Raw genomic sequence first — 139,021 nt, forward strand, 5'->3', positions numbered from 1 at the left:
AGGCTTCTACTCCTTTACTCCCTAAAGAAGATTTCCAAGTTTCAGACAGGGGAGCCCTCCTAGATCTTTTGAGGAGCCTATCCTTGAGCAGATCCGACCTTACACTTAGCCTATCCAATAGAGCTCTAATTTCAATGTCCCAAGTTCCATGGGAATGCCAGCTATGGATGTGCAGGACCCTATTTTCCAAGCACCTTAGTGGTCTGGCCATGTTGAGATCCACCTTTGCAAGGATGAACCTGTTGTTTGGAGGGTAGATGGAACTCATCCTCCCCACATATATACCAAGCAGTTTGCTGCTGATGATGATGACATTAAGGAGTCTTAGATGCTACAAGAGGATTCCATAGTGGAGCCTGAGGTGTTGGAGGAACAAAAGGAGGACAACTCGCAACATTTGGACACCAAGAAAGAAGAATGCAACAAGGAGGAATCTTTGATCAGTCTTGATCATCTTCCCTCCTTTATTGAGGATGAGGGTGCTCTTCCTTCATATGAGCCAATGGTGTATTCTTTGCATGAGTGGCCTACACTTGAAGAGGTTAGTCCTAGTGACTGTGGGATATCGGGAGAAATCAGTTCTGCTCCCACTCCTATTTTTTCAGTCCCTCAAGAGAGCTTCAATAATGCCCAAGTCAATCCCCTATGGTTTAGCAAGAGCAGGCCAGCAAAGAGAGCTCAACCTTTGTCAGATCAAGGGGTTACCCAATCAGATATCTCTCCATGATTGGGGCCAAGCAAGAAGATGGAGAGCCACATACCCAAGTCACAAGTGTATCTCAGACTAGTAGTGTGTCTGATCAACAAATTGGGGTATGTATTTTTATTTCTAGGTTGTAGGGTTTCTTGTAACTATTCATGATTCTGCCTTCACTTTTCTAGCTCTGTATTTTGTTCCAGAGCCATGTAAATCACCCCTCCTTGTTTAGGGAGGGAAGCTACTTTAACCAATCTGTGAATGGTTTTGTTTAGCAGCTTCAAGTTGATTGGCTAGAGTAGGGTAGTGTAGGATTTATTTTCCTCCAAGTGCTTCAACACATTATATTTTAATTTATGTTCTTCTACTTTCCAAGAAGTGCTCGAGCACAGTCTGCTCTTTCAGTATAGCAATTTTTTTTTAATGTAATCCAAGTTGCAGGGGTAGAGATTATCTTTTTGTTGAAGCCTTGACTTCTGCCCAATAGATACCCAAATACATATGGTCTTGTCCTAAGCAGGCGTAGGGCCCCCTCTGAGTCACCAGAAATGTTGGCAATTTATGTGCCAACCTTAGCAGAGCGCGAGATAAGGATTTCAGTCGGCTAAGGGTTGCTCCCTTATCTCGACGCACATTGGAAGTAGTCATGTGGTCACGTGGGATAAGAGAAACAAGCAGCAAAGGGGTCTCTTTTTGCCCTTGCATCCTTTTCAGGCTCTAATTCTATTTCTAAGCTGATCGAGTTGACCGATCAACTCACTGAAGTTTTATCGGTTGAAGGGTTCCCTGTCGTTCGTGGGTTGGTTCTCATTTATTCCCTCTTACCATTCAATGGTTGTTTTCTCTCAAATTAAGGGCCCCCACTACCCCACGGTATTTTTTAAGGCCAACAAATGTTGTTGTGGGATAGCGGGATGGTGATCCAGCTTATGATCCCCGCCACCCCACATAGAAAAAAGAGAGCGACGAAGTTGCAAGCAGGATAGCAAGGGAACATAGACACTCAGTCTCTCCTCACTACCTCGCGAAGGAAAATAACAACAAAAAAGGGCTCCATGGGATATCGGGGGAACATGGATACAAAGGTGTTCGACACTACCCCGCAAACATTTCAATGTACCTAAGGGCGGCTTGCAGGGTAAAGAAACTAAAGAAGGCAGTGATCTCCCTGCTATCCCGCGAAGATATTTGGGAAGCATTTTGGCCTCGTGGGATAAGATCGAAGTAAGAACATGAAGAGGGTCAACCCTGCTATCCCGCAAGATAAAACAAAGGCATCAAAGGCCTCACAGGATAAGGAAATAAGGGTAAATCAAAGAGACCCCGCTATCTCGCAGAATAGATCAAAGACAAGGGAGATGTCGCAAGATAAGGAAGACAAAGGCGGATGTGTGTCCCCGCTATCCCGCAAGGTGAAAAGGTCAACAAGAAATGGCCGTGCGATAAAGAGGATGGAGGAAAACAAGCAAAAGCTTATCCCACAAGGTAAAAATAGACCCATAGAGACCATGCGAGATAAGAACCTAGAGTTGTTCAGTCGTAAAACACAACCAAGGAAACATGGACTCGAGGTGCCACATTAGCCAATTGCAGTCATCGGATCTTCATAATGGCCCAATTCGATGGTCATATTTTAATCTTGCATTGGGCTTGTTGGATGCTTACATGGAGAGATCTCACACATCCATCTTCGTGCAGATCTCTTAGATCGACAGTGGATGTTTGAATTTATAGTGGTTGTTGAGTTTTGAATGCTCTGTAGGAGGACGGTTGTCAACTCGATGGTTGAGGATGTTCTTTTCTCAGTTGATGCCCGATTTTGGACCCAATCTCACTCCAACCACCTAATTTGCTCGCCTTTAATCCAGATTGGACCCTATAGGCCAATTTTAGATGCCACCTATGCCCTCTTCAATGTAGTTCATAGACTTTTTGGCTCTGCAGGTACCGCAGATGCATTCAGATGTAGGGTTTTCCCTAATTTATGAGGTTTTCACTCTTCTAGAGGAAAAGGATGCCTTCAGAGGCCAAATTCAACACGCTATCAGATTATCTTCGATCTGATCTTCTTCTACCCTCTCATATTTTTGTAACCTAACCCGGGTGGGGTTAGGGTTTTCTCAAATGAAGCTATCTGAGTTATGCCTGATCTATAAAGGCAATTTTGTAACATGTTCTTACGATCTTCCCCTCTTTTTCTCTTACAATAGTCTATGAATTCTGCAACTCTAAAAATTACCTTTCCTCTATATTAATAAGATTTTGCTTTCCTTACCTAGTTTTAGTTTATGCAAATGTATGTATTTTCTTACCCGTTTTTATGAATGCATATTTTTATTTATTTTTTAGCATGTGAGATAGTGTTGATTCCTCTTAGAGTGGCATCTAAGAATATTGTTCATTCCTCTACCATTGTTAAGATTTCCAACCTTGACTCAATCTTGGAAAGCTAGACTTAGATAGGAACTAGTGTATCTTTTTTGCAGTTTTATTGATGTTCTATGCAATTACAGGTGGGGGTAGATCAACTTTTAGTCTAGGTGCAAACCCTTTTTTCCCTTCTTTCATGCAATCCTTCTCCCCTTTTTCTCTCAAAAATCAGTAGATTAGATTTTCATGTGTTGGGTTGGTCCAACACTTTGCATCAAATTGAAAGGAATCCCGCCTTCTCTGAAGATTCAACCTCACAGCAGCACAAGATCCCACATTTGAGAGGTTGATTCGATGTTTCACAAGGTTGATGATCAAGGTTTCTTGGGTCATCAAGGGTGTAAACTTTTGTGACAATGGTGACATTTGGACCACTTGTTCAGAGATTCTTAATTAGCATGGGTTAGATCATTGGTCGATCAAATTCTCTACTTTCCTTTTCAAATATCTCAAAAATCCTCCATTCAAGTTTCAATTAATGTGGCTTCGGGACTCTTCTCTTCAAGGATTGATGGCGGGATGGTGGTATAAAGGAAATCTTGCATTTGGGACTACTATGTTCTCTTTTACTAGGCAACTTCAATTTGTTAAGTATCGATTGAAAAGGTGGAACAGATAGTGTTTTGGCAATATTTTCATAGTTAAGAGGGCTTCCCAATCACACTTGGATGACTTAACTCATTATATTTGGGATCAGGGTCTCAATGAGTAGTATTTTAGTCTCGAAGCTGAAGCTGTTAAAAATTTGGAGGAATGGGAATTAAGGGAGGAAATTTTTTGGAAGTGGAAATCTCAGGTTGACTGGCTACAAGAAGGGGACAAAAAAATTGCTTTCTTTCATCATTCAATTTCAGATAGGAGGCAAGGGAATTCTATTGCTTCCCTCATGTCTTCTCATGGGAGCCAACTATCCTCTCTCATAGCGATTTCAAGAGAGATTATTTGATACTATTCTTCCCTATTTATTGAAGATACCCTTGTTGTTGAGGTTGAGGAAGCTCTTATTATTGACTACATTCCACCTTTGGTTTCTAGTGAATTGAATGACTTGTTAATCAAGCCTATTACTCAGGATGAGGTATAGAGGATTGTGTTTCAAATGAAGAAGGGAAAGGTCACAGGTCTTGATGCCTTTCCTATAGAGCTTTTTTCAAGAATTCTAGGACATTGTTAAGATGGATGTCTTGGAGGTGGCAGTGGAGTCCCAAAGGAATATTAAGCAAATGTTGAAAGACATGAATGTTACCTTCCTATATCTAATTCAAAAACATGAAAGAGATGACTCTTTATATCTCTTTAGGCCTATTGCTTTATGCAATGTGGTCTATAAAATTATTACTAAACTGATTGCTAAGAGACTTGAGACCTATCTCAGTCTCCTTATATTGGAGGAACAGGGTGGTTCTTTATCTAGGAGGCAAATCTTGGTTGGGGTGTTTGTGGCAACAGAGGCTATACATTTCATGGCTAGTTCCAAGGAGAAAGCTATGTTGATTAAGCTTGATATGGCTAAAGCTTATGATCAAGTCAACTAGTCCTTTTTGGCTAAGATTTTGGGTGCTTTTGGTTTTGGCAGCGAGTGGATTAGGTGAGTCATGAGTTATGTTACCTCCTCCTCTTTTTATGTTCTTATCAATGGTGAGGTGTCAAATCTTTTTGGTTCCTCTCGGTGTCTTCGCCAAGGTGAACCTTTATCTCCTTATTTGTTCATTTTAATGGAAGAAAATTTTGGGAGATTTATAACTTCTTATGTTAGATAGGGGCTTATTTAGGGTTGGAACTGGGGTGACAAGGTTCCTCCCCATTCACATATTCAATTTGTTGATGATATTGCCTTGATGGGACTTTCCAGAGTCAACAAGGTAGTTAATTTTCATAAAGCCTTTGATACTTATTTGGCTACTTTTGGTCAATAGATCAATAAGCACAAGTCGTCAATTTTTTTCTTTTCAACACTCCTAAGTCTATTTAGGTTAGGATTGCTATAATTTTCATATTTCAAATTGGTCTCCTTCCTTTGGTTCATCTTGGTATCCCTCTTGTTATAGGTTCTTTACCTAATAGGTTTTGGCAAGAGGTTTTGGATAATATTCGCAAGAGAGTCTCTCACGGGGCGAATAGGTGGTTGTCTTCTACTAGGAGGGTGATTATCCTTAAGTTTATGATTAAAGCTCTCCCTCTTTTTAGATGTTTTGTTTAGGCTGCTTCATCTAGTCTCATCTGAGAGTTTGATACTTTATCTCATCAATTCTTATGGTTTGGTAATTTGGTGACTAAGAAATGGAGCCTAGTTAAATGGGATATTGTTTATAAATCAAAGTAAGATGGGGGTCTTGGACTTCGACAAACTTGTCTTAATGGTCAAGCCTTGGTGGTTAAGCTTTACTGGAGGTGGTGTTGCCATCAGGATCAAGATTGGGCTAGAATTTTCAATGCTAAGTAACTTTATGGTGTTGAGTCTAAGGATGATCCTAGATGCAACTTGGAGGGTAAAGGCTCTATGATCTGGAATACCCTCAAAAGAGGGGATAACTTAATTAAGAAGGGATGATTTTGGATATGCAACAAAGGTTTTGAAGCTTTGTTCTGGTTTGACTCTTGGGATGGGTTCCCTCCTATCATGTCTTCATATCCTCATTTACACTCCTTGTGTAATATTTTTTAACATGTTGGATGGAGTAAAGTGTAAGATTTTAAAACTTCCCAATTACTTGGACAAGTTGTAGTGTTTAATTGGAAATAACCCCATGAGTGGCCCCTTGGTGGTTCTATTGCGGATAGTCAGGATCTCAATAGTACTTTGTCTAGCAGACCTTGAAGTTCTTTAATGGAGGGAGATACTCTTGCTTGGGGAATTGATCCAAAAGGTAAATATTCGGTGGCCTTGGGGTATCAAGTGTAAGATAGACAATCCCATTGGTTGGGTGGAGTCTCTTGGTGAAAATGGGTGTGGAATAAGTTATCTTGGCCTAAATGCAACTTTTTTGTGTTTTTGGTTGTCCAAAACCGGTATCTCACTTCAGATAATTTGAGGAAGCATGGATTTCGTGGCCTTTCTTTGTGTGTTTGTGCAAACACAATGAGAAGAGTTCTTCTCATATATTTTTTTTGACTTCCCTTTCACCAAGGAAATTTGGAACTATTGGTGGGGGGTTTGGGATAAGGCTTGTATCCATGTTTCCTATTTAGTTGAGTTATGGGTTTGCATGGGGAGCCCTCCCACCAAGACTCTTTTTATTCATATTGCTTGGGACATTAGCCTTCCATTCTTTGGTAGATTTAGTTGGAAAGGAATAAAAAGATCTTCCATGACAAGAAACTGTTTAGTCACCAGCTTTGGATGTGCATCATTAGTGGCTTGAGGAAGACTTTAATAGCAAAATGTGATTTGTCATCCCTAGTGGATCCTAGTGATCAAGTTGTTATCTAGAGATTGGGTTTGGAGGCATGTTTGGGGTAGCCTCCTTCATCTAAGGGGAGTATCAATTTTAGGACTAAGGCTCATTGTGATTGATGTTGGTCTCCCTCTCCTTCTAGCATTTTGAAGATAAATACTTATGGTTCTTCTAGAGGGAATTTGTGGCATGTTGGAATTGGAAGAGTTGGTAGAGACAATTTTGGAGTGGTTCAATTCTTCTTTTCTGTATATAAGAGACACCATAATAGTAACTTAATGGAGGCTCTAGTGATTCTTTTTACGCTAGAGAGATGTTGTGATTTGGGGTGGAGATGTATCATCTATGAATCAGATTCATAGATTATTGTTGATATGTTGAATAGTCAACATTTGGAAGGAGTGAGATGGCATTTAGCCCTTGTGGCCAGGCACATTTTAAGACTTTATAGTTCCTTGGACTCAATTTATTTTTGTTATGTTCCTTAAGAATGGAACAAGGTGGCATATGTTTGGCTAGATGGGCTTCAAAGTAGATGAGACAGTGGAGAATCAGGGATTGGTGGTGGTTATCCTTAGAGTTTTCTAGAGTTCTTGAGGATATGGTCAAGGAGGATATGCATAATTATGTCAGTGGATTGGGTGTTCCCTGATTTGGTGCTTTTCTTGTTATCAGGTCTTCTAGTTTGTTGTTGACTTTGTATTATTTTCTCGATCAATAAATTTTTATCCCTTTTGAAAAAAAAAATCCACCTAGAAAATAATAGTGCAATATGATGTATTTACAATTTCCAAATTTCCTAGTCTTTAGTTACCGCAAAATCTCCAATTAAGCTCAACTTGTGACCTAAAAATAGAATTGCACAAGAAAAGAGGTAAGGGTTTTTGTCCTAACCTCAAGGTATGTGAACAAGAGGTTTCATTCTTGATGTATCAACATTCTAAAAATAGAAATGAACTAAAGGAATATGAATATCTAATGATCATAAATGTCCTATGTTCCCTCATTTATAATCACTAACTCTTTGATAAAATAAAAGCATAATAGGTCCCAAATTTGAAAATAAATAAGTGAACTGACCTCCAATTTTTTTTTAATAAAATAATTATATTCTTATTTTTTTGAATAAGGAGTAAAAATTTATTAATAAAAAAATATCATCTGTACAATAGAGAAAATACAACAAACCAACAAAAGATCCCACAAAAAAACCCCAAACCAACCCCAAGAAAGCACCACAAGCAACTCCTAACAATCATTGATTATCCTCAAGAATTAACCTCTCAAGCCTTTGAGAACCTTATAAAGGTAGGTGCTCTCATTTAGCAACACTCTAGTCACCCATGTGATCTAAGGCCCATTTGGCCAAACAATCTGTAACATTGTTCTATTCTCATGAAATATGAACAAAATAATCAAAATCCAAAATCTTCTCAACCATAGGATCTATCTAGCCATAGAAGCTATCTACCAATTCACGTCATCAAAGTTTAACATATTTAGCATATTAACCAAAATCTAAGAATTCATCTCACCAATAACATTTCTCCAACCCAACTCACAACACCTCTCCAAGACAATAAGCATCACCAAATCCTCCATAAGATTGTTAGTCTAATGGATTTTATAAATTGAGAAGAAGAAAAAAACTGAACTTGGACTATCTCTCCCAATACTTCCTACTCCAACATGCCCACGATTACTCCTAGATCTGCCATCAGTATTAATCTTAACTAAGTTGGGAGAGAGTGGTTTCCACTTTCCCTCTGAAATTTATTTCCACAAACCTACCTACTCTACCTACAAGAGTTCTAGTGAGATCATCACGGTCCTCCGAAGAATCTCCAGGCATCAATTTGTTAGGATCCTTCCATCTGTAAACCTCCACTTGACCCATTCTTTAAGCTGACTTAAAATCCTCCACCCTCTCCCAACCAAGCTTTATGAAATGAATAGAAAGATACTGCAAATGAGGATACATAAACTAAATAGGGGGATATCCATCCCAAAAATCCAACCAAAAAAGAACCTTCAATCCCTTGTTACATATTAAAAAAGACTTTGTTTCCCTAGCTCAAATCCACTATTTAGAGTGTCCCAAATCATTTAACCTCTTCCTATCAAGTGAAACCTTGACACATCCTTAGATTCCACTTCCCCCAAGTAATTTAGGGAGAGAATTTTGGCCCAACTCTTATCTTTCTTAGTGCACCGATGCCAATGAATCTTAGCAGTTAAGACTTGACCTAAAAGTAATGCTAACACAATCCCAACCCCCTTTCTTAGATCGGTGTGTAGACAATATCCCAATTCACCAAACTCTACTTTAAGGAGGAGATATTACCAAACCATAAAAATTGTCAAGAGAGAGCCTCTAACTCCTTAACAAAACTAGAAGGGGCCACCCTAGACCATGTTTCTATACGTTTTTTTTTGGTAAATATTTTATTGTATGAATATATCAAAAATATGCATTGCCTATATCATGCCAATTTATAAAAAAGCATAGTCTATGAATATTCTACCCTTAAAGCCCTATTCATCCTAATTCTGACCACCTAGAATTGTATATCAGTCTTTACAAAATAGGCATGAGTCCCCTTTACAAAAAACACAATATCAAAATGTAATACTACTTGTTAGTCTCAACATGTTTGGTTGTTGTTTGGCAATCTCTTTTCCTCGACTCTCCTTCACCTTTTCTCTGTCCTTCCAATCGAGTTCATTGCATTGAATGATCATGCTTGGCAACGATGTTCCACCCTTCAATAATTTCCTCCTCTTTGCATTGTGTGAGCCCATAGGATGACCTCTTTTCTTTTTAGTGGGAGATGCTTCCTCCACCTAAACTCGGTCCTCTATCCTCGACATCTATTTTTCCACCTCCTCTCACACCATACGAGCTTTCTTAGACTTGAGAAAATCCTTGGTTTCTTGGTGACCAATCTATGCAGAAGCCCAATGAACCTCCTTGTTTCTATTTTCACTCCAAAGGAGGAAAGGCCTCAACAATGGCGTGAATTCATCAATGTGTAACCAATCACCACTAGAGCAAACAAACCCTTCAGCCTATCTCACCATGCCTATGAGACTTGTTAAGCCCCAACACTAATCGTGCTTCATGCAATTATGCGTTAACCAAAATACAGTCTCACTTGCCTCAAACTCTAGACACCAAGCCATAAAGAGGGAAGTGATGTCAATGTTAGTGTGATACCTTTATTGGGTATTCAGGTATTCATCTCCCAATACAATCTTCACTCTATTCAGGAAAGATTGGTTTGTGATTTTAAAAATATGTCTTAGGCACTCGTCTAAAATCTTTCCTAAAAGGGCCACCATTGGTTTCATTATTTGCAAGGAGAAATTTGCATGCACGTTGCCTTCTTCCTTCACTTTCAAGCACAAGTACTTCTTACCTCTTTCAGTTAGTTAGTTATCAAACTTGGTGCCTAATTTCAAAATGAAAGGCAAGAATTTATCCCCATCAGTTAAAAACCCTACTATCAACACCTATCAACTACATACCAATTAATGTGGTTTGGATAGCCATTTACTACTCCTATGTATATACACGGACTAGCCATTGCAAATGGAAACTTTCTCCTTGGCATGTATCAAAGAAACCAACTTGAGAAGTGATTGCAGATATATCACATCTACCCTTAAAAATCATTCAAAATCCTTGGTTGTGTTTGAAACTTACCACCACCTCATCCAATCTATTCCAAATGCAATCCACATCCTTACTTCGACCCTCCTCCTTGTCCTGTCGCATGAGGCAAAGGTCTCATCCAATTCATTAGCACCAACTTGGCCACCTGAGTTTAATGAAATATCATTGTTTCCTTACTCCCATATCCTCTCCACCACCTTCATTAATTGCCAACTCCATCAATCCTACCTAACCCCAGATGCTCTTAACATTTAGAATTTTCTAGCTCAGCCTTGAATATGTTGTCAACTTAGCTCCCATCATTAAAAACTTTGGGTGACATGTCACATTTGACTTCTCCAATTTGAAGGTTGAATGCCAAGTTGGCTTGTTTGTCAGCATCCATATTTCCCTCCCTTAGCATGAGTTAGTTCGAATTTGCTAAATGTAGAGAGAAGTTGGTTGGTAACATAGATGATCTTGTTAATTTTTTAGTAATTTGCTTGCCCTTTCGCAAGTGCATTCACTATAATTTGTGAGTCCCCTTCTAGGTGAAGATTTTCCATTGCCGATATTTTTGTCATGGAAATTGCAAGTAAAGTTGTGTTTTCTTCTGCTTTGTTGTTGGTTCCCCAACCTAACCTTTGGGTACATCTATCAATGACTTTTCCATTATGATATCTTGCTACACAACTTTCTCCCTATGGTCTTAGGTTCCCCTTTGTAGCTTCATCAAAATTTACCTTCATCCAATCTCGGGTTGGAGGTTTCCACTTTGTTATCCTTACTTCCCTTTCCAAATGATAAACCCATTTCAACCCATTATAAAGACCAAATTTTATAAGTGGCTAGTATACTTGTATCTTACTATCCCTCTATTGGAAATTGACACTCATCCTGTGATTTCAGGTGGCATCCGGTAGTTGCATATTTGTCTAGGGTTGTCATTGATGGCAACTCTTCTTGGTGATTCAATCTGGCGGTCGTGATTCATCTTATCTAGAAGCTAGAGTTAACCGGTAGATAGCCAACCAATAAAATAGGGCATTTCGATAATATTTTGGTCCAGAATGATTTCTGATGGTTGTGATGTTTTTGGTGATTATTTTTGTGATCTCGATGTTTGGGAAGACCCTTAGGAAGTGTGTGATTATAATCTTTTGGTTTGGTGCTATGTTTTGTTCAAGATTGAAGCCAACTTGGAGCTACATGTTACACTTCTTGAAACCGTCTTGAAGGAGATTGCTTTTGTGTTAAGACCGAATATATAAGATCAATTTGGCGATTGATTTTTGGTGTTTTAATAGTGTGGTGATCTGTTTTGGTGAGATTGAGCATAATTTCACGTGTGCATTTTGCTTTCAAACCAACCAGTAGCCAACTGAGATAGAAACAAAGTATTCAGCAAAGTAAGGATAGTCAGATATTCTACGCTTAACCGAAACTCATTCTTGCATAGTCAGATGCTAATCGAGAGTTCATTTCATTGTATTTTCTCATTGTAATCAAGTTATCAGTCAGTGAGACTTCCCTAAAGGTTGTAGCCTTCCAGGAAAATATCATTTGAGTAGTGAGCTCTAGGCAGGATGCCTGAATGCAAGTGCATTCCCCATCTATGTAATATTTATGTAATCCTGGCCATAGTATATGAATATTGTGGGTTCCAGCCCCACCATGGTTTTTCCCTTTCCAGGTTTCCACATTAAAATTCTGGTATTGTGGATTTTTGCATTCTTTGTTGCATGTTTATGTTCTTTTCTGTTATGCATTGCTAACCGGTGGATAAAGAATAAGCTTGAGGATTTGACTTCTAATAGATCACTAATTCAAACCCCCCCTCTCAATGATCTCTGATTCTAACACCCTCCAATTATATGGATGTTTTTCTACATTCACTATTAAAGCTACCAAACTCATCAGTTCTGAAATTGATCTCTCAATTCTGCTTCACAACCATTCCAAGCATTCTTCTTTGTCTTGAAATATTTGTCTATCACATTCCTTCCACTCTTCCCAAATCAAGGTGGATGGGGCTATGCACCAAATGCTTGAATATACAAATTTGCCTTCCCCAATACCCCAACCTTGAAACCAATCCTTTAAGTTTGCCACTAGTGGGGTGTGCCATTCTAATTTTCACAATAATCTCATCTAGCATTCTTGGGCAATCAAACAATGGAGAAGAAGATGATTAACCGACTCAATATCATTTATGCACATCATGCACCTAAATGGTCCCATGAATCCCAACTTTCTCAGTGTGTCACCTAAGAGAATCCTCCCTAATTGCAAGCAACACAAAGGATCTTGCTTTAGGTAGGCAATTAGAATTTCAACACAAATAATGAGGCCATTGATAAATAGATAGATATTGTTCAATTATCTTGTACCCAATCTTGACTAGGTAGTTACCACTTTTCGATCCATACCAAATCAAAGTGTCCTCTTCTTCTATTAACAATATGCTTCTCTGGCTTGGGATTTCTTTGAAATGATTCTCCATCTCTCTAGATAGGTTCAATTCCCTTATATCTTTCCAAACCCATTCTACCATTCCCTCTACTTTTGATCTTTGCATGAAATCAACCACCTTTTTTCCCCACCTTGCCTTTGTGGTTGTTTGGAGTACAACCAAGGAATTGTCCATATTTAGGTTCAACATTCCTTCCCATGAATCACCCCAAAATTTTGCATGCTTCCCATTACTTAATTTCCATGATATATGGTTTATAATGGCCTTTCTACAATCAAGCAAATAGTTCCAAATAGTTGAGCCCCTAACTAGATTCCTAATTGTCAGAATCCTATCTTTGTCTTGATTATCTAGTTTTTTTTTTACAGAATTTTCACCCACTCTTGGTTTGGGTTAGCATACATTCATAGACCAATTTAGCACCCATTGCCTCATTCACTATATTCCATCTCCTTAATCCAACACCTCATTGTTTCTATTTGCATATTTTGTCCTAGGCTAGCAACAAAATTTTGTCCTTCTCCTAATTCCCATTCCAGAATAATTTCCTCATCACTTTCTCAATTATCCTTGTAATTTTTTTAGGAATCTTCATACATGACATTTAATACAAATGAATGGTTGATATAATCAATTTTAACATAATAATTCTTCCTTTTGAGGTCAACCACTTGCTTTTCCAACCTTCCATACACTCCGAATAGTTATCAACTAATTTATTCAACAGGTTTGTCCTACTTGCATCTGCAAACAATGAGAACCCAAGGAATTTGCTAGGAAGCCTCCCTAGTCTGATTCCCAATATTCTTGAGATTTCCCTTTGTATATCCATTAACATGTTAAAGTAGTAGAATTCATATTTCTATTAATTTACCACTTGACCTGAAGCTCTATAATATTTATCTAGAATGTGGACTAGATGACTCTAGCTTCCCTAAATGATGCCTCTCTTAGTACAAAGGTGTCATATGTGAATTGCAAATGGCTAGCAACATCAACCCCTTGTTCTATCTTAATTCCTTTCCACCTTCCAAACTCTCTGCGCCTACTAATAAGTCTACCCAATGCTTCTGCCATAATCATGAAAAGAGAGGGAGAGAGAGAGTCTCGCTGCCCAATACCGCTTCACATTGAAAAGAATCCTTGAGGGTGTCTACTCCAACAATAAGAATAATAACTTTAAGTGAAGTCTCAATCCGAAGTTTGGACATTCATTTAGGAAAGTCACTATTTTCATGGCTAGTGCTCATTTGATTGTCAACCCAGGAATGTAACTCATGAAATGGGTCGCACTATATATGCACTAAGTTCCTGGAAAAACTATTCTACATTACTGCAGCAACTAACATAATGTGGAAAAAGGAAAACAAGAATGGAAATTATGGAAAGGCTACAAGAAAAACTTCTACATAAATTCATAAAAGCATTACTCTGTTCTAGCTTGGCTGCAGGAACAGTCAATGGATCTATTTCCAGTGGCTACAGGAATAGACTAAGCAAGAACTTCCACTACAGCTACAAAAATAAAACTAATTTTAACGAACACACAGGATCACTCACCAAGTGGGCCCCATTGAATGAGTGATGCCAAGCTTCTCAAAAACTACACTTAACAGATCAGAACAACATAACTTTTATTCATTGCTTCCTGAAAGTGATTACATATTTTGAAAAGAAAACTCAAGAATAATTTGGAAAATCCTATGCTCTATTCTTTCCTCCTCTATCTAACCTCTGAGGAAAAGAAGAGCTTATTATTAAAGGGAAAACAAATTACAACAGACAACACCAATCACTCCCAGGAGAAGAGGTAGATGATTAACCGATAAAGAAGATAACTAGAGCTATGCTGTAGAAAACATGGATCTAAACTGAACCACAGTCTTTGCATGACGTGGCGGTGTTTACAAATTCAATGCCCACTGAAGTTAGACATTGTAAGTGTCGCTTGACTGATCCGCTTATGTCGTACCTTGCGCTCACTCAGCTCCTCTTCAATTTGACCTTTAGTTATCTCTTACATAATCTTCCCTTCATCAGGTGCGATAAGAGAATATCCATCGCGACATCCATTATTACCTACACTACAATAAAAACAACATACAAGGACATGCACATGCATTTTATTCAATTAACACATCTATTAATTCACATATGATATCACCCTAAATAATCTGCATGGCAACAAGAATAAATCACATGGCTGCAGGAATAAATGACGTGGCTGCAGGAATAGACCGACAAAGTTTAAACACGATTTAATAAGTTCAGGCTTAACAAATGGAATACATATAGTCAATTTCCAATGCATCACTACCACTATGCAAACCAAAAGATATCAAAACTTAAGAGTTGTGATGATAAAAACATGACAAAATATCAACTCATCATGCCCCCCAACTTTAAGAGCTTGTTGATCCTATAGCAAAAGGAAAATTTCTGACTCTTGCACTAACTCTTAAATCACCAATGGTGCCCTGACCTGTCCCTCCTGAAGCCAAGTTCCAATAAAATCCCTTCATTTTTTCCAGCCTGGCCCATTTGGTTGATTCTTCTATGACTGCATCATAGCTCTATTCCATAGGCTGACATCCCAACATCGGCCATATGAGGATCAGGGGCTAAAAGATCAGTGGTAGCCATTTGTTGGCTTTTTCCCTGCCTAACTATATATATCTAGGGGCTCTTTGCATAGCTGCCTGAAAGTTCTGCAGTAAATAAGGTTCTCCCTGCTTTAACTGCTCTGGCAAATTGTTCCAGTGCTGAGTTAACCTTTCTATTGGAGCTGTCCTGTTAGTCTGAACCAAATGCTCATATTCCTGATAAATATCTTCTCTCATTGGGAGCACTAGCTTCCTAACATCATCCCTTACCAGTAATTTTTGCCATTCATAATAAAGAACTCTTTGTTCTCTTGATTCTCTCCTTAATGGCAATGGACAGTCAAATTCTAATTTTTCATATGCCCTGGCTTGTGCCCCCATGTTGATCTCATTTTGGATCCATGACATTAAAGCTTTGATATGGATATCCCCAATATACAATAAAGGGTTCCACTCATTGTCTGAGTGTAGAGCAAAATTATGTAAATAGAACTCACATAGAAAATTCTTCACAGTTGGAGGAGAGGTTTGGTAAGCATAAAAGAATTCTTCAAGTGTTTCTAAGGAGGGGCTAAGGTCCCTAACAATGCAGTTCAATTTGAAATTCAAATACCACTCCTTCTGGTGCACAACATAAACCCTTGGAGGTGACCTACATTGCATCAACTCGAGAACCATACCAACAACTATTTCTACCTTAGCCTCTAATTCCTCAATTCTGTTATCCCTCTTTTCAATTTCTTTCTGCTGTTTATCAATAATCCCTTGCAACCTAGCCCTTTCTATTTCCCATTGTCTATAGAATGTTAAAGAAATAGATAAAATGCTTAGGGATGAAGGAGGTCTAATGGGTGTTACCTTAGGCCGTGGGATTTCCTCAATATACTCCTCATTCTATGCTGGCATCTCTCCAATATTTTCCTCAAACTGTTGTAAAGTGTCTTCAACAGTATCTTCAAACTGCTCAGGAATCTCCCCAACAATTTCTTTAGGCTGTTGTGAAACATTTCCAACAATTTCCTCAAATTTCTATGCCACGAAGGCAAGATTTGATAGTCTATCCTCATCAACTTCTACTTGAATTTCATCATCCGCAGGGCTTACTTTTCCTTGCATTTCAACATCTGTAGGACTTCCTTCCTCTGAAGTTTCTACCACAATAACTTCTGTCGGATCACCTATAGGTTGAGCCTTCTGTGTCCTATTCCGTGTACTTCTCACATAAACCTTTGGAGTGGTTGCAGGAGAGGTTTTTGCTGTTGCATGAGTTTTTCTTTTTGACCTCCTCCTCTTGGTTGTAGGAGAAATTTGAGCTGCTTGCGGTTGGACCAAGGGTTCTCCATCTATTCCATCCTTTTCCAACTCCTTCCCTTTTCTCCTAGGAATTGGTGACTCTCTTTAAAGAGAAGTAGAGGGTTGTTCTATATTTGCTTCAGCCATCTCTTCCTCCATAATAAACGCGGCTCCATCAGCAACAAGCAAATCATCGACTAAAGCAACTACAAGGGAAGAGGATTCTGCAACATTTTCTTCTTCAACTGGCGGATTCTCTACAACATTTTCTTCAATAGGGGCATCCTCAACACTAAACTGCAGTATGTCCTCAAATACTCCCCATTTCATTTGTGAAGCATCTCTAAGGGATCATTGTACAGGCAGTTTAACCAATCCATGATGTCTAACAGAGCGATTTCCATTTTTCCTTGTCTCCTTAGCGCTTGTAGAAATGAGGTGGTATAGGAAATTAGGGACATTCACCCTCCGACCATGTCGTAAATGACTAAGTAATTTAAAATGCGGTGAATGCAAATTTGAATATCTCCCTTCACAAGTAATGTATTTCATAACATAGAAAGCTACCTGAGGCCACTTTGTTGGCAGGGAAACCCTTCTAGTTCCTTGTTTGTCCACCATTAGGGATCCATCTGTGTGAATTGTGAACTCCGCCTTGGCGCTTCTTGCATCTTTTGATTCTGGAAATAGTTCCCCTTCTTGTGGCAACCACATTACTTCTGCTATTCGCTGCTCTGTAGAAATAACCCTCAAGCCTTTAACCGCAACTTCTCCTTTATTGAAGGAATGCATGAATTCTGCCGCAATTTCTTCGTTATAATCTCTGATTTTCAAGAAGTAATCCAGCCAGCCGTGATGCCTAAAATAATGCTCACAAGGGGCATCCTACAACAACACTTCATGAACTGTTGGCTCATGGCGAATTGGATCACCACCCATCTCTTACTCTACTAGTATTGAACACTCTATAGCTGAGAAAGAGGAAACCAAAATATCCAACAGACTTGTGAAATTGAAATTTCCACACATATCTCAGTTCTAGTGGCATAATTTATTATTCCCTTGCGTGAAATAATAGCTTGTTAGATAATGATGACAAGAAATCAATTCAAAGTACCAAAAAGGATGGCTAATCAATAATTTTGGTAACCGAACCATAAAGCACCCCCCCCCAACTTAACCTAGCACGTGTCCACATAAGCAGAGGAGATTTCAAGGAGCATTGCGGTTTTTTTTTGGTTTTTTTTTTAAAAGGGTGTAATCATAATGAATAAATAAACATGTAATTAAAACAAAACATGATATGTACATACCTGCAGTCGTACGAAAAAAATGATGGCGAAATGAAGTGAAATGATAGATAAGCAAGTGGGATGAAATGACGTGGATGGAATTTAATTTACAGAGAAGAATATTCCCATGAGATATAAAAATATTTATTGTGAAATGATCCTCAAAGAATTATTGAGCGACAAACATGTTCACTGCAGTGGCTGCAGGAAGGTAACTTTTATTACTTTACGCAACAGAAAGTTGATTAGTGGCTACAGGATTTTTGTCAGTTGCTGCAGGAACCTTTTTAGTGGCTACAGGAACCTTTGTCTCATCCTATTGGGAAAATTGATGCAGGAACTCCTCTTTAGTGGCTGGCTTATGATATAGACGGAGTCGGTGACCATTCACCAAGAGTTTAAATCAAACAGGATCAATTGTGGTCAAACGAACAACTCCATTGTTGAAAACTTCTTCTATCTCATATGGACCTAACCACCTACTTTGAAGTTTTCCCATAGAATCTTTGTATCTAGAATCATATAGTAGTGCCCAGTCACCATCTTTGAACTTCTTTTCCTTGATGTATTTATCATGCCACTTTGCTCTTTGATTCTAGATCAATTCTGTCTGTTGAATAGCTATCTTCCTCCATTCATCCAAAGTATTCAATTGTTGAATATGTTCTTTCTGTGCTTCAGACAATGTCATATTTAATTGCAAAGTTGTCCTTAGAGTTTTATGCTCAAATTCAATAGGCATCATTGTTGTTTTGCCATAAACCATCTCAAAAGGTGTAAAACCAATTGGTGTTTTCCATGTTGTTCTGTATGCCCAAATTGCTTCTGAAATCCTATGAGACCAATCTTTTTAATGAACAGATACTATTTTTGTAAGAATAGCCTCAAGCTCTCTGTTCGTAACCTCTACTTGTCCATTAGCTTGTGGATGATATGGAGTAGATTTCCTATGCCTTATATTGTATTCATTGACCAAAGCTATTATCAATGTTGAAGTAAATTGAGGTCCCTGGTCTGAGACAATTTCTCTGGGTACTCCATATCTTGTAAATATTTCTTCATAAAGAAACTCAGCCACCTTATTATCTCTTGCATGTGTCATGGCACAAGCTTCCACCCATTTTGTTACACAGTCTATACATACCAAAATATAGGATTTGCCATTAGAAGGTGGATCAATTGGGCCAACAAAATCTAAACCCCATTTATCAAATGGTGCTATTGATATTTGTGGATATAGTGGCATTTCATCAGATTTTGTAGGTCTTCCCATACATTGGCATCTATCACATTTCCTTGTATATTGTGTTGCATCCTTATGTAATGTGGGCCAACAATACCCTGTATTGAGTATTTTCAGTGTTGTTCTTTTGGTAGCAAAATGGCCTCCACATGGCTCATCATGACATGCATGCAAGATATCATACGTTTCATCTTCTCTGACACATCTTCTCATGACTTGGTCAGGTCCAGTGTAAAATAGACAATCAACAATCCATGAGAAGTTAAAACTTTTTTCAACTAGCAACCTTCTTTCTTTAGGAGAGAAACAAATTGGCATTTTAGCAGCAGCTAAATAGTTTGCTATATCAGCATACTAGGGAGTGTGAGCTTGGATAAGAAATAAATGTTCATCTAGAAAAGCATCATCTATCACTGTTGAATCTTCTTGTAACTGAAGTCTTGAAAGATAGTCAACAACTACATTAGACTTCCCTGGTTTATCAACAACTGTAATATCAAATTCCTGCACCAACAATAACCAGCGAGCCAATCTACCAGTGATTGATGGCTTATTCATAAGATATCTGATTGCAGTATGATTAGTATGCACAAATATGGGATATCATGTGATATAGTGCCTAAATTTGTTAAGTGCATATATAACAACTAACATCTCTTTTTCAATGAGTGTGTAATTCAACTTAGGTCCTTGTAAGTTCTTGCTCATATAATATATTGCATTTTCCAATTTGTCAATCTTCTGTCCTAAGACTGCTCGTATTGCATAATCAGATGCATCTGTATGGATTTGGAATGGTAAAGACCAATTTGGGCCCTTAAGAACTGGTACTTGAGTCAAGGCATGCTTAAGCTTCAAGAAAGCTTCATTGCATGCTGGGGTCCATTTAAATTTCATATCTTTGGTAAGCAGTGAATATAAGGAACTTGCAATTTTACTAAAATCTTTGATAAACCTTCTGCAGTATCCAACATGACCAAGAAAACTTCTTACATCCTTTTGTCTCACACGAGCATTGATATGCTGAATGACCTCAATCTTTGTTGGATCTATTTGGATACCTTGTACAAAGATATGATGACCAAGGACTATTTCTTCCTGCATCATGATGAAACATTTCTCACTATTTAATGACAAACTGTAGTCTTCACATCGCTGCAAAACCTTTTTTCAGATTACCCAATGCTTGTTCAAATTCAGAACCATAAGTTGTAAAGTCATCCATGTAGATTTCCATGATGCCTTGAGAAATATCAGAAAAGATATTGATCACTACTCTCTGAAAAGTGGCTGGAGCATTACACAATCCAAAAGGAAGAATAGAATATGCATACATGCCCCAAGGACAAGTAAACGTTGTCTTCTCTTGATCCTCAAGAGCTATTTGAATCTAATTGTAACCACTGAATCCATCAAGAAATGAAAAGTATCTTTTACCAGCCAAGGAATCCAATACCTGATCCACAAATGGTAATGGAAAATGATATTTTCTTGTTGCTAAGTTTAGGGCTCTATAATCAACACATACCCTCCATTTTCCTCCTTTCTTAAGGACTATGACTAGAGGTGATACCCATTGGCTGTCAGAGATAGGATAGATAAACCCGACCTTTAACAACTTCTGCAACTCTTCTTTAACTATCTCTTTTAATGCAGGATTGATTCTTCTTTGAGGCTGTCTGAGTGGGCAACACTCCTCCTTTATATAAATACAGTGGGTGCAAACTGCTGGATCTATCCCATGCATATCCTTGTAATCCCATGCAAAAGCATTTTTATGAAATTTTAGTAAGTCCACTAGGGCTTCTTTTTGAGCATCTGCTAGACCTCTATTGATATTCAAACATTTATTCGACTCCACTTCTACCTTAATAGTAAGATCAATTTGGTTCATATCAAAAAAATGAGAAGAAGATACCTCCTGCGACAACAAAGTATGCAATATATCAGTGGCTGCGGTAAAGTCTAAACTTGCAATATTCAAAACCAATTCCTGCAATTTCTGCTCTTCTATTAACTCATTTATTAGGATTTTATAAAGAATTGATTCTTCATCATGTAATTGTATGAATGGTCCTCGATTAATCATCATAAGGTGATTAATAGAGTTAACTCCCTCCAATTCTTCTCCCAAAATAGGCCAAATGGCTTGTTGTTGATCAAGCTGGGGTTGTGCAGGAGAATACAAGGCTAATGTTTTTGTAGAATTTCCATCTAAAATAGTCATATCTCCTAATCTACATCCAATATATGCATCAGCTGTGGCAAGCCAAGGTCTACCCAAAATCACCGGATATCCTCCCAATGTTGCTTTTGGAGATAAAATCATAAAGTCTGTAGGGTATTCCCAAGAATCCAAAATAACCACTACATCCTCAATGATACCATCAGGTCTCGCTGTAGAGCTATAAACAAGCTATAAAACTGTGGGTGTAGGCCTTAAATTACTGATCCCAAGTTGTATCATTACTTCCCTTGTCATCACATTAATGGCTGCCCCTAAATCAATCAAAACATTTTTTATTTCACTGCCATCAATGACTATACTCACAACAGGACTACCTGGGTCAGAATATTTTAGAATGGAAATCTTGCCTAACATAATATTTGCCAGTTGACCCATAACATGCACTATTTGTGGATCCTTTTTCTTCCTACTAGGTTTCTTTAAACATGCTTCTCTCAGAGCCTTACCATATATGGGAACATCTTTTATTGCTTGCAACAGTGGAATTTTAACACAAATATGCTTCAGTTGGTCTATGATATCAAAGCCTTGTTGTTGTTCTGTGGAAACTTCCTTTTCTTGCAATCTCTGAGGAAATGGTGGCAATATTTGGCTCTGAGGTACTGGATCTGTTGGACTAGAAATTTCTTGCTCCTCTTGTACCTCAGTGATAACTGGATGAGAGGGATTAGGTAGAGTTGTCCCAGATCGAAGGTGAATGTCACTTAGAGACAGAGAATAGGTTGGGTATTGATTAAGATCAGTTGAATAAGCTTGTTGTTGTTGCTGAGACTTAATATTAGGATTTGGCAGTGGTTGAGTAGGCAACTGTGTTGGTTTAGGTGGTACAACAGTGGCTGTAGGAGGAGGCATTAGTGCAGGAGGCTGTGGCTGCTGAGTAGGCTGTTGATAACCAGAAGATTGAGCATTCCATGGCTGAGTCCCCCTCCATTGAGAAGTAGGTTGCCAATTCCCTTGAAATTGGCTTCCTTGGACTTGAGGTGGGTACCAGTTCCCTTGTGGCTGCTGTCACTGTGGCATTTGATTACCAAAATGCTACCCTTGGCCTTGAAGTGGGTACCAATTTTGATAATTACCAAAATTTTGAGCATATGATGGTTGCCATTGGTTATTTGGTGCATGAGAATTTTTACTATAACCAAAAAAAGAAAGTGGATCCCGAGGCATACCTTGTCTTTGGAAATTTGGTCTTCTTTGAGCAACATAGAAGACTTTCTCGTCCTCGCCTTGAATTGGCTTGAATTCAGGTACCTCCACATTTGCAACCATTTTACATCTACAATCCTTCTTTTGTTGTCTACAATGAGGGCAAAATTCTGCAAGAAATGCATCAGCTTCTTCATGCTTCTTCTTAGTTGCAAGTGTATCTAATTGGGTAGCCATATTATTTATAATGTCCTCCTTAAAGTCCTTCAATAAATGGTTCCAATCTAGAAACTCCAGTTCCAGATGCTGATGATGGTGCTCCTAGTTTAAAACGCCTGTTGTTCTTAGAAGTAAATCTAGAATACTTCTGGCAGATTTGTCCTAATTCAGCCCAAGTAGACTGTGTAATGTCACCTCCTCCCATAAGATCCAAAGAATCAATGCATTCATCACTGATTCCCCTCAAAAATATCAACTTGAGGGAATCTTCATTGAGAGTACTATGCTTGGACTTTTTGACACTAAACAGGAACCTTTCCAGATAATCTTCAAGACTTTCATCTTCTTTCTATGTCATTCTAAAGATATCATCCCCATGATGATTAGTGCCTCTACAATAATCTTTGTATTTTGCAAGAAACAATTGTTTCATTTCATCCCAGGTATTGATTGTGCTACTACCCAAGCTCATAAACCATCTCAAGGATGACTCCTTCAAGGTGGCTGGAAAATTTTTGAGTCTATGGGCATCTATAGTATAGTCAAAACTTCTACAGAGAACATCAAACTCAAACAAAAATGTGTCTGGATCCTTTGTCACCAATCCATAGAATTTAGGGAGTGAAGATGCTTAAATATTCTTGAGATTAGCATTATCATGTTGATCAGATATGGGGAACTCAAATGTTGGGTCTGGTGGTGGTGGTGGGTTATTTCCACTAGAAGGTGGGTTCCCTTGCATTGAACCTATGGGGGTTGTTTCTTTAAGAAATTCTTCTTCTCGAAGACCAAAGAGGAACTGAAGACTACCTTCTGGAAACTCAGATTCAAGATGGTTCAAATTCTGCGGGGTTTGGCAAAGTTCAACAAAAGGATTTATATTTGGGAAATGATCTTTTGTATGATTAGAATGAGTGGGCAGAAATCTACCTCTGGCATCTCTTCTTCTTCTATGCATGCAGAGTCATAAAATTTTCAAACAATCAAGTATACCAAAAACAATTAACTAAAGACTGAAAACTGAAAAGATAATAACCATAACAAGTTCTTAGTTTGACACCATCCCCGGCAATGGCACTAAAAATGTCTACTCCAACAATAAGAATAATAACTTTAAGTGAAGTCTCAACCCGAAGTTTGGACATTCATTTAGGAAAGTCACTATATTCATGGCTAGTGCTCATTTGATTGTCAACCCAGGGACGTAATACTTGAAATGGGTCTGCACTATATATGCACTAAGTTCCTACAACAGCTATTCTGCATTACTGCAGCAACTAACATAATGCGGAAAAAGGAAAACAAGAATGGAAATTATGGAAAGGCTACAGGAAAAACTTCTACATAAATTCATAAAATCATTACTCTGTTCTGGCTTGGTTGCAGGAACAATCAATGGATCTATTTCCAGTGGTTGCAGGAACAGACTAAGCAAGAACTTCCACTACAGCTACATAAATAAAACTAATTTTAACGAACACACTGGATCACTCACCAAGTGGGCCCCCTTGAATGAGTGATGCCAGGCTTCTCAAAAACTACACTTAACAGATCAGAACAACATAACTTTTATTCATTGCTTCCTGAAAGTGATTACATATTTTGAAAAGAAAACTCAAGAATAATTTGGAAAATCCTCTTCTCTATTATTTTCTCCTCTGTCTAACCTCTGAGGAAAAGAAGAGCTTATTATTAAAGGGAAAACAAACTACAACAAACAACACCAATCACGCCCAGGAGAAGAGGTGGATGATTAACCGATAAAGAAGCTAACTGGAGCTATGTTGCAAGAAACGTGGATCTAAACCGAACCACAGTATTTGCATGTCGTGGTGGTGTTTACAAATTCAATGCCCACTAAAGTTAAACATTGGAAGTGTCGCTTGGCTGATCCGCCTATGCCATACCTTGCGCTCACTCAGTTCCTCTTTAATTTGACCTTTAGTTATCTCTTACATAATCTTCCCTTCATCAGGCGTGATAAGAGAATATCCATCGTGACATCCATTATTACCTGCACTGCAATAAAAACAACATACAAGGACATACACACGCATTTTATTCAATTAACAAATCTATTAATTCACATATGATATCACCCTAAATAATCTGCATGGCAACAGGAATAAATCACATGGCTGCAGGAATAAATGGCGTGGCTGCAGGAATAGACCAACAAAGTTTAAACATGATTTAATAAGTTCAGGCTTAACAAATGGAATACCTATAGTCAATTTCCAATACATCACTACCACTATGCAAACCAAAAGATATCAAAACTTAAGAGTTGTGATGATAAAAACATGACAAAATATCAACTCATTAGAGGGCTACCATTAACAAGGACTAAAACTTTGGGCATACAAATGCAACTTTTAATCCAATCGATCCAAGAGGGGTGAAAGCCAAATCTATTCAAAATTATCAAAAGGAATATTTTGTTAACATGATCATAAGCCTTCCTGATATCCAACTTTTTTAGCAATCTATTGGTTTTTTCTTGCCTCACAGAGTGAATCGCCTCATTTTCTATACTAATGCCTCCCACTATTGACCTATTTGGGGTAAATCCACTTTGCTCCTCTGAAATAATCTTTGGGAGAACTTTTTTCAACCTATTAGCCATCACTTTTGCAATGATTTTGTATGTTGTGATACACAAAAATATGGGTCACATATCTTCAGAGGTTCGAAATGCTTCCTTCTTTAGGATAAGAGCAAGCAAAGTATTATTAATCTTCTTCAAGACATACTTCTTCTGTCACAATTCCTCCACCACCTCCCATATATTAGATTTAGTTAGCTCCCAAAATGTTTGAAAAAAAGAGGGGGGAAAGTCGTCTAACCTTGGAGATTTAGTTCTCCTTCCATTGACAATACTGCAAGCTTAAACTCTTCCATCGACATAGGCTAAAGTGGCATACCATTTTGTTGGTCCGAAATTATGTGAGGGATATTCCCAAGTGTCTCATCAACATTAGTTTCCGACTCTAGTTCTTCTTTCGACAGTATTTTTTTGAAAAAATTCACTACTTCTCTATTAATATCTTTTATGTCACTGAGGAGATTACCTTACATGCTTCTCATTTTTCTAATACTATTTACCATTCTCCTAGCCTTGATTGAATTGTGGAAGAATTTGGTATTCTGATCTCCATCCCTCAACTAACATTCTTTGAATTTCGGACGCTAAAATATTTCCTCCCTAGCTAGGACCTCCGCTAATTGCTGGTGAAGAGTTTTTTTCTTCTAAATTTTTTTTTGAGTCATCCCTTTTTGAATTTCAGTTTCATTTACCTTCGCCAATTCCTTCTTAATTCTTTTTTTTTGGCAAAATCACTACTAAAATGAACTTTATTCCACTCCTTCAATTTTGACTTTACATACTATAATTTCTTAACCAAATTGAAAGATTTTGTACCTCACTTGAGGAACTTCTTTCCACCATTGCTCCAATAATCCAGATAGCTGCTCATCCCTCAACCACATCTTTTCGAACTTGAAGGGGCACTTGATCGAAATTAATTTTTTTTTGTAAAAGAAGGGATATGGGAAAATGATCATACCTCAAGTAGGGAAGGATCAAGGCTTCCTAAAGGACTAGTAGTGTAGCCCAATTTTTTTTCCAAAAGGAATCTGTCTAGTTTTTTAGCTATATTGCTATTTCCCAGTTGTTTATTGGTCCAAGTAAACACACCATTTCTGAACTTAGGCTCAAAAAGACCATTTTCAGATATCAAGTTTTGAAAATCCAATTGCAATTTATTTGAGACCCCAACACCCCAACTCTTTTATAAAGGACTTTTGACCACATTGAAATCACCCCCCCCAAATGAACAAGACATTATTCAATGGTTTGAAAAACCTGGATAGCTGATCTTACACCTCTTCCTTTGCCTTTCCAAATGTTGGCCCATACACATTAATGAGGACAAACTCCCTATTTTATACAAAAGATCTAATCCTTACAGCCTACCAAAATCTATTTTTGGACACCGTTTCACCCTTCATAGTGTGGGGTCTCCATAATATTCCCAATCCTTTGGAAGCGCCTTTAGCATCCACAAAGGACACTTGCCACTGAGGCCATATTTTTTAAAGATCTCTACTATTATTGCCTTTGGTTTAGTTTCTTGCAACATAAAGACATCTGAGAACACCTAATCAATACCTCGCTTGATCAGGTGCCTCTTGTCAAGGACATTGCATCCCCTAACATTCCATTAAAGGAGCTTCATTCCTCCCTAAGAAGGGAGGGTTCCTTCTCGGATCTCAGTTTCATTTGGCCCTTTGTGCTCCCAACAATGTCTAGTTGAACTTTCCTTGTTTAGTTCCCTTGAGACTTCTTTTCCCCTATATTAATTTTGCTTGATGATCCCAATGTTTGATAAATTGTTCTTTTTTCTCATATATCTTCTTCCTCTACCATGTCAAAGGGGACTTCAAATTTTTCTAGCTCCCCTTTCTCACTAGAACACAACCTTCTTAGGGTCACTTGCATTGGAGTTGTCTTGTCTTTCGAAGCTAGTTTGACTTAGGGGTTTGTTACTCCAATTACTCCTTTCTCCCTTTGAGCCTTATTTGTAGCTAGAGTGTTGCTCTTATTAGACTATAATGGGGTACTTCTTTGATAATTTTTGTTAGGAGATACCATCAGCATGAATCTCTCCCCTTCCTCTGCCAATGTTGTAGCGTAGGTCGATGTTTGTCCAATATCTGTGCCATCTATAATTATTCTTATGTTATTCGTTATTTCCAAAGGATTTTCCATCTCTAAGGACTCCTAATAAGTTCCATCTCCTTGTTCCTAGGGGTCACTCACTACTTGTTCAAAGTTGTTCTTCATGCTTGATTCTCAGACTCTCTCTCCAGACGACATGACTCTATTTTCCTATGTGATGTGATCTAAGTGATTTGATTATTCTTGATTCTCTTCTCTATTACTTTCCCCTATGTTTTCTTTTGCTGCTTGACAACACTGCCTCTCTGTCTAGGTCAAGATGTGCTCCCCTTGTGGTTTCTCTTCAGTTGACTCCCCCACCTTATTTTTTCCTTTGTCATTAGCTAGACATTCAAAAGTGTTATGCATGTCCTTCTTAAATGTCTTGCAACTATCAACAATGTCTTCAACTTCGACCCTTTGAACCTAGATGCCCTTGTTCGAGATTAGTTATATTTCTTTCAACAAAAGGGGAATAGGGCAATAGATAATACATATCTGTGTATAAACACTATTTAAGTCCTTTTTCTCCACTGCCTCATCCGCTTTTAAAAACATTCCCAACTTATTCCCAATCTATTGTAGGGTTTCCATTTCCCATTACTCCCGAGGTAAATTATAAAGCCAAACATAGAATAGCACTTCTTCAATAATAGCTTTTAGAGGATCAAAATTTGGTTCCCAGACTTTAATATAGACTCCCATACCCCCCATCAAGTATGTTCCACCACTCATGATGCATTCTTTGCTTCTTACATATTCACAAATAATTAGAAAGAACCCATTTGGAAGAGTCTTGACAATACATCTCAAACCACATATCTCCTTGCACCATTTCTTAACTTTTGAAAAGGTTGGCCAATCGTTTGCCCATTTGATGAAAAAACCCCATTCTATCAATGTACGAATGACAAACTTATAGTCCTCATCTTCTATGTTGATTGAAATCCTCTTCATTGCATCTGTTTGAATATTTTTTTAGCCCAATCCTTCATATTTTGATTTTCTTTTGGATGCTATAACTTCTTGGGTATTTGGTGGAAACCAACCTCCCTCCCAGTGACAATATCCACAAACCCCCATTTCCTTGGAGGGGGGCATTTTATCTTGAGGTTTTTTTAGTGTCACTCTTCTTTCATGATACATTGAATGATTTTGCTGATCCTCCCAAACTCTTTGAGGTGGTTGCCATGGGATATCACGTCCTTTTTGCAAATCCATACCTCGCCCTAGAAATTTTGAGAATCTGTAACATCTTTGGCTCAAAAACTCTACGAACTTCTCCAGATCCTTGGCTATGCATATCTGATGATGAAAACCCTTGATTATTGATTTCATAAGATTTTGGGATACAACATTACAACTTGTGAATCACTGAATTAGATTCCAAGATGATTCTGAAAAATTGCATAAGCTTCATGTATTTACTTTATTCATAGAAAAGACAAAACAAAATATATGAATTGAACAGGTCTCTGCATTATAGACCTATAGAAAAATATACATTATAACTTCTATGAAGTTCTCTAAGAAAGCTATGAGACTCTAAAAGGTTCTACCATGTTTCTATACATTGACAGGGCTTGAATCACAAATTTCAATAGTACAACTCTATCTACAAAAGACAACCATCTAAAGGTCCAATGACTTACTTTCTCATGAAAATTATCTAACAATTTCAGCCAAGTCCCTCTAAGTAGTGAACCCAGAGTAAGGGGAATACCCAAATACTCCAAATGAGGGATCGAGGTCGAAAGCTAAGAATTTAGTCAATCCCTTCTTGAATAATAGGTGGAGTAGAAGATTAAAATAGAGGACTTACTTCCATTAATTTGCTGACCAAAAGTAGTAAGGTAAATCTGTATCACCCTCTTGAAATTAGAAGTTTCTTGAATTTTCATCAATCACATAAGATTTGTGTCATTCACAAATTATAAATGATATTGGGGAAGGGTACCATTACCCCACCTCCATCCAAAAATAAGCCCTTGGTGAACTTGAGTCTTGAGAAATCGACCCAACCCCTCAACCAATAAAACAATTAGAAAAGGGGAGAGCGAATCACCTTGTCGAAAGCCCCTCCAAGCTTCGATAAAAGAAGTTGGTTCTCTATTGATAAAAACATACAAGGAAATAGAGGTAACACAACTCATAACCTAACTGATCCAATCATGATCAAACTTATAGTAAATAAGATTTTTGTGGAGAAAAACCCACATAAATCGATCATATGCTTTGGACATATCAAGCTTGATGAACATCACCTTTACCTTAGATGTTTACATAGAGTGTAGAGCTTACTCAACAATGACTACCCCATCCACAATTTTCCTACCAGACACAAAGGCACCCCACTCCTCTGAGATAAGCCTATCAAGAATTTTCTTAAGTCTCTCAACAATCAGCTAGGAGATAATGTTATACACCACATTGCAAAGGATAATTGGTCTATACATATTTGGGGAGTTAGATCCTTCTCTCTTTGAGATAGGAGTCAAGAATATTGGAGTCATTACTCTTAACATCTTTTTTCTACTACATGATTCTTGAACTACAACCAATAAATCCTCATTAACAATCTTCCAAAAATTTTGAAAAAAAATAATAAAAAAACCATTTGGTCTAGGAGCTTTACCTTTCTTTATCTAAAAAACAACCCCCTCCACTTCCTCAATAGTAATTGGTCTATTAAGCATTTCATTCATATCCATAGTAACCAAAGAGGGAATACACTCTAAAATATGATATTCTTCCTCAACATCTGGGTGACAAACCTCTATAAATAAGGAGGAAAAACAATGTAGAAACTCTTTGGCAATATCTTGTAATGAAGACAACTGAACTTCGTGAGATGACATAATTCTATAGATTGAATTCTCATGCTTCCTATACTTGACCGAGTTGAAAAAGAAGGTAGTATTTCTATCTCCCTCTCAAAGCCAATCAATTTTAGATTTCTAATTCTAAAACATTTCTTCTTGAAGTTCCCATTCTGCAACCTCCTTCATAGCCTTTGTTTCCTCTTCAAGGAGCTTCATAGTAAGTCCACCTCCTATGATTTCCCTGGTAATGCCATCTAACCGATCTGAGCCACTTACTTAGCCTTGAAAATGTTCCCAAAACTGTCTATTTCATTTCTTGAGTTGAAACTTAACATATTGAAGTTTTTTGACAAAAAAGAACACAGTTGTACCATACATAGGTTTGCCCCTTGACCATTAGTTTGCCATCAAGTCCTTTAGTGACAAATCACACAACTGCATGAGTTGGAATTTAAAAGAAGGATCCTTAGTCAATCCAATATCAATAGTTGAAAGCTTAATGGGCCAATGATCAAAGCCTCCCCAACCCAAAATCTTGAGACTAGAAATTTGTCTAGTCTCTTGGAGATAGAATTTGCACCACACCTTCTGTTGCTCCAAGTGAATTGACCATTACCTGGCTTAATGTTAACCAAATGCATAAGGAGAATATTCTCCTTACATATTTTTGATGACGAATCTAGTTTTCTAATTCCTTCCCTTTTCTACTCCAACCTAGTAATGTCATTATTATCCTCAACCAAAATCTAGGGGTAAAGGGGGATTAAAGATATCAGATATCTAATGTAACTCCACAAATTTAGCTATCTAGCATAGTCCAATGATGCACACACATTTGTAAAAAAAACTAATTCTCCAAAATTAAAGCTAGTAGCAACCATTGAAAGAGAGAACTTGTTAGATATCCACCAACAAGGGATGAGATTATGCAAGTCCCATAAGAAAATGACCCCTCCAACATTGCCTTGGGTTCCAATACATCACCAATCTCCCCTCCACTAGAGCTTGGAGGCAATACTAGCCATACCTTCCATAGATAACTTTGATTCCTAAATAAACATCACATCAGTAGAATGAACTCTAATCAATTCCCAAAGAACCTTTTATCCAGGGGTGTTGTTCAACCCTCTTACATTCAAGGATAGAAGCATCATTTTTGTAGGTTGGAAAAGTGAGAGTCAATGGTCTTAATCGACCCTAATTCCACTAATTTCTCCCCCATCAATTTTATTTTCTCCCGATCATTCTTTCTTCCAGGCTTAGAAGATTTCTCAGGTCCATTATTTTTAAAATTATTTTGTTACAAACCAAGAGTTGTTGGTGTTTTATTACCAACTCGCGAATCAAAAACACCCACCTCAGGATACAGGGCACTAATAGCCAATAACACATTCTTGAGTATCTCTTTAGGCTTGGACAAATTAAAATCATACAGGTCACCCATATGTCAGTCAGTGTCCCATTGAGCCATAATGATCCCCTCCTGCTAATTGGTTTGACTCTCATCCACCCTAGTCTCCATCTATTTTAACTTTAAGAGCACATACCTTGCAGGGAAAACTTCTAGGATCATCACTTGCTGATCAAAATCTTATCCATACTTGTCTCTCTACATATCCATCCCTCCCTCCTTCCCTTTCTCTTTTTCCTTCATTATAACTCTCACTAACTCCCTCCCTTCCTCTTGTTGGCAACAACAAAGAAGGAAAACTCAGAGGGGGGGCTAAATCAGTTTTCACCAGATTAGACAATTTAAGCATGACTTCTTAACACCAAGATTTTGACATGGAAAACCCGGTTAAGAGAAAAACCATGATGGGAACCTACCCACAATAAGATGATACTCTACAATAGTATGTGTAAATATTACAATGGGGAATGCACATGCATTCGGACACAATGCCTAGAGCTCACTGCTTAAAATATGATGACCCAAGAGGCTACAACCCTTAGGGGAAGTTCACTACCTTACAAGAACATTCAGACAACAATTTGGTTTACATGAACTAAAGGAATAGCATCGTCAAATGCCTGATGATAGTTCCGGTTAAGCACATTTGTCTGCCTTGTAACACTCTTCGTTCTACACTTCTCACTGAAAGATGAATTCACTTGCTCACACATATGCCACTCTCTAATAATGTAGACACAATACCTATCTACAAATTACATGAATATAACACCCATTTATACAAATCATCAACCTTGACTATAAGATCGGCTCAACCCTTAAGACCTAATTACATCACACGATATATAAATCAACCACCAGACCAATACAATGTTGTTGTCGTCATGACATGGACCCAAATCAAATCCTCAAACATGCAACGCCACCAAAAATCTCGTTAAGATTATCCGCAACATGCTACAACACCACAAATTTTGCATAACACGAAGAACATCACCGGACCCATAAGATCCTCAATAATGCACAAAATGATAAATGCAGACCAGCAAAACAAATAGGACACAATTAGGAAACACCAACAAGAACATTAGAACTATCTGCAATAGTTGCAGCAACACCACTTAATCAAATCTTCATCGATCAATACACTGATACTCGAGAACACTTCAATAGCAGCAACTAGGACTGGAAAGATAACTTGCGGAGCACCAAATCATGAGCCATCTGAATTGAAGATACACACGAATATCCCAAACACTCTCCCAAATCTACAACTCAAGTTATAATAATTCAAGAGCAAAACGGATCAAATACCAGAACACTGCAACACTGAACATTGAAAAACCAGTCCTCATATCAGAATCCATAACTCGATTAAATCACCACATAGCATCATGAAATCAACATCGAATTGAGTATCTCTAGTTGATTCAACATAACAAACAGATAAACTAACCAGGTCAACTCTCTACAATCACTGAAATACCAAAAAACAGGAATATGTTGACATCAATGACAACAACATATCCTAGCAGCATCATTATCCAACAGTATCCCCCTTTGGCATTGATGGCAACATATGAATGTGAAAAACAATCAATGCAAAGAGAGAAACAATACCAACAATCTCCCCCTAAGATCATGCACACAAAGCTTTCAAGATAGGGTTGTTTTTCACACACTTCTCTCCCCTTTGACATCAATGTTAAAGATGCATAAAGATCATTATTCTCTCCCCATTTATCAGATAGTATCCCCCCCTTATAAAAAACTCACAAATCTGAATATTTGAACCATACACTAACTACTCCCCCAAAGCAGTAGCACCCACTCATCAATCTGGATAAGAAGATAAGACTATGAAGTCGACCGGATTGATGCATCTCAATGCATCTAATTTTCATCAGGAGGTGAAGAAACCCCTAACTTATCTCAGATATACAAATGTATCTACAGGCAAAGGCTTAGTAAAGATATCTATAATTTGATCTTTTATAGATACATACTCTAATTTGACTTCTTTCTCACTAACTTTCTCCCTCAAGAAATGATACTTAATTGATATATGCTTTTTGTCTTCAGACATGTAGTGTCGAAGTTAAAACACTTCGTTGGTGAAGCGGCCACCATGGTTCAAATCCCTGTTGGGCCTTTGTGCTCGCAAGGCCTTGTGCCTTCACTGGGCCGTTGTGCTTCTAGATTTGAACAAGTGAAGTGTGGGGATGAGGTCCCCCGTTTGTGGCCTCACTGGTTCATAGCTCCAGGTCAAAAGGGTTTACCCCTTATTTAAAAAAAAAAAATTGATATATGTTTTTTTTTAGAGTGTAGTATCAGATTCTTGAAAATATTAATAGCACTTGAATTATCACAATATATAGCAGTAGGCTCATCATAAATAACTCTGATGTCCTTCAGCATTTGCTTCATTCAAACTACCTGAGTACATTTGCTAGTAGTAGCAATGTATTCAGCTTCTACAGTAGATAAAGAAATAGCATCTTGCTTCTTACTTACCCAAGAAACCAATTGTTTTCCCAAGAAGAATGCTCCACCCATGGTGCTCTTCCAGCCATCAACATCACCTACCCAATCAGCATCAGTATAAGCACATAACATGAAATCATCATTCTTCGAATACCACAAACCATAGTCAACTGTCCCCTTCAAGTATTTGAAAATCCTCTTCCAATAGTAACATGACTTTTTTTAGGATCAGCTTGAAATCTTGCACAAAGACAAACAACGTGCATAAAATCTAATCTAGTCTAAGTCAAGTATAGCAGTCTGCCAACCATAGATCCATACAAGGTCTGATTAACTTTTGGAGATCCATCATGCTTAGACAACTTGCATATAGTCACCATAGGAGTCCCAACAAGTTTGGAGTCATCTAACCCAAACTTCTTCAACAATTCCTTCACATACTTAGATTAAGAAATGAAAATATCTTTATCAGTTTGTGTAATCTACAATCCTAAGAAGAATTTCATCTCACCTATCATAGACATCTCAAATTCCTTTTCAATATCATTAGCAAACTTCTTACTCAAATCATCATCTCCTCCAAAAATAATGTTATCAGCAAAAACTTCGACAATCAAAATGTTAAATCATTATCAATCTTAAAGTATAAGTTACTATCAGCAGTACCTTTACAAAATCCCAACATCATCAAATACCTATCCAATCTAGAATACCAAGCTATAGGGGCTTGTTTAAGTCCATACAGTTCTTTCTTCAATCTACATACCATGTCTCCTTCATCTAATAATAAAAACCCATCCAATTACTCAATGTAGACTTATTCTTCCAAATCATCATTCAAAAAGGCTGACTTCACATCCATCTGGAATACCTTGAAATTCTTATAAGCAACATATTCAAGAAGTAATCTAACAGCTTCAATTCTAGCTACCAAAGAAAAAGTCTCCTCATAATCAATTCCTTCCATATGTGAATAGCCCTTACATACCAATTTGGCTTTGTTTCTAACTACTTCACCAGCTTCATTCAATTTATTCAGGAACACCCACTTTGTACCAATCACATTCTTGTCTTTAGGTCTCGGAACAATTTCCCATGTATTGGGCTTCTCAATCTGATTCAACTCTTCTTCCATAGCTTTTATCCAATTCTCATCTTTATAAACTTTAGCAACATCTTTAGGTTCAATCGTGGAAATCAAACATCTCTTCAGCATCAATCCTTCTTCTAGTCATCACACCTTTATTTTTATCACCAAATCTGATTTTCTAAATAATTTAATCTTACATACCTCAGAGTCTTCTAATTACTCTGATTCTCAGGTTCTTGAACTTCTTCACTGACAATAACAATATCTGGATTAACTGTCTCTACCGGATCATTCTGCTTTAGGATCTCAATATGCACTTGCTTTGAAATAACACCCTGATCATCAAACGCATATTTGCATGCTCTGATCTACTTCCCATGACATTCATCAACCTTCACATTTGTACTTTCCACTATCTTTCTCAACCTCTTATTATAACACCGATAGGCCTTGCTCTTAGTAGAATATCCCAAGAAGATTCCTTCATCACATCTTTCATCAAACTTTCCTACATCTTTCATCAAACTTTCCTATATCCTCATCTCTTTTGATATAACATTTGCTTCCAAAAAATTTGAAATATCTAACTATAGGAACATGACCAAACCATAACTCATAAGGAGTCTTACCAAAATCATCTTTTATATGCACCCGGTTGAATGTGTATATAACAGTGCTAACAACTTCTCTTCAAAAGGTTTGCAGAACATTTCCTTTAATCAACATAGTCCTAGCAACATCCAAAATAGTTATGTTCTTCATTTCAACAACTCCATTTTTCTAAGGGGTTCTAGGAGAAGATAATTGTCTTCTAATTCCATGCTTTTCACAAAATAAATCAAAATCACCGGATGTGAATTCTCCACCTCTGTTAGATCTCAGACATTTCAACATCAATCATGTCTATGTCTCCACCTTATCTTTGAATATCTTGAATTTCTCGAATGCTTCTGATTTCTCCCTTAGAAAAGTAACCCACATCATTCTAGAATAGTCATCAATCAACAACATAAAATACTTGTCACCATGCATGCTTCTCACTCTTGTAGGACCACACAAATCAGTATGCACAAGATCTAATAATTCATTAAATGTATACAGCTTACTATTGAATAAAATTCTTGTTTGCTTTTCCAACTAACATTCTTTACATACCAGATTAGAAGGTTTCACAATATTAGGCAAATGTCTAACAATTTGAGTAGAACTTATCTTAATTAGGCAGTCAAAATTAACATGACACATCCTTCTATGCCACAACCAACTTTCATCTATCTGAGCAATTAAACAACTTTTTTCACCAGTATTCAAATGAAAGATATTACCTTTAGTCTTACTTCTCGATGCAATCTCTATACCGGAGGCATTCAGAATCTTGCATTTACCATTCTTGAATTGCAAATCAGATCCCTTATCAACTATCTATCCAACACTTAAAATATTATGCTTCAAACCTTCAACATATAAGACATCATCAGTACTATGCTTACCGTCAAGAGAAATAGCACCTCTACCATGAATTACACAAGCTTTATCATCTCCAAATCTTACTATACCACCATCATACTTCTCCATATTCAAAAATTTACTTTTATCACCTGTCATATGATGTGAATAACCATTGTTAATAACCCATTAATCATCCTTTTCAATCTTAGCAGCCAAAGCTTTCTCCTCAACAATGCAGCTAGTAAAATCCACTGGTACCGGTTTATCTTCCTTGATAGCAATAAATACAAATTCATCTTCTGAATTCGCATTCTCAGACTCTTCATCTGGCACACCTTCATCAATAGCATAATAGCATTTCTTTTGATATTTGTACTTCCAGTTAGGCTTATCATACTTATCATGCTTCTCATATCTATCTTGCTTATCAAATTTATCATGCCTATCATACTCTGACATCCTTTCAAGACACCTAGAAGCAAAATGGCCTATCTTATTGCAAGAGAAATATTTCAAAGCTAAATTTCCATCATACTTATCGGCTCCTTTAGGCAATCTTTGAGAAATAAGTGCTTCAAGCTCATCCAACTCTCTTTCCTATTCTTCCTTCTCTCTCATTTTTCTTTCATATCTGGAAACCCTAGATGAACTTTCTCCTAGATCATACTTTTGCTTCCTAGATACAGAGCCTTTAAATGCAATCTCAGATTTACCATGTGATTCTCCAAACTCGCTCAACTCAAAAGCAACAATCTTACCAACCAACATGTCTCTTGTCACTATGGTCACAGTCCGGATCTCATCAACAGCCACAACTTTAGATATGTAAGTAGGAGGCAAGGATCTCAGCACTTTAGCAACAATCTCTTCTTCTTCAAGAGTTCCATCAGTACATTTTATGTTCATGACAAGTTCATTCACTTTATCCATAAAGCCTATTATGTTCTCATCTTCTTCCATCTTCAGCATCTCATACTTTCCTTTCAAACTCTATCATTTAGCAACTTTGACATGTTTATCTCCTTCATACAAGATCTCTAACTTTTCTCAGATCTCATGTGCAGTCTGCAGTCCCATCATATTAGTCATCTCTAAATCGGTCAAGGCACTCATCAATGCTTCTTTAGCTCTTATGTTATGTTCAGCATCCTTGATCTCATTTGCAGTAACCGGACCATTCTGAAGAACATTGTAGGTATTCTTTGTAATCTTCCAATAGTCATCTCCAAGACACTTCAAATGAAACTCCATCGGGTCCTTCCATACAGTGTAGTTTCTTCCATCAAATCTCGGACTCTCTTTCTTAAAAACATAGGTTGTCGTCGTGGATCTCCTCAAGTGGTCAAGCTTCTTTCAAAGGATCTAGCTTTGATACCAATTGTTGGCAACAACAATGAAGAAAAACTGAGAGGGGGGGATTGAATTAGTTTTCACTGGATTGGACAATTTAAGCACAACTTCTTATCTGATCAATTTACAACAAGAACAAAGATAAGCACAATAACAACAACACACATAACACCAATATTTTGATGTGGAAAACCTGATTAAGGGAAAAACCACGGTGGGAACCTACCCACAATAAGATGATACTTTGTAGTAGTATGTGTAAATATTACAATGGGGAATACACATGCATTCAGGCACACTGCCTAAAGCTCACTACTCAAAATATAATGACCTAAAAGGCTATAACCCTCAAGGAAGGTTCACTACTTTACAAGAACATTCGCAAAACAATTCGGTTTACATGGACTGAAGGAATAGCATCTTCAAATTACTGATGATAGTTCGGGTTAAGCACATTTGTCAGCCCTGCAACACTCTCTACTCAAAACTTCTCACAAAAAGATATTCACTTATTTGCACATACACCACTCTGATAATGTAGACACAACACCTATCTACAAATTGCATGAATATAACACCCATTTATATAAATAATCAACCTTGACTACAAGGTCAACTAAACCCTTAAGACCTAATTACAAAATTACATCACACAATACATAGATAAACCACCAGACCAATAAAATGTTGTTCCCATCATGACATGGACCCAAATCAAATCCTTGAACACACAACACCACCAAAAATATTGCCAAGATCATCTGCAACATGCTACAGCATTGAAAGTGTCACATAACATGAAGAACATCACCAGACCCATAAGATCCTCAATAATACGCACAATGATCAATGTGGACTAGCAAAACAAATAGGAGGGGATTAGGAAACACCAACAAGCATGTTAGAACCATCTGTAGTAGTTGCACCAATGCCACTTAATCAAATCTTTATCAATCAACACGTCGATACTCAAGAACACTTCAATGGCAGTAACTGGGACTAGAAAGATAACTTTTGGAGCACCAAATCACAAACCATCTAAATTGAAGATACACATGACCATCCCAAACACTCTCCCAAATTTTCAACTCAAGATATAATCATTCCAGAGCACAACGGATCAAATATTAGAACACTACAACACTGAACATTAAAAAACCAATCCTCATATCGAAGTCCATAACTCGATTAAATCACCACACAACATCATGAAACCAACACTGAATTAAGTATCTCTAGTTGATTCAACATATCAAATAGATAAACCAACCAGTTTAACTCTCTGCAATTACCGAAACACCAAAACACAAGAATATGTTGATATCAATGACAACAACATATCCTAGCAAAAGCAATATACAACACCTCCCTCCCTCCCTACTCTCAATATCAACCCTCTTTTCCCAATCCCTCTATACTTCTCTCTAGATATCTCCTCCCCTTTCACACTCTGTACCTACCTCTCCCTCCCTCCCTAGCTCTTTACCTCTCCATCCCACCCTTCATTCCTTTCTATGTGTCTAGATCTTTAGAGCGATTTGTATTTTAGTCAACCACATCAATCCTATACAACCCAGCCTTCTTCTAGGGTTTCTTATACCTATACTTTCATGATATCTAAATCTCAATTACATATTTAAAACTCTTTACATAGCAATTTCTTCATTGGTTTTATATTGTTACATATTTTCCTATTATCTTAATTGTGAATTACCTTTTACTTATTCTACCCATCTTTTTTAACCCAATTAGAGTTTTACTTAACCATTTTATACATCATTGATATTTCTACTTTTTTAATATGAAAGTACATATCTTTTTTATTTAGATTCCCCTCTCTCTCTCTCTCTCTCTCTCTCTCTCTCTCTCTCTCTCTCTCTCTCTCTCTCTCTCTATATATATATATATATATATATATATATATATATATATATATATATATATATATATATATATATATATATATATATATATATATATATATATATTTGTGTGTGTGTGTGTTTCTTTCTATCTCTCCCCATCATTCTTTCTATATTTCTCTACTTATCATCTATCTATTTCTCTCCCTGTAGTCATACGTCTCTTACCCTCTATATCTATATCTCCATATATACCTCTTACTCAAACACACAAACCTACTCCCTATTTCTTCATCCCCCCTAACAACAAAAGTCTAAGGAGAGAGATATCAGGCATCAAGAAGTAATATCCAAATATAGCTAACACAAAAACATCTAAATTAGAAGATAATCAAACTCCATTACTAATAGGGAGAGAGATATATAGATGGAAATGGAAATAGAGAGGGAGATGGAGACAAAGAGGGAGAGGAAGAGATAAATAGAGGGGAGAAGGATAAAGATAGCTACAAGAGATAAATCTATAGAGGGGGAGAGATAGTTGTATGGAATGATAAAGATAACGAGAGATGTAAGGATAAAGAGAGATGGAGAGAAAAGGATATAGAGAAAAGGAGAGGGAGAGTTAGAAGAAGACATATCTAGAGAGATAGAAATACCTATGTTGGTAAACAGATTTGTCTTTCGTTATCTAATTAAATTATACCAGTGTGAAACACAAGAAAGTAGACAAATTCTTCTACCAATCAGTTGGAAAATCATTTAATCAATTAACCTTTGAATTTAGGTACAGCTCCCTCTAGTAAATATTCATTCGGCTCCAAATTACATACAATCAATAGAATACTTTTCACCAGAAAGCAATTAAAGGCAATTGCATATACCAATCAATACAAAATGAATGCAAGTACGGATTCATATATAACCTTTTATATAAAGCCGACGGACTTCATACGATCACTAAAACAAAATGAAAAAGCCTTCAGAGATGAACTTAGCCAATAGTTTTCTGCACATATAGAAAGTATAATAGCCCCTTCCTCAAAATAGACTTACACAGAAATCAAATTTTGAAATCAAACACACAGATTTGAGACTGAAAATAGCTGTTAAAAAGATTCACATTCACAGATGATCCTCAACTTCCTTCATACACAAAAAATATATTTAGCTAGTTTTAAAGATAGTCTTTTTTAAAAACTTAGCGAACCCATTCAAAGTTATTACATCAGATACTTATAGGTCAGCAGACCCAATAGTCTTTTTAACCAAAGTAAAATTAACTCCTAAGAGTTGATGAAAATCAACCCTAACTACAATAACCAAATTTTAAAGAAAATAACTAGGCTTGCTGGCAAACAACTGCCAGCAGCGCTAGTCATGCAATCTGCTCTGTTTCGATGTGATTACTCGGGTTAGTGTCTTGAACAGACACCATCACCACCTTGGCCGCACTCCACTCTTGGTGTACTTTTGAAAACTTTTGAATTATCATTACGTGCGGCAAACTGATATGAATACCCCTTTGTTTCCATAGCTACTTCTTCCTCTTCACCATTTGCACTTTATCTCTATGAGAATCCAGATGATCGAGGCAAACAGTGAGCATTGATTCCACCTTAGAGATCCCTATAAAATCTTCCACAGACAAGGATTTCTCCATCTTGATCTGCCTGATGTGGCTGCTGAACTGGTTAATCATCTCCGTGGTGTCCTCCAGAGTTTCACTGTCTTCCTTAAGTAGTTGAACATCCACACAGCATAAGTCCTTTTGCATGGTCGCCCTCAAGGCTGTTAATTCACAACACAGGCTGGCTGACTTGTTATAACCCTGCTCAATAATCTGATTGCGCCACTCAATACTCTCCTTGCAAATGAACATGACATCTTCATTCAAACCTGACACTTGGTTTTCAACTAGAAAGTTCAGTAGCCCATAACATTGAATATCCCGCATCTGCTTCAAAATCACATCCCATTTAGATTTCTCCTTCTGCCATGAGACCAAGTCGAAATCTAAGGCTTTAGTAACCTCATTAGCATCCTTAAAAATCTAGACCAAGCCGATTATATAATTGGTTGCCTGGCACATGATTGTGGTGAGCCATTCTGAGAAAACTTCAGCGATCATCATGTTCCGTTGAACCTCATCCAGGAATTTTTGATTGCCAAGGGACTTTGGACTAAAAGGGCCTGAATGTTGGGATAATGGCAATGGGCTATTCTACAAAGCATGGATACATTGAGCCATTTGTGTTAAACTTTGTTTCAACTCAGCCTTGTCTCTCTCATCCTTCCAGGTACGGGAGATGATTCATTTGGTGGAAGTCTCCAAGTGCTTAACATCCACGGCTCTGGTTTCGATTCCCAAATCTATTCGTTCAACAGCATAATCTGCCTCTGAAGCCGTAGCAACATCTTTGTTAGGCTCGGGTCTAGCAATATCCGCAGTCCAATGCTTCATATTTTCATCAAAGTCAATCATTACCTCTATTTTTAACTTTTTGGACTTTGTAGACCTTCCCAGACATTTACTTATGGCGTCCTCCATTGATACTAAAATTGGAACTACATTCCTTTTCCTGGTGATGGAATCATTTAGCCATTTTGGTGCTAGGGTTAGCTCTTTTGAAGGCATAGATGGAAGCCCTACTGAGGAGGGAGGCGTGGTATGGTCTATATGAGACTGGATCTCAAGTGTTCCTGAGCCCTGAAAAATAGTGTCTATGTCAATTGAAAGCTTGTCTGCTTCGGAAACAAGGGATGTCATCTTGCTTGGTGTTTCCTCTGGGTCCAGATCTAGAATGAGGTGAGAAATCGGCAGTTTGAAACCCTTCTTAGATCTCGATCTGGTAACTCGACCAGCAACAGAAAGCTCAACCCCGATATTAAGTTTCTCCTCCTTAATCCTTCCCTGTGCTTTTCCTGCATCAGAAACGGGAATGTTAGTCACAATTTTATTTGCAGTACTCCTCTTCCCATTTTTGCTTCTTGAGCTGGTGGCTCGTGCTGGGTGAAAATGGCGACCCCTAAGCCAATTTTTTGTCCTTCGAATTACACCCAAAGTGCGTGTCTGAACACTGTCGCCCATCTTCTTGTTCCAATCTATTTCCGGAAGAGCTTCATCATGAACCCGCTTCATAAACTCGGAATCAAGTGTGTCCTCATCATCGCCGGTGACATCTGAGGTATCCATGGGTAACTTCATATCATGAATTTTCTTCAAAGTTATTCTTGACCAACTCCTTCTCCGTACTTCAAATTCATCTCGGCAACCCTCCCAATAATCTTCCAACTGAGGAACATGTTGATCAGGTACCGCTTTCTTTACATACTGAGCAATAAAACCCCTACTATCAAAGTTATCCCTCTTTACAAAGGACTTCAAATGGAACCTTTTAAATTCAAGTTCAAGGTTCAATGCATCGGAAACTGATCTACAGCTATAATGTCCTAAATCAATGGGGAAAATCCCGCTTGTGTCAGAGTCCTCACCATAATCTTTGGAAACGTAAGCAAGCTGTCTAGACACTTCGATCAATATGCAAGAGTTTGAGACATACCTAGGAAGTCTAAAGGGTTCACCCTTAAATCCTCCAACTCTTAAATAAGTGAAATGGTTGAACTGTATGAAGAAACTACCATATATGTTGACGAGTTCAACTGCTTCTGCGGACATTCTTCTATGCAAATTTCCCTGTAACTCAAAGTTCAGCCTTCCAGCAAAAACATCATTCCAATGAAGATAATCATCAACATGCCCTTTCAAAGTTAAACTAGGATGATAATCATAAATCCTTATGCCTTGAACCCATTTTACATGTGACAACCCCGACCACTCTCTAACACAAGCAAGCATGTATAGCAGATAGGATGACATATAAAAATTGGACATTTCAAGATAATTACTCAGACCCTCATGTATTCTTTTCGCAATAACAGTTCCCCAATCAATGAACCGATTTCTGTCTAGAGTAACCTGGATGAAGAAATACATCCAGTCTTCCTAGTAAAAAGAGTGAGAATTACCCTTCACCCTGCTCAGCAGTATGACTAAATCTCGGATTGTTGGAATTAAATGTTCACGAGTTAAAGGTCTCGATAGCCTCGAGCCCCCTTTTTGGAATTTTACAAGCCAATTCCGGGCAATCACTATTCTATAATATTGCTTCCTCTCAGAGAAGATCCCGTAAGATTTACCAATGGTCTAGTCTTCATAGGGTTCTCGGTGTGGAATACCCATAGCTACCATTACCATCTGTCTGTCAATAGACAACAAGACTTCACCATCATTTCTCCTTATGCACCTATTACCCTTGTCGTAATGATTCATGCATTCTAACACTAACTCTGGGCAGGGAGCAGCAGTGGGGAAGGTGGCGGCTTCTAATAATCCACTCTAAGCCACATCTTTCATCATGTCTATGATTAAATTTTTTACTCTCCAACAAAACCTCTAAATCTAGTTGAACTAGGGTTGTGTCACCCAACTCCGGTAAAGAGCTTACAAGGGAAGACAAGCTCACCAATTTGGGTAAAATAGGTCTCATATTTTGGTTCGTGATTTTCCCCAAATCAATCCCAGGCGAAGAAGGAAATTGAAAACAAAAACAAGTAGCTAAAGAACACCCAGATCTTTTAAAACAAACTGCAGCAATTTAGAAAATTGTTGAACATACCTTCCATTGCTCTCTGTAACCCTCTATCGCTTCCTAATTTTCCCGCTCCATGAACTCCTTCTCAAAATCTTCTCACGAAAATAATAATTCCGATGAGACAACTTCTCAGTTTTAAAGCAGAGAAATTCTTACCCATCATTACTAAAGTTGCTTTCATTACTCCTTGTTCGTGTGAAGTTACTTTGAAATGATTACGCTGAGGTGTGCCTTAACCGTTAAGTCACTTCTCTTCTAACATAGTCGATCTTCACACATACTTGCCATAAATGGCAGATTTCAAATTATTAGAAAAAGAATATGCCTTCCCTCGGCGATTGTCTATCATGTTCTGAAAGTTCGGGCCATCACCACGTGGCAAGTCACATGCTTTCCAAAGAACCTAAACATAAAACTTAGACCCTTGCGCAACCATCACAACAAGACATTGACATGATGAACTAGACAAGCACGACTTCTTACAGGGACGCATATGGAATGAAGATTATATATGGGCCCAACAACCTAAAAAAGAGATAGAGACAAAAACATAGATATAGATATTAAGATGTAGGAAGAGAGAGAAAGAGAGAGAGAGAGGGGGAGAAAAACATAAAGAGAAGGATGGATGGAAAGAGGGAGACATATCTAGATATTAAAAATAGAGAGGAAGATAGAGATAGAAATGAAGATAGAGAGAGCGAGACACATATATAGAGAGAGATGGAGACATGTAAATGCATCTAGATAAATATATAGATAGGGAGGTAGGGATAGAGAGCGGGGCATAGAGGGAGATATAAATATGAAGAGATAGAGAGGTATAAAGGAAGAGGAGGATGGATAGATTGATGTAAATGGTGTCATAGAGCTTGACAAAAGAGAGAAAATGGAGACAGAGAGGGACAAATTGAGAGGGGGAGAGAAAGAGGTAGAGATAGAGAGATAAAGAGAGAAAGAGGTGGATATAAGGATGAAGGGAGAGAGCCAAGGATATAGAGAGAGGGGGTAAATAGAGAGAGAAAGAGGTGGAGAAAGAGAGAGATGCATAAAGAGGGCAAGAGAATAAGAGGGGGAGATATATAAATCATGTAACTAGGAAGAGATATATTGATATAAGGTAATATAGAAACAGAGATGGATAGGGAGAGAGATAGAGATAGGAAGATGGAGGTAGGGAATGATATGGATAGAAAGATATAGAGAGATAAGAATGGATCGAAAGATAGATAGAGTGAATAATAAAGAGCTGGAGATAATGAGATATATGCATACATGAAGAAAGATCTATAGAGAGATAGATATAGAGGGAGAAAGAGTGAGAGAGAAAGGAGGTGATAGAGACAAATAATAAATAGCTATAGGTAGAGGGAGGGAGATAAATAGAGAGAAGATGGATTATTAGAGAGATTAGGGAGTGATAGGGATATACTAGGAGAGGGAGAGATAGGGAAAGAAAGAGGGAGATACATCTAGAGAGATGTATCTTGTGAGAGACCTAGATGAGTTGAGGAAAGGAGTGAGATAGATATAGAAGAGAGAGAGAGAGAGAGAGAGAGAGAGAGAGAGAGAGAGAGAGTAATGAAAAGGGAGAGAGATGGACTAAAAGGGAGATAAAAGGAAAGGGGAAGAGAGTCTGATGTAGCTAAGTAAATAGAGAGAGGGGGAAAGAGGTATAGAGAGACATTTTCTCCTAAGTTAACTTTGTCTAAGGTGTGGATAGGATCAAAGACAATAAGACCACCTTCTGTGATGATTTATGAAAAAATATAATCTCATTAGTGCATAAAATCTAAATGTTTCATTATTTTAACAAATTTTTTAAATGTTTCAATTCTTTTAGGAGAAAAAAATGAATTTCTGAAGAGTGGCAAATCAAAACAATAGGAATTCACTGGCTACATCCCTGTTCAAATCAAGACTAGTATAGGAAACTTATTTCCTAGTGGCTCTTGAATATGCAAACGTTGTAATTGCATGTGCTAAGAACTATAATTTGAAGAAAAAGAAATTTTATGGACCTTTGGTGGAATTTGCATTAGATATTACCCCTGATTCAATTGAGAATGTGTTTGGGATAACTATGGATGATGAATATGCTAAGATAAGTGTGACTACTGGAGAATAATACTATGAGAAAGGTTTAGAGACAATGTATTATATCAATAACAATTTACCTGGATAAGTCAATGAAATTTTTAATTAAGTTGACAAAAGTGATTCATAGAAGTATACTCTATATGGATGCCAAACATCAAGTCACTCTATTAAGTAGAGTGGTGGAGTTGTATGGTGTCAAATATTGCCATGCATGGATGCGTCTATTCATCAAGACAATTGTTTCTTGGAAGGAAAATATAAATTGGGGCACTATCATATTTGATTGTTTGCATGAGCAACAGGTAAGGGTTCAAACTAACCCAAGGTTCTATATGACTTCATATTTGGTCTAACTTCTCGTAGCACAAGTCACTTTCCTAGGCTTGCAAAGGAAGGTTTCATTGAGAGATTCGAAAGTAAGAGAAGTGTAGGTATTATCCTCAACTAGCCCTAGAAAGGAGCAAGGACTACGTGGTAGTCAATGATGCTTTTGCATTTTCTAACTTATTTGAGAACTAGAAAATGATTTTGCTAAGATGATTTCAGTATAAGCAAAAATAGAAATATGGTGATTTGGTAGTTACTTCAGCCATTTCAAAACCTTTGCATACATAAGGGTGGCAAGCTACAAACAAGTACATATGGGAAAAATAAAAGGAAATAAGGGAAAAGGTAATATCAAGCATAATATTGATGACAATGCACCATATCATTGTGAATAAAATAATTAATTAAATCATCTACGGAAATCATAATATTAGTGTCATCAATAGGTGCATGTGCAAGGTGTGTTACAAGCTATATAAGATGTTTTATGCAACTTGTTTATCTTGACCTAGTGACAAAAAATAAGGGTCAAATATACATTATGTATAGCTATTGTTTATTGCATACATGCTACATTTCAACTACTTTACAACCCTAATAAGGATTTCAATAATAATATCCTCATGGGTCTAACCTAAGCCCAAAGTGCCAAAGAGACAACCCACTCTTGTCAATCAGCCTTTAACCTTCCTTAGTCTATTGATGAACCCTTGGTATATATTCCTAATGACAAATCCTTAACCCTAAAGGTAAGAAGAATTCCTAGGCTTGTGAAGCATTAATTTTTGGAACCAACGTTACAAAAGATCAACAAATGTGGCTTTAAATACCTACACAATCCCTAAAACATTTCAATTACTTGAGGATACATTAACTATGGAGAGCATCCTTTGGACTACACCTTATTTAAAGTTTAAAAATAATTAATACACAAATCCAAAACTAGACATACAACATTTAATGCCCAATAATATCCTACATAAGAGGATACCTACACAAATTTATCTTAGGTCCCAAATAAAAAAAATACTTGTGCAAAATTTGTAAATGATCCATTCTCATGAGAGACATGCACTTTTATAACTATTCAAAACTACCCTAGACTAATTTTGTAGATGCGACAAATAGAAAATCTAAGATTATTCAAACACCTAATCCCTCTACACATTTGTACTCAAAACTAGACATACAACATTAGATACCCATTAATGTCATGCACTAGAGGGTCTATATGTATCAAATACAACTATAAACAATCACAAAATTGATAAGTGGCCCATCTTCATGAGGGAACTAGATGTATACATAAAAATTTAAAATTACCCTAGTTCAATCTTGTAAATAACAAATGTAGCAAATCTAAGTTTTTTTTTTTAATGCAACTCATTTCTCCACTCAAGCATTTAATTCTAAATATCGTGTGTAGTCAACAAGATTAGATGCCATTTTGATGGAATACCTCAATAGTTACGTAACAATAAATGACACAAGTTGGTAAAAATTTGCACTTATTCTATGATCCATCACCCCTCTTTATTTACATGTACTTGCATTTGTTTGATCTTATCCTATCCATTGGGTACATTGGAAGCATAACTACACCAAATTAGATTTGTGGGTTACAAAACATATCCATGTGTTTTATAAAAGTGATTTAGAGTCATAAGATCGATCAATATGGAATGACAACTCTCCAAAATATTTTAGATTGTTACCATAATAAAAATATCAAATTACACAAATAAAAATTAGAACATATTTTTTAACATCAAAACCAACTCTAACAAAGAGAAAAATCAATAGAACTTTGATTATTATCTGTATCTTTCTGTTCCTAAGATTATTGAAATAATGAAACCCAATCGTTCATAATAAAATTATAATAAAACTTTGATAATATCTTGCCTGATTTTGGTTTGTTAAATAAAGCATTTAAAGTTGGTATTAAAAGCTTACCCGAGATGCCACTTGCCCTGTGATTAATAGCTTGATCAAGAGGGTCGGCATTACAAGCTTGCTTCCGCGCCTCGCGTTCACCGTACAATTCAGAGGGAGCCGTGATAAAGTAATACGCCTTCATTCCACGGAAATATTGCTTCACCCGCACGGCCTTCCTCTGTATCCACTGCCACTTCTTCAGTTCCACTGGCATAAATATATCATTTATGTTTCTGAAGATCTCCTCTCTCTGGTAATCCAGACAAAATTCTATATCGTCATATTCATAGCTGTCAGAATAATCAAAGACCTCCTCCGATTGCCAACTCAATTTGATTTCCTCGAATGGATGCCAGCCATCCATCTTTGGAAGTGCTTTCAAATTATCGTTGTACAGTAGATGAAACACCTGTAATGAGTAGCATCCCCCGATATCGGGAGGATCTCGATCCCTCTGGCAATTACATAAACATAATTTCTTCAACTTCCATAGTGATGAGAAATCGGGAAAGCTATCTAAATTTTTCAATGTGGAAAAGCAAACATCCTCCAACATTCCACAACATGCAACATCCGGTGCTTGACATATATCACAATTGTATAGTTTAAGCACAGTCAAATTTGAAAAACGTCTCAAACTCGGAACATCCGTCGATATCACAATATTCCATAAGGGAACGTTATTCAGTCCATCACAACATTCTGAATTCCCTGTCGCCGAAGCATCTTCTGATGAAATGCACAACTTTACTATCCCTAAAGCACTTGATTCATCTTCATCTGAACATTCCGTCACCTGATCACATCTATTTAGAACAATTTTGGATATGCTGGAGCAACCATCGATCAATGGTATGTGAGCCATCTGCCAGCAATTTTCGAAGGCAGTGCTCTGAAGATTTACACATGCTCTACAGTCGAGTGGGCCGTTTACTTCCTCACACGCTTTAAACTTCGCTTTCTCCAAATATGGCAGACCATTTATCCTTGGGAACTCCGAGAGGGATGGACAGAGAACATAAATTTCTCTTAGAGAAACACCACCAGTAAGATCTCCAAGCTCAGTGGGCCCGCTGGTGTTTATCTCAATATACTCTAAGGCACTGAGGCTGCTTAAATTCAAGACCTTCAACTTTGGTACATTCACTATCTGAAACCACGCCAGGTGTGGCAAATTTTCCATTCCTTGAAGGACTTCCAGAAATTCACAATTGTGTATAATGAGGCTCCTTATATTTTTCATGGAGCTCAATCCAAGGTTGTTCATCTCTTTGCACGCAGCTACAACCTGAAGAGCCCATAGATTGTTAACGTACTTATCGCCGATCTTGGACAGATCTTGATTCTGGCAATACTCTAGCTTTATCAATTCAAATCCTCCTCCGTCTTCTGAAATCAACACTCCTCTAGCTTCTGAAGTAGTGGGGTCTCCTTTGCACCACAGCCATCTCACCATCTTTCTTGCTTTGCTTTGAGCAAACTCCGCATACAGATCATGTATGCGAATTTCTGGTTTAATTTCTTCAATGAAACCCTTCTGCACTAGATCCTCAACCTGATCCCACAAACAATTAATCAATCCGTCAAAGGTTTTTCAATAAAAAATATCCTTATCACAAACTAAACAACTATAAAACTAAAATATTCGACTCACCGCTTCCTCAATGAAGTCGATCTCTTCCTTGCAATTTACTGCAAGCCACTCAGCAACTTTGAGGGGAGACATATTAGGCGGTATATATACACTGAGAAGCATAAATATGGTTTGGTATCTTGGATCCATATCCTCAAAAACTTTGTCGAGCACAGTGAACATGTCATCCAAACCAACACCTTTTCCAGCGACCAAGACATCTAACTCAGGAACCCATTTTGACAAATCGGAACCATATTTGCTAAAGAGGTATCGGCCAAAGGTTTTTAAGGCTAACGGATGAAATGTGTCAGCCCCCCTAACACTGTTAAAACTAATCTCTTTGAACAAACATCTATTTGCACACTGCAGAGCGAAACCTCTGTTCTCCGCTTCCAACGATGACTCCGCTAGAGAGGTCCTTTCCAACAAGATGGCTATCGCCTCTTTCTCTTCAAGGCCTGGGACACTCATGCATGACTGTAAATCATTGAAATTCTTTAGAACATCTACGCTTCGTGCGCTTAAAAGGATCCAACTTTTTTCACCCAAGTCTGCTTGAAGAAAATATTTCAGAATGTCTATGCTTTCTTCGGTTTGGATATTGTCCAGAACCAACAATACTCTTTGCCCCTGTAAACTCTATTAGAAAATGCAAGAATATTACTGAAGATGTAAAGAGGAGTCTATATGCGAAGCAAGAATATCTTGCAAACAATATGGAATTGCTCACCTTTGTCAACAACTTAAAATTTTTGCTGTCCATTGAATGGCCTCGAAGAGCAAATTCCAGATGGTATACTTTTCCATCAAAATTCTCGAAATTAAGATTGCAAAAAGACTTGGCAATTGTAGTTTTACCCATGCCCGGCATTCCATATAATCCTGCAACGCAGATTCCCCTTTCGTTGGGACGAACAAAGTTGAAGAAATCTGCAACCTCCTGTAACAAAATTATATAATTAATGCAGAAGTAAATCTCTATACGCGTGAGAATAAATTATAAAAAGAATGAGATCGTATAATAGGAAGGAATTGAGCGAGGTGGTATAACCTGGCAAATGCGTGCTTCTCCTCGGATGGCAGGGACATGATACTTTTGTGGTAATAGACGAGAGATGGCTCTCACAATTTCATCCCTAAACTTTGCTTCATCTTCAAAGAATTTCAAATAGCTTCACAAATTAATTTGACAATTATAGACTTAAAAAAAATGTCTCGATATAATTGTATCTTGAATTTGCCTTTAAGCTTCTTTCACGAACCCTTTTGGGAAAACAATGGATCAAAAGTTGTGTTATTTAGATTTATGTTTTAATATCTGAAGTATGAAATCCATTGAGATAAATTTGCATAATATTTTTCAAGTGCATTAAAGAGAATGAAAATGGGTTATAGATTTAACTATTTTTAAGATTAAATAAATGAATTAATGATCTTCTTATAAATATTAATGGTCTCTTTCAAGTTATAGAATTATTAGCTATCTCTATTCAAATATTTGTTGTATTAATTTAAGGATGTGGATAGGTGAATTAAAACAAGGAAATTACTAAAATTGAAGATCATCTATCTTAATGTAGACTCCATAATCTCTTGTTAGATGCTCATATATCAAAATTCATTTTCTTCTCTTCTTCTATTCAATATTTATTATTAGCCAAAATAAAATACCCTCATCCTAATTGTAATTATAACTAACAAAGAAAGAAATGAGCAAGAGCGAAGGTATGGAGCTAGGGTTTCGAAAGAAGATGAAGATGTAGAAAAAGATGGAGAGCCTAATGTAGATGGTGTAGTTTGTATCTTTCGACCCTTGTTTGATTAGGCTCTTCTAGCAGGTGGGTTTGAGGAAGGAGATAAGAATGTAATCACTTCTTTGTTCTTGCTTAGTTTCACTAAGTGGAGAGAAGACGGTAGTTTGGCCATTGCATTCTCGCTCTTACTCATTGTGTAGGATCTCCTTTTTTTACCCCTCTTCTTTGTACTGGAGTTGAGGGTTGTCTATGTTGTGTTTACTATTTAGGGCTTTTTGGAGTTGTGTCATTTGTGGCCTCTACCTGCCTGGGGTGTTTTGGGCCCTCATTCTGCTACCAAATCCTCATTTCTAGGTGGAATGTCCCTTTCTTATTGCGTCTTGGGTGTTGTTGCCACTACTATGCATAGGGAGGTGGTGTTGGCCCTTGATTTGAAGTATTTTCAATTGTTTTGCAACTTTGTGATTGGTTGTAATGTTGGTTTGCGGATGGACAATGTTGGGGCTCCTTTTGCTTGGTTTCTTCATTTGCCCCATGTTGTTGTTGATGGATAGGTTTGTGTGGGGTTTATCATCCCTATTATTATGTTGGGCCAATTTGCCTTTTGACCCCATTCTTCAAGTCTTAATGGTGCTTCTGTAGGGTTTTCTACCTTTGACTATTGTCATTGGCCTTTCTGGGCTTTCTCTTGTTGGGCTTGTTTCTGACTATTACACTAATGTAGATTGGGGTTTTATCTCTGGTTCCTACCCTATATTCATATGGGGATCTTCTCCATTTCACCTACTTGTCTATAGGTGCTTCCTTGATTGTGGATGATGTTTGTAGCTCTTCTAAATATTTTGTGGTATATGGTCTTTGCCAATTCTATGTTTCTTTGACTTTTTGAGCTATATGGTGGAGCCATGGTTGGTGCTATTCTTGGGGCTTCTTACATGGCTGATGACAAGAGAGCACTCCTTTGGTCTAGCCTTATTTTTATGTAAGGGTTCGCTGTTGGGATCAATGTTGAGCCCACCTTTCTTCCTAAGACTAGGGCTTTGGTTTTGTTTCAAGGTTTGTGGCTTCCACTTCACTTTTGGTGGAGGAGTATTCTTTGCAATCATGAACTTCCCCTTATGGGTCTTCTATGGAGGTGGAGACTTCTTTGTTGGGGGTTGTTTTAGGTCTTCGTTGTCTTAGGTTCTCTTGAAAGAAAGATTGTACTATTGTATGTGGATCTTGATGTCTAGCTCCTTTTTCATTCTACTATGAGTTCTATGGAGGTGGATTCAGAGGATGGTCTTGGTCCTACAAATCCTATAGAGGTGGATTTTGATATTAGTGTTGTATCTGCTCCTAGATTTTTGGTTCTTAGTGGTACTGTTTGATGAATAATGATGAACAGTAAATACTCAACAGATACTGAGAGGGGGGGTGAATCAATATAGACAAAAACCTTTCCCTAACAACCACTTGAACTGCAAAGACTGCACTAACTGGTAAACAGTATCATCGATCTATTTAAATAGGGCACTACCGGTAAAACACAGTATGACTGTGAAAGACATAAACTGATAACACTAAGATCTTCACCATACCTAATATCTCATTTCCATTTCACCCATATGCATAAACAAGTAATACATCAAAGCTATGAGATTTCCACAATCCATTTTGCATTTCTAGTGTATTTTTTTCTGGATTCGATTGTGTGTATATTTTTCCATCTATGAGATGGAAAAATATACACACAATCGAATCCAGAAAAAAATACACTAGAAAAGTAATACATCATCAAAAATATAATGACCACTGGATCAACATGCATTACCACTTAACAGAAAACACTAATCATCACATGAAAAAGCATCACACATAACACACTGATTTTTCACGTGGAAACCCAACTGGGAAAAATCACGGTGAGGATGAATACCCACAAGTTGTTCTTGAACTCTTCTGAAGTTTGCTCTGTTAGGAGCCTTGTCCGGTTAAGGACTTTACAACAGGTTCTGCTAGGAACCGATCCTGCTAGGGATCACTCAGTTAAGGGATGGCTAAATACCCAGTTAGAGGTTAAAACCCTGTTAAAGGTTACCTTGTCAGAGGATTTTAAGAACTCAATGATTTTGAGTCATCCTGTTAAAGGATTTACAAAGAGCATGTTAAAGCTGCCCGGTAAAGGGATTTTCCAACTACTGAAATGGTTAGAAGTCAACAGGTAATACACTGATCTGATAACAGCACTCAATGCCAAGACAGATCCATTTCAATTCCTTTACTTCTGCAATCACACTCTGCAAATTTTTACTCACTAATCCGGTCTGGCAATAATCAAGTATCTCTTCACTTGGATACACACATAACATTTGCCAACAACTTCAAATGAAAACCATCATTGACCTTATAAGAAACAAATAGGTCGATAGCATAAACCCTAAACCCTAAATATTTAGGTTATCAATGTATAGTTGGTCCAATCCTGACCGTTCAATCACATTGCATAGAATGAAACAATCTTGAACAAATCTCAACACATTCTCCATCATTCGTTCTTCACCGCTTCTGGAAGCTAATAACCCATCACACGCTCTCCACCATTTACAGAGATTTTGCACATTCCCGAGGTGGATAGAATAAATCTTCATGTAAGATCCTCAAAGAGATTCTTCACGCGCAGAAGGTTGACGTGGCAACGCGCTCTAATCTTCATTACAATGCTAACTCATCACAAGATGTCGTCGATCGAATCACACAGACTTGAAATGCATCAACCGAAAACCCTGAAACTGAGACTACCAACCGGTAGTCATATCAAATGAAACATCGATACAAACTTTGCATAGACCAGTTTACATTCCAACATATTGGTTCACCTTTTTCGCATATACCGGTTCACTTCATACCATCATACTGGTTCTCTTGCCAGTTGCTTTCTTCAATATACCAGTTCATACTTCAGTATATTGACATCAATGACAACATACAACATCATCATGTCATCCAACTCTGCACATATGCCAACACTGTTGATAATGAACTTATTAGAGTGGTTCATGATGCTTTGTTTGTAGGGATATCTATCAGCAAAAGGTTTAGGAATGCCTTCCAAAACCCTTTAAGTCTTTTGGTTCTAGTCCATTCTTTGGTTCTAAGGGAATAGCTAGGTGATTATACTGGCACAAGGTCTCTAGATATCTCCATATCTCTATGGCCTCCTTCCTTGTTTGAGATTATCTCAGTTCAAGCTGGTCCTTCAAGTAAAATATTTTGGGAATCCTTTCAAAATCAGTCTTTTTTCGACTGTGCTCTTGGTTGCTTTAGTTCCAGCTCAAGGGGTTTTTCCAAGAAGATGGTTTGAGGTTCTTTCCTAAACCCCTTTGTTTTGATTATGTGATTTTGTTAGGTCAGGATCCTTGTTCTCATCGAGCTTTTTCTTTGGTCAAAAGCCTCGTTTCGAAAAGTGTCTATCCTTTTTTTGTTTTTGTGGTCTTGGTGGTCTCACTGCTTGTGAGTTCCTCCTATTTGTACATGCCTACATGGCAATTTTATAATGGTTCAAGCCTCTCTCAATTTTACCTAATTAGAAATATAACTAATGAAGAAAGCGTTTTCTTAATAAATCCTATTGCCCATAGAGATGCACATGGCCCAATAAAAGAATTCACTTATTATCATTCTTGAATGGCCATGAGAAGCTTAAAATCAACACCATGCTCATGAGAAAATCCAAGAAAATGTCCCAAAATAAATTATACTTTAAAAGATAAAAATATCCATTAGAATTGGAGATAAAAACGAATAGGAAGGTCTCACAAGTCAAAAAGCAAGTTACTCACAATCTCAAGAGTATTCAAATTGTCATCATGTGGGAGATAAACATTAAATCCATCAAATTAAAAAAAAAACATGTTAGTTGAAAATAGTGTGTATTTTTGTATCAATGACATCAAATTAAGTGTACAAATTTTAATATGTTCATGTATTAGTTCCAATTCTAATAGTTATATAGAAGGATACAATCGTAATAATTCAACACATAACAATGATTATATGTGGAAAATCTATCCAAGCAAATAACTCCACCATCAAAGAGACGTAAAAGTATATATGAATTTTTTCACCAAGAGTAATAAATCAACACGCTTCTCTTAGAGTACATCTACACATGAAAACAACTTAGAGTATGGGTTGATATTATGGAATTTAGATTTAACCTGCATAAGATTCCATTATTGTTCTGGATCTCCAACAGTGAGCACATTGAGGATATATTTTTTTAACATTGACAAACCAATCACATACCCTTTGGCTCTAACTAAATACATCCATTTCTCCCTATTTAATTTTTCAAACACTTATTATACATTTATCTACTAAACGTTAAGTTGTCTAAGTATTCATTAATAACATCTAATTAACTAACCTAAATAATCTCCACAAATATACATTTAATATCTATAGCATTTAAGATACGCATTTACTTTATTTTATTGACACAATAAACATATTTATATAAATGTTTACATAATATCTCACGAATTATAAAATCTTAATATTATATTTGTTTATATTAAAAACAAACTTAAGAACATTAAAAATTGGTATCAAAATCTTCATCGTGCTTGTATTGTTTTATTTGAACGAACTCCTCAATGAAGTAATGTATGCGAAACTCAGGTTCGATTTCTTCAATAAAAGCATTCTCATATAGGTCCTTTACCTAAAACAACAATAAAAATAAAGTGTTCAAAGGTTTGTCAAAATTTAATCAAGAATCCAAACCCCAAATTTGATAAAGCAAACATTCAACTCACTGCTTCCTTGATATAACAGAGCTCTTCGTTGCAATTTGTTGTCACCCACTTAACAACATTGTCGGAAGACTTATTCTGCGGCATATGTGTAGCAAGAAACACAACTATCCTGCGGTATCTGGGATCCATATCATCAAAAGCTTTCTCCAACACAACAAACATGCCATCCAAACCATCAGCAGCTCGATTTGTGAAGCCATCTATCTCAGCAACCCATTTTGACAAATCGGTACCGTGTTTACTGAACAAGTGTCGGCCTAAAGCTTTCAAAGCTAACGGATGAAAGGTAGGAGCAGAATCTTTGTTCTCTTTGAAAGAACACCTATTTGCACATTTCAAAGCATAACCTCTCTGCTCTGCCCCCAACTCTGGTATCTTTACATACATCCTTTCCAACAAGATAGCTATGGCCTCTTCCTTTTCAAGCCTTGGGACATGCATGCATGACTGTGAATCAATATTCAAATTCTTTAGAACATCTACTCTTCGTGCAATCAGAAGGATGCAGGTGTTTTCCCCATACTCTGCCCCAAGATAATGTCTCACTTCATCTATGCTATCTTCTGTAATATTGTCCAGAACCAACAATGACCTTTGGCCCTTCACAAATGTATTAAAGTTATATTGTGCCTGTAAAATACAGTACAAAAAATATGAGAGTTACAGATTTTGTGAAATAATTTTTTTCCAGACCAACGAGAATTCTATCAGGGATGGAAGAAGATCCTCCAAACAAAATGAAAATATATGAAGTTGCTCACATCATCTTCGCATGTAATCGATTTGAGTTGGTCCATGGGGAATTGGGTGAGACACTGTAGGGCATGTTTTTGTCTATCCAATGCATTACATCCACCAAACTGCAGAAAACATACTTTGCCAGAAAAATTCTCCAGACTAAAATTGCAAAACGACTTGGCAAGTGTACTCTTACCCAGGCCCGACATTCCATATAATCCTGCAATGCGGATTTCCTTTCCGTTAAAATTAACAGGGTTTAAGAAATCTGCGACCTCCTGCAACCAATAAGTATAATTGATAGTATATAAGTACATCTATATATGCGTGAGAATAAACAACAAAGCGAATGAATAATAGTAAGGAAGTTAGTGAGGTGGTTTAACCTGGCACATGCGTGTTTCTCCTTGCATAGAAGGGACAGGATACCTTGGTGTGAGTGGCAGTAGGATAGAGATAGCTTCTACAATCTTCCATGCTACAAAAGATACTAGTGAAGCCAGGTTAGCACAGACTTCCGCTATACATTTATGTTGTCGTTTACATTTTTATTATAAACAGTATTGAAAGTTTTATTAAATTTTGTAAAGTGTACTAATTTGTGACAATTTTGTTGCATGTCAAGAGTGATTATTGGATTATTTATGTTCATGAGAGATGGGATTATGTCATTAATCATGAAATATGAGTCAATGAGTTGGACTCAAAAATTATGCATTGCATCTCGAAAAAATATCATAATTTAATATATTGTTGAAAAAAAAATTCTTAATTCTGATTGATAAGATGTGTTTTAAATAAAAGGAATGATTGCAAAAAATTTCTTTTCAGGCATGTGTCTCCTCAAACACACTATAGTTATTTCAAAATAATGAAATCATATTGAGTAAAATAATTACAATATATTTATTTTAATGTAAACTAAAAATAAGTGTGAAAGTGAATTTGGCGGTTACTCCAAAACAAAGTTCTAATAATTACACCTGCATAAATGATGACTATGCACTTATAATGAGAGAATTAATATAAGAAATTTTGATATTTATTCAAAATTGAACCACAATAAAGTAATCATACAAGATCTACTAATTTAGAAAAACAAGATTTGTGTGGAAACCTTTTCAAGAGAAAACCACAAAGAAAGAATTCTTAGATTTACAATCCAAATCCAACAATTAAAAAAAAAAAAAAATCTTACAAATCATTGTAGGCACCAAGCCACTAAAGACACCAATCCCCACTACTAAGCTCCAAGTTAGTAAGAGAGAGAAATCCCTTCTATTAGGAGGCACCAACCTCCAAATGAACAAAAAATTTGCCTTTTTAAATATTGCTTCATCAAAGGATGATGAGATTTGAATCTCCTTCATAAAATTTTCTTGGAAATGATGCAAAGTTTTCACACATTCACTCTTTTTAAAAAATCTACTTGTATTGGAATGACATTACTTTTTTTGTTTTTTGTTTTCTTACCTTACCCCCACCTCACCTTCTTTAAATAACCCCCTTATGCCTCTTCATTGAAAGTAACAATCCTCCTAAGGGAGTCATCCTTATCAAAGGGAGGCATCCTATTTCATTTTTTCTAAATGGGAAGACTTGTCCCTACACTTGGGTACCACAATAAATGAGGTCGACCAACCCATTAAATTCAAATATGTAAATTTAAAACAAAATAAATATTTCTTTTTGGTTTAATACTCCTTAGCATTTAATTTCTACATTGAACCTTCTTTGATATCAATAATAAATTGCCTTAACATTAATTCTCCTTTGACATCAATAACAATATTTTCAACAATCTCCCCCTTTGTCATTGATGACAACCTTGCAAATAAATAATATGATAGTACAACAAGAACATAGTTGTTCCCATTTCAATAATTGTTCCCCTTTGATATCAATGGCAAAGGGATATTCAATACTTTCACAAAGATTATTAATCAACTTGATCTTTCTCTTTGTATTCGAATGGATATCATTAAAAAGTCTACAAAGTTGAAACATAATATAGTAATTAGCTCCCCTTGAATCCATGCTTCTCTTTAAGAACTTAGTTACTAGATGAAAAATATCACTCACTAATTCTACTTGAGATATTAAAAATTCTCTTTTGGAAGAGGCTTTGTAAAAATATGTATGATTTGTTCTTTGAGGCAATGTACTCCAACTTTACATGATGTTCTGGGTGAACTCACAAAGCTGGTTCCCACTTTTTGGTACAACCTGATTTTTGCTAAAATCATACATTTTCATAAAAATATAATGATTTAAGCTTTAAGAGGTCCCATTTGAAGTAATTAATTGAAGAGAGTTAAATCAAAGGCTCTTAGATCAAAATTTCTTGGATAGAACCTCTCTACTTCTAAATCATACTTGCAATGGAGTCTCCTTTGCATCTATCAAATGCTGATAAAAAACCAATTTTACATTAGCTTTTGGGGGGTCAAATTAATTCATTTAAAAGTTTTTTTTTTTAAATTATTTAGTCCTTATTATAAGCTTTCCAAATAGTATAACTTTTCATATATTTAATTTCATTAATATATTTTTATTTTATTTCTTATGAATGTAGGTTTTTCACCGAACATGAACTTCTTTGTTCAATGCATTGGGAAAATTAGTAAACTAATTCAAAAAAATTCTAAAAAATATATATGCACTAGGTATTGGTGTTTTCTTTCTAACAAAAAAAATAAAATTGAATTTTGATATATATAGAACAAGTTATGTGTTCAAACGTACACCTATATCCAAATTATAATTAGTCAAACTTCAAAACTTAATAAAATAAAAAATATTCAACATATCACTATCAAACAAAGTGCATGCCCTGGGTATCGATGTTACAAACCAAAATTCAAAAGACTTAAGTTTTTATCATTTATAGAAAAAAAAATATGCATTTCGGGATACACATCACTCTTAAAAAATGTTGTTTTTTTGTAAACAACTACTTTTTGAGGGAGATGGAAAAATCAATAAAATTTTATTCAGACAAATTTGCAAAAAAATATTTAGAATCTACAAACAAGATGTTAAAAATCACTAGTTTATATCATCTTCAAATTCTTAACGGTTTAAAAGTTATAGGTGTTAGAAAGTGAAGGTTTTTTTCAAAATATTCATCTAAGTCTCAAAGTTGGTCAAAAAGTGGGAACCAGTATTGTGAGTTCACCCTTCTGCTACCTATTCTCTTAAGAATTATACATGATAGGAATATGCTTTATTCTAAAGTGCATAACATGATTCTTTAAACTATTTATTGAACTAGTATTGTCACAAATGATTGAAATTGGATTATCATATTCTACCTTCATGTCCTTCAATATATATTTCATCCAAAGAACTTATGTGCAACACGATATTATTGTTATTATTCCACCTCTAAGGTGGCTAAAGAAATAGAAGCATGCTTCTTTCTTAGACAAGATACTAGACTATTTCTAAAAAAGTTCCTACACTTGTACTCTTCAGATTATCAACACTACCAAACCTAATTGCATTTGTATAAGTTTCTAAAGTGAAATCTTCACCTCTCAAATACCACAAACCAAAGTTCAAAGTGCACTTTAGATATTTAAATATTCTTTTGACTGCTTGAACATGGATTTTTTTTGGAGGTATGTGCAGGATCATGGTGGGCCAAACGGGCCCTTAAGTGGCAATGAAAATTTAGAAAACGGAGTTAGGCAACTTGACATAAAAAATTTGAATAACTTACCAACATTATTTTTAAAATATGTAAAAATAGAATCTATAGAAAATTGAATGTAGTTTCTAAGATATTAGTCATTTTTTGAAAAAGGAAATCTATTTGACGAAAATTTGAAATTTCAATTAGTAGTACTAAAATTTCAGGAAAAAGGTAAGAAGGGGGTATTTGTTTGACCACCATAATCATAATATTTCATTATAAGATTTTAGATATAAGTAGAAGACTCATGTACGGATGTGACACATATTTTTTTTATTTTTTTAAATAAATAATTAATTATGAATTTTTACTACAACTTTTTTTAAATATAAAAACTCATATGTCTTACCACCATAACTTGGTCAAAACTTTATGAAATTCAATTTATTTTTCTTAATCCTATAGCATGAAAAGCATAGAATATGAATTTCTTTCAAATTCAAAAATGTGATACCGTTTGAAAGTTATAGATATTTTTCAGTCAGCTTATTAATCAAGACTTTAGTCAGAATATCGCCACCTTTTTGGCCCCTCGTGATCTTGCACATCCCCTTTGGTGTTGCTTGAAAATGTGTCACCATTCCTACTACTTACATTATTTCTAGCCTTGATTTTATCACATATAGTAGGCTACCAATCGTGTCCTATACGGTGTTTGATTTGCTTTATGAGATTTGTTATACTTGATTAATCTAACTCTATGAAATTGGATGTGCTAACTAGTACATAATTTTTCATTCCAAATTTTATCATCTCAATGATGTACTTGGTTTTCAAGGCTCATGCCTTTGTTAGATTGAGAACTTTATAAACCAAGAAAGAATGATAACTCATTGTGCATAGACATTGATAGAACCTTTGTAAATTTCTTAGCTCTCTGGTTTGAAAAAAATCTAGCTCAAATTTACTCAAGTCAAAGATCCTAAGTATTAATGTTTATACCTTAAACCCTTAGACTTTTAAACCCTTGCATTCTTTTTTTAAATTGACATGTAACTTCTGTTTGCCAAATTTTGAGTCATCACTTAGAAGGGTTAGCAATCCTTTGGTTACCAGAATTGTACCCAACCAACTAGTTGGTCCTAGTGCGTTAATATTTCCTAATTCCTTATCTGTAATTTTTCCTATCATCTACCTTTCCTTGGCTTCTCTTGTCTAGAAATATCAACAGTTTATGTAGGCTCATGAGCTCCAAATTTTATCAGATTTGTTTGAGCCATGGAGCCACAAGATCTTGACATGTATCTAATGAGGCCCACTGTTCATTTAAACCAATGTTTGTAACTATCAAAGTCTACTAAGACCTATGTTATGTCTCCATGTGTCTAATGGGACCTACAATTTGTAAGAAAAATGAATAATCAATGCATATGTCTAGATAGGATATATCAAACTAGATTGCAGCCTCACAATGTCAAAGATGTTAGAGCCCAATCACCTTCATGATGATGACATATGGAAAAGTCACAAGCAAATTAATCAAAGGAAAAGCTACTCTATAGCCCCACAATGTCAGAATCATAGGCCCTGTTTCCTTTTATGATAGTGTGGAATGTTGCCATTTCGCACCAACACATTGGAATGGTGTAAAGTGACTCTAATCTAGCTTCTTCTTATTGCTTTGAATTTTCAAAGATGTGCAAAGGTTATTTCAGATTTGATCTCCATAATCTTAGTCATCCATCTTGATGTGACCCTCAAAAATCAACACCTCCCATTCAAATTACAAGAATTGTTAGAATTTGATGCCTTGCTCAAACATGAATAGTAGTAATGGTGAAACGATTGATTTTAATTAGATTTTTGGTTGTTTAATGAAAATAAATACTCTGGTCAGTACCTTTTCAACAACTAAATTTGATTGCATTTATAATTTCTTGCTAAATTGTTCTATGTGCAATTTTTTAGCTAGAACTAGGGTTTGGAAGTGATTAATATTTTCATAATTTTCATACCTCAAAGTTCAAAATTGCAAGTGTCACTAAGTTTGCTTAAAACTTAAATTATTGCTTTATCAACGAAAATAATCCTCTTCTAAATGTAAAAATGAGTAAGTCAGTGGCTCAATCTCCTACCTCAAAGAAGTTTGATGATGATATTCTAAAATAACTCAAGGGATTAGAGAGAAAATCATTTAATATCAATATTCTTGGTGATCAGAATGACAAACTTCTTGATGACCCAACTAGAGTACAAGATGCAATCTTACCAAATTCCAAATGGTCATTGTTTGACCATTGGTGTAAGAAAAGAGAGGCCAATCTCCCCCTAAGAAATGCATGGTACATTGACTTGGGTAAATTGGAAATTCCTAAAACTTTTGTTGATGTTGATTCCCTTAGAGAAATTTCCCATAGGTATGACATCCAAACAAGAGCTATGGTGTCAATCACTAGAGTATATATGATTTATTTCTCTAAATTATGAATATTTTAAGCTTTTCGTTTAAATATGATAGCCTTCAAAGCCATCAAATTCAATAATCTTATAGATGAATATGAAAAGAATCAATATATCTTTAGAATATTGACAATTTTCAAGTTTAGAGTAAACATCATAGCAAAAATTATGAAAAAATATCCATGCTCTAGATATTGGTGTGACAAATCTATATTTTAAAAATTAGAATTTTATTCTTTCTGTAGAAAAGTAATGCATGACGACATAAATATCAATTCTTAAAAAAGTTAATTAGTATAAAAAATAATTTATTAAAGTTATGTAAAAATATGCATAATTTATTTTTAATTTTCTTTTAAAAAAATTTAGTCTACACAAAAATTCTCGAAAATTAATTGTTTGTTTCATCTTTAAATTTTTAGTGATTTAGATGCTTTATGTGTTAGAAAGTGAAGATCTAGTACAAAATTCTAATTTCAATGTCAAGTTTGGCCAAAAGGTGAAACCAATTATTGTGGGATCGCCCATTGGCCTAGGCACAAATTGTACATGCCAAAAACTAGTATATATAATTTAATGGTATATGATGAGGAGGGCATGGATTCCTCTATATTTAGGTATAACATCTATACTTCATCCCCTATGATATTTCTTCAACATATTGCACAATTGCCTCTACTCTCCTACACCACAATCCACCTTGTTGGCTACCATTTCAAGTACATTTCCCTAAATTTAAACCAATCCTCCCTAAATTTAAACCAATCCTCCCTAAATTTAAACCAACAAGTTCATTTTCTACACTTTCTACAATCATTGTATTTCATTATAGATATTTTCTCATCATTTGGTATTTATTTCTTGTATGTCTTGCACGTAGATGAAAACAATACACAAGCTTATCAAGAGATTTATTGGTTTTCTAAAGTCAAACCCAAAGCCTTAAGTACCTTTGTCCTCACACCCTACAAATCACATGCCCATCATATTGGTGGCTCTAATACCAAATTAAGACTTGAATATAAAAATACTACACCATATCCCTCCCAATTCACCTCATGGTGTCACTTGGAACCATCCCATGAGGTGAGAGGGCCAAATCCTCCTCCACTCTTCATCTTTATCAATCAATCTCAACCCTACACCCATTTCACCCCTCATCTATACTACCAACACTTAGCCATTTTTATCATCTCACACATTTTAAATCCAAGAGCATCCTTATCCTATCAAAATTCTAAGTGCCCACAAATCGAATATAATCATAATAGGAAAATCTACAAAATGAAGAGATAAACATACCTAATTTGCAATATATTTCATGATATTTTGATCTCCTTTTAGCCTAATCTTGAGTGTTGTTTTGTTTTCTATTTTAGGTTTTTTTAATGTAATTTCAATCAATTTAGGACTCAAATTTTACTATACAAACCATCCAAAGGAGGAAGAGAGGTATTTCTAAACATATATTAGTGTTATGCATTTTTTTTATAGTTCCCATATAGAAAGTATGTATGTATGTCTGTGTGTATACATACATACATACATACATACATACATACATACATATATATATATATATATATATATATATATATATATATATATATATATATATATATATATATATATATATATATATATATGACATTACCCCATTTGTGGGATTTGAACTTGTGACCTCTCTTTCAAGAGCACAAGTTCTCCATCACTAGGTCAACTCAAGTTGTGCGTGTGGGTGTGTTTTTGTCTATGTGCATGTATATACATGTATATGTATGTATATATATGTATATATATGTATATATATATGCATATATACATGCATACTACATATACATGTATATGTATATGTATATGTATATGTATACACATATACATAAAACAAAAAAGTTGATAGACGATGGGTTAATCCTTCAAATTAAATAGCTTCCTTTAGGTATTTTTAAATACTACTAGTTCTTACACATTAACAATAATATAAACTCTTAACACATCCAGCATTTCAATTTTTGTTAACAAATACTGAATAAAAAAATGCCTGTCGGTGCGATGCCTGTCGTTGCGAAGCCTGCCCTAAGGTCGTCTGTTGCAACCGTTGCAAAGCCTGTCGTTGCTCTAAGGACGTATGCTGCAGCCGCCCAACTTCGACCGGCTGCGGATGTCGTCCCGCCTCCTCTCCCAAATGTTGCACCCCCTGGCGTGGCTACTGCGATTGGGGCCTCGGTAGAGGTTTTTGTCTGTGCCTTGGCGGGGGGTCTGGGAGCTTCTACACCACTGCCTCGGTTGTTGTTGGTAATATGGTGGATGGCGATCTGGTGCATCCGGCGCCCTCAGATACTGATCAGGTTGCCCGTGGCTTGTCTGTGGCTGTAAGCGTGTGCAAACCCTTGGCTTTCAGGATGTCTGCTGATACTAAAAAGGGGATCATCTACAACTCCTCTATGTTTGAATCTCATGGTCCGATTTGTAGGTTTCGGGGCTTTTGGCCTAGCCTTCCTCAGCTACACACTTGGATTTCCCAAAACTAGGAATCGATCTTAAAAGGTTCAGTTAACATTTTTCCTTCAGCCAAGGGATTTTTAATTGCTAAATTTGAATATGCAAAGGATAGATCGAAAATTTTATGTATTAATCCTTTCAGCTGGGAGGACAAATTTGTTTTGATGGTTAAACCCTGATTCTCGAGTTTTAACCCATCTACTAATTCATTTAATGAGATTCCTATTTGGGTTAGGCTCCCTAACCTTCCCCTTCATCTATGGACGGACTCTCTACTAGAGGAAGTGGGGGAGGCTTTAGGTGAATTCCTAATGATTGATAAGGAATCTTTCCAAATTTATCATTCTACTTATGCTCGGATTTTGGTCAACATTGATGTTTCTAAAGGGCTTCTAGCTGAGATAGAGATTGAATCTTCCTTGGGATCTTGGGTCCAACTGCTCGACTTTGAGGGTATCCCCTTTAGATGTCGAAAGTGCTTCCAAACTGGACATGTTGTTGCACGGTGTGAAACTGATAAAAAGAAGAAAAAAATTGCTTCTTAGTGGAAGGATGCCTCCTCTGAACATGGATCTTCTTCTTCAGTGGATGGCATTCCCGCTTCCCAGATTGCTGCTAGACCTTTGTCTAATTTCCGATTTCTATTGTCCCTGCCTCTCTGGATGTTGGCTATGTTCCTCCTGGTGATGGGAGGTCCTCTATTCTGGACCCATCCTCTTGGCAAAAGGCTGCTACTAGGGTTGAGGAGGGATGGATTACTGTTAAAAGTAAAAAATCTAAATTGTCCCAGTCCTCTTTTGATATGACCCTTCGATCCAACAAGGGTAGGTCAAATTCTTGATCCATCCTGGTTGGGTTGGGGTTGCTGTCTTTTGCAGCCCGCTGGGTTTTGTTGGGGGTCCCTTTGTGTTGTTCCCCCTCTTTTGTTTGGTTGTGTTGTGTCTCTTTTGTGTTCTGTTTCTTTGAGTGGACTTTCAAGTTTATCTTTCGGTTCGGGTTGCAGGTCCTAAAACCTGTCTTGTATAGGGTTTCTGGTCCCTTAAAAACTTGTTTTCCTTAATCAAAAACAATAATATAAAGCGGGTCCCCCTGACCCAAGATGGTTAAAGTTAAACTTTGATGAGTCCTAAAAGGGGAACCTGGGTCAACCGGGATAGGGTGGTGTGATAAAAGATTTGGAGAGCAAAGTGGTGGCGACCAACATGGCAAATATGGGCACTCAAACTTCCAACATGGCCGAGATGATGGTGATCTTTATTGGAATTCATATTACCAATAATAAAGGCAAAAGATTAATAATAGAATGGGACTCAAAAAATGTAATCATGATGTGCGCAACCATATCTGAGTGGTAAGGGGCAAATATCATTTAAAACTATCTGCATGTCACCTCTACATTTGACCACGTTGTGTTTCAACACATTTTTAGAGAAGGTAATGAGACTACTAACAAACTTGACAACCTAGGCCCCTTTTCCAGGGGCATTAAAGTCTGGACAAATCTACATGATTTTCCTAATGAAATATATGCCATGTTAAATGAGGGCAACTAAATCTATGAAGCGTAAAGATTTGAAAATCACCTTTTTGTTCTATTTCTGAGCTCCACAATGTACTTCTAGTATATCTCGAGGTGCACTAATGTTATTAAAGGTAAGGAAAGTAATTTTTCTTTTACAACATCTAATAGGGATTTTTTCTATCCTAGTTTGTGCAGAACTGCCTTGGCTCTTGGCTCTAGGTTTTCTACAGCTAGGATGGGAGAAGACTTAATCCAAATCGAGCCTGATACCTGTGTAAAATTTAAAGAGAATAATGCCCTCTAGGAGAAAGTGGTAAAGGAAATTTAACCAATTATGTTGAGGGTATGAAGGGCTTTGATCCTTCGATTTCTGATAATTTGCCCAATCTTCGAAAAATGGTGTTGCTTAAGTGGGGAAGGCGAAATTTACTGTGTCAATGGAGACTAATGCAATGGTGACGTGGCTACCTATAAATGGCAAGACTTTCCAACATAAGCCTAACAAGAATTATAAGGAAAGTGTTGCTCAAGTGGGGAAGGTGAAATTTACTGTGTCAATGGAGACTAATGCAATGGTGACGTGGCTGCTTATAAATGGCAAGACTTTCCAACATAAGCCTAACAAGAATTATAAGGAAAATTTTAAAAGATTTTTGGGCCCAAGTAAGAAGGTGATCTACTTCCAAAGCAGTTTTAAAATGGATGACCTGCCTCGGTTTTGGAAGGATGTGGCAGTGCTTCTGATGAAGCTCTTCACTCTGGACATGCACTTCGAGTGGTTTTATTCTCAACTGTACCTGATGCTCAATCAGCTTCAATATAGGATAAGGATAAATTTTCCCTTCTGGGTGGCTAAGTCTAAGGTTTCCCTTTCCTAGGGCATCAAGGTCTCATCCTACCTCTTTAGAGGTTCCATTTGAGTCTAAACCCTTCTAATGGCCCTAATATTAACCCTCCTAACTCATTATCAAGCCTAGGTCTCTATGTTGAGCTTCTGGTCAATCAATCTATGGATTTTGCTTCTCCCAAACCCTATAAGAGCCCACCTGGATTAAACCCTCTCAAAATGCTAAATCCAAGACTCGTCTGGTTCATCCAATATGTGAAATCTCTTCTCAAAAAATAGTCATTGTCAAAGAGGACTCGAAGGATACGACCTCTTCTTGGTCTACTAGGTTTGATTAGACCCCAAATAATACTGTGAGTAAAAAGGCTAATCCCCCATCCCCCAATTCACCCCATGATTCTCCTAAGTCCTATCCGTGGATTGCTTTGTTTGAGGAATTTCCCCTCTTTGCGGCCAAGGTGAATGAACTTTGTGAGGGGTTTAACAAGCATGAACCTACCATCCACTAGCTTCTAGGCCAATTTGAGGTGATGAAAAATAAAATTAACATGCTCGAAGCTATTTTAGAGGCGGAGGCTAGAGCCTCTAGTTGGACAAACGATGAGGGGTAGAGGGCTTGGATGATAGTGAGAAAATTTGTTGGGATGATAAAGAAATGGGAAGCAATGGACAAATCTATTAAAGAGCTCACAAAGACAATTAGTCAAACTAACAACACAAAAAACTTAATTGATATGTTGGAGGTTCTCTAGGAAAACTTGGATACAATGAGGAGGACTATGGAGAGCATGTTTGATCAACATAGGGAGATTATAGAGAAGAACTTTGTTGCTCTTCATGACATTCAAAATGAAATCATGAGGAAGTGGGCCAAGAAAAGAAGACACTTGAAGTCATCAACTACAACGGGGTTGGAAGCATGTGTTTCAAGGGTGAAATCCACACAAGACTGCCTAGTTATTTCCTCTAAAAAGCACTATGTGCAGGAGAAAGGCAAAGATATCTATTTGGAAAGGAAGTTGGAGTTCTCTCTCACCCGGTAAGCCTTTGGTTCATGCTTTCAATGGGAGATTGTTTCTTTTTTTTTAGCTTTGTTTGTTTTTTATTACTTAAGTAGGGAAAGGGCCCTAAACCCTCACAAGAGCAGATACAAAATAACAAAAAAAGGTAGCAATAGTACAGCTTTTGGCATCACACAGCCAGGCGCTAAGACAAAATACTAGAAGCTTACTCTTAGTAACCAAAAACATAATACCGCAACCAAACTGCCATTACTATTTGGCCAGCCAGTCTTAAAATAAACATAACCAAACAAACTATAAACTAATAATAGTAATTAAAAGCATTATCAACAGTCATCATATCTAATTTAAAAGAAATCTTAGGGGACACGCATGCCATATAAACCATATTGTTCAATCAGATTAACCCAAAACTACTCAAACTATCTAATTGCTCCTTAAGCAAACAACTAACACTACAGAAACTATCAAAAACTATTATCATGAGAAGAGAAGCAAAAATCACTAAGACCAACACAGCAACATGAACAACAACCAAATTGTTGTTGAGGATGTCCCAGTTTTTTACCAATCTCCTCATCTATTTCTACCAAGCCTCATGACCCAACACTTCCTCATTCTACTCAGCCTCCTATGTGTTGTTCTCCATTTTGAAAACCTTTGTTCCCTCTCCCTTTTAAAAGTGAATGTTGTTGCCTCTGTGCTGCAATGGAAGAGGACAACAAAAAGTTTGAAATAAAGACAACAAGACAAGGTTTCAACTTAGGAAACCTCCTACACTTTAAGCTTATAAAAGCTTGGGCAGGTGAACCCTTTTATGACTATTTTCTTACAAAAATAATAAAAGATTTACAGAAAACCAGTGTAAATTCCTGTAAACTTTCCTTACTGGCTAGTACAACTAAACATAAAATGGAAAGTTGATTTGACTTTTTGAAAAGGACCACAAAATGCATCAAAAAACCAATAGGTAAACCAGTGCCTTATCCAAGCAATAGAGTCATCTACAACAGACTACAACCTGACAAAAGAAACTCATACACAAGTCACAAATTAGTGATCTATCAACTCTGTATATGCTTGACGTATACAGAGTCCTATTCTGCACCAGACTTCATTATCAGATCCACACCAAAATACTGATATCAATGACTTTGTTCAAAGTACGTTTATATTTCCTCCTTGTGAAAAAGACTTAAAACAACTTCATTAAATGCCTAACAAGTCATTCAGATAAACAATCCTTGATTACTTAAATGAAATGAACACCAATACAATGACATAGAGACAATACAAGTCTGAATTTAAAATTCTCTGGACTGTATATTTTATTTCTCCATCAAAAGATTACAAGTACATCCTATATAAGAAAATGGCCTGTATTAATTTTGCCAGAGTTTAGCTACAAAATTTGCGTCCCTTTTCTAAGTAGTCCTGGTATCCATTTATAGAGATATGGATGCGACAAGCTTCGAACTTCCCTAGAAAACAAATATTCTAAATCCTAACCATAATCCCCCCTAAAAAGGTTACATTGTTTACCAACAAAGCAAAAGCATAACAAATCAGTTAACCAGCCGGAGAAAGGCCAACTGACTACTCAATATTCGCAGATCAAGTGCCAGGTGCCTTTGATTCTTCAGAATTTTGATTTCCAAAAAACCATTGCAAGAACTAACCGCTTCTAATTTCCCAAGGGTTACTGCATATTGGAGTGTCGATTGATTCTTCCTTCGCCCTATCCCTTTCATCACATACTTAATTTCCCATTCTTGTTGCCGGAGAAATCACAAAACTGCACCTATTTTCTCTGCAAATCCCCTAGAATACCTCTCTGCAAGTTTACACTTCAAAACAATGTCGGACGAGAAGTCGCACAGCTCTGCCATTAGTCCTTTTCAAAATTCAAATTTTGGCGCCAACGGATCGGAGAAGCTTTCCTCTAAGCACTTTTCCTTTAGTAGTTGATCTGCGATGACTAACGGTTGAGCTTCTCCTCGTAGTGATTCAATGACAGCCGTGAGATCATACAAAACTAGCACGCCCTTTAACTTACCTGAGACACCCACTTTAGAACGGGTCCCACCATTTGGTCGCTGGTCCACAAATGGTATTCATCGAGCACTTCACAACCGCGGTACAGTGACCACCATTGGATCATCTCTAGCCTGCTCGACCTTTAACTATTCTGAGCTACTCCCTTCTATCGGGTGTCACTTCCTAATTCGTTCGCACATCCAACTGGCCACAATCTGACTTGCCACCTCATCCGCCGCTTCACATAAAGTTTTCGTTGGTTTGTTCGATATTATTCTTCCGGCCAAACTTCCTCTCTCGACAAGTTGTTCACATGTCTCATTGATTTTGTAGTTTCATCGATACTTTTTATTTTATCGACGGGACCAGTTTTGATTTCTTCGATGTACTTTATTGTCCATGGAAATGATGTTTTCAATGAATCCTTTTAGAGATCCATCACGGCCAAGGTTTGTTTGATAAGTCATTTTATGAGTTTGATGACATGCCACCTAACTACCATCTCATCACCGCCGGACCCACCACCGGACCTTGGTCTTATACCCTCTACTCCACCACGTGTCACCCCCCGATTGGCTTCGGAGTCCATGCCCTGCCACCTTAGCACGGCCTCACTAACCACCGGAATGAAGCTCTTCTTTGTCGCTGGGTCGCAATGGATATTCTAACGAGCATCTTTATGTTGCGATCTCGCAACAACCGTCGATCATTTTGAACTAACCGTTCCATCTTTTAAAAAAACTTTAGAACTTAGCCACCATCGCTTAACCGTCTACCTTAACTGCTTGCATTAACTTTTGTCTAGGCCCGCCACTAGTGGTTTGTCGCTGGGTCGCAAGAAATAACCGTCGCGCACCTTTATGTTGCGGTACAGCGACAACCATCAGATCTTCCTCCCGACCGTCTGATTTTCCTTGGACTTGCTCCACTTTTACCTTGCCTGAGCAGTTCTCTTCTCACGGGCCCCACCACTTGGTAGTTGGGTCGCGACAAATATTTCATCGCGCAACTTTATGTTGCAATCTCGCGACAGCCATTGATCTAACAGGAACTTGCTCGATTTTTAAGGACCCGACACATACATAGGAAAAGACATAGGACTTAGGAAAAAATGCGACACATGTCAAAATTAATTAAAACCTGCCCAAGCCTAGACTTAAAATGGCCCCATTTCAACGATGCGATGACCCTTCCACTTAAGTGGAAAAAGTAATGGGCAAATAGAAGATTTGGAGAAAAAGCAACACAAAGGTTTATGTTTTCAAATGGTTTTGAAATGTAAAATAAAACCCGAAACCCTTAGAACCATAATCTTGCAAACAGAGGTCAAATTTCTAAATTTTGACAGACTCCAACAACTAAAAGGCAAGATTTTCAACATATTTAAAATAGTGATAACACTATGCATTATCCTTACCCTACAATTTCCTAACTTTTTCTTAAGTTTTATTTGGCTAGAGACAAACACCATAGTTGCCTTGCGCATTATTCGATCAATAATGACACAGATAGAATTCAAGGCCTCACTCATTTTTCTATTACTTTGTTGTGTCTGGTGCCTGGTTCTAGTTTTTGGGTTTGTGTTTGTGGTTTTCACTAGGTTTGTTTTTTAGTTGCAAGTTCTTGTTCATGGGTCCTCACTCCTCATGAGTCCCTGGTTTTGTCGCCTTTAGCTAGGGTTATGTAAGGTTTGGTCCTCTCCCCGTTTAATGTTTTCAAGATAATAATAGAAAGAGGAATTAAGATACAACATTATATAATTCGCCACATTGATCCCATGAGTTATAGAATAGTTTTACAAATTAGAATATATACAATGTTCTCCATTGTTGTTCTAAAAGATATATGCATTCATCTCTTCACATTTAATTTAGAAATATTTATTATACATTCATGTAGTATACTCTATTGTTTAAATTAACCATGTATTCATCGATATATAAATTTACTGATTAAGCTAAATAATTCATACAAACATAAATGTTTTTTTTTATGAAATTACTATTAAATTCTATGTCTTGACAATTATTTATTATTCTACTAGTATGGAAAAAAATAAGAGTGCATGTGCTTATGTAGATGTTTGTGTAACATCTTAAGTGGAATATATAAAGTTGGTAGTAAAAATTAACTTATTATACTTTTAAATTAATCTAAGGTTCATTTATAGAAGAGGGAATGAATAGATTGTAATCACGAGTGTGTTCACAAAATTATTTAAGAGATTAAATAAAAAATTATATAAATACAAATAAAATAAAATTTATGTCTAACATAGAAGAGGTTAATAACTCTATAAAATAACTTATTTGTCAATAAGATTATTATAATATAACTATGGTGAATTAAAAAAAAACTCATGCAATAATTATTAACTTTTGTAAATAACTAATCAATTTAGTAAATAAAAAACAAATAATACTTCAAAATAACTATAATATTAAATAAACAAGCAATTAAATTTTAGATGTTTTAAATAAATTTTCATATAAATAAAATAATAAATTACATATTTTAAAATAAAAATAAATATAAACAAAAAAGGGATAAATATATGATAAAGTAATATAGATATCTTAAATACATCTATTTAAAATATGTTGAAAGATATTATTCCTTAAGTTATTTAAGATAACAAAAAAATAAAACAAAATTGAAATAAATAAAACAAATCTAAACTAATATCTCAATATTTTTAAATAAATTCATTAAAATAATCATATTAATATTTTTTTTTAAATTATAATACAAATATGATCATATATTTTTATATCAAAATTTAAAATTTAAACCTATTCTATACACTTCAATTTTTCATATAAAACATTTAAAATTAATATTAAAACCTTACCCTCTTCTTTTTCTCGCTTCTTTCCAGTTGGAACATTCCCATGGTGAATTATGTGTTTTATATCCTCAACCTGAAACCACACTTAAATCAAGCATTGAAATAAAGAAACACAAAACCCAATCACAAACTTAAAAGAGAAAACTTTCAACTCACTTTCTGCCTGATCTCTCTCTCGCAATTTTTCAATAACAACTTGACAACTTTGTCGGAAGACATTTTTGCCCTGATATACTTGATCTCTTTCTTGAACTTTGTTGACAGTACGTGCTTCTCCCACTCTTTTGTTAGCCAGAACAACCCAGCCAACACGTCATCCGCACAATCTCTTTCCACAAACCATTTTCCAATATAATTGGGGAATGAAGTAACATAACGAAACACATCCCTCAAAAGATAACGGAGTCGGTCTTCGGAACCATCTATCTTAGGAGCCCGTTTAACAAAACAACAGCCGCAAGAACTTAGAAATATAAATACCAAATTAAAATTTACAATTTAAAATTTTCTATCGAATTATTTGAAATTAAAAAAATTCCACGTAATTGTTTTTTTCACATAAAACATATAAAATTGGTATTAAAATCTTACCCGATACATCGTAGTTTTCTTTTATAATTTCATATAGTATGCCACTATTTGGTTTATTTTCTTCAACCTGAAGCCACAATTAAATTGAGCGTTGAAATTCTTATCAAAAGGACCGTCATAAATTCTTTTATAAATTCCCCTACTTATCAAAAGAAGGGCTCGTCATAAACTTTAAAAAAGCTTAGAAGCAAATATTCGACTCACCATTTCCTTGATCGTTGTCTTACATTTTAGTGCTAGCCCCTCAAAATCTCTATCGAAAGACATATTTTCTTTGATATGTTTAATCTCTTTCTTAAACTTGGGCAACTTAGTGTTAAAAGGACTTATTTCTCGCCCCTTTTCACACATAATTGCTAGCCAGCACAGCCCAGCAAACACGTCATCCACACAATCTCTTTTCGCAAACCATTTTTCGACATGGTAAACCCACACAAACAATTGGGGTTGGGGGACATCACATATTGCATTAAACAAGGCATCCAAATGCTCAGACCCAGAATGAAGAATATCTAATCTAGCAAGCCATTTTGACAAATCGGAAGAGTGTTGACCAAAAGCTTTCAAAGCTAACCGATGAAATCTTGGAATAAAACCTTTGCCCTCTTTGAATGAACACTTTTTTGCGCACCTCAAATTAAAAGCTGTGTACGAATCAGATGTCCTTTGTATCAAGATGGCTAAGAACTCCTCCTCTTGAAGCCTTTTGAATGACTGTGAGTTGATGTTGGAACTCTTTCGAACATCTGCGCTTCCTTCAGTAAAAAGCGTGCAGCTACCTTCTACCACATGATAATATCTCACTTGGTCTATGCTATTTTCTGTAATGTTGTCCAGAACCAACAATACCCATCGGCCCTCCACTGCTCTATTGAAGAAATACAGTGCCTGTAGTTACATATAAAAATAATATGAGTTATACATCTCGCGCCATAATTTCTTGTAAACAGCAAAAGAGAATTCCATTCCTCCCGACAAAACGAAAATAAACAAAATTTCTCACCTTGTATTCTTCTGTTACCCATTCAACTTGCATACTACGGAATTGAGTGAGATGTCGAAGGGCAAGTTTTTGTCTAGCCAATCTATCGCCTCCAAAAGAATCCAGATGGCATATTTTACGATCAAAATTCTCCAGTTCAAACTTCCCCAAGTTATTATCGAAGAAAACCTTGGCAAGCTTGGTTTTCCACATTTTGACACGATACATTGGTGAGGATGTAAGTGAGACAGAGGTTTCCACTTTCATGCCTGCAACACAAGGCACTAGTTAGCAAAGTCTTCCGCTATATGTACGTCTTGTGTGTACTAACCATTTATAGTATTAAGAGTATTATTCGAATAGGTTATATGCACCAATATATATGGTTTTATAATACAAAAATAATTTTGAATAAATCATTGACAGAGTGCTCAAATATATTTTTTTAATAATGAACAAACTCTTTTTTTATTTGAATATGTATTTCATAGTTCAACTAAAAAACCAAGAGACTATAATTTGAAGATATTACTGGAACAATATATATTTTCTAATTAGTATAAAATAAACTACACAACTAGAATACCAAGGTCTAGTTTATAAGCAATATTAGTATGTCAAATTTATAGTTGATATGGTTCTATTTGATGTTATAATGTAGATCAAAATAGATTAACGGGTATTAAGCTTTCTAATTTTGTTAGGCATTTTCCAAACCAAGAATCAATTAACTATTTTACAAAGTTCACAAGTTATATAATAATGTATTTAACAAAATGTGAAGAATGTTTCTTTTCTTTGCAATCCCTTTCATAATAAGGAAGAAGTATAATGTTCATTATATTAAAAGATTAAAGAACATTTTTTTGCAAACATGAATTAGACTTTGAACTTATTAATCATATTTACTACTCAGGTGAATCAAAATGAATGCCATAAAATGTTCGATCACTATGGATATGCATGTTTACCCAAGTTTGTGACAATTTGAATGCCTTTCTACTACATGGCATCCCATGCTTCTATGTTGGGTGTATATTGTCATCTTGGTTGTCTCATATCTACCTTACTATTCATCAATAATTTTCCCATCATAAAATAAACCAAATAATACCTTCACACATTCACATGGGTTTGATCTTCATTGTTCTTCTTGCTTTTGATATGGTTGCTCTCAATTTTTTATGCTTGCATAAGAGCTCAATGTTGAATGGATGTGGTTATGATGATATAGCTTGATGTAGAATAATGTCAATTTGGCATAATGTAAGTATGCTCAAGCATTGCTATATGAAGAAGAGAGGGAGGAAGTCTCTTACATAGTAAACATCCTAAAAGCAAAGGGCTAAGATTAAAGGGTGGGTAGAGGAAATAATAAAATAAAGGAAGTGGTTAAGATAAACAAGGGAAAAAGCAACATGAATTAGTTAAGTAAATTAAAGAACTTATTTAATTAATAGAGGGGGGCACGTAAATTAAATAAAATAAAATATTTTATTAAAAAATTAGGATAGAAAAGGTTAAGTTAATTAATTAAATAAATAAATAATTATTGTAAATGTTTTTGGATTACATTGTGTAAGTTTTTTATTGCATCAACATTTTGGATCAAACTCAATGATCCATCATCAAGATGAGTTAAATAATAGAAAAAAAAGGGATGATTAAATAAATAAAAATGTTTATTTAATTAGGCTAGGACCATTTTAGGTGTCTGCATTGCTAACATCATTCAAGCAACATCAAGCCTTATTGAAGACATCAAGCCAAGGGTTTCATATCTAAGGTAATATTTGTCATTTCAAGCATTTGCATTGTTATTTCAGCATTTGTCATTCCTTACAGCATTTGTCATTTCTGAGGATAAGCTCTCTTTTCATCAACCATTATCATAGTGGAGGTAGGAATACTACAGGGAGTTTGACTTAAGCAAGCTACTATACAATACAACCATTTTTCCCTTTTTTTTTTTGTGTGTAGGCTCAAATCCAACAACAAAGTTTTACAGGTGCACAAAGAAAAGAGTGATAAATGATCCCAAATTTTGGACAAGCAAAAATGTCTGGATTAGGGCACCCTCCAAATATGTTTCACACTTTTTGGCTGAATTTTGGAGAGATAGACCTAAAAGGCCTTCTGATGGTGAATCTGCAATTTTTTGTGTGCATACACATCCTCAGACTAGGCTGCCCTCCAACTATGTCTAGCATTTTTTAGGCCCAATTTGAAACTATAGGTTCCTTTTTGTCTTCTCTTTCTAGATCTAAGCTAGTATGTTGCGTTTTTGTTCTATATCTCACTATGATTGGTAAAAGTTATCGATTTTATGTCATTTGGCCTAGATCTTAAACACACAATTCATAATCTCAAATCTATTGCAACAAAAGAACATTAATCCCAATGTTTCATCTCTCCTATTGTAACTGAATTTAATTCATATTCTAATAGAATTCCATAGAAATTTGAGATCTTGGTTTAAATTCCTAGACTAAGATCTCATTCCCCACTATTTCAATACATAATATGATATTTCTTAATATTTAAATTAAATTTTAATATTTTTTATTTTATAGTTCAAATTTAAATTTATGATTTTATGGTTTTATAATTTAAATTTAAATTTGTAAGAACAATCTGCGTAAATCCTTTTTCATATGTGAAAAATTTAAAGCTGGTTTTAAGAACTTGCCCGAGGCGGCACTTGAACGAGCAATGTCCTGTCCACCAAAATACACTCGCACTCTATCCAACCAACCATCATCTTCATTACCTCTGTACAGCGTTGAGTAAGCTAACACTCTGCTATCTACCAATCTCAGAGTAATAGGATTTTGGCTGTAACGCTTCGATTTTTTATCCCATTCATAGGGAGCTGTGACAGAGTAATACAGCTTCACTCCACGGAAATATTTCTTCACCAGCATTGTCTTACCCTGCATCCACTCCTCCAATTCTTCTGGGAAAGATACACCATTTAAATTTTCAAGGGTAACTTCTTTAAAGCAATCAAGACAAAATTCAAGATCGTCATCGATTTGACAACTGTCGGGATCAATTCCCTCATACAGAACCTCATCCTTACAATGCCAACTCACTTTGATTTCCTCTAATTGTGCGCACTTATCCATCTTTGAAAGTCCTTTCAAACTATCGTTGTAGAGCAGATAAAATAACCGTAATTGATGGCAGCCACTAAAATCAGGAGGATCTCGAACCTTACTGCAATTATATAAACTCAATTTCTTCAACTTCTTCAGTAATGAGAAATTGGGAAACCTTAATAAACATTTTAGCGTGAAAAAGTAGACATCCTCCAGCAGGACACAACATGTAAGATCCGGCGGCTCACTTATACCACATTTGCCGATTTTGAGCACGGTCAAATTTGATAGACTTCTGAAACTCGGAAGCTCTTTTACATTCCACATATTCCATAGTTGAAGGCTTTCGAGCCTGTAACAAGACTCTAAACGCTTGGGCGCTGATTCATTCCATGATGAAGTCTGCAACTCTAGTGTCTTTAAAGCACTCGGTAAATTCATATCTCGACATTGCCGCACTGCATTGCATTCGGAGAGAACAATTGTGGATAGTTTCTGACATCCAGCGAGGAGCGGTGAGGCTGTCATCTCGCAGCAACCGACGAGGACAATACTTTGAAGCTCCAAACAGTCTGTACAGTCGAGGGGACCCTTCACTTTATCACACATGTCAAATTCCACTTTCTCCAAATACGGCAAACCATTTAGCCTTGGGAACTCCAACAGGGATGGACAGCGAACATTAATCTCTCTTAAACGAAAACAAGGGGTAAGATCTCCCAGCTGATTGAGCCTCTGGCTGGTGATGTCGATCTCAAGATGTTGTAACCCAATGAGGCTGCTTAGCTTGGAAAGCTTTAACATTTTACCCAACCCACTTATCTGAAGCCACGCCAGGTTTCGCAAGTATTCCATCCCGTCAAGTGCTGACAGGACTTTGCAATCCTGTAATGTGATGCTTCTGAGACCCTCCATCTGGCCCAAGTCAAGCTTGTTCATATTCTGTACACCTACGAGCTGAAGCACCAACACATTTTCAAGAAACTTAGAGGCGATCTCGGAAGGACTTCGACGCAGGCATCCCTCCAACTTAACCAATTCAAACCCTGCATTGCCGTGTGGAATAAACCCACGTGTACTGTGTTCGTCGCCCTTCCAACACAGCCATCTCCCCATTTCTTTTGCTTTACTCTGAGCGAACTCAAAATATAGGTCGTGTATGCGAATTTCAGGTTCAGATTCTTCAATAAAAGCCTTCCTACATAAATCATTAACCTGAAACCACGGATAAATTAAATGTTCAACGATTTTCAATTAAAACAACCAAATCTCAAACTACAAAGGTTTAAAAGCGTATATTCAACTCACTGCTTCCACAATAAACTCGATCTCCTCGTTGCAACTCATTGCAAGCCACTCGAAAACATTGTGAAGAGACATATTGAGCGGTATATATATGGTGAGAAGCATGAATATGGTGCGGTATTTGGGCCCCATGTCATCAAAAGCTTTGTCCAGCACAGACAACACACCATCCAATCCATAACCGGATGGCTCCACCATGCCATCTATCTCAGCAACCCATTTTGACAAAGTTGAACCGTATTTACTGAAGAGATGGCCGCCAAAAGCTTTTAAGGCCAACGGATGAAATTTCCGACCTCTCCGACCAATGTCGCAACTGATCTCTTTGAATGAACATCTGTTTGCACACTTCAAAGCAAAAGTTCTGTCTTCTGCCCCCAACGTTGACTCTTCTGGAGACGTCCTTTCCAATAAGACGGCAATCGCGTCGTCCTCGTCAAGGCTTGGGACGCGCATGCATGACTGTGGGTCAATTTTGCAATGCTTTACTAGAACATCTAAGCTTCGTGCGCTCAAGAGGATGCAACTGTTTTCCCTGAAGACTGCTTTCACAAAATATCTCACTTCATCTATGCTTTCTTCTGTGATATTGTCGAGAACCAACAATACCCTCTGGCCGTTAATTCTTCTATGCAACTCAACTTGTGCCTGCAAGTTATATTAGTAAATGCAGAAGACTTACACATCTTGTTTAGAGCCATTTAAGGAAGAACGTCCTGTGAACAAGATTAAAAACATATGAAATTGCGCACCTGATCTTTTGTCAAGTCTTGGAGATACGATGGATGGCAGTGAATGAGATACTGCAGGGCAAGTTTTGTTCTTTCGAAAGAATCGCCTCTGGAAAATTCCAGATGGCATACTTTACCTTCGAAATCCTTCAATTTGTGGTTGCAGAAAGCCTTGCCAAGTGTAGTTTTCCCTTGGCCCGCTATTCCATACAATCCTGCAATAATGATTCCTTTTTCATTTGGTCGAACATCTCTCAAGAAATCTGCAACCTCCTGCAGCCAATAAATATATAAGCGTATGCATATATGTGTGACAGCACAACAAAAGCAAAAGGAGTTATAGAAAAGAAGGTGGCGAGTTGTTTTCACCTGACACATTCGTAGTTCTCCTTGCATGTAAGGCACATGATACCTTGGTGAGGCTGTTGGAAGTTTGCGCCAGATTTCTTTCACTATTTCAGCTCTGAACTCCACTTCATTGCCACCTTCGCCAAACTTCAACCCATTTACCCGCCCTATTGCTTTCAAATCTTGAGGCCATTTGACCCGTCTTTGATAGTCTATGCCAATCTCTTTCCACCTTTCGTTGAGTGTCGTAATTTGCTTAAGAGCCTCGGGTGAAATCATAAAGAACAGGGGTAAAATTTCGGGATGGCGATTTGCATCTCTAGCTTCCACTACAGTAGAAAGTTCAAGCATTGGCCACTTTGATTGCAGGAATTCCTTAGAAAGAAGGAAAACTGCTAGTCTGCATGTCTTAGCAGCTTCGAATATGAGAGGGGGGAAATCTTCCCCCAGTGGCAAACTTTGACGATCTTGATCAAAGAAGCAGGACACGCCTTGGTTTTTGAGGTCTCTGTACAGCTGCCTAACAAAATTTTTCTGCTTACCACTGTGACTGAGAAATACATCAAACTTCTGCCCGTTGTCACTGTTAATCGAAATAATGGTCAACATTTAAGGTCTGATTCGTTCGGCAGAGAAAGAGAACAACGTTCAAATAAAATGCATCTCACCTGCTCATTCGTTCGTTGGGTTGAGAGGCCACCATTCTGCGCAAAAATTTTAGTCAAGCTTCAGAATACTCCCTGCGGCTTGATGTCTTCAATTGAGTGGTCGAGGTCCTGATCCATTGGGAAGCAATCTGTAGTTATTTCATCACACGATACACAAGTAACCAAAGACTTTCGTAATTACAATATTTCCTCTATTAAGGATTTCAAAATAGCCTTGGAAAATAATTCATATATATAAAACGTTAAGGAGCCCATTTATCCAACCTTATAACTTAGATTGTTTTTAGTAAATTTTACCTTAATAAAACAACTGGTGAGAATGGTTAATACGATTTATGAGGATATTGATTTATTTAAATACGAGAGGTTCAAAGGGAGCATTTAAAACATCTTCAAAACATTTATAACGGATAAATCATATTACTATTAATTAATAAATTAGTTTAGATATATTAGTTAAGGTAACAAATAATTAAATGTAATTTCATTTTAAAAATTAAATAAATTTATTATAATATTTAATTATTTTTTAAAATGTTAAAATAAAATTGCAGATGTCATTAATTAGTCCAAGGGGTTGAGCTTAACTGGTTAAAATATTGGGTTCTCACTGTGGAGACCCAAGTTCAATTCCTAATAGAGACATCTCAAGTGAAATTCTAAGTTGTGACTCTTGGCCTTCCATAAGATGGGGAGTCTCCACTCGTTCATAGCTCTCTCAAAAAAAAAAAAAAGATGTCATTAATTTTTTTTTTTTATATTGAACAATGAAAGATGTAATTAATTAATTATTGATCTAGATATCTATCTCAATAATATCAATTTTAAAAAATGTTTGAAGATATTATTTGAATTATATTATTTAATTAAAAATTATGTTAGAAAAATTTTATTTTAGTGGATAAATATCTAAAATACATTTATTTAAAAACGTCTAATTACTTTATTTGTATTTATTTAAATTATTTCTATTTATTTATTAAAAAAATTGAACTATTTTTATACTTAGAAAATTTGTAAATTACATTATTTTAGTTAAAGAATTATTTTATTTAAAAGTTTTTTTTATTCTATTTTATTTTATTTACTTAAAAATTGTTTTATATTTTATTTTTGTTTTATATTTTATTTTTTATTTAAGAGTTTTATTTTTATTTACTTAAGAATTATTTTATTTCAGAGCTCTTTAATTCTATTTTATTATTATATTTTTTTAAGAATTGTTTTATATTGGATTTTTATTTAAGAGTTTGATTTCTTTAGTTAATTTATTTTATAATTTTAGATTTTTAAGCAAATGCTTCATCGAAATAGTTTATTTTTCATCATGGTCAGGACATGATGGTGCTTGATGCTTGACAGATTCAAAGGTGCTTATATTAAATATGTTACTTTATTTTTACTTGAAAAGTTATTTTTATTTACAAAATATTTATTTATTTTAACTATTTTAAATTATTTTATTTCATTTATTCATATTTGAAGAGCTATTTTTATTTAGTTAAGAGATTCTAATTTTATTTTAGAAACCTTTTTCTTGGATACATGAAAAATGACCTAGAGGGCCAACCTATTATTATAAAGAAAAATAAAAAGATTACATAGAGGCTACTTTAGAGTGGAGAGCTGAAATAACTTTTCCATTATATATCAACAAATAAGATTATTACCTTAGGTACATATAACTATGATCAAACAACATTATATGTGTGTCCAGCTACTAAAATCGAACAAATACAATGCAAAACCAAAAACATCCTACATAACCTCCCCATTGTCATCTTCACAATCCTCTGCCAAAAGGGTAAAAGACCAATATATATTAACAATATCGAGGAGATGATTGTAGTCATACACTTTAGGTGTTTAACACCAACCTTTGCTTCAATCCCCTAGGACTCATTGTAAGAATCAATAGTGAGGATGATGAATGGAACCCATGGGGCAACCACTACATTGTCGTGCATAAGCCAAGTGTCAACCCATAAGAGAACACACATTCCAACAACTATTATGTTCAAGATTGATTTCAAACCTAGTTAGAGAGGCAACCACAACCTGACTCAACTCTTTCATTTATGTAGCATGAATGAAGCACACATTAAACATTGCAATTATGTATTTACTTGATAAGGATGATCCATGATCATGAACTACTCCCCAGGAGTTATTTTAATCATTTATCTATGATAATCATTGTGATATTTTTCAAAATATTTTTGAGCCTCAAATTTTAAATTCCCCCAATAAAAAAAAATTATTTTTCAAAACATTTATGTTGGTATCCATTCTAGAAAGTGTCTACGAAAGCCAACAATGTAAGTATAAAACCAATTATATAGACCATGAAACCTACTAGGGGCCTTGTCATGCCATAATGAATAAAGACTCTCATGGTACATTGAGTAAGGCAAGAAACTAAAATTTCCCATGCTCAAAGTCCATCCATTCTATTTTATTGTTAATAAATAATCAATTCTAAACTAAATGTTAATGTGAAGCTATCATCTTAGGATATATAGGGTGACAAATTTTCCAACATCTCAAAAAGGAGGTACTATATGAGTTAACAAAGGGATCAAGGGTATATGCACCAATATGGTGAACGATTTAGTGGCCACTAGCACAAAAAAAAAAGCCTAAAAAGGACAAAATGCGTACGTGTTTCTGATAAATTCAAAACCCACGTGTGTTAAGGCTCAAAAACTATGAGCCAAAATGCATACGTTTTGTTTGGATTAAAGTGCAAAAATGTTACTTCAAATTAAAACATGTACATGATTTTATGAGGGCAAAACATGAATGCATTTTGTAACTAGTACACGTGTTTTGCTGACATAAAGCTAGAAAAGGAACATGCCCCTGGTCGAGTTTTTAGTTCTAGAAAGCACAAACACATTTTGAATGGTAATGTCTTTGGCCTTCCCTTAGTAAGTATAAGTTTGTTTTTCTCTTTGCGCTTTGTCTTATACTTTAAGTTATATTTATGTATATGTTGCAAGGATGCTTGAGAATGGTTTCAGATCTCTAGAAGTCATAATGCATATTCTAGATTTTAGGAGATCTTATCATTTTTCAAATTTAATCGGATTTTAGTAATTAGTAGGCTCCTATCATCATTCTCTTGCTATCTCTCTATCTCACGCTCTTTCTCCCCCAAGCTCTAGACCAATTTGTTTTCCTATCTCTCTCCTCCTTCTCTACCTTTCTCTATCTTAGTCTCTCCTCTCTCCCAAGCTCTAGATCTTATAATTTCTTAGACTTGGTCAAATATCAATAATCATTAAGCTCCTATTATCATTTTGCCTCTATCTCTATTTCGCTCTATGTCTCCCTCTATCTCTAGACCTATCTATCTTCCTACCACTCTCCCTCTCCCCCTCATCTCTCTATCTCACTCCCCTCTCTAAGCCTATCTCTTTCACCCTTCTACTCTATATCTCCCCTCTCTTGTCTACCTACCTCACACACATTCTCTCCTCTCTCTCACCTCTCCATCCCCCTCCCCACCTCTCTCTCTCCCCTTCCCTGTCATTTCTATCTCCTCTCTCCCTCTCCCTACATACCTCCCCTCACTCCCTCCCTACCTATACTTCTATACATGCCTCTCCCTCCCTCTCTATGTCCCCCTTTCTCTTTGTTCCACCCTCCCATGCTCCCTCTCTACTAATCTCACCCTCACCCTTTCGCTCTATACTTACCTTTATCTCCCATCTCCCTCTATACATACCTCTACCTCCCTCCCTCCCTCCCTACATCTAATTATCTATATAAATCTCCATCTCTCCCTCTCTCTCACTCCCTCCCTCCCTCCTTCCACCTATTTATCTTTATCTCACTCCCTTTGTCTCCCTCGATCTTTATACCTATCTCTCTCCCTATCACTCTCCCCTCTCTCTACCTCCCTCTATATCACTCTCTCCTCTCCACCCCAAAATCTAGACCTCTCTCTCTCTATTTCACTGCATAGCTCTCCTTCCCTCCTCTCTCTCCCCTTCTATCTCTACTTATATCTATCTTCCCTCTACCTCTCTATACATACCACTACCTTTGTCCCTACCTACCTCTATTTCTCTAAAAAATATCCCTCCCACCCTCTCTCTTTATACCTGCATCCATCCCTCCTTCCCTCTCTCTACCTTTTTTATTTATTCATCTCTACTCTCTATCTCCCCTCTCCCCTCTCCCTTTCTCTATTTATCTCCTCCCTCTCTATCTATCCATCTTTCTTCCCTCATACTTTATTTATCTCCCCTAGCACACTCTCTCTCTCTCTCTCTCTCTCTCTCTCTCATCAATAAAGAGGAACAAAGGGAGAAAGGTAAAGAGGTGAGATACCCAGTGGGAGAGAAAGAGAGATGTGTGTAATGAGATAGGGAGAGAGAGGTAGAGAAGAAGGGACGAAGAGACTTGGAGAGGGGAGAGATAAATAAGTGATAAAGAGAAGAGGGGGAGGGGAAAGGGGACAATCGATACAGAGGGATGGAGGGAGAGAGGTAGAGAGGTGACAGATCTAAAGGAGGATAGAGTGATGTGTGTGTGTGTGTGTGTGTGTGTGTGTGTGTGTGTGTGAGAGAGAGAGAGAGAGAGATGGAAGGAGGGGTAGAGGTAAAGAGGGGAGATAGAAGTAGATAGAGTAGCACACATAAAAACTCAAATACTTGAATTATGAAGGGCAATTTAATGACTATTTATGTATTTCTTCCTACATAAATAATCATTGGGTTGCCCTTCATAATTTAAGTAGATTTTTTGTGTCCTACTCTATTTCCTTCTATCTCCCTTCTTTCTCTCTCTCTCCCTCTTTACTTCTCTACCTATCCCTCTACGTCTCATTATAAACATTTCTCACTACTCTCTCTCTCACCTCTCTTTATCTCCCTCTAGGTCTCTCACCTCTCTACCTCTCTCCCTATGTCCCTCTCTATCAATTCTCCCCTTTCCCCCTTCCTCTCTTCTCTCTCTCACCTCTCTATATCTCTCCCCTCACCAAGTCTCTTCCTCCCTCCCCCTTTACCTCTCTACTCTCCCTCCTTATCTCATTACACACATTTCTCACTCCCCTCTATATGGGTAAAAGTGTACTTTTGTGTCACACTTTTATAAAAGAAGTGGCCAACACTACTAAAACTATTTAACTTCGACCGCATAAAAATAACATTTTTAAATTATATTTCAAAATAATGTAAATTGATCAAATATAGAAATATTAATGAAATTTATGTTTGTTATTTTTTTAAAAAAAAAATTTAAAAAATTGACATTTGTTTTATATATTCAAAGAAAAAAAATTTCTTGTTGAAAAACGCTAAAAATCAAGGGTTCTAGTCAGCATCACCAAACAAAATGAAAAGGAACTTATTTTTGTTGATTTTACTTTTCCAAATAGAGGACATATATATGCAGTGTTAAATAAATAAATTTTGGTGTTTATTTCTGTCATAATAATATTTTAAAGTCCAACATAACTGAATTTGGTAGTTTTCATTCGATGTCACCTTTTGTCTACAAATTTACGATTATCAAAAAAAAATTATACCTTTTTGAAAAAGATTCTCTCATCTAGTGAAAAATATAATATTTAATTTTTTTAATATCATTTAATATTATTTTTTCTAATTTCTAATCAGCTTCTTTTTTAACTTAAAAAACCTACTCGCAATGTTTAATTAATAAAAAATATTAAAATTAATAAAAATACTAAAAAAATTATATGTCTAGATTCGTGACTTTGAGCTCTACAAAATGGTATTTTTTTATTTTTGTAAAAAAGTATTCTTCCTGAAGAAAAATTGAGCAGAAGTGAAAAGTTTTAAAAATAAAGACAAAATAGGTGATTTGGTTGCCACATAGGTGAGTCTGATAGGACTGAGTTCGGCCAAACTATTTTGAATTTTTTTTTTAATTTCTAAGCTCAAGCACTCACAAAAAGTGTCTAAATGGCGCCAAGAGTTCGGTCGAATTCAATTTGGCCGAGCTCTTGGCACCATTTAGTGTAATGCTAGCGACATGAGGCACCATGTGGCAAGGTGGTAGTTCGGTCGAACTAATTCCAACCAGATTACCCCCAGTTAGCCCCAAGTGCGACACAACTTTATGCTTTTGCCCATATATCTCACCTCACTCTCTTTCCCCCTAGGTCTCTTAACTCTCTACCTCTCTCCCTTTGTCCCTCTTTATCAATTGGAACAAAGGAAAGGAGAGAAAGGTGAGATGTCAAGAGAGAGATAGAGAAATAAATATGGAAGGATGGAGGGAGAGGTATGTAGATAAATAGAATATGGGAGGAGTACAGGAGAGGTAGGTAGACAGAAATAAGTATAGAGAAAAGGAGAGAGAGAGGGAGAGAGAGATAGAGAGGTGACAACGACAACTTTGAGAGATAGAGGGAGGGATAGAAATAGAGGTCTTGTAGAAAGGGAGATATATATAGAGAAAGAGAGAGGGAGAGGGGAGATTGAGATAAGTTGCGAGGGGGGAAATAGATAAAAAGAGGTAAAGATGGAAGGAGAGAGATGCAGGGGTGAGATAGACATAAATAAAGGGGAGAGTTAGAGTGAGAGAGGGAAAGAGAGGGAGGGTAGATAGAGAAAAGTAATTAGAGACAGAGAAAAAATATAGAGTGGGAAGGAGAGAGAGAGAGAGAGGGGGGGGGGCGGGGGAAAGGGGGGAAGGGGGGGCGAGAGTTAAGGAGGTAGAGAGTTAGGAGAGATAAAAGTAGAGAGGTATGGAAAGAGAGGTAGGTAGCATGATGGAGAGGAAAGATAAAGAGAGTAAGAGGGAAGATAGAGAGAGAGAGAGAGAGAGAGAGAGAGAGAGAGAGAAGAGAAGAGAAGAGATACATAAAGGGAGAGGGGGATAGAGTAGAGATGGATGCATAAGTAGAGAGGTTGAGAGAAGGAAGGAGGGAGGGATGTAAGTGTAAAGAAAAGAGAGGGAGATTTATTGAGAGAAATAGAGGTAGGTAGGGAAGGAGGGAGAAGTATGTATAGAGGAAGAGGGGAGATAGATATTAGTAGAGATAGAAGAGGAGAGAGAAGAGGGAAGGTGGGAAGGAGAGCTATGTAGAAAAGTAAAGGAAGGAGGTGAGAGGGAGGTATGTAGAGAGAGATAGAGAGAGAGGTCTAGAACTTGGGATGGAAAGGAGAGAGTGAGATAGAGTGAGGTAGAGAGAGGACAGAGGAAGAATGATAGGTATAAATCTTGGGGGAGACAAAGAGAGTGAGATAAAGAGAAATAGAGAGGGAAGGAGGAAGGAAGGGAGTAAGAGAGAGGGAGAGAGAGGGAGATGGGAGATAAAAGTATAGAGGGAAAGAGAGAGAGAGAGAGAGAGAGAGAGAGAGAGAGAGAGAGAGAGAGAGGGGAGATACATAGTAGAAGGATGAGACATATAGGTTTAGAGCTTACAGAGAGCAACGAGTGAGATAGAAAGATGAGGGAGAGAGATGGAGAGGAAGAGTGATACGAAAACAGATAGGTCTAGAGATCAAGGGAGACAAAAGAGTGAAATAGAGATCGAGAGACGATGATAATATGAATTTAGTGATTATTGAAATTTGACTAAGTCTAGGAAATTATAAGATCTAGAGCTTGGGGAGAGCAGAGAAAGTGAAATAAACAAAGGTAGAGAGGGAGAAGGAGAGAGATAGGAAAACAAATAGGTATGGAGCTTGGGGGATACAAAGATCATAAGATACAGAGATAGCAAGAGAATGATGATAGGAGCCTACTGATTACTGAAATTTGACTGTCTAAGAAGTTATTAGATCTCTTAAAGTATAGAATCTGCATTACGACTCCTAGAGATCTGAAACCATTCTCAAACATCCTAGCAATAAATACATAAAATATAACATTCAAGTAATTTACTTGAATGTTATATTTTATACATATATCCTGATGAAACAAAACTAAGGGAAGGCCAAAAAAATTAGCATTAAAAATGTGTTCATACTTTCTGGAACTAAAAACCCAACTACGAGCATGGTTTTTTCTAGCTAATGTGCATGTTTTGCTTGTTACAAAAAGCATGCATATTTTAGGAGCTTTGTTTCCCTCTTTTTTATGTGTTTTCTTCTTCCAATCTAGTTTCTCATCCTTCACATCATCAAGTTTACACGTTATCAAGAGGGTATATGTAAAAAAAAAAAAAAAAAATTGCACGTATTTTAAGCTTTAAAACCATATAATTTTTTTAGATTTGAAAAATATTAATATATTAATTTTTAGTTTCTTTTGCCGATGTTTCCATAGTTCTCAGAGACGTGTACCATTTTTTTAAATAACATTTGACCTATTTGTCCAAATTTGAAATAAATTATATATTATTGTTTTACACTTCATTCTTTACACTCGAATATTTTTTATTATTGTGGTGCAAGTTATGTAAGCCGCACAAACAAGTATATAATTTTAAAGATGCTTCCACTTTAAAAAAATCATTAAAAAAAATTCTTAACAAAAAAATACACAACTTTTAGTACTCACTCTTTACTATCTTTCTACCAACGGGTTTTTCAAAATACTAAATGCAACGATAGATTTTTTGACATGCACACCAAACACTATGTTATGTTTTGCTTGAAAAAAATAGGAACACTTTTGTGTGCAAGAAGGTTTTGACCCTCTTAATCTTATCCATTTTTTTAAAACTTTAGTAGTTTAGTTCAAAGAACTACAATTCTTGTCATTTGGTATCTTCAAATTTTGAATGCATTAGTCTCAAATTGCTCTTCTAAGTTCAAGTTTGGCTAATTTCAGAAAAAAATAAAATTGTTAAAAAAAGTGGCTACTTATACTCCCCTTTTTGTTCACCATTTTGGTGCACTTACCCTCAAATGAATCCCAAGACCTAATCGAACTAAGAATAATCTAGTACTCTTGTTGATTAAAAAAAAGGTTCAAAATTTTGTGGCCTAGACTAATAGATGTGATTTGTGATGAACTTGTATTTGCATCAACATATTATTTATCTTCTAAGAGGATGATCCTTTCATTTGATGGAATTGGTAATTACTGAGTCCTCTTTATTCTAGACTTTCTTGACACCATAAACTACATAAATTTGTAGGGAAAGTAGCAAGTCTTGTGCTTCTACTTCATCATTAGATCCACCTATAATTTATTGAAAGTTACACCAACTAGCCTATCGTTGAGATCTAAACTCCAACAACCTATGTGCCAAATCCCCTTTCTAAATTTAGCAACAATTTACTATTTATAGTGAGCAGCGCTATATAAAAATAGTCAATCAAGACCTACAAATAAACCGAGAAAGTCTAATTACCAAAAGTAATTATTCAAATTTGAATTAATGGCAATTAATTTTAATTGTTGCTAAAATCAAAAAGGGGGCATGAGCTTGGAAATGACAACTTTGGTTTTTTACTAACAAGTTTATGAAGTGAAAATAGAAAGTATTAAATAAGTAGATTCTATCAATAGCTCAGATAGAATGTTAAGAGTTGGTGAAGAAAGGACCAGTGAATGTTTCAAATTTGAAATTTAAATACTTTCCCTCCTAGGCATCGATTTAGGCACCCAAAATTGTGTTTGAACATGTTTCTATTTATCTAACTTGAGTTTACAACTCTCATTCATTTTATCTCATAATTTTCAGCAAGTGAAAGTTGTTTTCCTTTAGAGATTGGTAAACCAAACAAGGTGAAATATCTAGGGCTAATAAACTTGAGAGATTGAGGCTCAAGGGCAATGGGTCTAAGTGTCTCTAAAGGCAATCTCACCGAAAGATTGTATATGTGCAGAAGAGCTTTCTACCTATGTTTTCATAAGGCATTTGTAGGTGTTTATAGGAGTTTATCATGCTTAGAGTGGAAAATTAATTTCAATTTTGTGTTGTTCTTGGAAGCATATTTTGCTATTCTTATGCTATTGTGGAAGCTTTATTTCATATGTATTTATGTTATAAACATTTATCTAGAGTTTGGAGTGTTTATTTGAAACTTGTGTTGATTTCCTTAGCATTTGAGCCCCTATTTTGAGAGATCTTTGTGATGTATTTTGCAACAAGGTATTATGATTGTTATCTAATGTATTTAGCAACAATAATGATGTCAATAATAGTAATAGAGAATATGTTTGTTTCATTAAGTGGTATTTTGGTAAAATTCCCATCATACACAATTCCAAAAAATGTTCATATTAGCAAATTTGAAGTAGAAATTAGATAAACTATGAAATCTGACTTAATTTTGCAACAAAAAGGATTATTATAGTGATATCAAAGCAGTGATCCTTTCAGCCTAAGGGTTTCAAATATGCAGCCCACTAACTCTAATTCTTTTCTTGAAGGAGGTTATTTCACACACTCATTCCTCCAACCCCATGGAAGAACTGGTAGTAGAGTTGGCTATCTTGAGAGCTACATATGACAAATTGGATGAGAGATTCAAGAATTCAATCCATTTTGATGACTTCCTTTTCACATGCAAGGTATGTTGACAATAAGAGTTTATGAACTACATTAAAGTCCAAGTGAGAAAGGGCCTATGGAAAATTTAAAATAGGTTTCAAAAGTAAGGGAGCAAGAAGAACAAGTGAAGATTGGTTCAAGGGACTTCACAATGCAAATCCATGAAGTTGGGGATATGGATGAAGAAAAGGACCAAACGTCAGCTTTAGGTCCAATCTCAAGATTATCAGGTGATGTTTCTAAGGTTAATAAATTTCATGATGCTACTTGTGTATTTGCAAATGAAGGGAGCAATTATGATGATATTTTAAGTTTTAAGCACAATGCATGCATGCACGATGGCACTAATGATTTTTATGAAGATCGTGCAACAAAATTTGATTTGCCATTTGATGTGATTGATGATCCACATCTTGTTGTAGAGAATTTTCTAGTTGAGCTTTTTCCCCAATAGGGATAAGTGATTTGGGATAGCTATGGAATTTATATTGATAATTATGAAAAAATGTATGATTTTGGTGTTCATCTTTGTAGTAGTTATAAAAGATGAGAATTAAGATTTTTTTTATTATTCTTGAAAGTTATAGCAGCTTGAAATGGAAAAGTGAATACACAAATATCATAGCTTCTGAAGGGTGAAAATTAAATCCTATGCATCTCTTATTAAGTTTTAAAACCTTAAATCACAATTTTAAGATACAAAAATATCAAAAGATTTCTATTGGTCTGAACTTAATCCGATCTAATTTTACAAAGATTGCTTACAATATTCTGATAAAATAATAAAAATAAATATTTTTTTAATTAAATTCAACAAAAATAAAACAAAGCATAGTAAAATTGAACGACCAACTTTATGTTCAATGATATATAAAACTAGTATCCGCAAGCTTATGTAATACCCTCCCAAAAATGTGAGTTGAAACTTACAAATTTTCTCAATTAACAGTTGATTTGGATGATTGCTATAATACAACATTTCAATATTTCTTGTACTAAGTTTTGCATGGTTATGCCTTCTTTAAAGAAGGGAATTAGGAGAAATTCTTACATAAAAATTTCAAAACACTAACTATTTTTAAAAAAGCTTATTTGGCAAGTCCCTTACTTGCCACGTCAGCATGCTTTTTAAAAGACCCAAAAAAAACTAGACCAATAGTTGTGCATCATGTCATATTTTATTGGTGTGTTGATATGAGATCGCATAATTTATTGTTTTTTAAATATTAAAAATATGTTTCATTTATTTATGGATACTCATCATCAACACTAACAACTTTAAAATCACAACAATATTAGACATTAACTCAACAAATACTATAACAATTATTAAAAAATGTTTGACTACTAAATTTCAAATAATTTCACTTTATTCCGAATAATGAAGTCTGTATTGTAAATAGTGAAGTCTGTATCTTAGTTTAGCCTGCTTAAAGCATAAACAATGACACATCGATGCTCCAGTTGTCAAACCAATACCAAACAAGAAGGATTTATATATTCGTTTTTTTTTTTAATTTCTGGATTATTTCAACATTTTGAATCACATGGGTGATCCATGATCAGGGTTTATATTCATGGATTATAGGTTTTCATTGTATGAATAAAAAATAAGGCGAGAGAGAAAACATCAGTGAGTGCCCAGAGGAATAAACAAGGTACTAAAGGACCTTCCCTGCTCTAGATATTTTGGATCTGAAGGAATCATCTGTTTTGGCCAGAAATGTGGCCAAGGGAAGATGGTTTGTGTTGTTTGCATGTCTTCTGATCATGACCGTGTCAGGAGGTACTTACATATTTGGTATATATTCAGAAGCAATGAAAACAGTCCTAGAATATGATCAGGAAACTCTGACCACAGTGGTATTTTTCAAAGATCTGGGAGGGAATGTTGGAATTCCAGCTGGTCTGATCAAAGAGATCACTCCAACATGGATAGTTCTGGGCTTAGGAGCCCTTATAAACATCTTTGGTTATATGATGATCAGGTTGTCTATGACCCAAAGGATTGCTAAGCCTAAGAAATGGCAGATGTATTTATACATGTTTTTAGGAGCCAATTCTCAGACTTTTTTCAACACAGGGGTTGTGCTTAACTGTGTCAATAATTTCCCCCAGAGCAGGGGAACTGTGCTGGGAATTCTTAAAGGATATATTGGGCTCTGTGGAGCCATCTTCACTCAACTATACCATACAATTTATGTTCAGAACGACAAAGGCATGATTCTGCTACTGGGTGTGGTGCCCTCTGGTGTGGTCGTGGTTGTCATGTTAATAGTGGTTGTCATGTTAATTCAAGAAACAGGCCACGATGCTGCAATATTACAAGATGAAGATACTATCCAAATTGAAAAACATAGTAGTCAGGAAGCTGATTCTGATACCACGGCAAGGCTGAGCATGCAACCACTAGTATAGAGGCAGAATCTGAATCAGCAGAAGTATTTCTGATCGAGAAGTAGTTGGATGATGTAGTGGAGAATCCCATGGTGGGTTCGTGCATGGGCAGAGGGAAACACGCAAACTCAGTCATGGTGGATCTGTTGAGTCGATGGGGTACTCCCCTCGAGACAGCCCTGGCTGTTCTAGATCTCCTCTAATGTTTGCACCTCAGGTTTGGGAATTAAAACCCTTTTACTGCTTTTGCTTTAAAACTTGCTAGCGCAGAGACAACTGAAGCATCGTGATCGATCTGGGAAATAGGAAATAGAAGAATCGTGGGAAATATATTTTCCACTGTCCGTAGAGGAAACTGTATCCAAGATTTTTTGGTTTTGTTCATTTAGATTCCACTTTCCTGCCCTCTCAAGAAGAAATTAAATGAAGAACTTGAAGATTTTTTGGTCTCTAAGGTGTGTTTGGAAGGTTCGTAAAATAATTTCACTTCATAGCGTTTTGGTTTTTGCATCCTTGAATTATAAATGCCTTGAATTCACTTATTTATCTATTGCACGAGAGAATAATGAGGTTACTTGTATGCTGGTTCCGTCTCCAGAACAGGGCAGTGCGTGAAATAGGGTTTCAGGTTTAGGGGAAATCTGGAAATCAATATGATTAATACAAAAGAATGAATAGCATTACAGACACGCAATAAGGGCTTACTAGAAGTGAGATGTGCAGATCAAACAACTCCGTTGGTGGTGCGAATCATTCCAAACCCCGAAGCATCTGCATTCACCAGATATATAAATAATAATTGCATCAATCTGAGCATTCTGAGAAAACCAAACTACTTACAGAACAAAAATATGTTAAAAATTCAAACAATAAAAGAAAACTAACCAAATATTGTAATACCGCATTGAACGAGAACCCCAAATTTTTGCAGGTCACAATGTAAACTCCCAAAAGGATTTAATAAAGACGGTGAAATGTGGATAATGATTGAAAAAAAATAGGAAAAAACCAAGCAATCGTTTGCACAAAGAAGATTACCATGAATCCATGAAATCTCAGAAACGCCAGATGAATCCATGAAAACTCAGAAACCCCGAAAAACAAACGCAAAAAACAGATAATACATTTATCTCTTTATACATTTTAAAATTGTTATTTTTTAATATGGAGCGTAAAAATCGCCCATATCGGATGAAATTTGTTAGCCAATGATATTGCAGAAAATATAATTAAAAAATTATATTTTGTTAAAAATTTAACATCTATATTTTTTAAAAGATTAATATAGATTAAGATTAAAATTTATTTGAATAAAAAAAATGTGTACAATTTGATTTGTCAAAAAACTAATTATTAATCACTAGTTAAATACAGTCCCTTGCCAATAGTTCTATGCCTATGGCAGCAACTAAAAAGTACTTGCAGTCTCCTTACTAAAAAAAAATATTGCGACAAATTTGCAAATTATAGTGCTACAGCCAGAGACAACCAAAAAAAATTTGAAGTATTTCTACCTTCCGAGAATTCATCTAGTCAGCCATTTTTTAATGGACATCCCTACAAAATAATGTCCACGGATAGAAATGTATGCCAAAAACGGAAGCCTAGACAAGGCACGTGAACTGTTTTACAGAATGCCTAAAGAAATGATTGCAGGATATTCACAAAATGGATTTTTTGAAATGGTTTTAGAAACTTTCAAGCAAATGCAATTGGCAGGTGTTGAGCCATAATCCACAACCTTTGTCAGCATCATCCATGCCTGTGCCAAAGTAAGAGCTTGGGAAGAGGCCCGAGGGTCTGGTTAACCATCAAAGCATTGAGGATTACAACTACCCTGTTAAACGTGTGTGCAAAATGTAGAAGCATAGACAGGGCAGGTGAATTGTTTGATAGAATGCCTCAGAGATGTGGTCTCATAGACTGCAATAATAGCAGAATATGCACAAAATGGATTTGTTGAAAGGTCTAGAAATTTTCGAGCTAATGCAACCGGCAGGTGTAAAGGTAGACTTGACAACCTTCGTTAGCATCCTCCCTATCTCTGCTAAAATGGGAGTTTTGGAACAGGGTATGGCCATCTATCAAAGGATGATGGAAAAGGGATTTTGTCAGATGTTATAGATGCAATTGCCCTGTTAGACATGAATGCAAAATGTGGAACCATAGACAAGGCACGTGAATTGTTTGATATAAAACCTCAGAGAGATGAGGCCTCATTAAATGCAATGGTTGCAGGATATGCACAAAATGGATTTTTTGATAAGGCCTTAGAAACTTTCCAGCAAATGCAATTGGCAGTTGTAAAGCCAATTTCCATGACCTTTTCCAGACATGTATGCAAAATGTGGAAGCATAGATAAGACACGTGAACAATATGATAGAATGCCTCAAAAGAAAAGTGATTTCATGGAATGCCATGCGTTCAGAATATGCACAAAATGGGAGCTTTGGAACAACGGATGGATATCCATCAAAGCGTATTGGAATGGGTATTTTTGTCAGATATTATAGTTGGAAATGTTCTGGTAGACGTGTATGCAAGATGTGAATGCATAGAGAAGTATGTGAACTATGCCAATGATACAGAAGCATCGACGTTCCCATAACCGTTGCCAGCATGCTGCCTTCGTGTGCCAAATGGTAAAATAGGGTATGAACATCTGTCAGAGGATAAGGGAAGAAGTCCATATATGCAAAATGTGGAATTAAAGACTCAACCGTTGCCAACATCCTTCCTAGGTGTTGAGCAAGGTCGAAAAATTGTAACTGTCACCATTCAAAGGTGCGTGTATAACTCTTAAGTGGCGGGTCGTGGAATCGGGGCAGAGGTTTTTGAAAATTCGGTGGTTGGGAGTTTTGTAACCGCAGAAATGTGAGGGTAGAAAATTCGTAGGCACGGAAAGAGAAGGGGGATCTGCGTACCAAAGATATAAAATTGCAGACTACAGAGTAAAAAGAGGGGAGGCTGCGAAGTAGTGAGGGCCTCGATGATGGAGGCATCGGCCAAAGCTGTAAGGAGTGTGCGGCTGAGTTGTGTGGGTGTAGCAGCGACCCAAGAAGAGGGGACTGCGTGATAAGGTGGTCAAGGCCTGCACAGGAGAGATAAGCATATTGCGCGTGGGACATAAAATGCGTAGGGAGAACAACAAGGGGCTGCGAAAAGCAAGAGGAGATGAGTGAGTAAAGAGTTGATGTCTGAATGGACATAGGTGTGATTTTGTCATTTGTATGAGCAGTTAAATGCTTTGTAATGAAGAGTATAGTTGCTTTGATTCTTGTCTGGTGAGGTACTAGACCGAGATAACGAATTGTTGTGCATAGTGAGGAGTTGGAAAAGTCCAAGCTGGTAATTAATTTGTTGCAGATGTAAAATTTCTTGTGAAGTAAATTTGAACAAAGTTGAGTAGTTTTGCTGCAGTCTTATGTTATTGGTATCTGAGTTGAGGGCAGTGATTTGCCTGGGTGAGTGTGTGCTTTTGGTAGCAAGGATCGTTTTGTCCCTGCTTCAGTCTCAAAGAAATGTGGTCTCATAAAAGGCCGAAGTGTTCTTCTTAACACTCTTTTTAACAGATTTTTTAAGGGAAGATGAACTATAATTTCTTAACATCAGGAAAAAACCAAAAGATACTTAAAAAATAGAACCCAGATATCCAATTGGCCCAAGTTGTAACCTCCTTTTCTGATCATGCTATCTTGACCTGGGCACATCCCTAACTAAATTGATGATTCCTAAATTGCCATACCCAAACAAACGAGGAGAGCAGAATAGAGAGAAGCAATTTCAGAAAGCAATCTAATCATGCTACTGTGGTATGTGCCTATTTCTGACTTCAATAAGTATCCTGAGTTGAAATAGAGGGGTTAAAATTTATTCAAAGTAGAACAAATACAAAGCAAGGGCCTCAAACAGCCCTGTCAAGATCCACTAAGTGATCTAACTGATGAGACAAATCTAGGGGTAATTGACCCTTATCCACAATATACCAATTATGCATGTGCTCAGAAGCCCATTTGGCGAGACAATCGGCAACACCATTCCACTCCCTAGGGATATGCGTGAAAGAAACAGAAACCAAAGAATCACACAAATGAAGAACCTGATTAACAACCAAACTCAACTACCAGCTAACATCCGAAGAATGTTGTCGAGTCAGCAAATTCACCACCACCTGAGAATCAGATTCACAAATGAGCCTACTCTAGCCAAGAGCACAAGCATGCTCCACAGCAAATAAAATGGCGAGAGCCTCCATCAAATTATTAGTGTGACAGCCTTTATAAATAGAAAAGAGAAACTGAACGCTCCCCAAGCTATCTCTACCAATGCCACCAATACCAGCAGGACCAAGGTTTCCCTGAGAAGAACCGTCCATGTTAATTTTTAGAATGCCCTGTTGAAGAGGACACCACCTCCCCACCCGATTTATCTTCCAAAGAGGGTGTCAACATCTATTCTCATGAGTTGGCGATGTGGAGGAGGAAGATGGAGCCGGTTGTAGTAACTAACATCACCTAGATCCACAATCTCAGACAAATCACATTTTGCAGAAATGGTTTCTCCCAAAGAGGAGAATTTTCCACCACAAGGGGTGGGTTCCCAGCAACACATCTTGAAAAATCTGACAATTCCTCTCCAACCATATATGCCAAATAATAAAAGAAGGGCCAAGAGATAAAAGCAACTTGAAGAAATGAGCTTTTGGTCGGGGCCGTCCTCCAACGTGCAAAAAACTCAGCCAAAGAATAGACATGCCCACAGGATTGGTTCCACAGTGTTGACGTGTATTTTGTACACAATCATACACAGAATAAAATACCGACAGGCATCTTATCCTCTCTTGAGAAAATAGTCTCTAACTGCTGAAGATCTGCGAAAAGGATCAGTTAGATGGACTCCAAGGTTCTTTTAGTGGGGTCTCCACGTGTGGACAAGCTTTTTAGTGGTATGATGTGATTTGCTGTTTCCTTCAAGGCTTCTTACGGATTCAAAAGTTCAAAGGTTTTACTAATCTAAAAAGAACTTTCAAAAAAAAAATGGAAAAAGGACAGGGTTTAAGGAAGTCTAATCTAGCCCTATGAACGACTTAGCATGAATGAGATTTGGCAAGACTCAACCAATTTCAATTTTGCCATAAGATAACAACTCAATTGAAATTAGTGCGATCTTCTAAGGTAATAATGGTATTCAATGCATCACAGACCGAGGACACTACTACGAAAGTACATCTCCTAGATGCGAAAATGCTTGAAGGTTAAGGACTCAAAACGTTTTCCAGTCGACCACGCAAGGCGTTCCTACAATCAGCAAGAAGCTAGTGGTTTGGATTGCGAATCCTACCAAATATCAAATCTCACACTTAGTCTTTCAAATTAACAAACTACTTCGATTGAGCGTGATTCAAGTACATCCAACAACCATGAAGATAACTTAAGAAATTTGCAACAAAACACCATAACTTCAATATTTTATTGATTTCCAAGTCATCATATACAACAATTGCTTGAACTTCTCTCTTCAAGACTCAATCTTGCTATAAAATAAAAATTGCTTACAACTCTAATCTCTCAACTCTATTCTCTATTTTTCTATTGACTCTTCTATTATAAATGAAATGAAAAAATGGGGGTATAAATAGCATCCCCAATTACAATGAAAGGTCCAGATTGAAAGTAAATCAACGGACAAGATCATGACACCTAAACCCTAATTAGGGTTTGTTACAAATGACCTCCTTTTTACTGAACAACATTAAATACATAGCCAAATATTAAATTTGGCACAAAAATCTAGGAGGTATCAGCCAATGAGAAATAAGATGTCATGTCATCTGTAACAACCTTTCATCTAGAATCTTATTCCCTTTCCAATTCTCTTTCTTAGCATATGCAATGAATTTTGTCACGATTCCTTCGATTTCTGTGCTTGGAATCTCGGGAAGATTCTTGATACTCTCTTCTAAATGGATAACCTGATCAAATGCATCTAGAAGAGCTGTGTCCCAAGTGGGTTCAAGTTCCTTAGTTCTATCAATTAGGAGCATGGTGGCATACATCTGATCATACTGCTCATCTGTAACATCTGCGTCCTTGCGAAAGATGATCTTGATCCTATCTTCAAATTCTTGTAAATCCACATCTGTCTCGACCTCGATCCTTCTGCCAGGAATGGTACGAAGTACCTCAAATACTCTGTCCTGGATCGGATTGATCACCTCCTCAACTTGACCACATCTAATACTGATGTCCTCAAAGAGAACACTCTTTATATGGAGTAAGGTTGACCACTGAAACAAACTGTGAGAATCGCCTTCCAAGATCTTCTCTTGTGCTAAAATTCTTCTGGATGTATGTCTTATAACTTTCAAGACAGGAATGACAACGTCCTTGGTATGGGCAAATGCAGCTACTGTTGCCATCAATCTGTGGATTATCTCAAGAACTTGGATAGCCTGGTGGGTGATCTTCGACATCCTTGTAATAAACTCAATGGCCACCGTGTGAGATCTATCCATCCAATTACATGTACGCTGGACCATATTCCTGAATCTTTCTGCTTCATTGATTGATTGAAGGGGTAATGCCTGCAATGGTGATCTAACTGGATCCTGACGTCCCAAAGGTTCATTGATGTGACTGAAATATGTTCTCCATGCACCGACCTCTTTCTCAAGCTTTCTATTCTTTTCCACTTCTTCTCTAAATTTATCCTTCAATGCCTCAAATGTGTCGGTGGCATCATCTAAAGTCTGCTCTGCTGTGAATGGTCCTAACTCAATAGTCTGTATATGATAGTCTTCTGCTAGGATCTCACCCTCATATTTGTCTGCTGCCGGTGTAGCTATCTGCAGTTTTCTAGATCCAGTCTCATCTCGAATCATCTTGGACATCCTTATAGCCTTCTTTTCCTCTGTTGTCATATGTGAACGTCCCACGAGGCTCTCTAAATCAATTGCACTGTCTTCATCCTCAATTACGATCACCTTAGTCAATCTTTCCTTCAACCAATCTGGGATATTTGATCTTGTCTCTTGAACTTGAATTTCTTTATGTACTATTTCTTCTTGTCTGGGAGGAGATGTTACTTCATTATCATTATCTAAATCATAGTCTTGAAGAGATCCATCGGATGAAACATGCTGTGCCTGTTCTTCCTCCTGTCTGTCATTCTGTACCATCGATTCCATGGATTCTTCCACTCGAACTGTTCTATCTTCTGGCCTGGAAGAAGTACCTGGTATTTGATCTTTGTTAGCACCTTGCTTTTTCTTGGAAGGCTCTTTCTTTTCTGATCTTTCCTTTCTCTTTGAACCTCTCGAATGGAGATTGCCCTCACTGGCACATCGAAGGTTACCTTCACCTGAATTCCTAGGATTAGGATTGCCTTCACTAACACTGGCTCCACCTTCGGCTGGCTTTTCTTCCAAAGTAAAAGACATGGCTATGCCTTGTTCTCTCAACTTCTGATGTTGAATGTCTACCCATCTGCGAGTACAAGACAAGACTGGTGCCATCAATTCATCTAAATCCACGGCCTCGGGCTCATTCCAATTCAAACTAATTGTTTTGCTCTCTCTATCATATGAAGATTGGATGTGCCTGCCGTTGTCCTGAGCTTGGTCGGCTACTCTGTAAATCTTACATTTCCTGATGAAATCCAAAGGCAACCTAGAATGTATCTTACGTTTCACTTCGAGATCATCTAGGAGATTCATCATAAAATCTTCAATCTGGTACTCATGTCTAAATCTTCTACCGACTGTCTCCTCTAAATGTCCATGAGGATCAAAACTATTCCTCCAAGCAAAAGATGAAAAAGGATACAAGGCTAACTCCCTCTCTGCGTCATCCATGGCTGAGACATTGGGACATACCTCAACTGAATTACCCAAAATAATAGGTACCTGAACTCCATTCTGATGTCGGTGTCTGAATGCCTTCACATATGCTGCCAACTGCCTTGTTACTTCAAGTAACACAATCCTGTCTGTCGGGTATCTCGGCAACATGTATGGAGGTAAAGGACATCCATACACTCTAATGTAAGTGAACTTGGGAAACTGAATGAACCAAGCACCGTACCTCTTGATTAACTCCTGGGCATCCTGAGATAATCTGTTGTGAATCCCTCCTTGCAACGTCCTTGTGATGTTCATCGTGAAAGTATCATTGATTAACTTGTAGTTCTTCCCTGGTGGATGATGCAAGTGGGTATAGGATTCACAAACTCTGACCTCGCCGGGTCCTCTTCCAATCACTCCTCTGTGAGGTAGTCCTGCGTACTCAACGCTCCTGATTAAGGCATAGATGACATATGAACTCATGTGGAAGGACTTAGTAGCCCTGAGTCTTCTCAACTGTACGTCTAAGCAATGGCTAATTATCCTAGCCCAATGTATTGTACCCTTCCCTTGAACAATCACCTGGATGAAATAAAACATCCATTTCTCAAAATAGAAGGCATGAGGTGCTCCTGTAACTCTGTTGAGCATGGTAATCAAATCTCTGTACTCCTCTTGGAAATCGATCCGGTGTGGTGTGTTCGGTACTTTGCTCAGACGGGGACGACTCTTGAGTAGCCAGTTCTTGTTGATTATGCTTAGACAAGCATCTGGATCATCATCGTACACTGATCTGGCTCCTTCAATGCTCTTGTATATCATGTCCCTGTGCTCTGGAAGATGGAAGGCTTCACTTATGGCTTCCTCTGAAAGGTACGCCAAAATGTTTCCCTCATTGGACACAATTGTCCTGGACTGTGGATTGTAATGACGGGCACACTCGATCATCAACTCGTGACACTGAATGGCTGGAGGAAAACCGGCCGCCTTAATGATGCCACTTTCTATTATTCTCCGGGCGACAGGTGATGGCTTGCCGATGTAAGGGACCTCTCGGAACTTCTTCGTGCTAAAGTTCCCCAAGTTTGTATCTCCAATGTTGCTCCACTTGGACACGATCTTGGTCTCCACTTCTTCAGTCTTCTGATCTTCTTTCATGAGAGCCGAGCGACTGGTGGATGCTCCCGCCTTTGGGGTTGCCATACCTATACAACATTTCATTATAAGAAATAGATTTTGCAATAAATAACGTAGATAAGAGAGATAGATTTTAGGAAACCTCATGATAAGTCCCTAGAGTTATCATTTCCTAAAATACAACGATTGAGCTAAGAGATTTAAAATTCAAAATTTGAAATATGACGATGAATGAATAAAACGATAATAATTAAATCGCCATACCTCGATAGAGAGCTAACTCTAGAATGCAAAAACAAAATTTGCCTAGGCAAAATTGAGGTATAAAGATAATCTTCAATATGATCCCCTCAAATTTGATTTCGCCACTTCTGGAGGGAATGTGATCTTCAATTATCACCTTGGACGTGGTCTCAAATGGATCTTCAAATTCGCTCTTGGTGTGGTCTTCGAATTCGCACCACCTTTGATCTTCAATGCAATTCGCACCTCTTTAAACACACCTCGCACGCCTCACACCACCTTGGGAATGTCTACGCCACCTTTGGTTTGAAGTCGCACCACCTTTGGAATGTCTAAGCGCGCCACCCTTGGTCTTCAATGCAATTCGTACCACCTTTGGAGTGTCTTCGCCACCTTGGATAAATGAAACTCGTACTATATTCGCCTCTTGTCAACTCGCATAAAGGAAGGTAAAATAATGATGTAGAAATGATAACTTTTACCCCCCTTATATAGCGCTTGCATCCTTTACCCCTTAGGCCGACTTAATAAAAATAAAACCATTTTTTAAATGATTTGCAATGACATAACAAGGCCGACCTCCATATATGAGCGCTCAAATCGATTTTTTATTAATTAAATAATTAACTATTAATGCCTTGCGTTTTTAAATTGTAAATTTCGATTTTTAAATAAGGCAAAAATAATTGATAAATGTTTAACGCCACATTAAATGCCAATAAAAAATGGATTTTCAATTTTTAAATTGATTTAGCATTTAAAGAAAATTCGAATTGCCTTAATTTGGCGCCAAAATTTGAAAATAAAGGGACGTACCTCATCGCTCTGGTCCCTTGGAGAGGGACAGGAGCGATCCATGATTTTTGGCATGATTCTTGCGTTTTCAACATTCAACCCCTTCATTTCCACGTCCCAAATCGATCATCTGGTGGTCCTTCGAACTTGAATTTCTTCCTTGTGCGAGCAAGTGCATCCCATGACCATTATCGCCCTGGTCCCTTGGAGAGGGACAGGAGCGATCTCCATGTTTTCACATTCACCTTGCATCTTTGACCTTCGAAATATCATTGCTCGTGTCCTTTGCGTTTATTTCCATTGGCTTTCATTATGTGTTTGGATGCATTAAAGGGACCATCGCCCTTGTCCCTTGGAGAGGGACAGGAGCGATCCATCATTTCTCCTTGATCTTGGCGACTTTTAAACTTCGATCTCCTTTGCAATGTCCTTCAAACGTTGTCCTTCGCATTTCCTATCCTCATTTCGCCTTGATCTTTGAAGGAACGTGAGTGTTTTGATAGGATCGCCTTGGTCCTTGTCCAAAGGACAGGAGCGATGGGAGACTTTTACCTTGATTAGCAATGTTTGGACGTTAAAAACTTTTGCAAATTGTCTTCAAACGATGTCCTGGAGCATATGTAACCTTGTGTATCTTTGTCTTTATGTAAATCTTGCATGGATTAATCTAATATATCAATATCGCTCTAGTCCCTTCCTGAGGGACAGGAGCGAAGTTCATCATAACATGCTTGTTCTTGTTTGTACCAACTTGCAATCATCTTCATTGCGTGGAATAATGTCCTTTCGACCCTCTTGGTAACTTGAAACTTGTTTGCCTTTTGAAATTTACGCCATTATGTAGATATCGCTTTGGTCCCTTGGAGAGGGACAGGAGCGATCTAGGTCTTTAGAGTGCAAATCCTTCCATGTGATGACCTTTGCAACGTTGCGCTTGATGGAAATGCCTTGAAATGTCCTCGCCACCCTTCGTCCTGGCTTGGATCGGCCTTGAACCTTGGAGGGACGACCTTGAACTTTGGAGGAACGTATCATCACCATTGTATCGCCCTGGTCCCTTGGAGAGGGACAGGAGCGATCCTTCCCTTGTGACTTTCATCTTACTTTGCCATGCTCTAAGTTTATATTCAACGGATTCGTCCTTCTTTACTCTATCCGCCCATGCCTTGACATTGTTTGTAATTTTGCAAAAAAGGCAATTATATCAAAAATCGCTCTGGTCCCTTCCTGAGGGACAGGAGCGAACTAGGCATTTAGCATTGGTATGGACGTCCCAAAAATCTTCAATTTATATTCAATGCATTCATCTCATGTTCTCCTTCGTTTTTGAACGTAAACTTGCCTTGACCCTTGTCTGGATTTTGCAAAATGGAGGAAATCGCTCTGGTCCCTAGGAGAGGGACGAGAGCTACAAGGTACCTCGCCCTGGTCCCTTGGAGAGGGACAGGAGCGATTTAGTCAATATAGGTCATTTTCCTTCGTTTTTTGCATCTCAAATTATATTCATTTGGCAAAGTATCTTCCTTCGGACGTCCTCAAATCATTAAGTTTTCAAAATCTTGCAAGGACAAGATGAAATTTGAATTGTAGCTCCGGTCCTTCACTGAGGGACAGGGGCGATTTTCCTCCTGGAGACATTTCTGTGCTCATGAAAATCTTCAATTTATATTCAAATGAAAGATCTTGTCGTTCTCTATCACTTCAAACGTAAAATTTGTCTGGACTCTGCAAGGACAATAAGATATTTGAAATTGAGCTCCCGTCCTTCACTGAGGGACAGGAGCGATTTTGCTCCTACAGGCCAAAATAACAAGATTTTTCACATTTTAACACTTCACGAGGCGAAAACAAATCAATTCCAATGCCCAGGATCAAACTTCAAAAAAGTCAAAATTTGGTCAAAATATTCAGTCAGACAAAAATTCATATTGACGGTCAGCATTTAGACAAGTTTAAGCTCTGCATGAACATTCCAATTGAAAATTAGACCATTTTGGCGAATTCATTGCATTTAAAATTTGCATTCTAGAAAAGAAGCTCAAAAAGCTCTCAAAAGTGACTGGATTTTGGCTTGAAAAGGCAATATTTAAAACCCTAAGGCTTGGCCCTAAATCCAGACAACTAACTAACTAACAAAACCCTAAAAACGAAAGCGAAAACGAGCAAAAAACAAACAAAAAGAGGGGGTCCCCATTTGCGATGGGGCGATGTGTGAAATGGTCACAACACACAGCTCCCACCAAAAGTGCCAAATATGTCTAGAATACGAACATTGAAAGAAGAGATGAGAGACACTCTCTTCACTTTTACAACACAACACACACATCGAGGGGATCTGAAAACCACGCTTACATAAATTATCCCAGGTGACGCACCGGTTATGGACCACAAGCCACATGAAAAAATTACATTTTGGCCAAGAGAACTTATACCAAACTTGCTTCCACCAAGGGACTTGAATGTCCCCAAAAGTCCGCCGCACCAACTCAACATAGCCAATAGAAACAGAAAACTTTCCAGACAGATCATTACTTGCCCAAGCCAAAACATCATTCCCTGCCAAGGTGGTGCACTCACGAGCCTCAAGAATTTGAGTCAGCTCTTTTCTATCTTCCGCACAACCTCCAAGCGGCCATTTAGAAGGATTTTTCCAATGAAAACGAGCCACCAGCCCTCCATTATGAGCCATCTTATAATGATCGACAGTATCCCAGCGAGCAGCAGTAAACATATCAGAAAGGGACTAAAGATGAGGATGAGTAGAAAGGATAGGAGGATGACCATCCCAGGAATCCAGCCAAAAAAGAGCTTGAGACCCTGTATGACAGATCCAAAAGAGCCCATTCTTAACTAACTGAGCTCCCAACTTCAAAGTATTCCAGATCATAGAACCACGACCCTCCACAGGAAAGAAAGGAACATCAAACACATTAACATTTGGAAGATACTTATGGGTGAGAATACAAGCCCAAAGTTGATTCTAACTAGTGCACCAGTGCCAATATAACTTAGCAGCAAGAGCTTGTTAGAATTTTCACAAAGGGAGATTGTTGGCATTTCTGTAAGTTTGTTGGTATGAGGATATTGAGAAGGTTGTTGGAGATTGTTGATATAACTGTCTTAATAATATTATTTTGTCATTGATGTCAAGCAATTGATCTTCTGATTCAGTATGATGTTGCCATATCTTAATGAGTATGTTTTGACAAGTATAAAGATGTCGGTAAGTGACACGGAATGAATGTAATAATGAAGGGGAGTAATAAGTTATTCAATGGGCAACTATTACCGAGTTGGACAATGATGAGATCATGTTGTTTTGATTGTTTTGATATCCTACATATGTTGTTGATTATAAGTTTAATACTATACTATGTCACTGAGCAAAGAACCTAGTCAGTAAACCCTAAGGTTATCGATATCGTTTAAAGAAGGCAGAATGTCTACCGAGTGAAGTTCAATATTTACCGAGTAAAACCGAGTTATAATAGATCGCATTGGATGAATAAAAGCATTATTCAATGAAGGATGCTGATGAGCTGGAGATGAATAAATGATTGGTATGCCGCGCAAGAAGTTTGTTGAGGATCGACGACATGGAAAATCAAGAGGAAGATCTACAGCACAGATTGAACCGCAATAACCTAGCACAAGTTCCAAGGAAGGAATGCAAGTTTCAAGGCGAGGTAAAACATTTTTCAGATCGAAGGATACATTGAACCTAGTCAAGTTTGAAGATCTGATGGCTAAAATTGATCATGGAAAATGTGATCAAGGAGATTAAGCAGTTAGAAATTGTTTACAAATAAGGAATTGTTGATGAACAATGCATGCGAGCAAATGTACGCACAATGATGCTACAGTAATGTTTACCGAGCACAGAAGCTTGAAGATCTGATTGAAGAACAGATTGAGAAGCCCAGCAAGCCCAACAAGGGACAAGATAAGTCATATGACAAGATTGTTTTGAGCAAATAGAATCTGCTTTAGCATTTCAGATGTGAAGTTGCAGATATATTTTATTACTGTTGTTTATTTTGTAAGTGACAGGAAATCTCTTAACCGAGTGGACTTAACAGTCTTATTTGTAAACCCTCTAGCAAGGTAACATTCTAAATGAGTGTTTGAAATCCTTTGACAAGGTCACTTCTAACAAAGTGTAAGACTCTAACAAGTCTGAGAGAAATCCCTTAACCGGGTCACATCTAGCAATGTGTTTGTAATCTTTAACAGGATTAGCTTTTAACCGAGCATACTCTAGAAGGGTATATTTCTTAGTGGGTCCGAAATCCCACAATGGTTTTTCCCTATTTGGGTTTCCACGTTAAATCTGGTGTTAAATATGTTATGATGTCTTAAGTGTATCTGTTTATGAGTTTGAATGATTTATAGTTATAGTTGCATATCAGCGAAGGTTACCGAGGTTGAATCTGATAAATATATTGCATTGTGAGTTTTTATGATTCACCCCCCCCCCCCCCCTCTCATCTTAACTAACAGAGCTTGCCTATTTACAATAGCAGAACGTAAACCAAGTCCACCCTCATTCTTAGGCCTACTACACACAGTGTCCCACTTAACAAGGCTCCATTTAGCAATTGACAAAGTCCCACTTCAAAGAAATTACCAAGAGAGAGAATCAAATTCCTTAAGGAAATACATGGGAGCAACTTGAGCAAAACATTTGTAAATAGGCAAAGCTTGAATAACAGATTTTAAATGAGTCAATATGGCAGCAGTAGATAGCCACCGGTGAGTCCAATGATTAACCTTCTAACGCAACTTGTCAAGAAGAATCTGCCAGGAAGACCTGGGGTGTCTTCCAACAGTAAGAGGAATACCCAAATAAACAAAGGGAAGAGACCCAACCTGAAACCGCAAAATATCAGCAATCCGCCTCTGAATGGCCGGAGGAGTATTAAAAAAGAAGATGGAAGATTTATGCTCATTGACTTTCTGACCAGAAGCAACAAGGTAAGTATCCAAGGCATGCCGAAAAGATGCAGTATCATCTACAAATTGGAGATGTGAGATCTGTGGCAAGCCATTGCCCCATTGCCAACCATGAATAAGGCCCTAAGAAGCACGAAACATAAGAAAGGGACCCAAACCCTCGGCCATAATAATGAACAAGTAAGGCAAAAGAGGATCCCCTTGACGAAGACCACGAGAAACCCCTCACAATAACCGAGAAAGACGAAGACGTAACACAACTCATAGTCCAATTCACCCACTCTATGCTAAAACCAAAGACTAAAAGAATTTTCTGAAGAAAACTCCACTTAACTTTGTCATATGCTTTGGCCATATCCAATTTGATGAAGATAGCATGCTCCTTTGAGGTCGCCATAGAGTGAATAACCTCGGAAGCCACCACCACCCCATCCAGAATTTGTTTACCAACCACAAAACCCCCTTGTTCCTCAGAGGTCACAAGAGGAAGACAATTTTTGAGCCTCTCTGCAATCAGCTTAGTGATAATCTTATATACCACATTACAGAGAGCAATCGGGCGAAAAAACTCAAGTTTATCAGCACCATCCTGTTTTGGAATGAGAATCAAGAAAGTAGAATTCAAAGCTCGGAGCATCTGCTTACAACGAAGAGATTCCCGAACCACCTCCAATAAATCCAGATTAATAATATCCCAAAACTCTTGAAAAAATTCAACAGGAAAACCATCTAGGCCTGGAGCTTTACCTTTGTTCATTCCGAACACAACATCCTCTAACTCAGGAAAAGAAATCGAACGAATGAGAGAGGCATTCATAGCATCGGTCACCAGAGAGGGAATACACGAGAGAATCAAATGCTCCTCGTCCACAGCAGGTGGGGAATCTTCAGTACAAAGATCAGAGTAGTAATGACGACCCTCCCGAGACATAGCTAACAGAGAAAAAATCTGAAGCCCTTCTGAGGTAACCAAAAAGGAAATATACCCCTTATTACGACGAACCTGAACCGAGTGGTGAAAAAAAGCAGAATTCCTATCCCCTTCCTGAAGCCAATCAACTCGAACCTTTTGTTTCCAAAAAATCTCCTCACGAAACTCCCACTCCTCCACATTGCGCACAACTTGGGATTCGGCTTTTCCAAGAGCATTCGAGAAACCATTAATCCTGAGTTACCATGAACCTTACAAACATGAAAAATTTTAGGAAAAAACATGATTCTCCTATGTTGGTGTAGGCACATTTCAGATTGAAAAGATAATCTTAAGCAGCAACAACAAAAAGGAAAAGGAAAAGGAAAAAGAAAAAGAGTGCAAATTTTGACAGAAATCTAAAAGTAAATGAATTCACAATTGCCAGCGATATATTCAAAGCATGTCAACTGTTTTAATAAAATGTCTCAAATAGATGCTTCCTCAAGGACTACAATGATTGCAGGGTATGCACAAAATGGATTTGTCATAAGCGATTTAAAATCCTTTGAGCAAATGCAATACGCAGGTGTAAAGCCAAATTCTACAATTTGCCAGAATCCTCCCTGCTTGCTCGCCAAAATGGGAGCTTTGAGACAGAGTATGGACATCCATTAAAGCATAAAGGATAGAGAATTTTTGTCCGATGCAATTACAACCGCCCTGGTATACGTGTATCCAAAATGTGGAAGCATATACCAGGCACGTGAATTCTTCGATAGAACGCATCAAAGGGATGCGATCTCATGGATTGCAATGATCGCAGGATATGCAACAAATCAAATTTATTTGAAAGTTCTCTGAAACTTGAAAGTAAATGCAACTGGTGTTGAGTTTAAAGACCAGATAGAATATTTACATAACATTAAATAGCAAAATAAAAACAGAGATAATCAGAAGATAGACACAACATAACGAATTATGTAGTTCACCATTAAAAAATACATCCAATAAAAAAAGGGCAATATCTTTTATTCAAAAGATTGCAAGGAAATGAAGAGGTAATTTAGACTTCACACATCCAACAATCTCCCACTTAAAATCCAACCAATATAACCACAGATAATGATGTCCACTCTTAATGTCATATTACAACAAAGCCGAGAAGCTTTGTAAAACTTTAGCTTCTCCAAGCCAGGCTTTAAATCTCAAAGCAATTTTAGAATTATCCACGTTTGTCTTCTGACGCAAGACGGACTCAATGTCTTTTCATATCAACTTCATAAAGTTTATTACTTCACTCCAACTTATCAAAGCTCTCTTGTGAACTGACCCAAACATTAATTTTCATAACATTCTTTATCTGATCGACATTAAGATTCATTTCCTTAGACCTCTTGACCTTTGCAAACCTGAGAACTCTCCACTGAACATCATACTCATTGATGTCACTAGCACCTTGTAACAGATACTTGGATCTATCTCCGAATTTATGAACCAGATTCAAACAAGGCAAAAATTGATATTATAGCAGAAGTGTACTTCTTTACATGAACAAAGCAATCTATGATTCCAACATTCTTCTTTAATCCACTACTTTCAATAACCTCAAATTTGAGGTCTCTAGTTATCTAATTCGTTAGACCACTTACAGTGTATTTTTGTGAACACCTTTTATGTGTAACCCTCACTTTAAGACCCTTCAATGTTTCCTCGACCTTTTCTCTGTCAGGATCACAGTGGTTACACGACATAATATTCCAATCAAAATATCCCACGACATAATAACCCATTCGAAATAACTCATGTAAAAAACAACCCATGTCACTATGGCTCAAGGTAAAAATAATTCCTAGTAATAATAACCCATTGACAGGATATCCCCATAAGATTATTAAAGAAAGAAAACAAAATTTGCAAATTACATGTATGTTGCCGGAAAAAACTTTATTATTCAAATTTTCAATTACAATGTCGAATTATAAGCGATACCTCTTAAATAATCTAAAAATGTTACCGTTGTCATAACCATCACCCAGTTTTTCAAGTCTTTCTTTGAGTTCATGGTATTTTTTCTTTGAGATCACGATATTTTTTCTTGCTGATTTGTGGTGAGGTGGAGCTCATCTCCTCGTCCTTGACTGATGGTTGCATTAATTTCGACATCTATATCACTGGAAGGAGGGAACGTAAAGCTACGGATTTCTGCATGTGAAGAAAAAAATAAAAGAAACAACACAACAGAAGTAGAGCAGGGCGGGTAGATGCTGACAGAGTTTGGCCATCTGAATATCTGCTATGCAGGATTTTACATGACATTTTTCTAGTAGCCCTAACTATATATATATATATATATATATTAAACATAGGGTCTTAGATGGCACATAGAATTTGTCAAGGTACTCGCGTGCGCCTATGGAGAATGAAAACTTCGTTGCGGGAGAATGGTTCCTTTTCTTTTATTCATTTTATTTGTACTTTATCGATGGTTATAACTTAATCATTAAGAAATAACTACAATTGAGTTGTTTTGGGTCGAGGATAATTTAATGTAGAGTTATTGTTAATCATCAAGAAATAACCACGATTGAGTTGTTTTGGGTCCAAGATAATTTAACGTAGAGTTATTGTGAATATGATATATTATTATTCTGGGATGCTTTGTTGTTATACCGATCGCAGTCGTTGCAAATTACACAACATTTCTGCCGCAAGTAATCAACTAACCAAATCTTTCGGGGAAAAAAATTTCCCACTTGAAATTGATTTTCCTTCCCTTTCTCACTGCCATACTTGATGGCATTCAACAATTCAGCTCGGCCTGAAGGAGTTTGAAGTTGATGCTCAGTGATTAACCCTTGTTCTCCACTAAAATTTTCGGTTGCAGGCTATATAATTTTCTCTACTTTTTGTTCTATGGGTTGATCCAGCCATAAAGGAGCTGCTGGAGTGCCTAAGTTGACAGATGCAGAGACAACACTTGATATGGTTACAGTCTATGAAACCACATCTTGCATCAGATTCTCGTTCTCCCCTATCTTCTTACATTCTATGGCTCCAATTCTTCAGATTACATGAAACATTCCAGAAGCATCATTTGGCGTCAAATTCCCCCTAGCATCGAAAAGATCCATATCTCCAACCCTTCTTCCATCAGGCATTTCATTCTAACAACTCGGCTCAAATGCTCTGTAGCATCATGATGACCTACAATACCGACCTGCCTTACAGGAATAACACACAGTTTGACCAAAATCAAAGCCCCGAGAGTCGCCACAGCGACCTCTTTGTTGCATTTGACACCCAATCCAACATGGTCGTTAAAGATGTTGAATCGCGTATTTGCCCTGCCCTCATTGGATTCTGCACGGGTATGATTTTTATGACCTTGTCCTTCAGCTGGGGGCCAAGCATTGCTTCCAGGATTTAGTGTTCAGTCAGGGAGAGCGAAGAGAGGTAGATCTGTTTAAGAGACCACATCTTTTGAATTTTCTCTAACATTGCACTGTTTCAGTGCACTATTTGAATCATGTGGTGTCGACTTTTCCTTATCAATTGATTCACTTTCACTCTCCTCATCCTCCTCGGAAGAATCCTTCTCTTCTCCCACCACCTCCTTGCTTCTCCATGTACCTATGCCTACAACCCTGTTGCACACACTTTCAGAGATATGTTAAGTCTCTTGTTCAAACAAACTTGACATAATTTATTCATTAAAAATTACATCTCGGCTTCGTGTAATTTGTTTCGAAACAGGATCCCACAGTCTGTAGCCACATTTCTAATCTCCATATCCGACAAAGACACACTGTTTCGACTTCACATGAAGCTGCTTCCTCTTTTCCTATGGAATGTGAACAAAAGCTTCACAACCAAACACCTGCATATGATTGTATGAAATCTTCTTTCTCGGTCATTCCTCCTCAACAACTTCAAAATTTAACCGAGAGGATGGACCTCAGTTAATTAAATGCACCGCTATATGTACTGCTCTGTCTAAAATTCTTTTCCCAAGCCTGCATTTGAGAGCATGCTACGAGCTCTCTCCAAAATCATCCTGTTCAAACTCTCCATTTCACTATTTTCTTGTGGAAGAACAATTTTTTAATACCATTCTTTTCATAAAATTGGTCAAATTCTATGGAACAGAATTCAACACCGTTATCCATTTTCAGACAATTTTGTTTCTGATTTAATTTTCCACGAGTTTTTTTGAAAACCTTAAACTTGCCAAATAATTCAATCTTCCTATTTAACATATAAACCCAAACCTTCTTAATACAATCATCTAGAAAAGTAACAAAATAGTTAGACCCATCAATTGAAGTTACTTCTATTGGACCAAATATAACCAAATTGTGCAAAATCTCAAGGCCTTTTTGGTTCATATGACCAAGCCTCTTGTCCAAAATTGTATCACTCTTCAAAATTGCCATTGCAGCTCCCCCCTTCAGCATGACTTTCTAGCACACACAAACTGTGATTTACTGCCCCTAGCAATTACCAAGGCTCCTTTTGTCATTTTCTATCTACTTGATTCGAAAGTGACTACATCCTTGAGAAATTAATTGCTCAACTGAAATCAATATTTTTTTGAGTTGAGGGACATATGTCTAACATCCCATAACAGCAAGCACTCCCATTTTTCAGTTTTAACAAAATATCCCTTTTGTCAACAATATCACAAGATTTTGCATCACCAAGATAAACTTCACCAAAATTACCACTTACCACTTTGATAGTTTTTGAAATACACCCTACATGAAGTGGCATAAAATGATGCTCTCGAAACAAGCACCCAAACATCTATTGTGGATTCTCTTATAATTAAAATAAGAGCACCTATCTTCATATGCTGCATTTGCTTCATTTTCTTTTGGCTCATTTTCAGCCTTCTTGATGACCAGCGATTTCTTTTGATGTGGCCTTGCTTGCCAAAATATCAGCAACCACTATCTTTACTTCTTGACTTCGATCTTTTGCTGGATTTTGATCTTCCTCTGTGGTTATTTCGTGCACTTTCTTGGGATCTCCCCCTATTGTTAAATACCAAAGCCTCTCTGGATGAAGTATCTTGATGTTTTCTTTTCATGTCTTTGTTGAGAAGAATTGCATCAAACTTCAACATGCCTTCCTTTTCATCGGATCCTTTTCTTTTGGATACCAAGTTACTAATTGTCATAAGCACTCCTTCCCAACTATCAAAAAGAGAACACAAAAGCAAGATGACTCTAATTTCTTCTTCAAAATTAATATCTACAGAAATTAATTGACTGATCAAGGTATTAAATTCAGTCAAGTGGTTGGAAATATTTCTACCTTCCTTCATCTTCAAATTCAATAATCTCTTTATTAAGAAACTCTATTAGTTACTAATTGTCATAAGCACTCCTTCCCAACTATCAAAAAAAGAACACAAAAACAAGATGACTCTAATTTCTTCTTCAAAATTAATATCTACAGAAATTAATTGACTGATCAAGGTATTAAATTCAGTCAGGTGGTTGGAAAAATTTCTACCTTCCTTCATCTTCAAATTCAATAATCTCTTCATTAAGAAACTCTATTAGTTACCAAAGCCCTCTCATACATGTCACACGATCGATTCCAGATATCTTTTGCTATCTTCTCTGTTGCAACATTGAACAAAACATTGTTCAAGGGAAAGAGAGAGGATAGTAGATTCTGCAACCTTCTTGTCCAAAACATCTCAATCACATCCCAATCCCCATCAGACATTTTTTCAGGCTTCTTTGACTTTCCCTCGATGCAATTGAGAGATCTTTTTGAGTTAGGAGGGTTTGTAGTTGTAGCTTCTATATTCTAAAATTTTTTACCACAGAATTTTTCAGCTCTCCACTTATCCACCTCTTCCATCTCCATGTTACTTTCCACAACTTCTATTTGATTTTGGTATCAACTGTTGAGTTTAAAAAGAAAATAGAATATTTAGATAACACCAAACAGCAAAATAAAAATAGAGACAATCAGAAGATAGACACAGCACAACGAATTGTGTGGTTCATCATTAAAAATTACACCTACAGGAAAGCAGGGCAACATATTCTATTCATTGTTACTGCAAAATACATAGTCGACACGCATCATTTATACAAATGTTTAACTCTCCACATATGAAAAGAGAGAAAAAAACAATGAGACAAAGAAAAGATGAATGATCAAATGACCATTAGACTTCACGCATCCAACAACTGTCGGATGTAAACCAAACTCGAAATCCTTTGCCAGCATCCTCACTTTCTACTCTAAAATAGGAGTTTTAGAAATGGGTATGGACATCCATCAAACATTAATGGAAGGGGGAATACACTAGTTTTAATGAGGCAAGAATTAGGCAAAACATTTCTTTCCAAATCAGACTCAAATTTCCTCCAATTATTTTGTACAGGACACTGTATTTATTCCACGCTAGTTGATTGCACTCCACGGTGGAATCAGCCAGGAGTGCAATCAGCCTGCACCTTCCATGTTGATCGTTAAAATTTTAGGTAGAAATTTTTGTGGAATGAACTTTACTCTCATTCATTTGCTCCCACAATCTGATTTGAAATGTAGTCTCAGCCACCGTACACATCCTCTATGTTTCAAATTCCTTTCCAATTCAAGTATTGGTCAAACTTGTAACGATACCAGGGATGAAAGAGAACATCGATACAGAGATTCTTAATTATAATATAACTGAAAAACTGGAGAAGAAATTTGAAATGAACTTGCAACTTTATGAATGATTCAAGATTGATTATATAAATAAGAATATAGAATAGAGTTGAAGTATTGTTGTGATCTTAACCTTGATTGCAACCAACAATCACATTTCCATTGTGACTGCCATATAGTGAGAATTGAAATATGCAAGATCATCCTGAAAAGGCTTTAAGCATTCTTGTGTAAACCGTGTTTCAAAAACTTTGACCGGCCAAAATTTGTATGCAATAACTTTCCTTCTCAAAATAGCACCTAACATTTAGTTGGAAATGATGAACAGCAGCAATAATTTTTGAAAAGTAAACAAGTGTCAATCATCAAATTTGTTTGCAAACCAATTGCTTCTCGCTTGAATCTTGATTGAAATAATTTGGCAACGAACGTTGTAGTGTTACTGTAACAAAATGAAAAATGTCTTAAGTCCTTAACTAATCAGTACAATTGTGATCTCTGGAAGGAATCGTCCAAAATGGGAAACAAAAGTTTCCATCCTTAATCTCAAATGTGGAATCCAAAAAGGTCTTAGATTGAAAAAACTGCTCAAATCTGAAAATCAAATGTAAAAAGGATAACTTGAATGACTCCAAAATGAAGATAAGCACCTCCTTGATATACCTTTTTAGATTGAACCCTTGGATTCTATATTTCCTTCTAAGTATTTAAAAATAATTTTAATTTCTTTTTAAATATTTTAAAATATTTTATCTTAATACCAGCTTTTAAAACACATTTTCTTTTAATTGTCTTAATTTGGAGAAAGAAAATGATATGACAACTCACCAGTTGTGAGATTGGGAGAAAATTTATGTTTGTTATTTAATCTTGTCATGTTGAAGCGTTTTCTATTGAGACTCTAACATTTTACTAAAAAAAATGCTAGGAGAAGTTACAATTGCATAAGTGCTAAGAGGGAGATTCAAATTAACTATGAAGAAGAGATTGGCGAACAAAGAAGTAACGCATAGGAGAAATGTCAGCCTACTAAAGGATTGTAGACTTGTAGAAATAGACAGAAGGGGTGAAGATGCTATGAAGATCAACTTCACAAAAACAAAAAAAAAGTGAGATGGCGCTATAGAATAAAGAGATGATGCTGCAAAAAGAAGTTTATGCAACCCAGCAAGAGGAAACATACTAAGAACAAGCAAACAACAAGGCAAACATGAAAGTAGAAGACCACACCTCCAACATGAGTAAAGGCGAGGTGAAACTAAGTTCATGCTAATGTGATAAAAAGGATAAGGAATATATGTTGACGAGAGAGTAAGAGGAGGGACATACAAATAGAGGAGAAGTCCAACTGCTACAGCGTAGAAGCACAAAATGAAAAGTGCGTAAGATAAAGGAAAAGCCAATAAAAAATAGGCAGAAAAAAGATAAGGGAAAATTGGACGAGGAAGAAAAGAGAACACACGAAGGTATCAAAACAATATTAAAAATTAAACACAAGTTGAACTTAAGCAAGAATTAAGTGGACAAAGAAAGAAAGTGAAAACATGTGAGGAGAAAAAGTAAGTAAAGGAGGAAATGGCTAATAAGCAGTCAGAAGAAGGAAACTTAAAAAAGAGTGCAAGACCACTGCACTAAAAGGAAGAAGAATTCAAATTTCAAAAATTGAGGATCTTTAATAAATACCAAAAGTCTTAGGTTGGGATCTTATGGACAGGCCTTCCAAAAAATTTTAGTGGGTGCTGTTGAGATTTTTTAGGAATATTTTAAATCAGGTGGTCTCGTGAATTTTGCTGTGTAGTTTAAGCTTCAAAATTTATGGAAGCCAGTAGTTTGGTTAATTTTATTAGTTTGCATATTCAATTCAAGAGAGTAAATAAATATATAATAATAACAAAACTAATTGATAGTAATTTAAAAAATTCATATGATTGACAAGTGACAAGAAAAAGCTTAAGTTGGTGGGATAACTTCAAGCTAAAAAGTAAAAACTGTTGTTATTAAGAAAAGATCCTAATTAATCCTGAAGCTATTTTATTTTTTTGCTTCATAAAACACCCTACTCCTTCAAAATGGATATTAAGCCCTCTCATAAGATCCTGCCTTAATGTCCCTAACACTCTATTGATCACCTTTAAAATTATGAAAATTTTATCAACCCTTATAATAATATTCTTAAAAAATAAGAAGTTAACCCTTATACCCATTTAATATAAAGTGATAAGAGCTTTACCATGAAGGACTAGTTAATGTAATACAATGACAAATTAAAGTTGAAGTACCATATTTCCACTAGCTAACCAAAAAAACTAGTCCTCTGTTTCTGCTATTATGATCAACTGGTGTGTGGCTCCCCTATATCTGATATCAACTGTTGTGTGGCTATTATAGTCAGTTACTCTCTATTTCATTACTGCTGCTTTGACAGAACTGTGTCCATTCACGTTTTTCTCGTAATGTTTTTAGCTTAATAGAATATTAAAAACCAAATGAATCTAATTTTCTCCACCACAATTGTATGAATCTAAAGCTATGCTGTAAAGGGTATTCAAAGGCATAAAATACAGTGATGATGTTTAAAACCCATTTCCAAAAGTAGCTAAGGGACTGTCAATCTGGATCTGGACACGTTGGGTAACATCATTAGTCCCTTCCTTTTCTTCTGTATAAAATTAAACCTTAACTCTAATTAATATAATACGGTAACCAATAACCAATTCGCCAAACATTTTTCTAGCAGATACATCTTTAATCAGACCCCAAAGAAAAATTAACCTACTTTCCTCCACCGCAGATATGCAGGCTGTAAAGGGTACTGAAAGAAGCATATACAACACATAGACATTGCATAAAAATTGTTCTTTATGTACCTTTTCTAACATCACTAATGCGTTCCTTTTGTTCGATTAAGTCTTCCATTTCCGTTGCTGGTGGTATTGGCGCTGAGTCCACATCCAATTATATCGCTGCTCCAACTGAACAAAATCTCCACTTTTCCAGTCAAACAAACACTATTTCTTAAGGATGAGGAGGGTTTCTCGGGAACGAACTCTGTTTAACCAGATAGTTCTTTTTAATCTGATATTTTAAAAGTGCATTCAATTTAATAGTTAAAAATTAAATTTGAAAATGATTGGTAAGACTAAACATATATATTTAAGTGGTTTGAAAATGATTGGTACGACTAAACATAGATATTTAAGTGGTCCCACCCAATTCTATAAGAGGAGCCCAGTAAAAACAATTTTAAAGGAGGAAACTTCCGCCGCGTGCTCGTGATAACTTTGTTGGATAACATTTGCTACACGTAACAAGAGATGCAGAGCATCATATTCGTGTCATCAGTTTATTATGCCGAAGGCGTGTCTCCTACTATGGAATGTACAGCTTGAATTTTGAAATCAATGGTGGAAACTGTTCAAGAGGCCATGCAAGACGATGCAAACGTGGATTTCCTCTGTTTGTCATTGGCTGGTATGACCTGTAGTGTACGAAACGGCTGGACCAATCGCCCTTTCTTACAGAGCTTCCACGGCTCTTTCTATCTCCATCACCGACGCCCTTTCTTTCTTACCAGACAAAGGGCTTCACCGTACTAAGCGGTTCGTTTAGTGGCATCAAACAAAGCATATTCTTGTATTCCTCCGGACTTAATTTGGAGAAAACACAAGATCCCTTCTAGCAATTTATAACTGGAATACAAACCAGAGCTTGTATTTTCAATGGTGGCTTCGTAGTACTCTCTGTTTCCTATTATAGTCTGTTTAATATTATGTTCAAGTCTCACAATAAAAAAATCTTTATCATAGTAGCAAAATGAAAGCTCATTTATCATGATCATCAAAATATATTTTAAAAGATATGATATTTAAGTGATTGATTGTTTTGGTACTATAGAAAAAATTGACATGTTTATATTTTTTAGAAAAATAAAAATCAGCTTCTTCTTAAAGAAATTACAAATGTAACCCTCTTTCATGGTGTAGAGAAACTAAATAAATTTGTTACAACATTATCAAATAATTATAATTTCAAGAAAATAATATCTTTGTAGACTTAAAATTAAGAGCGAATTTTACTTTTCAATTATAATCTTAAATCTCCTTCCATTTAATTTTTTTTTTTAAATTTTAACTACTAAAATATAAGTATATAACCAAAAATACAACAATATACTAATGAATTGAACTCCCAGTTGTTATTTCTAATTTCTTAAATTTAAAGAATTTTTACTTTTTCCTAATTTACACAAAATTATTTCAATTCCATACATTAAACCTTTAACAAACATAAAAAAGCTTTAAATGTTATAAGACCATAAAAATAGACCAATGGCGCTAAAGAGTTAAAAGAGATTTTGGTCCATAAAGTTTTCTCTCAATAAAGAATAATATTTGAGGATATGATGAATAACATAGTTTGAAGCTTACACAAAAAAAAACTTTCACCCTTTTAATAAAGTAAGATAAAGGCCAAAAGAAAACATTCAATCTATCATTAGTGCAAGAAAACTTTCTTCATGCAATAATACTTAGGATTTTTATGGTCTTGGAGGTTGGGAGTTCAAAAAAATCCTCTCATCTACGGTCACTTGGAATGCTATTAAATCATTTAAATGAATATATACTTTTAGTCAAAGGGCTCTTCATTTCCACTAGGAGCCCTAGAAATCATAACGAAACTCAAAATTCAGCTTTCTTATTATAATATAGCCTCCAAAATAGTTGTTGATTGCTGAGGTGAATGTACCATAACAACCCATTTTCTCTATTTTGATCAACCTATCAATTCATTTTGTATAAGTTTCTTTTCATTATTTTAAAAATTTTAAAATTATATAACTTCAAATTGTTTCTTATATATACTTGGTAAAGATTTTAAATTTTAAGTCATAAATTTTAAATGAGTTATAATAAATACGTAATCTTATTTTAACTTTTAATTTTCATTTGCTTTTGTCATTTATTTAAGAAACTATGAGTATTAAAATGTTTCTCCTTGTAGGGACATATAAAAAAATGGTTAATTACTAGTAAATTGGCAAACAAAGTTGTAAAAGGTAAGGTTGTTGATTCATTTTTTATCATTTATTTTTTTCCTATTTTCTTTAATTGATTTTAATATTATATAAAAAATTAATTAGATAACAATCATAAATGAAGATAATTTTGGTTTCAAAGATATAGCCGCGACAATATCATTCACAAAAACATTAACTACTTACTAGTAATTTGATTTTCCCCCAAATACAAGTAATGATTTTTTATTTTCAAAGTAAATTTATTTTCTTAAAACAAAGATGCATATTTTTTTACTTTATAAATTTTGAATAATTTATCTTGAATTCTATCTTGGGACTAATGCGTTTCAATCCCTTACCTTTTATTTGCTTATTGATTCCTTCATTTCATATGTATGTTTCAAAGTTTATAATTCTTTGCAATAAGATTGGTACTGCTACCTTTACTATTATCATTCATTTTTTAAAATTTATTTTTCACTCTGATTTTGTGCAGTCACCATTCTATAATGTTTCTAAACCTAGCCAACTAACCATAACCACAAATTTTAATTTTTAACTTTTATTTCCCTATAATTAATTTGATATGTGTTGTATTTTGTTGCTAGATTATCTCGCTCACATGTTTTATCTTTTAGGCTAATGTTAGATTATTCAATCAATTGTCTTCTTTCACTTTCCATGCTGAAATATATGTATGTTTTTTAACGTCAAAAAACTATAACTCATCAGTTTTTAGCAAATAGATAGGGACTCCAGCAGTATCACAGCTCTTGTTATATATTGTATTTAATATGATGTAAATTATTAAATATATTTTTAAATTAATATTAAAGTTATATAATTTATATATTATATTATACACTACAAATTATTAAATATAATCGATAATAGATTTGTTATGTAGTTTTATCTCTATCCTTGACACTCTATCTTTACGTCTCTATGTATCTCTATATCCCCCTCTATCTTTCCACTCTTTCTCTCTCCCTATCACTCTTTCTTTCTATATATCTCTACTTCTCTATTCTCTCTATTTTTCTCCTTGCTTCTCCCTCCCTATCTATCTATTTATATATCTTCATCTTCCTCTCTATATATTGCTCTCTCTCTCTCTCTCTCTCTCTCTCTCTCTCTCTCTCTCTCTCTCTCTCTCTCTCTCTCTCTCTCTCTCTCTCTCTCTCTCTCTCTCTCTCTCTCTCTCTCTCTCTCTCTCTCTCTCTCTCTCTCTCTCTCTCTCTCTCTCTCTCTCTCTCTCTCTCTCTATATATATATATATATATATATATATATCCTTATATCTCTATATATCTCCATCTCTCCATCACTCTACCTCACCATCTATATTTATCTCTTTATCTCTCCTCATCCCTCCCCCTATATATTTATATGGACTTCTCTCTTCCTCTATATCTCTCTATCTTTTTGTCTCTATCTCCCTATATATCTCTATCTTTATCTCTCCCAATGCTTCTTTGAATCTATTTTTTCCATCTTCTTCTCTCCCTCTATCTTCATTTGTACCTCTATCTTCATCTCTCCCTATGTATCTGCATGCCCCCTCTCTTTATCCATCCATCTATCTCCCTTTGTCTCTCTCTCCCATCCCCCTTTTCAGATATTTCCATATTATACAAACAAATATTTTGTATTTTAAGTGACATTCACATGTTGTGTTACACACCAATGTGCACATAAGGTATCATGGTAAGCACGACACAAGATGATATCACCAATGCATCCAGCATGGGGGCACAAAGAAAAAGACTTCACTAATCATGTGAAAAGGTCTTTGTTACCTTTGTTGCATAAACAACATCATTTTATAAATGACCTACCAATTGAACTCTCATAGTGCACAAATGTATACAAATAATAGACCAAAAATTCCCTAATTTACCTTCTACACGTTTTCGGCATACCCAATGCACACCAAGGTGCAATTGCTAGTAGTAGATAAAAGTAGAGATTCAAGAGAGGGGGAGAGCAAGAGAGAAAAATAGATAGAGAGATAGAGAGAGAGAAATAGAAAGAGAGATAGAGAGAGGTAGAGGGAGACTTGGAGATAAAAATAGAGAAATATAAGTAAGAAGAATAGATAGAGAGATAGAGAGAGGCGGAGGGAGAGTTGGAGATAAAAATAGAGAAATATAAATAAGAAGATTGAGAGACCGAGAGAAAGAGGTAGAGGGAGAGATAAAGGTAGAGAGAGATATTGAGAAAGAAATAAAAGAGATGAGTAGAGAAGGATAGAGAGATGGGTAAGTGCACCAAGATGGTGAACAGAAAAGTGGCCACATGTAACAAAAAAAAAAAAATTCTCATAAACCTATGCGTGTTCTAGAAGAATAGATAGAGAGATAGAGAGAGGCGGAGGGAGAGTTGGAGATAAAAAAAGAGAAATATAAATAAGAAGATTGAGAGACCGAGAGAAAGAGGTAGAGGGAGAGATAAAGGTAGAAAGAGATATTGAGAAAGAAATAAAAAGAGATGAGTAGAGAAGGATAGAGAGATGGGTAAGTGCACCAAGATGGTGAACAGAAAAGTGGCCCACATGCAAAAAAAAAAAAAAAAATTCTCATAACCCGTGTGTGTTCTAGAAATTCAAAAATGCGCTAGGCTTGGTAACACCAAGCCTAGCCAAAAACAATTAAAAAACAAAAAGTTTCTCAAAACCCGTACGGGTTTTGAGGAAAATTACATTTTATAATAAAAAATCAAAAGTTCCTCAAAACCCATACTGGTTTTGAGGAACATTATTTTTTTATAATAAAAAATCAAAAGTTCCTCAAAACCCGTACTGGTTTTGAGGAACATTATATTTTATAATAAAAAATGAAAAGTTCCTCAAAAACCCGTACGGGTTTTGAGGAACATTATACTTTTTAGAAACCCATGGGCTATGCAAAACTATAAGTTTTTGTCTTAGCTTTGCATAACTTGTACAGGTTATATAAAACTAGGAACCAAAGAGGAAGTGGGGGGAGAGAGAGAGAGAGAGAGAGAGAGAGAGAGAGAGAGAGAGAGAGAGAGAGAGAGGGTGGATGGAGAGGGAGAGATAGGGAGATTAGGAAAAGGAGAGGGGGAAAGGGAGATTGGGAAAAGGAGAGAGAGAGAGAGAGAGAGAGAGAGAGAGAGAGAGTAGGGAGTAGGAAGAGAGGGATAGAAGTAGGATAAGGAGAGGGGGACAGAGAGAGAGAGAGAGGGGGGAGAATAGGATAAGGAGAAGGGGTGGAGGGAGAGAGAGGGGGGAGAGATAGGGGAGAAATTGGGAGAGGGAGAGGGAGAGGGAGGGGCGGAGATGGGGAGAATAGGATAAAGAGAGGGAGATTGGGGAAAGGAGAGGGGGAGAGGGAGAGGGAGGGATATTGGGAAAAGGGGAGAGAGAGAGAGAGAGAGAGAGAGAGAGAGAGAGAGAGAGAGAGAGAGAGAGAGAGAGAGAGAGAGAGAGAGAGTAGGGAGTAGGAAGAGAGGGATAGAATAGGATAAGGAGAGGGGGACAGAGAGAGAGAGAGAGGGGGGGGAGAATAGGACAAGGAGAGGGGGAGGGAGAGAGAGGGGAGAGATAGGGGAGAAATTGGGAGAGGGGAGAGGGAGAGGGAGGGCAGAGATGGGGAGAATAGGATAAAGAGAGGGAGATTGGGGAAAGGAGAGGGGGAGAGGGAGAGGGAGGGATATTGGGAAAAGGGGAGAGAGAGAGAGAGAGAGAGAGAGAGAGAGAGAGAGAGAGAGAGAGAGAGTAGGAGAGTAGGAGTAGGATAAGGAGAGGGGGAGGGAGAGAGAGGGGCAGAGATAGAGGAGAAATTGGGAGAGAGGGGGAGAGAGAGAGAGAGAGAGAGAGAGAGAGAGAGAGAGAGAGAGAGAGAGAGAGATTAGGAAAAGAAGAGGGGGAGAGGGAGGGAGATTGGGAAAAGGAGAGAGGGAGAGAGAGAGAGAGAGAGAGAGAGAGAGAGAGAGAGAGAGAGAGAGAGAGAGAGAGAGAGAGATTGGGGAAAGGAGAGGGGGAGAGTGAGAGAGAGGGAGATTGGGAAAAGGAGAGGAGAGGGAGGGAGAGGGAGGGAGATTAGGAAAAGGAGAGGGGGGAGAGGGAGAAGGAGAGAAAGGGAGGGAGATTGGGGAAAAGGAGAGAGAGAGAGAGGGAGAGAGAGAGAGAGAGAGAGAGAGAGAGAGAGAGAGGAGAGAGAGAGAGAGAGAGAGAGAGAGAGAGAGAGAGAGAGAGAGAGAGAGTAGGGGATAGGAAGAGAGGGTGATTGGGAAAAGGAGTGGGAGAGAGGGAGAGGGAGAGAGGGAGATTGGGAAAAGGAGGGGGGGAGACAGAGGGAGATTGGGAAAAAGTAGAGAGAGAGAGATAATAGGATAAGGAGAGGGGCAGGGTGAGAGAGGGGGAGAGATAGAGGATAAATTGGGAAAGAGGGAGAGGGAGAGGGAGGGTGGAGATGGGAAGAATAGGACAAAGAGAGGGAGAGAGAGGGAGATTGGGGGAGAGAGAGAGAGAGAGAGAGAGAGAGAGAGAGAGAGAGAGAGAGAGAGAGAGAGAGAGAAGAGGATAGGGAGAGGGGGAGGGAGAGAGAGTTAGAGAGAGAGAGTAGGGGGTAGGAAGATAGGAATAGATAGGATAAGGAGAGGGGGAGGGAGAGAGAGTTGGAGACAAAGAGAGAAGGGGATAGGAAGAGAGGGAGAGAGATAGGGAAAAAAAGAGAAGGGAGAGAGGGCGAGAATAGGATTAAGAGCGAGAGAGAGAGAGAGAGATAAGGAGAGGGGGAGGGAGAGAGAGTTAGGGACAAAGAGAGAAGGGGATAGGAAGAGAGGGAGAGAGATAGGGAAAGAAAGAGAAGGGAGAGAGGGTGAGAATAGGATTGAGAGAGAGAGAGTAGGGAGATGGGGAAGGAGAGAGAGAGAGAGTAGGGGGTAGGAAGAGGGATAGAATAGGATAAGGAAAGGGGGAGGGAGAGAGTGTTAGAGATAGAGAGAGAAGGGGATAGGAAGAGAGCGAGAGAGATAGGGAAAGAAAGAGAAGGGAGAGAGGGTGAGAATAGGATTGAGAGAGAGAGAGAAGGGGATAGGAAGAGAGGGAGAGAATATGATAAGGAGAGGGGGTGAGAAAGGTAGTTAGAGAGAGAGTAGGGGGAGAGGGGGTAAGATAGAGAATAAGGAATAAGAAGAGAGGGAGAGAATATTATAAGGAGAGAGAGAGAGAGGGAGGGAGGGAGGAGAGAGAATAGGATAAGATAACGAGAGGGGGAGGGAGAGGTAGGGGAGAGGGTGATAATAGGATAGGATAACGCGAGAGAGAGACAGAGACAGAGAGACAGAGAGACAAAGAGAAGGAGAAGAGGGTGAGAGACTTGGCAGAGAGAGAAGTGTGAGGGGGAGAGAGATGAGATAGAACTCAAGAAGGATAATTAGGGCTCAGAATAGACAGAGACAGTGATGGGGGAAGGAAGACGAGAGAGAGGAAAAGAAGAGAGACATGCATGTATACAAACATATATGCATATATCTATATAAATATATGTATATATAACTATAGATATGCATATATACATACATAAACACATATTATATATGTATGTCTATACATATGTGTATTATATGCTAAGTTTACAAGCATACATTTTGATGTCTTCATAACCCGTACGGGTTTTGTGAAACTCAAAATGATGTTTTTCATAACCCATACTGGTTTTGTGAAAATCAAAATAATGGTTTTTCATAACCTGTACGAGTTTTGTGAAACTCAAAATAATGTCTTTCATAACCAGTACGGGTTATGAAAAACCATAATTTTGGTTTTTCATAACCATTATGGGTTATGAAAAACCATAATTTTGGTTTTTCATAACCCGTACGGGTTTTGGGAAATTCAAAATAATGGTTTTAGTTCTACATAACTCGTACGGGTTATGTAGAACTATGAATGGTACTTTTTTTTTCAAAACCCGAGCGTGTTATCTTGCACATCAAAACCCGTGTGGGTTTTGGCTTGGTAAGAGGGTTGGAAAATGACCCTAAGACTTGCAAGCCCATTTTCCCTCCATTTATGTTCCTTTACACGTTTTTTCATCTTCCAATATGGGTTATGAAAAACCATAATTATGGTTTTTCATAACCCGTACGGGTTTTGGGAAATTCAAAATAATGGTTTTAGTTCTACATAACTCGTACGGGTTATGTAGAACTATGAATGGTACTTTTTTTTTCAAAACCCGAGCGTGTTATCTTGCACATCAGAACCCGTGTGGGTTTTGGCTTGGTAAGAGGGTTGGAAAATGACCCTAAGACTTGCAAGCCCATTTTCCCTCCATTTATGTTCCTTTACACGTTTTTTCATCTTCCAACATGATTTCTCGACTTCATCATCATTAGGTTTACAAATGATCAAGTGGGTATCTCTAAAATTACCACCATAATCCCACACGTCTTCTCATCTTTCTGACCATATAAATTTTTCTATTTTTAGACAACATTAGCATAGTAAATTTTAATTTTCTTTATCAGTGCCTTGACAGCCCTCACAGACATACATCTACCATTTTTTTAATAACTTTTGGTATACTTGACCAAATTCAAAATAAATTACATATTATTGTTCTACACTAGATTCTATACAATTTTTAAAAAAAAGTTTTCATTTTCGATTATTTTGATGTAAGTTATGCCAGCGCACGAACAGGTACCAAATTTTTAGGATGCGGTCACTTCAAAAAATCATTAAAAAAAAATACCCAACAAAAAATTAAAAAAAATACACAACTTCTAGATCTCAATCTTACCTATCATCCCACCAAAGGGTTTTGTAAAATACTAAATATAATTATATATTTTGTGCAACGCACAAAAACAGCTATGTTATGTTTTTCAGAAAAAATCAGGAACAGTTTTTCATGCGAGAGAGGTTTGACCCTCTTAATCTTATCCAATTTTAAAAACCTTTAGTAGTTTAGAAACTAGATTCAGAGTACTACAATTCTTATTCTTTTTTCAACTCCTAGTTTTGAGTGTGTGACCTTCGAAAATCTCTTTGAAGTTCAGGTTTACCTGTTTTCAGAAGGAGTGGCCACTTATACCCCGCTTTTTGTTCACCATCTTGGTGCACTTACCAAGATGTGGTAGTATCATAGAGGGATAGAGAGGTAGATATAAGTATATATGTTATTTTCTTTTATTTTAATATTAGTGTGTGGAGGAACCAAGGAAGCACATTTGGTAAACGGATTTTTAAACGAACTACAAATTTGTTAATCTTTGGGATGTTATGGCTATTATTTTATTCATGCATATTGGTAGTTGTTTGGTTGCCTCCCATAATGTAATTTTTTTCTTTGCTCAATTCAATAAAATAAGTATAGCATTGGAGCTTGATTATAGTGGATATATTTTAAAATCTAAATATTTAGTTTATTAATAAATTTAAATATTGAGTTTTTCAAATTGAAAATGGAGGAATAACTAATATTAGGCAAGGACATTATTGTATACATTTTAAATTATAATCCCCATAAAATAATTTGATATTAATAATTTAAAGTTTGAAATTTGTTAATTCTACAAATGTATTTTATATTTTTATTTCAAAAATAAAAATAATGAAAGAAAAACATGATGTAATCATAGACAAGTTAGAGGAGGGTTCTCCAACAAATTAGGTATGATAAATTTCGAAAAAAATATTCGCTAACTTTCATTTTTAAATTTATAGTCCAAATTTAGTTATGAATTTAGAAATAAGTTTTCTTGATTTTTGCAATAAGAATTTTGTAATTCATAAATGATTTGGTAATTTGTTATCTGGATAAGTAAAAAAAATTATTTTTTCAAAAAACCTTTAAAGTTCTAATAAAGTTGACTGGTTTTAATAAAGTTGACTGGTTTTACTAAAACTAAATTTTACCTCTAAGAGATGAAGCTAGAATCATATAATTTTTTGTGAATCTCAAATTCTTAATAAAAAAAGTATTAGCTAGCAAGTATCTTTCTAAGTTTAAAATAAAAATAATTTAAATTTATTAAATCATTTATATAAAAAATAAAAAATAAAAAATAAAAATAATAATTTTACTACTATATAATATACATTAAATTCAATTTCACCTAAAATTTACTTCTAACTATTCTTCTATTCCTTTACTATTAAATTAAAAATATACTATATAATATACATTAAATTCAATTTCACCTAAAATTTACTTCTAACTATTCTTCTATTCCTTTACTATTAAATTAAAAATATCATAAAAGTTGAAAAAAAAATTAATGGTGGTGAAAAATTAATTAATAAATAAAAGTTTCTTATATCTATTAAACTGAAATGTCTTATATTAAAGTTAATATAATTTAGATATTACAAATTATAATTACAATTAAATTAAATATTTTTTTAATAATGTATATATGCATTTAATACATATTAAATTATATTGTAATTTATTATTATTATTATTAAATATAATTATTTTCACTATCACAAACATAATATTAATTGTTTACAATATGAAAACATAATATTAAAAATCAAATATTAAAATCTTTTTAGCCAACTTGCTAGTAAACCTGCCAATGAATCGTTTAAAATGTAGGACATTTAATTCATGATATATTAATGGATGGAAGCAGCACATTTTATAGGACACGTCTATTCTAGCTCCAAAAAGTGGTACCTCGCGACTAACATGCGTTGTTCGTCGCGATTTTCAACCTTAGATTTTCTATCTGACGACTGTGAATGCATAACACGTCTTGTTAGTCTAACAGATTCGATCGGTTTGGAACCAAAATAGACACAACCCATTTTATATGTCTAGATACCAGTGCCGCAATTATTCATTTGAATCTGTATCATACCGATAAATCTGCTCAATCAATGAATATTTTATTTGTTTATTATTTTTTTATAAGCTTAGCAATTATTTATGTGGATCCGTGTAAAATTGTTCAATAAATTTTTTCCTTCAGCTATAAAGAATTAATATTAATTTAATATGGTATTGAACGAGTGATATAATTGACTGACAAATGCAATTAAATGTATAAAATTGTGAATATTTTTAAAAAATGAATTTTTTGCTTACTACAATCAATTGAAATATGGAAAAATGACATTTTAAATTATTTTAAATGAAATATTAAAGACAAACTATAAGTTTTTTTTCCAAAAATTTTAATTATTTGTAACGATTGGATGAATCAATTGAAAAATAAAATTGCATGAATGCAATGGTATCTTGTCTTGGCAGGGGCTAATAATAAGACAAAGTTATTTTAAATCCAATAACTTATAATGAGTTGGATTAAATATTTAAAGAGATGTAAATATGAAATTTGTATTATTATTATTTTTATTTTAATATTGTTAAAATGTATTACTTAATGGTGAGTGTTTATTTTTGTAGTATTGTAATAATAGTATGTGTTGGTTATATGATAGAATTATACATATAAGTTGTGTATTTCACAATTTTATTGGGTAAACAAAGATTATAATTGTTAGTTTATTTTGCTTTAAAGATTGATTTGTACCCAACGCAACTATGACTAGTATGATGGTATGATGAAAGAATAAGTATCCGGTAGATTACTGAGAGGTGGGGTGAATCAGTAACTAGAAAAATTGATACAAACTTCCCAAACTCAAACTCAAACTCACAAAGTAAACTTATCAATGAAATACCATTGTCAAGATCAATACTCATAAGAATACTGGTTGACTGTTATAGTAACTTAACAGTAAACAACATCTAACTTGTAAACATCCAAATGCTTCATTTCTCAACACTTCCGGTTATCATGCCTTATCAAAAATAATTAATCAAATCAATCATAAGATCATAACCACAAAACATTCACCACATGACGTAAGTATTTATACGTGGAAAACCCAAATAGGTAAAAACCACGGTGAGATGAGACTCACAAGAAAATATTTGAACTCTTCTAAAGTTTGCCCTGTTAGGAGCCTAGCCTGTTAAAGCTTTTACAAAAGTCTTGTTAAGAATTGATCCTGTTAGGAATCACCCGGTTAAGGGATTGACTACAAATGCCTTGTTAGAAGCAAATACCCTGTAAGGAGTAACCTCAATAGAGGATTTGAAAATCCAATATAATGGACCACCTTGTTAGAGGATTTAATAAGTAACCAAGCTTATTAGAGCTTACCCGGTTAGGGGATTTCAATTCTGTTGTAATTGTCAAAAAACAACTGGAGTTTCTTGATCTATCTTAATAACACTATATTTGCTTGATCAGATCCATTTAATCTTCTATTTGCCTTTACTCAAACTGTAGACTCATTCTCCAGTTAGGCAACCACACACTCAACTGCTTTCTGCCAACTTTTACCAACACTAAAACAAAACAACTTCATCGACCTTAAATACAAATCAATTAGGTCGATAACACAACAAAAATCTAATCCTCTCATCGAGATTACAAATAAGTCGGTACAAGCATGACCGTTGGATTTCATAGCAATCTCATCACATCAATCAAGAAAACCTCAACCACTCCTTGATTACCACTTCATCGAGCTCATTAACTCATCACGCGCTTTGCATTAGATGCAATACATTTTGTTCCTTCCCTAGACAAACAAACACACCAAAAGATTTTGAAATTGTCTTCATACAATGACCTTACGTGTCACCATCATTACTGCTCAACCAACATAACAAATTCAACAACCTTAATCGGTTAGGGTTTAACAAAAACAACTGGTAGGGTTTACTGGTTACATAACATAGAAAGGGTTTAACCTTTTACTTCGATTATCGGTTCAACTCACAAACTTACATACCAGTTTACAATACAATATCAACAATAACAACAATATCAACAACATCATTAATATCATTACCGGTTCAATTGACATCAATGACAACATAACATATCATTAATGAAATCTTCATGCAAATGCCAACATAGTATAGTTGAAATTGAGTATGTTCCTTAGAAAAACTATTTGGTATATATTAATGATCAAATGGTTTGTTAGTAAAGGGACTTCTTAGATTCATTGGTTGATTTGGAGTTTGATATATTTTTTTTATAATAAATATTTGTTAAATATTGATGATCATATAATTTGTTAGTAAAACAATTTTGTAAAATGATGAGTTGATTATTGAATATTAAAAGTATAGTTGATAGTAATTAGTTAAAGAGAAACAAAAAATGATTGTTGTAATTTTGGAAGTATAATAATATTTGGCTAATTAATATTATAAATATGTGATATAATATTTAAAACATTGTATGAAAGAAAACTTATAGCCACATAATAACAATTTTCACATAACCCAAAAGAAAAATCTATGCAAAAAAGTATTTAGAATCCAGAATCCATGTGCAAGAGAATAGACAACATACCCATCATGAGGGATCAAAGATGACATAAAATATACCCTAGGAAAGCCATAAAGAGGGAAAAACCCAACCTTCATAAGAGAAGTAATTGTGCTATCATTTACTTAGAAGTTGGTTCTGCTAAAACCACCATGAATGGGAACCTTCTAATAAGTTAAGATAGCTTATTCAAACGAAGAAGAGTAATTACATCTCATTATGTGGTATATTACACATCAAGCATAACTCATACCATAACTATTCAAATCAACGAATGTAAAGACTCATATTTTGATAAATAATAAATACAAAGAAATTTCATAATAATTTTCAGTAACTAAATAATCGAACAATAAATACATCAAAGTTTTAAGTTTTACAAATTTTCTCTCTAGTCGAGATAATTACAAGGAGACCATATAGGTCGAGTTACATATACATGTGACCATGGGGTCAGAAATTTACATATACAAATGACCATATGGTTGAAATACATGAAATGATAAACATAATGATACTAAAGTTTTACCTCCAGTTGTCACGGAGTCCTCTCCATCTACTCCTCTGAGACGAACATGTGGCCTAGGCACTTTTTCCACCTAACAATGAAGTTTTGCTTCCTTGGTGCTCATTGAGCTCCTAACTCTTGCACGAAGCTCCTAGCAAACTAGAACTAGCAAGTGTGATGGGATCCTAGTGTAGCATGAAAATATCTAACATAAATATCACCTATGATCAGGCAATCCTAATTTTCATGATATGACAGGAAGTAAGAAAAAAAATTAACTACTATTGAATTGATTTAAAACACTTTGACAAAATATTTATGCCAACTATCGCCAAGTAAATCAGATGTTGAAATTTACCCTTCCTATTTTTCCATATTTACCACTCGCCCCAATTAATAATATAAATTTGTGATTTAAATGAAATGTACCCCTTGGAAGGAAAAAGTAAAATACCCTCCCATTAACATAATACTTACTAGATCCCTATATATGAATAATGGTTCAAAAGATCTTCAAGGTTTAAGACACATTTCTCTAAAGTACTTCAAAATTAAATTATCATGGGTTTTTTGTTCTTATAATTATCAACTTACTTCCCTAAAGTAAGGAATAAACACTAGCATAAGTTTCTTAAATAAACAAATAAATTATCCATAAAAAATATATCCCTTTTGGTAATATAATTCTTTCAAAAGAAATACGAAAGACTCGTATTTCACACTATAAAAGTAGTAATCATTGCCCTTTTTGAAGATATGGATCATTAAAAGAAGAAAAATGTATACTCTATTTATCAATATATTTCCATGATCTTGTTGAAAATGGGATACTTTTCCTATTTAATAGACCCCAAAGAGTTAATACTAATTAAACAAACATGAAAATGCAAATAAATAAAATTCCATTACTCACTAAATATTCACATAGACTTCGTTGTTTCGAAAAGTGATATAAAATTCGTAAGGAGAATTAGACTCTTCTATTACTATGATTCAATTCTTATTTCCAATAATTATGTGACTAACCTTTGGTACGCCATTTTTATTTAATAATTGGTTATGGAAAACACCTATCCTAGAAGGACACAAGGAGTAGGCATCATCCTAGTGTTTATGCCCAATTATGATTTTAATATAGATTGATTATAATTTCCTTGAAATGAAAATAAGGAGAATAGAATCAAGATCATAGCCTAAATGCACGGCAACGAATTGTTTTAAGGAATTTCTAGAACCTATGGAAAATAAACTAATCTTCCGGCATATAATTTTTTTATAAATTATGTTCTACTACAGAAACCATAACAATTGGAAAATTGCACAATAAATTTTAACCAGTCTGAATAAATGTTCCTTGCCCTTACTCCTTCATAGCCATTATTAGCTAACATACCAGCTAGTCATAGGATTTTGGAAAAAAGATATAAACTCGACTTAGTTTATAGTGGTATAACTACATTGCAAAACAAAGAAAAGAGTTAAGTGTTGGACACAAATTAATATTTATCAAAAGTTGGTATCCCTTCAATTTTACACAAGATTCTAAATGATTGATACCACTATGATTTGAATGGTTGTATTCTTAAAATTCAGAAATCATGAGAGAGAGTACTATGCTTTAATTACAATTACCCATTGCAATGCCTAAGGGTTAGGGCAAAATCGTATTTATAAAGAGATAAAAAGATGGTTGGACATTTTCAACAAGGCGAGCTCATAGCACCACATGGTTGACTTCACCAAAAGATATTAGTTGGTAATTCCAGAATTAAGGGATAGGAACATTCAAAGCTTGTTGAACCTATAATCTAGCTTCCTTACTCAAGGGACTATAGACTATCTATTGAAGCAATTCTAAAATTTGACTCTTTATTTATTGCATTTTTTCCTTTCTCAACCAATAATTCATAAATCTTTTCTGGAATATCAACTTTGATCTCATTCAATGTTTTCTCAAATAAAATCATGTACCTAATTACAATTTTTTGCATGATGTCTTTATTTGCTAGATCAGCTTCATCATAAGTTTCTAAAATGTAATTCAAGGATTGACTGTCAATAATGGCACTAAGCAAGCTTTCCAATTTCAGAATTTCTACCTTAGGATTCTCCTCTTCTACTTCAGACTTCCCTTTTTATTCACCGGAGGATGATCCCCTCTTCTGCTTCTTGACCGGAGGTTCCTTCACAAGGGTTTCCTCTAACTTTGGCTTCCTAGGACTCAGTATGAATTTCTCTTTTTCAGCTTCCTCATTAGTGCTCTCATTAGACGCTTCTACTTTTCTCTAAGATCTTGTCTTTCTCTTGGGTTTCCTCTTCTTTTTAGCAGATATACCTCCACTCTGCACACTTCTGGATTCCTCTGAAGAACTAGTCTTAACAAGAGATGGCAATGATGCGGACTTAGACATTCAGGGTGCATACTTCTATGCAGATTCTATAAGCCCCATCTTGGTGAATATTGCATACATTCTTTGATTCAAAGCCTTTGCAAATTTATCCTTCCTTATTCTATCTTCAATTTCATCTACTATTCCAAATTGTTCCTCATTCATATCAATATCCAAATTCTTCACCTGTTCAATGTTTACTACTGCTATTTCATCAAAAACTTCATAAGGTAGCTCCAAAATCCACCCAACTCATGGTTCCACTGCAATTATATAAGAGTTATCCTTGCTAACAATGAAAGTAAATGTATCTCCATAATGGTTCACAAGGTCTGATGAAAACCTATATCTTTCTTGCATAGATGATTGCAATTCCTTAGACCAATCATAGAAATCCCTTCGATATTTTTTTCATCCAACATAAACCTCTTGACATCATCACCCATTTGCTTTCCCAAAGGACATGACTTCTCCCAAACAACATTATCAAAACTGGGAAGTTGATTTAAAAACATAAATGCTAAAAAAATTATCAAAGATCCAAACTTGAAAGAGTATTTATGCTTCCTTATTTAGATTCTCCATTAATTCATTCAGAAGAAGCTCACAAATCAAATGACTTGTTACATATCATAATTTTGAATGCCATATAAATAACTATTGTTGTAGTCGTACCTTCTTGATTATGAAAGTAAATTTTGTAAGCTAAACTTATTTCATTGCAAGATTTACTCCAATATCATTGATATTCTCAATAGTCATTGCTCTTCTGTCATATTTAGAACCTGTCAGAGTGGCAATAGTATCATTCTTTAAAGATCGCTTCACTGAAACTTCCCCTTTTGATAAAGAGCAGTTAGGGTTCAAAGAGCTTCTTTGGAAATTCATTAGGGTTTATCTAAATACATTATATCTCCATGAATTTGACTCAAGAATATTTGAATCCAATTATCCTCATCAGAAAAATCAGGGAAAAATCTCCAAATGTCCAATCTAGCCTCTCTAAGATTTTTATATTCTTTCTTTAAGCTTATATTGTCATCCTCAGTTACCTTTTCCCATAAATCTTTGAAACATGGATGACTTACCTCTTCCAATTCAACATGGATATAAGCATGCACATCTTCAATGTATAGATAATGAGCAGGCACCCTTGAAAATGTTGCATCTTTATCGATCAACATTGCGATGTACGGATATGGCTTCAATATAGGTCAAGGCTTTAAGGCAAGATCAACAACTGGAATTGGCATACAATGGAATAGGGTTTCTTAGCACAACACACTGAGCTCCTCTTCGCACTGCAAATTCTAAAGATTCGTTCTTGCAAGTGATCAAAATAATCATGTGACGTCCCAATATATTTTATTTTGAATGGACGACGTTAATGACAAGTGTACTTCCCAAAACAACTTTCCCTTTTAACCTACTTTTCTGGTAACACCCAAAAAACACTCTAAAGCACCGAAAAACCTTCTTCATAGTTCAAGTGGGTATAAGATTTTTCTTTCAATTTTCCCCCTTAATCGAACAACAAAATTTATTTTTTTGAGGAACTAGCACCATCAGTCAGTGTCGATACCTGTGTGTATACCTATTTTTTGGTTTGATGCATGTTGTGCATGGTGTGAGGTGGCATGGACAAGTTGTGTGTTTACAATTAAATGCACCTGGTGCAAGGTGCAAGGTGACGTGGGTGGGTTGAGTATTTTTTCTTGGCAAGCCTCGGTCACTGATTTGTCAGGAGACCAACAGGAACTTGACTATCATTTGGAAGTGGTAGGTGTTGATGCATCTTATGTATGATTTGAGCTAACATGATCATCTTACGTTTGAGAGACGAAAGAAAACACAATGGAGAAATTAATAGCTTTAGATACTATTTTAGCAAGTGTGTTGGCGAACAGTGAAGGTCGAATTGAATTGAAAGGTTGGAAGGCCAATTCCATGAGG

The 139,021-nt window shown here is 36.2% G+C and overlaps 3 protein-coding genes across 4 annotated transcripts; all 3 read right to left on the reverse strand.

Moving 5' to 3' along the window:
* Positions 1-48,804: 48,804 nt before the first annotated feature.
* LOC131855891 (uncharacterized) lies at positions 48,805-51,874 on the reverse strand. Its single transcript, XM_059211815.1, has 4 exons — positions 51,590-51,874; positions 51,269-51,478; positions 50,557-51,177; positions 48,805-50,457 (listed from the first exon to the last, which is right to left on the reverse strand). The coding sequence occupies exons 2-4, from the start codon at positions 51,407-51,409 to the stop codon at positions 48,805-48,807; spliced, it is 2,415 nt and encodes an 804-aa protein (XP_059067798.1). The 5' UTR covers positions 51,410-51,478; positions 51,590-51,874.
* Positions 51,875-56,853: 4,979 nt separating this feature from the next.
* Positions 56,854-75,200, reverse strand: LOC131858061 (disease resistance protein RPS2-like). Its single transcript, XM_059210956.1, has 6 exons — positions 74,861-75,200; positions 74,708-74,777; positions 58,216-58,307; positions 57,853-58,107; positions 57,092-57,721; positions 56,854-56,997 (listed from the first exon to the last, which is right to left on the reverse strand). Exons 1-6 carry the CDS (start codon positions 74,921-74,923, stop codon positions 56,869-56,871), a joined length of 1,239 nt encoding a protein of 412 aa, XP_059066939.1. The 5' UTR covers positions 74,924-75,200; the 3' UTR covers positions 56,854-56,868.
* Positions 75,200-121,468, reverse strand: LOC131030145 (uncharacterized). Of its 2 annotated transcripts, none has more exons than XM_059210954.1 (10): positions 120,684-121,468; positions 95,965-96,030; positions 82,431-82,538; positions 81,784-82,345; positions 81,436-81,687; positions 80,687-81,331; positions 78,967-80,593; positions 76,299-76,546; positions 75,500-76,183; positions 75,200-75,362 (listed from the first exon to the last, which is right to left on the reverse strand). In XM_059210954.1, the coding sequence occupies exons 3-10, from the start codon at positions 82,463-82,465 to the stop codon at positions 75,231-75,233; spliced, it is 4,185 nt and encodes a 1,394-aa protein (XP_059066937.1). In that variant the 5' UTR covers positions 82,466-82,538; positions 95,965-96,030; positions 120,684-121,468; the 3' UTR covers positions 75,200-75,230. The 2 variants fall into 2 exon arrangements, with proteins under 2 accessions (XP_059066937.1, XP_059066938.1); XM_059210955.1 differs by having other exon boundaries at positions 82,431-82,558.
* Positions 121,469-139,021: the final 17,553 nt, after the last annotated feature.

The sequence above is a fragment of the Cryptomeria japonica genome, chromosome 9 (genome assembly GCF_030272615.1).
Source record: "Cryptomeria japonica chromosome 9, Sugi_1.0, whole genome shotgun sequence".
Taxonomy (NCBI): Eukaryota; Viridiplantae; Streptophyta; class Pinopsida; order Cupressales; family Cupressaceae; genus Cryptomeria; species Cryptomeria japonica.

Excerpts from the sequence above, each read along its gene's own strand:
- LOC131855891 (XM_059211815.1), bottom strand. The coding sequence starts at position 51,409 with ATGCCGGGCATGGGTAAAACTACAATTGCCAAGTCTTTTTGCAATCTT. Across the intron at positions 51,178-51,268 it reads ATTTTAAGTTGTTGACAAAG|AGTTTACAGGGGCAAAGAGT; the intron begins GTGAGCAATTCC and ends ATTTTCTAATAG. Across the intron at positions 50,458-50,556 it reads TCGACTTCATTGAGGAAGCG|GTTGAGGATCTAGTGCAGAA; the intron begins GTGAGTCGAATA and ends TTGTGGGATCAG.
- LOC131858061 (XM_059210956.1), bottom strand. The coding sequence starts at position 74,923 with ATGTCTTCCGACAAAGTTGTCAAGTTGTTATTGAAAAATTGCGAGAGA. Across the intron at positions 74,778-74,860 it reads AGAGAGAGATCAGGCAGAAA|GTTGAGGATATAAAACACAT; the intron begins GTGAGTTGAAAG and ends GTGTGGTTTCAG. Across the intron at positions 57,722-57,852 it reads CGATTACATGCGAAGATGAT|GCACAATATAACTTTAATAC; the intron begins GTGAGCAACTTC and ends TGTATTTTACAG.
- LOC131030145 (XM_059210954.1), bottom strand. The coding sequence starts at position 82,465 with ATGGTGGCCTCTCAACCCAACGAACGAATGAGCAG. Across the intron at positions 82,346-82,430 it reads CCCAACGAACGAATGAGCAG|TGACAACGGGCAGAAGTTTG; the intron begins GTGAGATGCATT and ends TTCGATTAACAG. Across the intron at positions 76,547-78,966 it reads TCGTTCAAGTGCCGCCTCGG|GCATGAAAGTGGAAACCTCT; the intron begins GCAAGTTCTTAA and ends CTTGTGTTGCAG.